This window comes from Strix uralensis, chromosome 11 (genome assembly GCF_047716275.1).
Source record: "Strix uralensis isolate ZFMK-TIS-50842 chromosome 11, bStrUra1, whole genome shotgun sequence".
NCBI classification, from domain to species: Eukaryota; Metazoa; Chordata; class Aves; order Strigiformes; family Strigidae; genus Strix; species Strix uralensis.
The window spans coordinates 3820162-3921307 of NC_133982.1; the positions used below are offsets into that span (position 1 = coordinate 3820162).

General features: G+C 42.1%; 2 protein-coding genes across 4 annotated transcripts; one reads left to right on the forward strand and one right to left on the reverse strand.

Moving 5' to 3' along the window:
• Positions 1-5614: 5614 nt before the first annotated feature.
• Positions 5615-30304, forward strand: REC114 (REC114 meiotic recombination protein). The gene is made up of 6 exons (XM_074880004.1): positions 5615-5803; positions 6310-6399; positions 20701-20784; positions 24851-25063; positions 26922-26990; positions 29789-30304. The coding sequence occupies exons 1-6, from the start codon at positions 5615-5617 to the stop codon at positions 29948-29950; spliced, it is 807 nt and encodes a 268-aa protein (XP_074736105.1). The 3' UTR covers positions 29951-30304.
• NPTN (neuroplastin) lies at positions 29669-88717 on the reverse strand. Of its 3 annotated transcripts, none has more exons than XM_074879871.1 (9): positions 88490-88717; positions 63258-63605; positions 57503-57671; positions 53047-53141; positions 44056-44189; positions 42277-42550; positions 32142-32151; positions 31577-31650; positions 29669-31138 (listed from the first exon to the last, which is right to left on the reverse strand). In XM_074879871.1, exons 1-8 carry the CDS (start codon positions 88575-88577, stop codon positions 31590-31592), a joined length of 1179 nt encoding a protein of 392 aa, XP_074735972.1. In that variant the 5' UTR covers positions 88578-88717; the 3' UTR covers positions 29669-31138; positions 31577-31589. The 3 variants fall into 3 exon arrangements, with proteins under 3 accessions (XP_074735972.1, XP_074735971.1, XP_074735970.1); XM_074879870.1 differs by having other exon boundaries at positions 29669-31007; positions 32142-32163; XM_074879869.1 differs by having other exon boundaries at positions 32142-32163.
• Between the last annotated feature and the right edge of the window lie 12429 nt (positions 88718-101146).

The window sequence follows — 101146 nt, forward strand, 5'->3', positions numbered from 1 at the left end:
GGCTGAGCCCAAAGTGGGACTCTGAGGGCAGCCTGTGCTGGAGCAGTCTGCTGCTGAGAGGGCTGCAGCCCGTGGGAGGGACCCACGCTGGAGCAGGTTGGGAAGAGCTGCAGTCCGTGGGAAGGACTCATGTCTGAGAAGTTTGTTGAGGACTGTTTCCCGTGAGAGGGACCCCACGCTGGAGAAAGGGAAGAGTGTGAGGACTCCTCCCCCTGAGGAGGAAACAGCGGCAGAGACAACAGGTGATGGACTGACCGCAACCCCCATCCCCTCTGCTGCTGGCAGGGAGGGGGAAGGTGTTTATAAGATGTGGTTGTGCTTGTCACTGTCCTACTGTCTGTTAAGTGGTGGTGGTGGTGTTTGAAATAAATTCATGTTCTTTTTCCTCCCCCTAACAAGTCTGCCTTTTGCCCGTGGCCGTAATGGATGAGTCATCCCTCCCTGTCCTTATCTTGATCCTGATCCTTCTGCTTTATTTTCTGCTTCCTATTCCTGAGGGGGAAGGAGTGAGCAAGCAACTTTGTGGTGCTCAGCTGCCCTCTGGGCTCAAACTGCAACATCAGTGAAAGAGTTAAAAAAGCAGAGATAATTACAGCTCCTGTCCATACCCAACACTGTCAGGAATTCAGTTTAGAATAATTACTCTAAATCCAGACTCTTCTCTTCCTGCTAGGGTCACTATTTAACCAGTGGTTAAATGAAAAACACAGTTGATTTGGATAGGAAATCCTGGCAATGACGAGGACTATTTCCCCTTCTATAATCCTCATCAAATAAGGGGCATACAACAAATTGCTTATCTCCAATCTGCAATTCTCTCCTCCACCCATCTGTAAATTTGAATTAATTAATGCCCTTATGTTTTCAAGGTCATGGAAAATGAAAAGCACTCAGCAAAATGGATGCACTGACAGTGAAGGGTGTTTGTGGGTGGGGGTTTTTTTATGTAAATGGAAAATCTATGAGGCAGAAGCTCCTTCATCTGTGCCATGAGTGCTAAAGTTAGAAAACTTAAAAGGAAATAAAGGGAATGCAAATAAATTATGCTTTGAATAAATATGACCTTCCCTAGAAAAAGTCTAAGGCTTTATGGAACAGTCTTTTGGTTGTCCCTGCTGACTGTGGACAAGTTCTGCTTTCTATTACAGTGGCTGTTCACAAAACAACTGGCACAGGGCTCTTCCACTTGTTGCACACCAGTGGCACAGACCTTTTCTGACATCTGTATCCACCTACTTGTTCAAAGCTTCTGACTCAATTTGAAATACTCCAGCAAATCCCATGGCAGGAACAATTAAGATATGCAAACCACAGAACTACATAACTACTTTTTTTTGTCACTTAACTAAGTGTGCACATCAACATACGCTGCTACATGAGCTTTCACAGCTTCTTTGTGAATCTCAAGCATCCTCACAAATAATATAATTTAGGGAGTAAGATAAAGGTGTCATTTAGGTATCCAACACTTGACAAGTTAGGAATGTCACCATTAGCTAAACAGAAAAAATATATGCATTTATGGAATCAATTTCTGGAGACCACTAAAAGTAACTTCCGAAAAAAGGGATAATTGAAGATGTCATTGGAGAAAATGTTTTGACTTTGGAAAATGAGAAGGATCGGCTGCTTAAGGTTCTGGAAGACACTGAGATGAAAGGACCATTTAATTCTTGTGGTGCTTAAAGGGTAGATTCTCAATCCAATCTTAATCTTGATATGGCCATTGAAGAGAAAAGGGAGACCAGGAAGTGTAACTGCAAATTACAGTTTGAGCCTGATGTCTTACACAAGTCGTCAGACTTCACTCCTACCTTACAACAATACCTGAAGTACATTCAGTCAAAAATGCACTGATTTGGTTTCTGGTTTTGACTTAAAAAGGTAAAGCTCATTGCAAGGGATAGATTTTGGCAAGGAAAAATGTGAAATGAGATAAAACTGAATGAGTAAAATCCAGTGACTGCAGTTCACAAGAGCTGGGGAATGAGGTCTCCTAATAGGTGTGTGAATGTCTGCCACTCCCCAGGACAGCAGAGGCTGTCATACCAGAACCCAGAACACCACACGGTCCTTGGCCTCGCATTTCTGTGTAAGAAAACTAGGCTCATCTCCCTCAGTGCTGACATATGTTGACAGAACTGGATGAAGATATTTTTGTGATGGGTACAGAACTGCTATGCAATAATCAAATACTGAGATGCTGTAATTTCATTAGCACTGAGAGATCTGGGCAGTGAGGTTGCCAACTGTCAGATCACATTCATATGAAAGCAGGTATAACTAACTATATGAAACACTGATTAATGAATGAACCTGCCAGTTACTGAGGAAGTCTCACAACTACTAACAAAGCAACTAAAGCATAAGGTAACGCTGTTTATTATAAAACTCAAAGCAGTAAATCAAGTATTCTGAATAGAACATTTTCACTAGCCTGTTATTTACGCCACTGTGAGTAATCCTATTTATCCCTTTAACACAGCTGGGTAGAAGCAGATGGTATGTTGTCAGTACCACAGGGAAACTTCCAGAATTTCTAAAATGTACCTTTTGTTGCTCATTTTATCCCTTTCATGCATCTGGTAGTCTCTATTTTGTTAATACATTATTTGTCCAATTTGTATAAGTTACTCCAGTCCATTGTTTGCACTTGTGGCAAATCTACTCACAATAAAGTTATGGTAATATGATTTTATTGTTACTTTATCACCAACATTATTATTGAAAATCAGTAATGTAGATGGCTCAGCAAAATGCCTAGTGCCAAAATCAACTATTATATATATAACAATTATTAGCACATGATCAAATCTATATTGTGCAGGAACAGAACAGACCTTTCTTCCTGCATGGATCTCTCTGCTTCTGGCAGAGTTTCTCTAACTTATTAACAGGACTACTTACTTTTGCAGTGAGAGAATTAACTTTTACCACTGCAGTCTGTGTAGGCTCAAGCAAATCTGGAGCACACCACAATGATAAACCCTTGGCACATACATGGGATTTGCTATCTCATCTCTGGTGAAACACATTTTAATCTGTCAGGCTCACCTACCAGTCTCCTTCTACATTCTATTCTGTAATTTTTTAAAATTGGCAAACCCTGTAGCCTTTTACAAAAAAAACCCCAACATTTTAACCATCTTTCTACATGTCTACTCTCTGAATACAGAACTAATCATGCAATTCCCAAAAGAAACCAGAATCAGCAAGAGCTTATGTATCAGTCTTAACGCAATGCTCATTTTTCCTGGTTCAAACCTTACTTTAAACACACGTAAAAGCATAATGCATTCATGTCCAAAAACTAAAAGCAAACTAGCAGACCCTAGTCAAACAAAACCCTATGATCAGAAAATTAGAGTGCTAGAATCATGTTTAGGGTTCAGCATCCAAAGTAAACATGGTTGTGATTGGTACATCTAGATGAGAGTAGCATGAGATACTGCCCAATCATGGTCGAGCTCCCTTGGCTGAGCTTCTGGTCTAAATAAACTGCAGGTACTGCACACACTACCGAGGTGCCCTGTCCCCCTATTAACTCCTCTTTTTCACATGCCATTTCAATGATACATTATTATTAAAGTATTTGATGGAAGTATCTGATGCTCAAGGTTTACCTCTGCCTCTTTTGAAACCACATTTGGAAATTTTTGTTTTCCTCCTGCAGCAGCCTAAAGTCTGCCAGAAATCACTCTTGGAAACTAGACACTAGAAGATGCTGCAAACAAACCATTTTCCACAGAACTTCAGCTGAATTGGGGGAAAATAGATTCGATATATGTACTCACACTATCTTTCTCTGACAATAATACTTAGCTGCTTCTGTAGTTTCCAAGAATGTCCCAAGTCTACAGGCCAATTCTGAATGTTTGACAAGCGCAACTTGAGAAATCCTCCTGGGGAAGCAGTGATTAGAAAAGGCAACTGGCAGCTTGGAGGCCCATGCTGTATTCCCCATTTCATTACTCATTTTTCTGGATGACCTTGTCAAGGCATTTAATGCCTTTCTGCCTGTGCTTCCCTATTTGCAAAACGTTCAGATAAACACCTTCCTTTTGAAAACACTGTAAAATTGTTTATTATGGAAATAGTTCCTCAGATATTAATCTGGCTCTCAGAGTGTAACATCAGATGAAAAACACAACTGCCACATGTCATAAATGTCAATCTAGTCTTTTCTAACAGATTAAACCATTGCAGTTTAACTAATAGATCAACCTTGTACCTGAAGGTTTTATTTCAGGTGAGACAGTAATTACTCATTCCATTTTAACCTTATTCATATCAGCTAAGCCAGCATCATAAGTGCAAGTCATAAAGGTAACAAAAAGCAAAAAAAATGGCATAAACTTAATTGTTCTGCTTAAGAAGTATGACTATTTAGCCAAGCTTTATCTTGGTCAAATATGTGCTGCTGGCAGTAGGCAATGCTCAGAACTGGAATTAAAGCTACTGGCATAGTACCCTTAAGCATGCAGATGGTTTAACAGTGGCTAGTGGTGACCAGCGTCCCTAAGTCCGTTCAGATCAGCAGACTCTCATTCACATCTTTATGAATGGTAACTGGCTCTTCCATGCTCCCTCCTCAATGACCTTGCCTGGCTAATGCACATTTTTTTATTGTTAATGGGCCAAGATACGTACTATAAATGGAAGACCTAAGTGCAGTCGTCTTATGAGTCATTTCACCATCACTCTTTATCTAGAGAAAGTGTAGCATTACGTAATTCTAGGAGCAACCTAATAATAAGAGGAAGCAAAATGGGAAGGGGTGCAATTTTGATTAATCCAGCTGTACAAACTGGGCTGGCTAACACCATACAACACACGCTGAAAAGTGAGCTGCTTTTTGACATTTAACACAGATCCCACTTCAGGGGGGATCTACCACAAAAGCACTGTTCAGGTTCCATGAAGCGAGCACAGCACCTGGCACAAAGAAATGAAAAGGCAATTTTAGAGTTTAGGTCAGCTTTTCTACAGGAACTTGGACATACTTCATTTGAAGAAAGATGCATGCTGACATCATGGCCGGCTTCTGCGGGCATTTCACTCAGCGCAGCAACGGACCACGGGCTCCTACACCGCCGCCTCCTTCTCGCTGCTCAGACCTGATCGCGCTCCCTCACCCCTCACAAAATGGCGGTCGCGCGTACCCCGGGGTCGGCGCTTCTCTCTCAGCACCGCCGGGCGGTCCGGCCATATCGGTACACCTGGAGCCTGTTGGGAGAAGGGGGAGGGAGTAGCCGCGCTCTCCTGGGAGAAGCGGCACCTTGGACGGCACCTTGGACGGCACGGCACGGCACGGCACGGCACGGCACGGCACGGCACGGCACGGCACGGCACGGCACGGCACGGCCCCGCTGAGGCGAGCTGAGGCGAGCTGAGCGCGGCTCGTGCCACCGAGCGCTAGAGAAAGGCAGCGCAAGCCCGAGCGCGCTACCTCATTGGCTCTCGTTTCTCTGCCGCCCGCTGATTGGTGAACAGTTCCCGCCACACGCCCTCTCTTCCCTTCGATTGGCTCCCGCTTCCCGCTCAACCGCGGTTTGCCCGCCGCCGGCGCGGTGCTGCTCTCCCCGCTCTGCGCCGCCGTCCCCTCAGCACAGGCATGGCGGCGGCTGCCGGGCGTCGCAGCTCCGAGCGTCGCAGCTCCGAGCGGGGGCACTCCTCTGCGCCGGGTGGCCCCGGCGATACCTCCCTCCTCGGCAGCGCCACGACGTGGCCCTTGAAGCGCTACGGCCGCTTCCTCCCCCCGACGGAGGGTGACGATGAAGGACAAAACACCTCCTCATGGAAGGTGATGGGCGGTGTGGGGGGCCTGGCTGCTTAGTTTGGCTGTAACTGGCTTCAGTGGGGTCTAGGAGGCCTCTGTGTAGCAAGCAGTAATAAGTGAGGCCTTTACAGGTATCTTTTTGCAAGTCCAGAGCTAATGCAGGAATCGGGAGACATTTTGCTTCATGAATTATTAATGTAAACACATCAATGATATGATAAGTAGTGGCCCATTTTTTTTTATTCCTTCCTTCAGCGGTGACCTGTGGTATTAAAAACTATAGATCAAGTTGAAATAGTCTAGATGGTTGTTTAAAGTAGTTAAATCTGTATATGGAGTTATAATTAGCAAAAAATTCTTAAATGTGCCTCCTGCCTGTGGGAGTGGAGGGCAAGTTGCATTACTGAGAGGCAAATTATACACCTGACTATTAGCACTGACCTTTGAAACCTTTTCTTTTGCACTAGAAATGGAAAATGTAGATTCTGCACTTACAGGGCTAGATTTTTCTTTTGTCTATCTTTTTGAAGGTTTTTGAATCAAATGAAGACTCAGGCCATCTTACCCTTACCATTGTTGTATCTGGCCATTTCTTTATTTCCCAAGGGCGAACAGTACTGGTAAGTGTCTCATATATAAAGAACATTTCTCCTTTCATATTAGCATCAGTATTAACTTCATATCCCTTTTCAGCTTCAAGCTCTGTCCCACTGAAAGGAAACTGCCAATTTTATTTTGCTCGTGGTAATTCTCATGTGCTGCTTTCTTGCTACATTTATCAGAATAATAATAAATGTATTATTCCATACTGAGGAAGAGTGTTATTTTTGTGGTTCTAAAAATCTAGATTAAGATGTAATACTAAGTGCTGCTGATGTTGAAAGATACGTGGGATTTTTTCACAATTCTTCTGCCTAAGAAAACAGAGAAAATATACTGTTAAATAGTTAAAATGTAATTATATTTTCCTATATGATCCATCTAGCTTCTTGCTAATGACCTGTTAGTATTTGGTTTTAATAATTTGGCTTATCAAAGGGTGTGTTTTTTTCTGCATTGGGTAATATGATGTAACATACAATTTACATTCATGGAGAGAAAATAACAACTTCAGAGTTGTGTCAGCTGATTTTCCTGTAACCCGTACTAAGCAGCTACTAAAGATTTCACAATGACACCAGAGAGGTTAAAAGCAACACTCCATCTAGAAGGAGTTGGTTTGATACTCCTGACAGAAGGCCTGTGCTGGAAACTAGAATCAAGTGTGTTCAGTGCATATCACCGATACTCAGTGATGATAACAAGTAGGAAATGGCTGATAAATATATTACAAAGCTATTACAAACCACTGGAGGATGCTGCAGTATTAAGATAACAAATACTTTCTTTTTTTTAAATGCAGAATATGTAAGAGTATGCTGTAGCTTTAAATATATATAAGCTTATAAACTAGTTTTTACTGTGCCTCTTAAAAGGTCTTAAACTTACAGAAATGTCTTGTAAGTATAGGGGGAGAACCAAGGATACTCTTGAATTTTTTTTGCTCTGAGTGTGTTAAGAATATTGAATAGATAATGAATGAGCTAACAGAGAGCTGTCAGCTGTTGGTCTGGATACCCCTCATACAAGACATGACATTTGGCTCACATATTTAGTGAGCACAAGTTGAATGTTCTTGGACAAGTTAAAAACGGAATGCGGAGAGTATTTTAGCAGTTGTGTTGAATAAGAAAAAGGAATGAAGTAGCTGAAAGTCAAGATAGTTAAAAGAAATGCAACTGAAATGAGACTTGCTGCCATCTCTTACCAAATTCTGCTCAGAATGAATCAGTGCAGAATGCACCTCTCCTGGGGCTGGTCCTGTTTTCAGTATCCCAATGAGGTGGCTGCAACTGTTTAGTAACTAGTAGACTTATATTACTTTGTAGAATGTCCTTGAAATAACTGTTATTTCACAACTGAAAGTAAGTTTTAATAACTAACTAAACAGCAAAAAAGGCACAGACAAAAGCTGTAGCTCTTCAAAGACCGTGTCTGGCAAAGACAGAATCTGGCAAGTAACAATGGGCAGATAAAAGTGTGCTGTCGTAAGGGATGAGTGCAGGAAGTATAAGAAGAGCTTTATAAAGACTTGGCTGAGAAAAGCACTTGCTTGCAGCTCTTGGGTTTAGTGGCTAGTGAAGCTTTCAGGCAGCTGCCTTGCTTGAAATGCCAGATGAGGAATTTCTGAGATTTATCAGGTCTGTTTCAGCTTCTGAGAGACACTAAAATACTGCGGTAACAATCACAGCCTAAGAATAGTGCAGAATAGAGGTGGAACAGACATGCTTGGTAAACATGACTGAAATATATTACTGAGAGTTTAAAAGAAAAAAAAAAAGTTGTTTGGGATTTTTTAAAAAACATTTATTTTGGCAATGCTTCTATACCAACCTTAAGACCAACACTAACAACATTTTATTAAGTGTTAGAGAAAAGTTATACAAAGCTGGTGTCATGCATTTTAAAACCTGACTGCCAATTCCTTTGGGTGCCCTTCTTCAAGCACATGTAATTGGGATCATGCTGCAGGTGTGTTCTGTGCATACAGGACTCAACTAGTGTGAAATGCACTGGTATAATATGTCCTATGCCTGTTTATATTTCTCAGAGATTGGAGCAGTTGCAGTCCTCCCACCTCTTAAGTGTTCTTGACTTCACAGAATCACAGAATCATCTCGGTTGGAATAGACCTTGAAGATCCTCCAGTCCAACGATGAACTTCACACTGACCGTTCCCAACTCCACCAGATCCCTCAGCGCTGGGTCAGCCTGACTCTTCAACCCCTCCAGGGATGGGGACTCGCCCCCTGCCCTGGGCAGCCCGTTCCAACGCCCAACAACCCCTTCTGTAAAGAAATACTTCCTAAGAGCCAGTCTAACCCTGCCCTGGCGCAGCCTGAGGCCATTCCCTCTTGTCCTGGCGCTTGTTCCTTGGCTCAAGAGACTCATCCCCCCTCTCTGCACCCTCCTTTCAGGGAGTTGGAGAGGGCCATGAGGTCTCCCCTCAGCCTCCTCTTCTCCAGACTAAACCCCCCCAGTTCCCTCAGCCGCTCCCCATCACACCTGTGCTCCAGACCCTGCACCAGCTCCGTTGCCCTTCTCTGGACACGCTCGAGTCATTCAATGGCCTTTTTGGAGTGAGGGGCCCAAAACTGAACCCAGTCATCGAGGTGCGGCCTCACCAGTGCCGAGTCCAGGGGTAAGATCCCTTCCCTGTCCCTGCTGGCCACACTAGTTCTGACTTGCTGAAAACCTGGCAAATACCCAATCCGCTAGTTGTGAACCTGAGCGGGCATCTTCAGAACTATGTCAGGTTTCCTCTTTACAAGGGATGGTCCAGTACATCTGGCTTAGTTTTACTGCTTAGGCTTGTTCCCGAGGCACCTGCCCTCTCAGAAATGTGTCCCTTTTCCCAATGCTATGTAAGACTGATATGTCATGATAAAATTCTTTTTCCTGGGACAGTGCTAATCTACAGGTATCTTTTCAGTCTTTGAAGAACAGTCTGTGGGATCTCTTTGGTAAAGCAGCCACTATGGTCAAACAGAAGGGTGCTGCACAGGGACTGCTGAAGAAGGCAGCACAGGCAGTGGTGCTGTTGGCCAGTAGCTGATAACAGCTTACAAGCCTCAAAGCTAGCCAGAACTGCACAGGCCACTGGTGAAATTTTGCAGACTCTTTACTGAGATGCCATAGAATAAAAAAGTTGCAATCCTGTGCAGTCTATGTTACTGCTGTAGGAATAATCAGACTGCAGAAATGGTTAATCTCACTGGTTCTATCTCCCTCTAGTCTCCAGCTCTCAGGAGATGTCAGAAACTGTCACAATATTTAAACAAGCTTTGCACGACTAAGTACATATAGTTCTTTTGAATCTGTCACAGACCAAATCCTCTCACTGGGGGTCCATTATAATGGACATTTTGTCACAGAGGATAATGCACAAGTTTCTGCTCCAGAGGGAATGTATCAAGTTTGATAGAATGCTGCAACTGTTGGAATGATTCAGCTCATGTTTTTACTGTGTACGCTCATTTCTAGTTTCTGGCCTCGACTACTGGATATTTCCTTTTTATTGCCAAGGTGTTCTCCAACACGTAGGTACTCTTACTCGCTTGCATTGAAATTCCCTCTGATGTACTTACAGAACTGTTTCTTGCTATGTAGTAAGTGCATCCTTTAAGTTGTTGATGTCTAGTCTTTTGATCTATCTTCTAATCCCCACTTTTCAGACCTTTTGATGTACTACAGGCTCCTGGTTTTGAGGGAACTGGGTAACAATTATTGTAGCTTTGTACCTTGTTCCTATGCAGAGGTACAAGGTACAAAGCTACAATAATTGTTATGCAGTTCCCTCAAAATCAGGAGCCTGTAGTATATCAAAAGGCTCAAAATCTGTCACAGGGACACCATTTCCTTCTCAACTTGAATAACTATATTGTATTTCTGTAAAATTTCCATGGATGAATAATAAAGGGATTTTTTTCCTCTCTAACAGTAATCCAAGAATGAACTGAACTGCTAACTAAATTCAAGAATTAATTCAGTGATGAATGTTCCTAACTTTTTTTTTTTTTTAGTGCAGCAGTAATAGTAGAGCAGGAACCCCTGTCCCACCCCAAGACTTTTGACATGAACCATCCTAAGTAAGAGTTTTTAAAAAAGGGAAGTTTTCACCCAATATCTGTAACAAAGAAAACTTATTAGTTGGATGCTTTTAAAGTGAGTAGTACTGTAGTATGATATATTCTTATCTCTTCTGGTTTAAAATTGGCAAGGAATGTAGTAAAATCAGTGCATTAATAGATGCAAACTATCTTGGTTTGTATCTTCTATTTTCTTCAGGAAGATAAAAGAGTGCATCTGTTCTTCAGTGGCATGTACATTTTACAAAAGCCAAAATGAACCTTTTCAGCTGCCAGCAAGCTCTGCATTATGCTGATAATACTGTGGGTGGATGCTTTTAAAAGTCCAGCAAAAAATCAAAGTCACATACTGAAAAGCGTGAACTTCCAGACTTCGGCTGTTTTGTATTTCACATAGAACTTTTCTTTGTTCATTCTTACGGTGATGTTAACTGAACTAATGCTTGCCTTAACTCAGTGCTGATCAGCTTCATAGTTTTCTGCTAAACGAATCTCGGCTGGCCAACGTGCTAGTGATAGCTCCCAATGTTGGCTCTCTAGGGAGCACAGGCCCTACAAATACCTTTGTTGGATGAAGGCATATTTTGTTCTGTTGCTTAGTGATTCTTTCATCAAACTTTTTCATGTCAAGTAATGATTTATGAAATACTACAATACATAAACTATTTTCTGTAACGTACTCTCCTGCCAGTATGAAAACTCAGTGTGAAGATAGCGTTTGTGTGAGCTATTTACTTAGCAAATCCTCTTCTTTGGTGTCTACCTTTCATCTACGTACAACATTCCCTACAACTCCGTTTGCACAAAACTAAGGCAAAAGTTGTATAGAAATGGAAATTTTATTTCATTGATGGTTGGATTAACATGATGCATTCTAGGAAGAATGTTCAAGTGTTCCTGACTGGATATCAAAATATTTTCTCTATAATGGATTTATTTTCGTATTCTCTTAGTCCTTTTTATTTTCTTAAAGGAGGAGTGTTAAGAAAGCTTTTCCTTAAGGAATGGTCATATCTAGAACGAAGTGAGACTATGGCTCTTCTATCATCCATTTCTAAGAACAGCATTTATAAAATAGCAATAAAATATTCACATATCCTAAAAACTATTTTTTTTAATACAAAAATATTTTAATACAAAAAATACTTTTAGCAGAAGACTACAGAATTATTTTCATGAGCAATAAAATTTTAGAATATTTAATGAATACCCTTCTAGCAGTCTTTTCACTACTGGAAGCTGAAATACTATTTTTTTGCCAAAAAGAACGCTACAATGTACACACTAAGCCTCAGCACTTCTAAACCAGACAGATTAGTAAATACTTTGTGCTGGGCACACTGCTGTGTGGTGAGGTGCCAGAGGTTTGAAACAATTGATTATGCTATCTGAGGATGCTCCAGAACTGGTCATTAAAGTACTTCCATACTACTGTAACAAATAATCGTGGACATGTTCAGTGTTTCTATCAGTTGCTCAAAGAAAATAAATTGTTTATTTTATTAGGTAAACTTTTGGGGAATGGGTATGCATTCAAGATCACTTTAAACATTCTTTAATGACACTGCCAGGCACACATTTGAAACTATCTTAACTACTTTTCTTTAAAAATACAATCTACTTCCAGTGATCAGCCAAATGGAATGAAGAGGAGGGTAAATGGAACTTCAGAGAGTGGAACATAAAAATCCCTGATGTGTAGTGCAAGTCAAAGGGTGTTTTGATTTGGTTTCTTTTAAACAAAGTTCTTCATTTGGAAATAAATTACATAACATATTTTTAGGACCTGTTTTTGCTGCAGTGTTGCCTAACAGACTGTATATTTTACGGCAGAAGAATCTCATTCTTGCGTATTGTAGATAATGAAATTTTAACAGGAATATCTCAACAGCATCTCTGTCAATTTCTGGTCATACTCTCAGGATCATCATGTTCTGTTTACCACAACTCTTATTTCCTTTCCCGCCTTCGAATTAACACATCATGAAAATTATATTTTGGTGTTTTATTCAATGCAATTAATTCCAGTGCTAGAATTCTTAATGTCCTACAAATTAAACAAATTGAAATTGTGAAGAGGACTTATTTAATAGGATAAAATTAATCCAGAGTAATTGATTTGTGACCTGATCTTTTAAAGCGTAAATGTCCTTAGTGCCCTCCTGGTCCCCTCATGACTTCTAAGTGAGCAGTGCTTAGGATACAGCAGATCCTGACCTCATTAATTAGGCAAGCATTCAGCAGACGTTCCGATGTTCTTGATGCTCTCTTTACAGTGCCTGAAACTTAGGCACCAAGTTTTTGAGATGATATTCACAACAGTGCCTTTGGTAGACGAAGGTCCCTGTGCAATAAATGAGGGCATCTGACACAAACCTAGGGAAGTGAGCAGGTTGCTAATGCTGCTTAGTGGTAGTACATTGCAAAGCTAGAGGAAGGTTGGTTTCTTAATAAAAGTCCTGTGATTGCTATTTGAAAGAATAGCAGGAATCTTAGTTTTATTGCCTTTTTCAGTGCCACAATTGTAGTTCAAAAATTTCTATTTTAGTTTATTTCAACATGTGCCGTTGACATGATTGTTTTGGACAAGCTGAGTATCTTTCTGCATTAGCTTCCCCATTCATGTTTGATATGATACATTCCTGTTGTATAAGGATTATGTATCGAGTATTGGCAGCAGTAAACTGTTTTAAGGGGTTCTGATCTTTACTTTTCTCTTGCCCCAATTTTTCTAAACCCAACGATTAGAATAGTTTTTAAAGAGTAGTGATATCTATTAATGAAATGTATTTACCCTAAAGGTAGAGTTTAACATATGGTATTGATCTAGGGAAGTATATATTTTGTATCATGAATTAAAAAAGAAATTGCTTAACTTGACTTATTAATGGGATGCCCTGAAGAGTTTTAGCCAGTTAAACCCATGAGCATCCAGGTCCCTGGTTGAGTGTCACTGCTCTAAAGTGTAGTTTAGGAAAAAAAGAAGAAAGTCAGGTTCTCACTATGAAATGTCAAGGTTTGTCCTGAGTTAGAGGCTTATCTTTGCTATTCAGTCCTTCAAGGGGCTGTAGTTTGTACCCATCTGGGGGAACTCTTTCTAGAAAGCTGACACCTGGCAGCACATGTTCCTGCACCCAACATGCTGCACTTTGGCAAAAGTTATCGGTTGCTGAGTCCCCTGGGCATGGTTGTCTCAAGGGTGGCTGCGTGTGTCCTGTATTTGCTACTTCATTTAGCTCTCCTGCCTCTGTAGAGACAGAGCACTCTGTTTAATGAGTTCAGCCCTGATGTGTTATTTTCCACAATCAAAGAAGCTTAACAGCAAGATTTAAGATCTGGCTTCTAAGAGATTGGGGATTTAAAAAAAAAAATGCATGGAAAAAGATAATGCAGAGCTTAACATCCACTTATTCCTTATTCCAGTTAGCTTGCTGTCTGTCAGCCTTGGTTGGTTGGGTTGCTTTTGGCCTTTCACCTCTCTCCACTTCCTATTCTATATTCTGCAGATCTGTTTGAGACAGCTAATGCTTACACTAAAGTCTAAGTTACATACAGCCTGTGAAGCACATGGTTCTGTCTTCCTAATGATGCTATACAGGACTCATTTGGATACTGACATATAGCTTGGAAATTTTTGCAGGGACAACTTTCTGCTTCCTCCACTGTACAAGTTGTCGTGTTTGGGGATATTTTTTTTGTCATGTTGACACTCCTACTCTTGACTCAGTTTTCAAGACCACTCATACTGCAGGAATTAACACTAATGTATTTGGCCTTATTTAGATCTTGGAAAAAGATTCAAGTAAGGAAAATTTATACTTTTGGGTGTGGTATAAGGTAATAATGAAGATTTGATTGGAATTATGTTCAAAGTTTAATTTTCACAACTTCTAACTTTTAAGCTGGAAGTACATTTTTATTCTACAGTCATTAATGAAAGGAAGAATTCTCAATTTTTTAATAGAATAAGCAGTTTTCTAATTTTAAAAGTGTAAAATGGCAACTCACATTCTCTTTTGGGAAGGCAATGAGTTAAAAATCAATATTTTTCAGATATATGCAAGATTTGATTTATAATCTCTATGTTAGGTTTCAAGCAAACACTTGTGAACATGTTTTCAGTTTTACTTGTTTTCTGAAAACATCACAGTTTGCCTCTACTTTAGTGCTCAGTATAATCCTTGAACATAATTTACAAGCTTTTTCAGATAACATAAGGCTTAATAACAGTGTGCTCAACTATGATATTTCTATTCTGTTGCCAACTTCTACCAGATGTATTTACCACACTGTGTAGATAGCTAGAAATAATATTACCGTTCCTTTGTTGCCAAATTAGTCATTTCTGAGAATAAGCAAGGTGTTAATCTGTATAATTGTTAAATAATAATAGTACCTAGAATATTAGAGGTCAAAAATGTTGGTATTTCTAACTTTACAAGTCACACTTTAAAGCTAGACAGTGAATGATATTTCTGAAAAGATTTCTCACTGTCCCTTATATCCTCAGCATGGTGAGTAGAGCCATGGTGTGGAGTTCTGGACGGGACAACACAGTAACTGGGCAGTGCCTCTCTCCATCTGGGGAAAATGGCAGGTTATTTAAGCCATCCCTATGGGTTTTGTGCAGTGTTGCACGAGCTTGCAGGTGGGGTGCTCAGAGCAGCAGAGCATCTTACCCTTCCCCAGAAGAGTGCTTTCCCAAAGCTCTTCTGCCTTGCAAAGGCACCATGCAGCGTGCTGTGCTAGTTTTGCTCCCCAACTGTGTCTTGGTACTTACCTTGGGAAATGAACGCATTAAGGAACTGTCATAGGTGCCTCCCTGGAAACTGAGCGTGGCTGTTGCAAGTAGAAGATTGCTCTGTTTTCTGGGGAATTGTGTACATGGTGCTGCCCAGCCTGAATCAGACTAGTGCAGGCAGGCAGTGTTGTCCAAGGCCTTTAGCTTCTCTTCTGCCATCTTGCTTCAGTTACCAGACAGGACCACTCTGGCAGCTGTGCACTGGGATATTCATTATTACAATAAAATTCCTTTGATCTCATGCTGAACTCATAATTTCTTGCAAATGCACATTCCCAGTCTGTGGGACACCCAGCTGACTCCTTAATCCACTACATTATACAACGCATACGTTCATTCTGAACTGTGAACAAACTGTTTTATTTGCATTTCATGAGCCTATTATAAGAGGCAGCCAAAGCTGGAGAATGCGTGGCTTTGTGTGTGGCATTCTGGGTTTTTGTTTGTCTTTTTTAATATTGGTTGTAATTTAAGGGCAGAGTATATAATGTTTGTGGCAAAAAGAATGTTTTTCTTCCTAAGCTATTGTTTACACAGTTAAGTTTCATTTGAAAACATATGTCTTATGAATGAGTGAATCCAAACTAATTGATGCAAGCCAGCATAGCTGAACTGTTACACAAATAACATTTCTTAAATATATATTAATTTTTAGTTAAGATAGGGTTGCCTAAACGCCTTGCAATCTAACATAAAATATATAATCTGTTCCTGTGTTCCTATGTTGCTTAGCACCACAGGGTTTCTAGATGATACAATAATAAAAATATTCATAAATTATTTTTTTTTAAATGCAGTACATTCCAACATAGCTCACAGGCCTCATTATCCAGCAGCTTTTTGAATGCTGAAATGTAAAATCAGAACAAAAGTATTTCCCAATTAATGACTGCCTAGATGGCTGTAAGGCTAGACCAGCATTGTTGGCTTCTCTGCCTCATGTAAGGTGTGGTCACATCTTGCCTGCTTCCAAAATATTTGGGAAATGTCTTGCTTTGTTTTCTGCTTCAGCTTAATTCCGCTCAGGGTCCTCTCTCTGAGAGACTCAGATTTTTGTCAGAGATGCATGAAACTGTTTAATACAGTGTTCTTACAAGTATGATCCTAGAGAATAACATAAGGAGTATATGCATGACTGAACATTAATGATCAAACTTAGAAAAGCGCTGTCATTTATCTCTTCAAATTGTAAACATTTGAGGTCTTATGTTCCTAACCAGTTCTAGGTTGCCTTTTTTTCTATATTCCTGATTAATCTTACACTGTCATCTGTCTTTGCTCGTGCCCAGTACTGCTCAGCAATGCCCAACTCTGAATGTAAAGCAGCTATGGATGTTGCCTGCTCAAGGGGAACAGTGACCACAGCTGTTTTGTTCTCTGTATTTCTGTCAGCATGGTGGCAGCAGCAGGAGGGAGGGCTACTTTTCTCTTTATCAGTGCATATGTCCAGAGCAGGTTTAGAGTCAATTCATTAGCTCTCGCAAGGCACAAATGGACTATAATCTCAAATATATTGCCATGCAGTTTCCAGGATCCACCCCACGCCTAGCTCCTGGGTGTTGGCAGAGATCCTCTGACTTCAAGTGATGAAACAAGGGACAGATTTATTGTGGTCTTCCTGTTGCTCTGAATTCATTGACCTAACTTCATATGCAGATTCATAACTATTTCATTGTTGACAAAAGAGAGGATTCTTACTGTTAAGTGGCCTGTCACTGTTAATAATCTTATTTTGTTTTATTCAGGCAGCCTCAAATACAGTCTAAGCTGATTGAGGTAACATGGAAAAGCCATGAGGAACAGAATAGCCCTCAACATGGTGCAAAATCATTTGCTGCTTAGAACTGAGGAAAATCTAGAGGATCCTGACTGTAATGAGAATTACTGATGTAAACAATTTAATGATGGAGTTCAGTCTGAGTAGTTCTGCAGACCCCAGTTTGTCTAAACCATTCCCTCTCCTTTTTCAGGTAGCTTGGTTGTGCCAAATCAGGTCTGTTGTATTGCTCAAGTACTGCCCTGACTTTTGCTGTTTGCTTTAGCTGTTCTTAGTTATTCATTTCTGCTTGGCAATATACAATCAACCGAATGTGCCAGAGGAAAGGAAATGCCTTCTGCTTTGTTCTTCAGTTAATTAAACTTGAAGTAAATTAAATTTCAGTTAAGCAAATTTTGGGGTTGGAGTTGAATAATTAGGAGTACATAAATAAAAATTCCAAATGCTGTTTTTTTCCAGCTTGCTTTACCTCAGAAACAGAATATATAAAAGGATGACAACCTGGGGAATGTCAAAATAGTTGGTAGAAAAGTTAAACATTGGCTGCCTTTTATGATTTCTTTGAAAACAGTTATTATTTTAAAGAGACAACATTGTTCGACCTACATCTTACAGTGAAAGGAAAAACACTATAAAAATAGACTTAATATGGGAATATAAACACAGTTGGTGTGTATCAAAACCAGGAACTATTTGAAATAGACAGAGTAAGCACAAGTGGCCACAAGTTAAAGTGGCCTAGTGAAAGAATACAATATTAAATTGCTTCACTAACATTTTGGGGCTTGGTAGTGGAATCAGGGGAAGACCAAGTGGCAGTGGAGAAATTCCCTATGGCAGGAAGCACTAAGTGTGTAAGCACGAGCAGCTGTTATACTCCAACACAAAATCATCATCTGGGCTGGCTGGTTGCCCAGGACTCAGCATCGCTGCTTATCCAGAGTGAGCAGTTTTGAACTGGCCCGTGTGTTTTGAGAAGGTATGGACATTCCCCTCAATCTAAGTAAGTTAAAAGGTGTTCAACATTTACTGCATTAAAGAGAGAAAGAAGTCCTTGTGCTGAGATGAAATTCACCTTATGTTAGAGTTTGTTTCACAAAGATAAATGTAAATGCACTTGGTCTATTGCATTCCAAACAGTGAGAACATTTACTTTCAGATAATTTAAAATATTTTTTCTGCTTTATATTTCAGTTCTACATATCCCATCTTTCATTATTCCAACTTGAGAGCCTATCCCCTGCCCATTCAAACTCTCCTGCACTACGTACGTTTTCGGCAACCAGTTGTTTCCCTCCTTGAGTGCACTGTCAGCTGTACCTTACTCCTCTGACTTCAACTCTGTTTTCCTTGCTTGCTTCCTTAGTAGATCCCTTCTGGCAACTATGGCTGCACGAGCACTGCACAAGCTGATAAGCATTGTAGGTGGATGTCACTCCATGTCTCCTCTAAAGTACTGCTCATGTACACAAAACAAATCTGCATTTTTGTATTTTGTACAGCCATGTACTAAGACCTCTTTGCAATGCAGATGCACAATTAATGCTGGTTTTTGGCTGTTGCAGATGCTGCTATTTCCATCTTGTTGGCATGACTGAAATTCTTGACTTTTGACATAACTTTCTGCTGTGCACAATCGCTAGCACAACTTGCTGATGCTTTTACATTTTCAGCATCAAACAATGTTTTGGGACCAAACTGCACAGCCATTGGTGTCCTAAGCCAAATTTCAAAGTAATATATTCTACAATGTAATATATTCTACAATGCTATTGAAAACATGGCATGTGAAATGCTACTGATTATTCTAGAAGTGTTCTTACCAGTGGTGCACTCTTTCTTAGCCTACTAATCCCATCTCATTCCTCAGGCATTCTGCTCAGTATCTTCTCCCCCCTGCCCCACCCCAACTTTAACACCTGCATACCAAACTTGTTGGGTGAAAGAGGCTGAAACTGCACACCCCAAAGGCAGGGGTGCTAAAATGCCAGGGGTACAGAGGAGTAAGAGCATTTCATAGGCTTCCTTTACTGTGTCAGGCATAAATTCAGACTACGTAACAGGCTGACCTTCTTCAGAGACTCCTCCTATTTGACATCAGAGAGGGGTTTGTCTGTATGTGGAAGGAGGGTGCCCTCAGCATGCTGGACACAGCTTCCTCCTGCGCTGCTTCAGCACCCTAATTGCACCATGAAGTATGGCTGGACATATATATATGTTTTATATATATATATAAAACCCACCAATTTACCAAATAAGAAGCTCTTTTCTCTTGCGAGGTCTATCATTTGCAGTTTGTCCCACTTAGGATCCAGATTCCTTTACTGATTTCTGTGAGAGCATAGGATAGTTTGGTACTTCCCATCAGTCACAAAGTGAGGTCTTCCTGTTCTTTTGACCTTGAGGCCTTTCACACCTTAGCAAGTCCTCCTTGTCATCTTGAATGTCCTCAGTGCAAACACACATGGTGCAAGTGACAGGCCTGTCTTACCTGCTGTCAGCACCTGGTTTTACAGCGAAGAGGGAAATTATTTTCTCCCTCTGACCTCAGATCTTTTGGGAATGATGCTTTCATGCTGTCTGACCATTCCCAAGTTATCAGAGCAGGTGTACAATCAGCTATGCATCTGTGTCTGTGATCCAGTTTGCCTTTGGTTCAGCTCTTCAATGCTTTCTAGACATTCCTCTCATAAAAGTTCAGTTAAAAATCTACATGCAATTGGTCCACGAGGCTATAAAGCCAGTGCCAGCACATTAAAAGAGCAGTGTCTTACCAGGCTGACTTCTTGAACCAAAATAGAATGGCAGATGGCTTCCAGCCTGGACCTGCATAAGATGGAGAGTAACTTGCAAAAACACTCTGCTGGTGGTCCAGGATGGACATGACTTCTGGTTCTTGACCCTTAGGACACCTATGAAAAGCAGCCTATGTGAAAAGCCATGGTCATTGAAGGCATTACGAGTTCAGATAAAACAGATAGGTAATTTCCTCCCTGCCCTTAAATTTCTTTGGTTCCCCCCCTCCCTGAGACTTTGCTAACTAATGACTATGTGGCAGTCTGTGGAAAGTACCTTGGGAGACACAGTCCACTGCCAATTTTTATATGATGTTTTCAGCTTCCTGGGGTATTTTTACAGAATGCTGAGCAGTCCATCTTGTTTGAAGAGACTGACAGGTGATGCAACTGGATTATAAAAACATCTTTATCAAGTTATCAAAGCTGCTTCTTGTTTACCCGAATTCCATCTGGAAAAAATACCTCTCTGGGCCTTAGATAAAACAACTGCTGTCCCATTCTTCAGGTTTGCCTGCCCTCTGCTGCCCTCTCGGGCAACTTCATGGGATGTGGAAGAATTTAAAGCTCTCCGTGACGCTGTTTTTTATGTGTTTCATTGAGACTTTCATAACCTGCACAAATAAAAATGTAAAATATATATGGAAATTAGAATGTACCTTGACATAGTGTTGCTACTGGAGCTACAGATTCAGGTTTAATTCTTAGTGTGGTAAAAATTACATATTGGCAATTGTTTGACAGATGCAAAAGTTGCGGGTATGTAATCTTCATTAGGGATTAAATTACATCATGTAAGTGTGTACTTCTGAGTGTTGCATGTTTGCTGTGCAAGTAGTTTGTGTTCTGCTTTATTTCAGGAGGGCTTTTCACTAATTGATTCCCACAAGTGGCTAAAGATAGTAAGAAGAGCAGACTGCCTGCTGCTTCGTGCGCAGTCAAAGGTGAATTGCTTTTAATATTTCTGATATCTAACACAGTTCTGTATTAAATTTCTTAATACTGGATAAATTAAACCAGAAGTTCTGAGATACTGTAAACTAGCTATATATATTTTTTTTACTCTAGATATTAAACAAGAATGGATTGAATCATTTTAGTGTCTTTTGTAACTGCAAACACGTCTTTTAGACTGCTTTCTGAGAGTTAGCTACTCAAACAGCTAGCCTGGTATTTATTTTAGAATCTATCTGCCATGGCTAACAGTTAAAAAGATGAAGTGATTCTCTTAGGTGTACAGAAGCATGCTACCTATGAGTCATACTTAACTTCAGCAAACAAAATATCTAAAGAAACAATTACTTAGCCATTTTGTGGCCCCTGACACCTGGCACAGTAGTGGCAGGCTGGTGATCCAGGCATTTGGGGTTCAAGGCAATGAAAGGGACCTAGGGTTCTGGTCTTCCCCTCAGATCTCATGAGAAATGGTTGATTAGCCTTTAAATAATTAAATGGCACTTGCTTGTTACCAACTTCTTTATAAATCTCAGTTTTCTTGGTTCTTAGATGAACTCTGAGAAGTTTCTGATTCATCTACACTGAGCACTCACCAGGTTTTTCAGAAACAAAGCCTGTTTCAAAATGAGCATAGCTCTCCCTTCTCCCCTGATAGTTTCTAGGCTTTGTTTCAGCAGAAACAGCTGCCTCTACTTTAACTATCTCTACTTGACAAGAGAAGTCATTTCTGTTAGAAACAGGAATTCTGGAAAAAGATGATGAGCCCCTTGTTCAGTAGCTGCTAGAGATCAGTTTTAACTCTTTGCCCTGTTCACAGAACTATTAAGGCATAAAAATATCTCAAGTATTCTGAAATGTTCTGGCATTCTGCCCTGACAGGAACTGTGGTACAGACTGGGTTATTGTAACTGCAGATAATAGCAATATCCAGAATAGCTGAAAACTGTAAAAATTCTTGTTTAGTTGTATTTCGATCTTTTATCTGATTTACTTTATGAAAGACTCATAAATATTTCATTATAGGATGTTATAAACCAAACAATATAGTTTGCAGAGGGGAGAATGCCTTGTTAATTGCAAGATAAACGCAGATGTGAGGCATAATAAACATTGTTTAAACATAAGCACTCATCTTGTTTCAGAATAAGCCTAGTCTAATGGTGGCACTAGGAACTGCATAAATAAGTATCTTAAACTGTTTTAAATTCATGGGTGATGCTTGCCTGAAACCAAAACACCTTTGCTCTCTGATTTTTGTCAGATTCTTATAAAATGTGGAGTATCACTGAAGACAACTATCGAACTGTTGCAGTAATTAATTCTGATGAATCAGATGATCATCAATTTCCTTCGCATTTATTAATAGAACCAGTTCCCCAGCACAGTGTTGAGGGATTCTGCTGCATCTCACAAGAAACACAAAATCATCATCACAGTCACTGTAAGGCTGGAACAAAGCTCTGGGGGACAGTTCAGAAAAGGAGGAATATTAGCATAGTCTTAAATGCATTTGGTGCATCTAAATGTTTATTTACCATAAATTCACACAACTTAAACTGGATTTAGTGGTCCTGTCATAGGATTTCTCTATATCCTAAATTGTAGCTGAAGTGATTTCTTAAATGTTATCAGTGTATATAGCTTCCGTGCCGATCTTCAAAAATATTTTAAAAAATTCAGGATGCCAGCCACACTGTGTAAGGGGTTATGTCTCAACCCTGTTACACCTAAGTAAGGAAAGAGTCAAGCAGAAACCATTTAAGCTGAGGAAAGCAAGCTAGGTTTTCAAAAGCCAGGTCCTATGTATCTGACTGCCCAGGGCAGCTAAGGAGCATGGGCAACTAAATATTGCACTATCATTTCTGATTTATCTTGTATTCCTTGTTTTTTGTAAGGAATCATTAATATTGCATTTCTAGTGAAACTTACTCATTTCTTAAGAAATATGATTTTAATAGGGCACTGTGGACTCTTAGCTAGCACAATGAGTTTCTAAACTATATTTTGAGAAGCTTACCATTAATATACTTAAAGGAACAAGGCACATAGAGAAGATGCCTGTCACGGATCACTATTGAAACTCAGCTGTACTAGTGGAAATTTTACTCAGTGAAGCACAGGAGTGTGTGATTCTGAAGCCGTACCTGTCAGATGCACGCTGGTGCCTTACACTGAGCTGAAAGAAACAGCTGCGTGGCTGTGACTGCCCCTTAGACAGCTCCATCTCTAGGAATTGCTTCTCTCACATTAGTCTTTGATGTGCCTCTATGGATAAAAATTTGTATATGAAACAATCTGTAAACAATAGCAAAACAAACGTTCTTAATATTCTTAGTAAGTCCTTTCCCTTCATACTGTTTTCACTGAGCTCACCCCCGTGGCCCAGCATGGGAAGAGGTGCAAATCTGATGAATGACCCAACTGACCTCAATGTTCTTTAATACTTCAGCTCTTGCATGGTTCAGGTGTTACTGTCCAGTACTCCATTTATGCTAAACTTGACATCATCTTAGCTGAATTTGAGTGCTCGCTCTCTTTACATAAAGGAAAACAGTCTATCGTTGTTTATAAACTGCAATCTTAAGTATTTAACATTCCTTATGAAAAAAACAGAGGGTGACACAAATAGCTCAGACTAAAAAGGATGTAGGGATTGCAGGGGTAACTAAAACAAGTGTTCTTTCAAAGTCTGCAAAAGGAATTCAAATTAAGATGCAAGTTACCTTTCTGTCATTTTAATGAGAACTCACCTGTCTGGCATACCCACAAGTCAGTTCTCAGTTATGTGAAGCTGACCCAGTTCAGTTGACATTTTAGTTAATTAGAAGAAATGTAACTGGGCACTGGTAAAATGAGTGCTACAGCTTGAATTATTTTGACATTTTTCCCCTTAAAAGGTACTGAGACAAGCTTTTATGCTTATGGTGCCTTAAAAATTATTTTATGCAATACAAGCATCTTAAAATAACATGCATGTAAACATGCAGGCTGTCGTGAAAAGCTGGCTCATCTTGGAGACAAAAATCTTTAAAGTGAAAGATGTCCTTGTATTCCTGTGATCAGCAGTCTAGCAGCGTGTCTAGTCATTTAAAAAATGGGTTTGACGTTGGAATCTCAGAAAGATGAAGACTCAAATAAGCTAGGTCAGTCCAAAGAAAACTTACTTCTTTAACGTAGTTTAAATTTGAAATTTCAAGATCAAACAGAAAGTCCCATCAATTCACTCCCTGAACAAAAGCATTCAGTTTGAATGTGCTTAGGACAAGCTCATCATGCACAATGGACTCTTCAGTCCTCCCTTTTCAGTGCAGCTTGCTGGACCTCACGTACTTAAAATATCTATTATGGTACAGCCTGACAACCTATACTGGGGGGTCAGAGCTATCCAGGTTTTTTTATTTTTAGTATTTCACTATTTAAAGTAATGCGTTCGAGTTTCCTGCACTCCTGATTGACTGTGTGAGCTTCTATTCAAGGAACAGCAGCGTTCCCAGTTGGGGTGCCAAACTGAATTTGTATGTTTAGCTACACACAGGCAGACCAGGTAGGTAGGGAAGGCTGGGTTTGATGCAGATAGCAACATAAATCTTAAATGGAACATACAGTTCCCAGAACTTTGAGGTTAGATTCTAAAGTTAACTTCTACTTACTTTAGTGTGATTTCATTTTTTGTCACAAATAACTGTTCAGAGTTGGCATATATGGGATACTACTTGCAGCAACAATAAGAACTTAATTCCCCTGCTCTGTGTCTAAAAACTGTCATCCTGGTGAGGTTTATTCACTTGACTAGACCTTTAGTTCACAAGTGGCCCTACTCACCATTTTCTTGGGGTTTTTTAACTGATTTTTGAACTGGGATTCATAGTTTGCTTTAGCTGCTGGGCAAAATAAAGATACAGCAGGGAAAACTTGCTTCTTTGTCTTTAAGTTGGTGCAGTCATCCAAAAATTTATCACCTTCTTCCTAACTTTAACAAGTAGGAATTTAATTAAATCAAAATAGTTTGAGGGGATTCACAGTTAATTTAATTTCTCTTTGGTTTTTGAGCAGAATGAATGCCGCATGTTTCGTGTTCAGTTTGGTGGAGATTCAAAAGCCCAGATGCTGGAACACTGCTGCAATTGCGTTCAGAAACTTGCAGAGTACGTACCGGTTCAAGTAACTGATGAACAAAGCCAGAAGCTCTATCACAATCTCAGTCAGCTGCCTAACGGTGAAAATCAAGTGAAGGACACTGAACAAAATGCATCAGTACTATATATGGTAAGTAAGCAAGAACATACAGACTGAAAAACAGAAGAATAATCAACTATTAGTGTTAGATCTGTAAATGACAAATTTTACTTCTGAAGAAAGTTTTTTGCAACTGTGAGATTATATATATGAAATAACAATTTGGGAAACCCAAAATTCAGTTTACATGCAGGGAAACCTGGCTAGTGAACAGGGCTAGAGTTACTCAGGAAGTCAGGTGCTGAACCTGGCTATCACCTTCCCATTTTCTTAGCATATCTCAAAAAAGTGGTTCTAGCTCCTCACACTTGTTGTAACACACCTCAGAGCAAGCAGATGCCTTCATTTTGGCCTCCAAGACATCACTAATAACCAAAATTAATATACACATTGCACGTGATCATAGGAAGAGTATTAGCAAGCATATGGAATGAGATTTATAGGTGGGAAAAAAGCTTTGCTCTGGGGTTTCAACTTTTCCTTAGCTAGGCAGCCTGGAAATGAAGGGCTCAGGCAAACACATGAAGTTACTAACCATTAAAAGAAACAGCAGCAAATGCTGCCACCAAGTATCATTGCCCAATTCCCAATCAGATGGTGGCATGCTTTGGTGGAAGGCTTAAACGGTTTTTGCTGAGGGGTTAATAAACAAGAATAGGGGGCAGATGAGAGCTGAATAGTTACCAAAAACACATCTACAGTTTCATTAGTGTGAATTTCAGCTAAGACTGCTGGGAACCATCTGGCAGACTTTCAAAAAAATTACACAGGGTAAGAAAAATTATCAGAGCCATTTAAGTAACTGTGAATTGTGTTCTCCTTTTTGTGTTTACCCACTCCTGTTTTGCAGTATTAATAATTGTAGATATGCAGTTGTATCAATTTGTGTTAACCTGACACATTTAAGTGATTTCAGGGTAGGAACAGAATGTTTACCTCCTCCAAGACAAAGACTGAAGGTAAATGGAAAACGCAAGGGCAGATAATGTTGCTGAGGGTGACTAATCCTTAAATATATGCTCTCTTGGGTATCCAGAGGATCACATTTACCAGCTCTAGAAAACATCCCTGCAGCTAACTTAACCAGGAAGCCTCTTGGGTACGTGATAAAAGTATCAAGACCAAGACTGAGCCCTGAAAAAGGAATGTCAAAGCTTTCAGCTGCATCATTTTCATGGCATAATCTAGGAAGGTCCTACTCTGCTGGACAATGAAATCATATTTGGTAGCGAAAGTGCAGGGGAAAAAATATATTGCTGATTTGACTCACACCATTTCCAAGGCAGCATATGGGAGACCTTCAAGAGCTGATATTCAGGAGTTACTGTTTGTTCTCTAAGCAGATTACCTATACTTTGGGCTTTGCTCAGTTCCCGGTAAGTTAAAGCAAAGAATGAAAGGTAAAGAAAGTATTTCAGGACAGACTGCTACTGAACACCAACAGTCATGCTGTTGGTCTTAATAATGCTCTTGCTCCAGAAGTTAGACTGAAAGCTTCACTCAGAAAATAGAACTGACAAATTAGACCAGATGGTCTAAAGAAAAGATGGAAAAGATTTTCAGTGATGTGACCCATGGGAAGGCAAAAAGCATGCTCCTGGTGAGCATTCATACACAGCATTTTTTAAAGTTACTTCTAGTAAGTAGTTTAAAAGTTACCTTGGTTCAGACGTGACAGTTTAACTACAGGCCCATTATTTCACATCTTTCATTTTTAAAGACTTGAGCAGATGTGCATTCAGGTTCCATAAAAAGATGCCTTTTTACTGCATAAGGTAGCTAAGCACATTCTCTTCCCGTTATCTCTAAAAATGGAACTACTTCCCTTCTTGCACATACCCACACTCTGCTTGGTAACAAGCCCTTATTTGCATTTGGTATTTTCTAGCCAGATGAGCCTCTACCAGATTCCTGTACAAGCCTTGGAGAAAGAAGATCTGTAACGCAGCTAGCACAGGTAAAAAAAAAAAAAAAAAAAAAAAAAATTTAAAAATCTAATATTTAGATCTTGTAACTGAATCTCTCGGGCATGGAGAGAGAACAAGCTATCTCATATTCTGTAAACATCTGGTAAATGTCTTCACTGAACATCAGGATGCCATCATCTATACCAGCAAAAACACAGGATCTTGTGTAATGATCTGCAGCTAGGAAATAAGCTGCAAAACCAGGTATTTCAGTGTAATTACTCCATCTGCATAAGAACAAACCACATACTGAGAGCAAACAAATACCCTGAGGTCACATCCAAATAAATGGTTTTGTGCTCTTTTAGCTGTGCAGAAAGCAGAGTCATAGCTCAAGTCTGAAAATACCATCCTTGACCCACTGCAAAAGATCCCCCAATCCAATTGGCAGCCTCACTGTGCAGTCCGGGGGAAAGCCATCTTTAAAAATCCCTGGAAGTTAACTGTTGCTTGTTTACTGTGAATCTGGGGCAGTGCGGGATGAGATGACCGAGGAGAAAACTTTCCAACTTCTGTTTCTGTGCTGTTGCTTCTGTGGGTCTGTTTTACCCTTTTTCCGTATTCACAGGATGATCAAGGCAATGTTTATTCACATCAGTGGTTTAAGGGACAATTCCTATGCTGCCATCTCTTAAACCCAAAAAAGCCTTTTTTAAACACCTCTATTTTCAGAAAGCAGAGCTCCCCATACTCTCCTTGGGTGGCAAGAGCTGTATTACATGCCCTGCTGTTTGATTCCCAACAGTTTTGTTACCGTCCTTGTACAATGCAGCAGGAGTGCATCAACAAGCAAGAGCGATCAAACAAGGCCCTTTGCCTTTAGCAACTGTATTTTTCATGACCAATCTCTGCTTTAAGAGGTAACACTAGCAAATGTAAATTATCACCCACATTATAAACAACTTAGCTTCTAAAAACTGCCATTCGGTGGTCCCTGTGTAAGGGGGAAGCACAATACCTGCTTCGAACAAAGCTTTCTGCCAGTGAGGCCTATGTTTGCTGTACACATTCATCCATCTCTTGCTTGAATTACTAAAATTCCCCAGCACAAAGAAAACTCCTTGATGTAGTAGTTTCCTACATCCTCCTCTACTTGCCCTTTTACTTCTTACTCAGCTTAACACAACTGTGCTCTGAGCTGGGATCTCCTAGGCCCTGGCCCACAGGCTTGCCCTACAAAGTTTGCTCAGAGCTGAACTTCTTTTCCCTGCTTCAACTTTAGAAACACCTTTTCAGCCAGCGCTCTAGAACACTCTGGAGTTAAATTTCTCCATTTCCACCACTTCAGGAAGCGTTAGTTTTAAGCCTTCTCTTGCAGATTTTTTTTTTTTAAAAAGACACTCAACAATCTTTAAAGATATTTTTCTCCACCAGGAAAAGAGCAACAGTGCAATGTGAACCAACAATAAGATTATCAAAAATATTAAGGTGGTTGTTTTCCTTCCCACAAGTCAGACACAGCTACGCTCCAGCTGTCGGCATGCCTGGCCCATCTGCCAGCTGGCTTACACCATCTCGCGTTCGAGCAGCAGAAGCTGGGGCCTGACTGAAGGGAACAGCAATTCTGCCTTTCCCAGATGGAGAGGTTTGGTTTAGCCTGTGCTGCTCCTATCAGCATTTCAAAAAAAAAAAAAAAAAAAAAGGAGGCCAAACATTTGGAGTTTTATAAAGCCAGATACAGACTAGGTGGCATTTGGCATTTCCCCCCAGGAACAGAACCATTCACCTTGATTACCAGCTGCACATCACACTTACCTCACCATGAAAGTAACTTCAGTGATTTTCTTTGCTTCTGCTCTTTCACGCAAAGTATCTAAAAAAGCATCTGTAACTGATGCTGCAGTTTTAACAACTTCAGCACAGACAGGTAAAGAAAGTTAAAGACCAAGTGGGTGGTGAGGTCTATAGAACAGTTGCAGCCTGAACAATGGAAAAGTGTTGGTATAAGCGCTCAGCGATTAATATGTTCTGTGAATAACGCGGTTTACAACGGCCTGGCTGCAGGAGGGCCTCGGAACTGTGAAGTCACTATATCTGTAGGGTGGCTCACGTCCAGCAGGACTGCTGGCAGCCGCCACCATGAAGTTTTAGTCGAGCTACTTCAGCTCGTTGTCATAGGAACAGCAGTGCAGAAGGTGCTCGAAAGGTGCCTAATAAGCTACGGGCATGTTCCTCCAGTGTGCCCAGGGGATGAACCAGCAGGGCCTGGGGATGCTGAGTGGCAGTGGGAGTGGTCAGGGCTTCCTCAGCCTCCACACGGGCCTTGTTAGTCTTAAACTGCTGCCACCAGTTTTATACTGAAAAGAGACATGATGGTGCAGTGCACCCACCACTAAGGGAAAACATTAGGGTTAAATGGGCCTGAAAAGGATGTTTTCACTCTTAAAAAGCCCCATAATTTACTGCTATAAAACCTCTTGCGAAATTAAGAGCTTAGAACTGTGTAGTGTACTGCCACCTGAAATGTGTAAGCATAACCATATGCTTCGTACAGGATTTTCTTCTCTTACACAAAATGGATGTTACCCAGGAAATTGGCATTTCTGACTTAAATAACTGCAGAGGAATTCAAAGTTGCATAAAAGCTATACTGGAATTGGAGCCAGGTATCAGAGAAAAAGTTACATATAGAAATCATACCCAATTGAAAGTATTCAAACAGCATTAATAACAAGGCAGATGCATCTTTATTAAATACTGAAGGAAAAGTTTGACGTAGCTGCATTGTTACAAAAACCATGTAACGGTGCCAAGATCAGTGCAACACCTTTGTGTTTAACTTTCACAGTCTGTGCTGAAAAAGAAGTCTGAGCTCCCCCTTGTGTATCGGCATGCAGCGTGGCGTGCACAGGAGCTGGGGCCCTTCATTCGCTTATGTCTCATGGATCAGAATTTCCCAGCTTTTGTGGAAGATGTGGAGAAGGAATTGAAAAAACTCACAGAAGGTTGAGAAATACCAGCTTATTGCCACTGGAATACACACTCCAGGATACCCAGCACTTGGGATTCACAAGCTTACCTGTGATTAAATACTTGAGAAAGTCTCACACGATTTTTTTTTGTCAGTGTTTTATTTTTAAAAACAGGTGAATCCACTTTTTATACATCATTGCACTTCAACAAATACACAGAACACAAGTTCATGCATCTACAGTTACGCACATCATGAGAACCCTGTTAGGTCTATTTCTACAATCTTTAAATCATGAGAAATTACAGTGTCAAACTAAAGAGTATAACTAGTTGCATAGAATATCACCATGCTGTAACATTTCATCATTTAAACAAAAAAAAAAAAAGAAAATTATAAAAGTTTGCCTGAATTGAATGTACAAGAATATGTTGAACACATCAGTGCAAAAGGATTTGAGAATTTACATGAGTTAACAAAAAAAAAAAAATCACTTAAAAAGCAATCATATATATATATATTTATAAACTGAAGTTTTGTTTTTGTTTTCAACTGCATTCCACCACCACGTCGAAGCGTTCCAGCTTTTGAAGTCTGATTATAGGACACCCAAGTCTCTCTATATAGGTTAAGCCCTTAAGATAATTTCAATTTATATTACTTCTCTAAGTACCAGAACAGTATAATTCTCTCATCTTTCAGACATACAGTAAGGAATGAATATCAGCAGCTTAAAAATGAAACACAATTACTGTAGTTTGGTTTTCCCCCTCCCCCCAAATATAAATATATACTGTATATATTTTTAAGTTTTGCTGTACTTTACAAAAAGTATCACTAGATGGCAGCAGTGCGTTTTAGAGCTTTGCCAATTTTAACAGCTACAGGAAGTAAAAAATGGCGCATGCGTGATCTGACTTACTACTACTAATGTTTAAATAGATTAAGGAAAAAAAAAAAAGCAACATTCACAGCACATCAAGCCCAAAATAGTTTACACCTTCTACACTGAAGCATTATTAAAATTTATCTGGCTAGGTCATCCTTACAGGAGAGGCTAAATAAGGCATGCTTTAGACAGTCATATTGTTGCTCACTTGAAAAGAAAAAAAAAAAAAAGAAAAGAAAAAAAAAAAGATCAGACAGAACTGGAGTTCTAGAACCAAGAGTTCCAACCCTTAAATTTAGCAGGTCATATTGCCATCAGTCTCTCAGAAACTTAAAGCTCTAAAAAAGAAATGAGAAAAGGTGCTAGTCAATGCCTGGCAGCATTTTCAACATCATGTGCCATAACAGCGTGCAATCAAAGCGCTTAACATCCATCTCGGTCTTAAACGAAGACACAGGCTTCCCGACCAAGGTCACCTTCCAGATTTTAAGACTGACTGAGGAAGGGTTTGGGGGTTTTTTTTATCAGCAATAGCAGTGATTATTACATAGAGTTCGACAGCTACTGCATCATTAAGCTACCTGCATATTTTACGACAAAGATCTTTTGATAACCCCCAGTGCTCTTTGAAGCGTGGCAGGAAGGCTCGTGCCCTCCTCCGAACAGCTGGGAACTTTTGAATAGGTGGAACAGGTTACGTTTACGCACCCCAACCACTACAGAAAAAGGAGGACTTTAGCCTGACCGTTTCCGAGACGTGTGCGAGTCATACTTACATGATAAGCATTTTTAATTTGTGTTTCTCTGGCGTAAGTTTTTATCTTTATGATTGTTTGTAGAATTGGTTTTCCTGGAGAAAAATAATTTTAAAAATGCACCAAAATCAATCGCAGGCATAGAAAAAAAAGTCTTTGTACACAGTAAGTTAAACAGCATTTCATTCTTCCTCCTCCTACCTCAAGCAGCTAAGGACAACACAGCTTCTAGACTTTGGATCTTGCCACCTCTTGCCCAGTGCAACCCACCTCCTATACCTGTCATTTGCTTCCTAGTTTTACTGCTTCCTTTTCACAACTGAAGAAGCTTTTTATTTTTTTGCTTATGATATTTGTAAAAATACATCAAATGGACTACGCCAGGCAGTCCACACGTCACTTCAGCAATATTTGATTTTCTAGGAAGGGCCTTGCAGGTGCCACTTTTCTTTACTCCAATGCTAACAAGCAACAAACCAAAGGGCCCATTATCATTAGTCACGTCACGCGTAATATCAATCCAATGTAAACTCCCATAAACCCTCCGATTAAGCTCAGTAATATTTTTTTCTTAAAACACACTTACATTGGCCCAGCTGGTTCATCATCTGCGGCAAGAATTCCAACACGATCCAGGGAAAGACAAGGGAAGGAAAGAAGAAGAGAGTCAGTGTTTGCCCCATACACCAGCTGAATTGCAAACAGCAAACCAATCTATCTACAGCATTAAAAAGGCCATTCCACTTGGTAGTGCAAAGGTTCATGGAGTTATTTTTCTGGATTCAAGTTTTAATGGCAGGTATGTTGCTTCAATGGTTTTAGTTAACACTTTGAATGCTTGTCATGAAGAACTGCAACTGTAGCGGACAGATTGTTGCAATATGGTCAGACTCATCTTGTCCCCAAGTTCCAGTGGTTCAATCTCATAAAAAATAGATGAGAAGACAAACCAACGTTTCAGTTGTAAAATCCTGCTGGTGGTTTTCTTGCATTATTTTTTTTTTTAATATACTTTTTTTTTTTTTTAAAGCCATTCTTCAACTGCTGATGGGTAATTACAGGTATATACACAACAGGGTATATACACCACATGCTCATCTTCCCCCATGGATGATACAACCTATACATAATCCATTTTTCTCAATGTCTAATTAAAACGGACCAGGTCAGGAGGAGGTTGAAGCTGCAATACTTGATTCAAGTACCCAAACGTAGTCCTTGGATAGCAGCAGGCATTGTGCGTGCGTCCGACAGAGCACAGGGCCCAAAACACCAGGAAAAGTTGGGGGTGTTGTAATACCTTCAGACACAACAGACTTCAGCTACAGAAGACTGACAGCATTGTTCTGCCTGTGTCTCTTGGCAAAACTATTCTCTTTTAAGAATTGGGAAAAAAAAAAAATCTGCCAATGAGTAATGTTTCGCATTAGCTCTTTCATGACCAATTGAACATTTTTTTGAATTGTAAAACACCTTATTTTGCTCCCAAGCTGCAGTACAGAAGACAGAAGTGCATTTAAACAGCAGCACAGAAATCAATCCAGCAAGTTAACGCTCCTGTAGAAGTATTTTGGGGGGACCAATTCAGGACCTGCTGTTTTTGGCACTCGACAGTTGCCGTTCCCACCTCGTGCTAGAGGGATTTTTCACTGAAGTCTTTAAGAAACTCTCAGCAGGATTCCACAAGGGTGCTTAGTGCACATGAAGCAGTTATGGAAATTACGATCTTAACAGTGTAGGCATCCGCATGAGCACACGCTGGGAGTAATGTCGGTCAAAGGGGACATTACTCCACCTGTACCTTCAAGGCAACGGATAGGCAAAGCCACCGCTAGCACAGACAGTGACCGGAACAAAAAAATATTTCAAAAAAATAAAGAACTAACCACAAACCAAGAGCTTTACAGCCAAAATAACACACTAGCGACACACCAGTGTCCACAGAAGTCCATTACCAGCAACAGTAACACTATCGGACAAGATACAGAGAGAACTAGGACTAGTAAGGACAACCAGACATCAATGTGCTGTTGTATATACAGTGGCGATATACAGAGACACATCAGGTACTGAAACACAAAGCACAGTAGAGTAAATCTAGAACTTCCTTCCACAAGCATCTTTTGATTCACAAAAGATCTTAAAGCAGGCTGCGCTACGCGCTCCGCACGCTGGCTGGGACGAGCCCCGGACAGACAGCAAGCCCCCAGCTCCCCCCACCCCCGGACCAGCACTGCTACCGATGCCACTCTGCTTTGAGACTCAGTTATCTCCGCTTTCTAACAAGCATAATCGACATCTTTGAGAGTTTGTTTGGCTGGACTTCAGAAAGAGCAAACTGCACTGTTCAGATACAAGCTGTCTCACTATAAAATACCCATTTTTTCCTTCTCTGTTAAAATACTTAAGATGCCTATTTCGGATAAGTAGGTTTGTGCGTTTAACAAAAGCAAGCTTCACATTTATAAAGGCTGCCATCAGGTGTTTTCCTAACAAAGATCCATCAAAAAATACCTAATACTTAAGATTATACAGTGGATCACCACCACTCGTCTCTTTCCCATCTATAACCTAAACAGAGAATAAAATAGACCAAGGAAAATTTCTCTGCGTTTACTATCCTGGTCAGCCATTTAACTGCTGGAAAAGCATCCCCAGTACAGTACAGACAAAGACCGAAACCTCAGCGAAATCAGGGGGCAACAGAACAACAGAAAAATAAGTACAAAATTAGACTAAATAAAGATTAAAAACAGCAAACTGAAATCCAAATTAGTTGTGAACGTGAATGAAGAAGTTTTAAGAAAAAGTGTTAACATTATGACTTGTGCATTGTATAGACTGAAGCGGAGATTAAACAAACTCCAAAGCATGCAGATCTCTCACTTACCACCATTTTTTTAAGGGTATGATGCAATTGAAGGGGGGAAAAAAAAAAAAAGAAGTCATAGTAACCGACAAATATCAATATAACTCAAAACCTTTATGCCAGAAGACCTGCTCTAGTAACCGATTGTCTCTAATAGGATGTAAAACCTACGGCCACAGAGAACATCCTCCCCGTATGCTGCTTCATTCCATTCTGTACCCGCGGGGCTCCCGAAACGCTGCCCGGTGAGCTGTAATTTTATAATTGACCACGCTAAACCCCTCCTTTTGCAGGAATTTCCTTTAGAATTTGGAGGGGATCTGCAGACTCCAAAACCCCCATTGTTTATATAATACAAGATTTAAAAAACCCAACCAGCCAAGCCTTTCTTGTGGGTATAGTGATTGTCTGCTTAGTGGTGCCCTGAAATAGCACATTTCTGAACAGAAAGGTTAGAACTGCTGCTGTCTAACGCATCGTGTAACACATGTAATCAATCCTTCCGTGCAAAAATATCTGGACATTAAGATTGCAAGATGATGACAAATGGATTTGTTTTAGCTCCTCTGCTTTATTAACTGTCTGGGAATGTAAGTCATGCTTCAGCAGTCTGAGAAGGGGGCTGTGTTTTGGGCCCCCCCCCCCCTTTACTCTCAGCCTTAATTTTATAAGGCATTTTAGATGTTACTCAGTTTCTTTTACCTCCTTTGGAAAGCTATTTATTTTTAATATCAAATTAATCTTGCGTAGCCTTTTATGACTGGTGGAAGTTAAAAATGAAACACTAACAGGTACTTCCAGCACTAAGATTCAAATGTTTGCATCCAAAGGGACTCTCCATTTCTGGTCGTGCTTTAAAACTTGCAAAAAAATCTACCCAGAGAGGAGCCAACACCAGCAGCTTCAGCCACAGTTCTTACACTGGCATGTGGCAACCCTCAGACCTGCCTCTACAGACCAATAGTGAACTGGAGCATTCTTAAAGTGAAACTTAAGTTCAATTTCTGTCCAGATGCTCAAAAGGAAAAGCCAGTGTCTGTAGCAGCTTTGGGGTCCTGTTACAACACCACTTCCACAGTCTGCAAAGCAATCTGTTGGAACTATTACAGAGACTGCTGGGGAATTTTTGTATTTAAAAGCTAGTTAAAGATTTTGCTTTCTGGGACGATAAAATTTGACAGTGGCTTGAAAACTTTTGAGAAGAACATTTATAAGAATTTAGATTTGGGCCAAGTTGGAAAAATTAAATTTTTTTATAAATTTTTCAGTTCTTAACTTGTAAAACATTGCGAAGGCTCCGCATGGAGCACCTAAAGCAGTCCCCTGCCACGCAGGACTGTGATGCTCTCAGAAGGTAGCTGTTGGCAGGGACAGCATTACAACCTGCGTTAACCATTCAGGGCTGTGGCTGCACACAAAGATTCAAGGGCAGCATTTACCCCCACGATGCACGTCGGGTTCGGAGCAACGCTCTTCTCTTTGGCTCCATTAACAGGAATATTTTGGAGGGAGGAGGGAAGAAGAGGTGAATGGAGACGCTTGCCTCGCTCCATAAAGCAAACCAATAAAAATAAAGCAGTTCCTCTGAAATGGAATGAAGGCACAAGCGTAGTAACAGAGACTCTCTGGCCAAGACCGCTTACATCAGCCTGGAGGAATTCTGATCCTATAACAGCATCTAACGAATCAGTACCTAAAGGCCCGGAGGAGCCCAGCTATTCGATTACCACTGTGCTACAACGATGCTTGCTGTTAGGTACAGCTGATAGCTACAGTCTCGCAATGGGCCTGTCTGACAATTTTCTCCCCTTGATGAGTTTTAAGCATAGGAGAGAAAGGTGCAGGTAATAGGGGGAAAAAAAAAACAAAACACCCACAAAAAAAATTAACTTGTTACAAGGTAAACCATTTCAGCGAAAACATTTTGTTCTTTAAATTACTTACAGTAATAGCAGGAACAGGGAAAGTCAAGAAAAAAAAAATGAGTATTAGAAAGAATGTGGGGATATGGATGGAGCTTCTACAGAGCCGGAGCAGAAAAACATTTATGGAAAGTCTTTGTATTAAGCTGAGAAATGAGAAGGGAAGAATGAAAAAGGACATGTTATAACCCAGTCACCTCATGGCTTTGAACTAAAGATCACATAGAATATGGATTTTAAAGTAAAAACTGTTTACATTCCTACAGGGGAATGTAGCCAAGAAGTTTTTACTTTCTACTTACCCCAGAACACACCCTTTAAAACAGCAGCTTTGCTAGTTTTAGGCTATTTGATCCAACAACAACAGAAAAAACACTTTCTTTAGGAATCTTTGATATACTATATTCAGGTCACAATGGCTGATCGCTAAGTCTATCAAAAATAAGCAGCTGAAGCTATACCACAGAGGAATAAAAAAAGCTATTTGCTTCCTTTTATTGTCAAGGGAAGTCCAAGCAACTTGCATTCTGAGCAAAATGCATCAGCAGTCCCCTGCTGAAACCGCTTCCCATCGTACATGCAGTGATGTGCCAGCGTCTCTGGCCTTGACATGCCACGTTCATGCAGCTTTCATCACCAAAAGCCACTGGAAGCTGCACGTTCTTCACCCACTCTTGATTTTACAAAACCTAGCCGCTCTCTGGAAAAGGTATGTGATCTGTGTGTTGCTTCACCACACGTAAAGCAAGTCAAAACTCTCATTTTGAAAGGATGCAGAAATTCAAGCGCAATCTGCCCTCCCTTCCTCCTTCCAGCACATAATTTGGGTGCAAGGGGGCTCGCACCTGCAGGCAGGTTACTGGAGGTACTGGCTGCAGTCACCGCCCTGCCCAGGGGGGCAAGAATGCCCCTAGTCCACAGGCACAACAGCACGAACCTGCACCGGGCATCCACTAATGCCTTCCTTGCACCATTTCTGGTGGAAATACAGATTTCACGGGTGCAAAGTTCCTTTTTCTGCTCTACAGCAGCAGGAGAAAGAAAAAAAAAAAAAACCAAAGAATAGACTCACAAATCTGAATTATGTGAAGGAGGAATTATTAGCAAAGGAGCTACTGAGCAGCCCTGTTCCATGGCGTAAAAAGCAATTTGACTAAACACAAAAAGCAAAGTCCATGCAAAAAAAAAAAAAAAAAAACCACAACCAACCCTGCAGTCAGGAAATGCCAAAGTTAAAAGAGTGTCCTTGTTCTTCAGCATGGCAGCACTTCCAGGCAAAGGTAACACCTTTCCTAAGGCCAGCGAATACATTGGGAAAGTGTCTTGTAACACACAGCCCTTTATCCCCCAAACTCTGAAACCTAAGCAGCCTCACTCTGCAGCTAAACAGTAAATTGAGAAGAACTGCTCCAAATTTAACTAGGTATCTGTCACTCTACCCATCTGCCAAGAGATGAGGTAGCTGGCATGCTAAGACAGGTAATTTTTAGCCTGTGGAACATGGAGATGAGAGAAAGAGAAAGGGAATTAATTCAATTGGCTTTATTTTGGCTGGCCAGGTAGAGTTCCCAAGCCTTCTGGAAAGCATCCCAGACACCTTTCAGGACAGGGATAAGTTTCTTTCCAGTCACATTCCCCACTAGCAACTGGGTGCTTCTGTTCAGCATCAGTTACCAAAACTTTTTTGGCATTTCTTTGTTTAGACTCACCAAAAAAAAGGCACAGCCCCCAAGCCTTGCTTGTTTTGGTTTTTTGGTGTTTTTTTTGTTTGTTTGGTTTGGTTTTTTAGGCTGATGCAGCTGTAAGACCACTCACTTCTCTATGAAATTCTTGCAAATATCTTCTTGTGTTTATACAAGTGCACTGCAAATACTAACACTACAATTACTGACCTGATTTGTCAAAGGGGTATATACTTCTGAGGTTTGCCTGAGAAACATCATATTCCATTAAAAACAGTTCATCAGCCAGGGTGGAGTGGGGGACCCTCAGGGTTTGCCATCTCACTACCTTACGCTACATTGAATTGGAGGGTTCTTTGGAGATATGGGAATGCTAAATCGTTCAATACATTTCTGGAAAAAGAGCAGGAAGATGAGCAGTTTCTGGAAGGTGGCACCTCAGTGAGGGCAGGGCTAGTACAGCTGGGAAAGGCAAAAGGACTCAAAACTAGTTGTGCCTGGTATTAGTGGGGTCTGGAGCAATCCTGCTCCACCTTTCAGCTTAGGCTGGTTTTGTCCAAGGGGATGAACACAGCACACCCCAAAGGGCTGCCTCTAACTCGTGCAGGCTTAACTAAGCCAGGCCTAGAAATGATGTCACCTGGGTACTGCACAAGGTGAGAGCTCAGCATGGACACCAGCACCTCCCAGCAAGACCCAAGATAAATGCAGCTCAACTGCATTTCATCCTACAGTGTGATCAGTCAGGCTCTGCACGGGCTGCAGGTGTGCTTCTAGACTGTCGATTAACAGTTCCTTCAGCTCCACAAAGGCTTTGATTTTTCTGTATACAGGGGAAGTTACCACGTTTAGCATCACAATTTTTCTCCAAAACTTTTTAAGAAAACCTTGAATTGTTTGGAATAAGTCATCTTAGGTCTATACACTACGTCTATGCAGAAATCCCCACGCCTGAGATCCTCTCAACAGGACAGACATTAGCCAGTATGTCAGAGGATTCTCAAGGGGAAAGAAAGCCTGACTGAACGTGGGAGACACCTCTCCCTCAGGTGGGATCTATGGCACCCCACGGGCCACCCTGGAGCACTGTAGAGGGGTGAGACTACAGGTACAAAGCTTGCACCCCAACATTTAGGCTGTTACCAGCACCTTATCTGCAGGAACAGACAGGCTGCGGCAGGAGGATGTGCCAAGCCCAACGGTAACAATCCACTGGGCAGCTGTCCAAAGGAAGATGCAAAATAGCCATCCATCCTCAAATGTGGCTGGGGTTTTCTGGCTGCTTCTACCTGCTACTCCAGAGCAAAGGAAGAACAGCAGAGAATCTGGTGACTTAAGGAAGGTCCAGAGTTATTCCGCCATGGGAAGACGGGGAGCGGGCTGATGGTGGGGAACATGAAGGAATCTCGGTGTCTGAGGAAAAATGTGGAGTGCTCCAGGGACAAAATTCACATCCCAGCAAGAAGGGCCATCAGTGAGGTTACTCTGCAGACAAGGCTACCAGTTTCTTCCCCTGCTAGCAAGGAGGCACTAACAGCTCAATCATCATTGCTGCAGCAGCTTCACAGGAAGATCTGGCAGCCACAGCTCTTGTCCTTAAATCTTAACACATCAAAACCAATACTTAAAAATAATCAGAAAACCAGCTGATAGTTGAGAGATTGCGGCTGTTGCCAAATAATATTTATATTAAGTAATATGGTAATATGCAGGCTAATATCTGCATGAGCTGCTGTCTCAGCTATAGGCTCGCTGATGTTACCCGCTACAGCTCACTGCAGCATGCAGAGGCGGATGTGTGATTTTGGAAGCAGAGTTTAAATTCCAAATTATAAGTACGCCATTGCATTACATTAACTTTGGCATTTCGTAACAATGTATTTAAAATAATAAAATTAAGAATAACCTAAGTAAAACATCTAAGTGTGGAAATCAGCAGACTATCAACGATTTCTCACATACTCATTTGTAAAATGTCCCTGCTTATAGGGCGTTTCCCACCACGATATCACAGAAAGCTTCAAATGCCATAATGAAATGCAAGAGTACCCAAGGGAATGTAGGACTCAAGTCGGCCTTTGGCTCAGAAGGTGTTATGCCGATTGTGTCTCTTCATCCCAGCAAACCTAATACACAGCTGTTGACTGTGTTGGATTTTGTTCTCCAAAAAAAGTGAACAGAGAAAACATTTGCCCACCACAGAGGTGCATCGCTCCAGGACTCAAGCTTAGCTGCCTTCAAAATAATAGCAGACCGAGCAAGCAAATTTAGTAACCTCAGTTACTTGGCTCATCATCTTGGACACCTCCATCAGAGATGATGAGCCTGGATCCCTCAGGCATCTGATGAGCAGCCAGACCAGCCAGGAAAACTTCAGCCTTTGAAACAACCAGGTAGTGAACTCTTCACCTCCAGCGTGTGCTTAACTGCACTAACGGTGGTTGTGTTGCAATCTGGTCAAGTCAAAGCCAATTTTTATTAGATTAAGTCCATTTGAGACTGCTTGCAATGAGTACGTATCAGATTATAATCTGATATCTTGTTTAGGTCCTTGTGAAACTTCACCAAATGAAATTCTGAAATGCAGAGAACTCTGAACAGCCACCAGAGATGAGATTCTCCCTCGCCATCCCAACATCAAAGTTAGGCCAACATGGCATAGCGATATGGGAGACGTGCAAGAGAACATTTAAATTATTTTTCAAAGTTTTCTGGGCTGGTTGAGAGCCACTTTGAGGACAAACTGCTGGCAGTATAAACCCCTTAGCAACTGTGAAGCTGTTAGTTATGCAGAGGAACATGCACTACACAGTTTAGATTTTGTTGGATACACACCTAGACCAGTCTCAATGCATGCTCTATAAGCAGTTAGTAAATGCTACTCAAGTGGTTGAGATCAAAAGCTAGTTTCCTCTAGGTATGCACTATTTAAGACAGTTTTGATCTGCTAGAGAAGTGATCCAAGCCTCAGCCATTCTCCAAGTATTAACATTTATTATCTGTTTTGTAAGATTATTTTTTTTCCCATTCTCTGAAACACAGCTCAGGAACCACAAAGTTGGTTTGCCCAAGCTTCACAAGCAGATCACCATTTCAGCACCTACATTTTCATCCCAAAAGGCAAACATCATGCTGTGTTGTTATCAATCCCTTGCGCAGCTCGACAACAACTAGTCCTTGCTGCACAAGCTACAACACAGCTGCCTTGGGAAGTCACCTACCATGCTAGAGGGCTTGTCCAACCCAGGACGACACTAATGACTCTGTGCTTCCCGTCCTGAGTCAGCATGTTGCCCTCCATGTACTCTAAAGCAGCTGCTCCATTACTCAGACACGTCGTGTTCCTACAGCACGATGGCATACCAGCCACTTCTCCAGGATTCCTCAAATAGGTTTTCTTGATAAACACTGTAGTAAGCAGCCAGGTGCCACATTAAAGCCTGGTTCTCAATGTGGTTCTTTCAAATACTCATTTTAGTCTCAACCTGCTCCTTCCCCCATCTTTTAAAGAGGAAGGTATGCAGAAGCTCAAAGATCAACCAGTTACTACTTTTTTTTGTGTACCAAACACAGTTTAACTAATTAGTGCTACCATCAAACTTGATAATAAAAACCTAAACTTTAGAAAATGTAAGTCAGTGGCTATTACAATTAGATATAGTTTCCAAAGCATTCCTTAAATACAAATTCAGCTGCACACCAAAAGAAGAGCCCTACCCCCACTCTTTTAACATTGAAAACGTTTTATTTTTGAAGCATCTCTGTGGTCTCAATCCCTTTAAGTGTAATGTTTCCTTACAAAACCTGCCCGTGTCCAATCCAGATGCCACATGGAGGAGGGGGTGCCGTTGCTGATTACAGTGTTTCCAGCTCTCCCCCTGTGCTGCCCTACCCTCCTTCAGGCTGATGGGCAGGATTTCTCAGGGCTGCCACAGCAGGAAAGAGAGATGGGAGCACTAGAGCCCTTGTGCAACAAAAGCTTTAAGGATATTGAAATAACCGCCCTCTCACCCCAGAGTCTGAGATCTTTGAGAAATCCAGTGTAAGGACTTTGCACAGCACTTGGACCCTCTGCACTTGCTTGGGCTTAATGTTCGTAGAGGGAACAGATGAGAAAAGCAAAGAGCTCAGAGCTGAACGAACTGGGCTACTGATCCTTCTGCCACAAAGCCCCACTCCGTTCTGCTTCCACAAGTTCGTTTCTCCTTTTTTTTTTTTCTCCTCATAAGTGGCTTTGAGCACACTTACCGTCTGGGACTTCATCCGGCCGCTTCCTTTTCTCATAAACAACTATGATGACAACGAGGATAACGATTTCTGCCAAGATCCCCAAAAAGGGCCAGAGGGGAGCCAAGTGGCTGCGGACACGGAGGATGGTTGTGACCGAGACAGAGCCGACCTGGTTGGTTGCGTTGCATTGGTACTCGCCAGGATCCTCGTTTATCTGTAGGTTTGTGATGCTGAGCTCAGTGTAGTTGTCTTTATTTGAAATAAAGAATCTGCCGGAGGAGTTGTTGATGTCCTGATAAAAGGAGAAAGGTGGAAGAGGAAAAGAGCAAGAGCTTTAGTAAGTTCTGGTACCTTTGTGTTTCTATGTCATGGAAACTAGAAAAGATTTGAGGGATTCCTGCAAAGAGGCTGCTTCCTTAATGCAACAGAAAAGCCCACTACTAGTGTTTATTCTGTGTGTCTCACTGAAGTGAGCTGTGCTTCAAAACACCAACAAAAAACATCAGCTTAACTGACAACCTGTATTTTCATCCTCTTTTAACAGTATCGGCCATGAAATGCCAGTGGTTGTGATCAGGTGAGCTACCACATTATGTTCTCGGCCTTTTGCTTCAAGAGAAACTGTGATGCTCCACTCACCAGTTAACAGCACTAGGATGAAACAAGTAACAAGAAAGAGGATACATTCCCTAGAAGGGCACAAAACACAGAGGGGGGGAAAAATTTCAAGGTAGAAGGGGAGGAAAAGGAAAAGCAGTACCGGTTAAGATTATTCTACACAGTATTAGATATAATTTTCTAACTATTTAAGGTATGATGGCTCTAATAAAATTTTCCTTTGCTATGTTTTTAAGAGAAACATGCACTGCTCACAGATTTGTGGTCAGGGCAGCCTAAGCCACTGACTTCAGGAATATTTAGAGAAGCTGGAATTGAAGGCACTGTATTCTTTCTGTGTTTGAAAAACACACTTCCAGAGTTGCTTAGGTTTAAAGAATTAAAAAAGGAGCAAAACTGATCGTCATGAAAGTTAATCTTGGATCAGTTTATCAAGTAACTTCACCAGAAAAGACAGTGTGAAGGGGAATCTGCACACACCACAGAGGATTCTGATGACTCGCAGCACTTGGTAAGTCACTCCTATAGCACTGTCCTATAAAAATTTAAGCTCACGCTTAACTGAACAATCAACCCATACTGTTATTTGCTTAACGTTTTTTCTTTATCTATCAATCAAATTGATACCTCTCTGGCAGATCATACAGCAACATAAAAAATAGGTGGGCTGAAGGATTTAGCAGCTTCCAGCTTGTCTTCTGCTATTCCAACTGCTGGTCAAATTTTCTTGCTCACTACATCAGTTGCTACATGAAAAAAACACGATCACTTAAACACTAATAGGTATCACTGCCACATCCTCATATTAAGTTGTGAGCTCAACCAGTAAAACTGGAAAACAATTTAAGAAATTTATAACTAAATGCATTTTTAAAAAAATCACATTTCATAACTCACATCTTGCAATTTGTAGCAGATACTGTGAACATCATCTTTCTGGACAGTTTGTAACTTTGCCCAGCAGCAATGCAGTGAGCAACCCTGTTCACACGACAATATAAATATCCATTTTATACTCACTGCAGCTCCACTCACTAATGTATCAAACTTCTGAGGAACTGCATTTCACAACATTATAAGGCACCCTAAATAATACATCCCTAAAACCAAGGGGCTCGTTTCCTTCCTTACTGGGGGTTTTGGCAGGTTAATACATGCCTGACAACCCAGTTTTCTTACCTCAAATACTCCATTGACCTTCTTGCGCCACACCCACTCAGGATGTGGGAAGCCCACAGACTTGCAGTACATGAGTGCCTCCTGCCCCTCATTTTTATTTTCACTTCGCTTGTGGCCAGTGATGTCAGGAGTAGCTACGAAACAAAAGAAAAAATTCCATGTTTACAAGCTGCTCATTAAAAGAGAGAGTCATTTCAAGCTCTGAGAATTTGAACAGAAAATAAGTGACAAGTTCCCTGGAAACTGCTCCTTTCCCACACTGAGCCTATCTTACAGAGGAAAAATTGTGATGCCCACGTCTCTCCAAGCGGCATCTCAGCTGAAGATCTGCAAGAATGTCCTTCAGGCTTGGTTTGCCAGATAAACTGATGGACAAGAAGTCTCAACATCAGACTTGAGTCATCTACCAAAAACCCACAAAACTAAGATGGCCCAGCCATTCCCCAGTGCAGGAAGCTGAGAAACATCCACATCTCCCTCCCCGCCGCTCAGGAGGCCCCTGCAGCACCCTCCCCGCTTTGAAACAAAGCTGTCAGAGAGTCTGGTTACGACTTGCCCATCGCGTCAGGACTCTGAACTGATGCTGTCTTAACATGAATTTTTGAGAGCTGAATCAAGATATTCTTCCTTGCAGCAAGATGTTAGATTTGGTCCACAGACATGCTGTGACTTGTTACTCTCTATGTTCGTTACTTACGCCTTACAGTGACACTACTCCTGGGTATCTGTAGTGCAGAAGAATCGTTTCGTTTAGCCCGTACACAAATACATAGATTCTAAGGAGGTTTGCAGGTGAAGCTGGGCAACCACAAGCAAAACACAGCCCTGAATATCAGCAGAGATCTTCTGAATCAATTTATCTATAAATAACATCACTGCTGTTTGCCACGTTTGTCACAGGAGCCCATTGCAGCCTAATACTTCATGAGAGATTACGATGGATCAATGGACTATCTGAGCTGAACCTTCACTTAAGCAGATGGCTTTGGTGCTGCAGTGACCACCTTTAAAGCCCATTCGCTTTCTAGCTTGCTAATTATGTCACACATGGCCTGCTGTGTGATCACAGCATGCTGATCTGTTAATCCAAAGTCCAATCTGAGTGCTCCAGGAAGAGACCCCCAGGCACTGGAATTTATTAGAAGGGTCTATTGAAGGAGAGTTCCCTTCATCATTAGTAACCCCTACATACAGATATAAAGAGGGAGCACAGGTTTGTGACAGCTTATCTGCAGCTGCAAGCTAGAAGAATTAAGCAAATTTCACAGTTCTGATCAGTCGCAGTGAACAAAACCAAGCAAAACATCTTGTGCAACCAGACAGCATCAGCTGAACCTGCTCTTCCCCAAAATTACATCACAACTCTTTGGGAAAATGTTCGGCAAGTTTAAGTGCTAAAGGAATTATCATATTTCAAAGGCAAGGGCTTTTCAAATACAGAAAGCATCCCACGCCTTACCCCTGCAAGATTCTTTTTGGACAGTAAAGCAGCTGATTGATAACGTTGTTAAGAGGCAGAATTAAAATAAACTTCTGAACAACACAAAAGTCATGGTTGTAAGAATACTTAAGGTACAGTGTTCCTTAGAGTATGTGCGCATTCACCTGAAAAGACACCATCAGGAGAGGCTGATCAACCCAGGCTTTTCTCAAAATGCCTGTGTAAATTCAAACAGGATTTCCAACACACGCGTGAGCTTTGCAGAAGTTCTGACCATTTGCTGTGTCAAGAAACATGCACTTGCTGCTTACAGAATTATTAACTCTTAAGTTGCATTTTCTGAGGCACGATTCGCTCCAACTCCGGAAGCACCAGAGCTGTCAGTACTCACTGACAAGCTGAACAGATCCTCCACGCTGGACGCTGTGGCAGAGGCCAGTTCTTTAGCAGAGATACTGCCTGCCAGAAATGAAAACTAACTCCAGGACTTCTGGTAGAACACTTAAGGAAGTGACGACGTTTTAAAATTGTAGTATGTTAAGCATGTTCTCTTTTTTTTCTCTCCTGATTTTTAAATAAACATCTTTTCAGCAAGGAGCTGAAAAAGAGCTCATTACCTAAGAAAAATACTCTAATTGTATTATCCCATAAGGAAGAAGGTGAAGGAAGTACTTGATCAAAGTCTGTAAGTATGCAAACAGGCAAATAATGGCTTTGCTAACAATATTCAATATACATGATCATATAGTAAGACCGATGGATGAAGCTAGACAAATGCCAGCTAATTACAAGATGATGCTAACCATAAGCGTGATATATAAGAACAAGGCACTAGGGGTTTTATTTATCTTTAAGAAAACTGACACCTAAACTATATCTTTACACATCAAACATGAAAATACTTCGAGACATAAAACATGAACTGAATGAAGGCGCCAGATCATAACAATTCACTGGTCTTGTGCAAAAAGAAGCTGTCAGGTATAGAAACTGAAGCAAGCTGGAAAGGAAAGAACATTCCATGCTGGCTAAGTGATCACATACTACCTGTGCCTACAAGGGGCAATAATACTTGGAGGAAATTACATTTTCAAGCTGAAGGTCTCCAAGCAGAAAATAAATCCACTTTAAGGTTGAGTGTGCTGCATCACATCTTCAGGATACTAAGCACCAACATGCACCTGCAATGTCCTTTCAAACGATTGTCTGCAGCCTCAAAGAGGAATATAACTTTTATTCCAAAAGATAGTTGTTCAACAAGAATTTAATTTAATCCTGTGAACTACTGAAAGGTGTCATCTCTTCCTTGCTAGGCCCGGAAAGTTCTCTTTTAGGCAGGAGTTAGTGAGCCCAGTGACTTCACTGTGGTTTTTGCTTGAGGATGACACGCAGAGATCTCAGCCAACCTAAGGAAAACGAAAGGCCAGCAGAAGCAGAGCACAAGAGACAGACTTAAGGTGGCAAGGCAACCGTCCCAAAACTGGCACTGACAGGCTGTCAAAAGCAATTGCAAATTACCCCCATTAGGAAAAGAAGAAATAGGATTCATCACCTTAAAGTTGAAGTCCCACACAGTCTCCATCTGTCAGCACTTCGTTTTTCATTGCCATCTACCCAGCAGACAGCGAGTCAAAGCAGAACTTTGCAGGGGAAAAGGGTACAGTAAGTCAGCACTCTGCAGCTGGCCCACTTTTTCTAGAAGGTTGCTGATATGTAGAAAGAAAGAAAGAAAGAGGGAAAGCTTTCTAGGACACCTTAACTTCTACTGCAGGGTGACCTAGTGTTCTCCTACAGCCAAGAGATAATTATATTTCTTTAAGAAGAGGACATGTTCGCCGGGTTATCCAAATGAGAGTGTAAGTGACAAGAATACATTCTGCTCTTTCCTTGCTGGGCAGTTATGCAGCAGCCATTTCCAGCTCTACTAGGACAGGGACTATTTTTATATGCAGTCTGAGGGGAGCACTACATGGAATATTAATATTTCAGGGCATGATGCTAGCCAGTTTCAAGCTATAGCTGAGACATTAATCCAGTACTTATTCTACCAAACTGTTTGACGAGTTGTGTTCAGCTGTACAGACTACAATTAAAATATCACTGTAACTGACCTCAGTCACAGATTTAGCAACAGAGCGATGTTTTCCTGTGAAGCTTTTCAAGTCAAGATTTTTCTTACACCATTCTGCTCCACTGCCAGTAACAGATAAAGCACAGAATGAAGCAGGTTTTGTTCAGAAAGGATTAGGATTTCACTTCAGCTTTCAAGCAGCAGAATCCACATCTCTGTTCAGATACAGTTGGCTGTGGAGACATGGGCACAACATGCTACGTCAGCTCCTACATCAGCAAAATCAAGATAACGTCCCTGATAAAAGAAAGCAAGTTCTTTATTCTTACATTATGAAACAGGAAAACTAAATATTGAAGGTTTGTTTGGAACAGCATACGGGAGAGCAAAAAGAGGCAGGACTAGTTTAAATTAATTGCTACCAAAAAAATAATCAAAATACATACAGATTTAGCCATTCTTGACCTAAGTAAACTTCTGATAAGCATCATTCTTTTGGTAGCTTTAAACTGAATCACAACAGAAAGGGAGTTTGTGCCAGAGTAAACACTGGACCTCCATGCTTCAGGTACCCAACAGGCACAAAATACACTGTGCAGCAACTTTCTGAATGGTGTGCTTTTAATACAGCCCTGAAGAGAGGGGGTTTTGTTCTTGTTACAGGGCATGCAATGTCATTTCTTGATATACAGGAGGTATTCAGCCCTTAATTTCCAGGTGTTTTCAAGATATTTTACTAGCATTACTAAAAAGGAGCAGAAACTAATATGCACGACACCTCTAAACCATGTCCCAGTTAACAAAAACCCTTCAAGTTTTCCCATTAACAGACAAAATTAAAGCAAGGGCAAAAGCACCTAAAAATATTTTTGAACATAAAAACTATTATGTCTTATGGGTGACCTAGTAAAAAGGCTCTGGAAGATTTATTTTTCTGCATTGTAATTCTAATCCATGTCTACCTTTATAGCCTGCGCACAGAGCTAAGTCACCAAAGGTACCGTGAAAAGGGAGAATGTGATCCAAAGCGTTACACAGAAAATGCATGTCAATCTCAGCTGCAGTTGTACTAAGAGAATGCCTGATTTCGTAATTAATTGCTGGTACATCGTTGTGAAACTGCAGCAGAGGTTTCTTAAGACAGCCAGGAGTCAAGAAACCAGTATCTTCTGAGGCTGCTGAAATAACCACTCGTTTTCCAGCATGCTGCTTGGGCTGGAGCCAGAGTGAAAGCGGAAGAGTAACATTCTGAGTGCAGGTATTGCATGTGAAACAAGAGCCTCTGGCTCAGCTGAAGTTAGGGGGTATAATAAGCATTTTTCAAAAGTGGTAAGTTTTACGTCTCTCAGAAGCAGCAAATGGGACTGGTCTGAGCACTTACTATTGGAAAATCAATAGCAACTGGGGAGGATAGAAGAGGAAGGTGCAAAATGAGCCAGGGATGAAGAGGGAAGGAAGTCAGAAGAATCCCCTTGATGACATAATGGCAGAAAGGCCTTATAGGAAGAGGCGTTACAAAGCTCTACTGTCCAGGTGCATGGAAAGAAGGGAGCCTTTGATGGGAAGGCAGGGCAGAGGGAACAGACGCCCTCCATCAGTCACAATTCTTGCACTACTTCCAGGCAGCCAGAGGGAACTGTAAGCATGTTCTTCCCCATCTGGTTCTCACTGCTGCTGCTCTGCACCAGACAATAGTTTGTGGAGTATCAGAAGACAAAAAGACAAACTTGTTTCCTCCTCCTCCTCCTCCCAAGATCTTGATAAGAGTAGAAAGGCTGCAGAGGCAGAATTCTTCAGAGTCGCTCCCCCCCCCGCCCCCTTTTAATCTTCAAGTTTTCAGAGCTCCAGTATCACAACACAGCAAAAGCACTGCAGGTATTTCCACCGTGTGGCAACAGAGCAATTAAAACAAAGCCTGCTTCCAGACAGGGAGCAGATAGCGCACTGCATCTTGGCTAGTGCCTGGCAGGATCATCACCACTGTTCTGCTGAAAATAACCACATCGTACATCACGAGCTGGTTACCTGCAATGCTCTCAGCTGGCTGACTTCACTGCGAAAGCAAAGGGTGGGAGAAGGTCCCTATTTCAAGGCTGAATCTTCCCAATATCAGCATTTGCTCAGCCTGTTGTTTCAGGCTTAGAGCTGCACTCACACAGTGCCCCTAACAGCTCTGAGAATTTGAGCAAGAATATTCAAAGTCTCCACCAGACACTTCATCCAAAAGCCGACTGTATGAGGGAAGCCAGACTTATGCCATTCCTGGGAATTCCCTGAGACTGACATTAAAACCCCAGTATTTTCAACTGCTGTTATACTACTGCCACACTAGTAATTTTTTTACCAACAAAATCTGCTTTAAATATGCAAGCACACCTAGCAATTCTAACAGCGATGCTCATGTTTCTGCATTTTTATCTTCTTACATAGCACATGTAGAGAAATAGGCAACATTACATAAAAGGCAAATGGCACTGGTATATCCTGGATTACATCTGCTGCGAGGCATTTGTTAAAGTTGTTCACAAGTTGTCAGAAAGTCACTATTTTGGTCCACAAGCATTTTCATATTCAGAACCATCTTTTCTATGTGCATCAGCAGTTAAAAATTGCAATATAATTACAATTAGCAATTAAGCAATTACATTTGTGCACAATTGCTTAACCACAAATACTGTGACAGGCCACATGTGCAGGTAAACATTAAATTAGGGCAGCTGCATGGTCAGACAAGATTCATGCATCACCGATACATCACATATTCCTTGATTAACAACTAGGTAACATCTCTACGCATGAAGTAGTATCAAAAAATCTGTTTGCTTTGAGAACTAGAACTGCTTTGGCAGAACGTGTTGGGTATTTACACCAAACTGCAGGAATCGCAGAGAATGCCTTCCTTTGCAAAGTAAAAAAAAAAGCATGTGTAGTCTTTGCAACTAGTATGGATATTATTCAGACATTTACATCCAAGAAAATATATGCGATACCAACACAAGTTTAGCTATATGGCTCTTCCAGGAGCAGTAACTCAAATGAATAGTTTGATCAGAATGGATTTATGTACAGCACTAGGACTGCAAGGAGACCGCAAAGTTCTCTAACTTGTGCTTTAAATGCAGTCCCAAGTTATTACTACATAAGTTTCCAAGTAACAGGAGTTAGATAGGAAAGCCTCTTTTCAGTTCCAATTTGCTTTGCAGAAGACTTGACAAGGTACTTCCCACTCTAGACAACCCCTGGTACTCCTCTCTGCCGAGGAGGAATCTGAGGCCCATCAGCCACTCCGGTGATGCTGTAAGGAGGAGCTGGAGAATTACTCCAGGGTTACTGAGCCCTGGAACTGCGACTGCTGCTGAGCAAGCTGCGGGTCTAACACCTCCCAAGAGTGGTGCTGGAGTCATTAACTTTTAACTGATGACTACTCCTTTGTATTTATATGTAAATTACCTGTGAAAAGTTGTTAGTAGAATTAGTTATTGTTCTCCCTCAGCCCTTTGTGCCAGTACTTCAGATGTATTGGCTTTTTCTACAATGTTAAATCCCAGGTCTCTGTAAATCTCTCTGCCAAGTTCTCTTGGTGTCCCGCCCGGCACCAGACAGCAGAGAAGCCCTAAACCAAACTTTTCTAAAAGGCTTTTTGAGAGATTATACAGCGCTGGAAAAGGTCTTAATCTATTACCAAAGTTAAATTTCCTGTCTCTGGAAGTGGTTTGTCACCCGAAGCAGCCTAGAGAAGGTAGAAAGTACTTAAAATCTTCATTAAGATAATATTAGAAGATTTAGCAGATACAGCATAAGAGCAGGATGCAAAAAAAGCCCTTCAAACCAGGAAAAAACCCGCACCTATGTGCCTTGAACACCCAGAAGACAATCTCACCAGAAGTACAACCCAAGTTTGAATTCAATTTGCTGTAAGCAAGGCAGTAATTATTTTTAGAGGTGCAGTCAGATTTTTTTTATCCTAGGCCAACAGGAACTTGTGGTGCATTTGCATGAGCACATATTTTAGATTTCCTTTTTCCTTGCAGAGATAGCTTCTGCACCAGATCTGGTTAAATACTGGATATATTTTGATCGGTTGTTTTATGCAAGATCATTGAACAAACCTTTTAAATTGGCACAGGAAATCAGCAAGCTTTTCTTGGTACAAAATCAGTCAGGATGATTATTTATACGGCAAAATTTCTCTTCCCCAGGAAACTCTTTGTAAGGTTCAAAAGATGCTGCTTTCCAGAGAGGGAAGATGGCATTCAGGATAATACTGTGCATTTGCCATTTCACACAGACTGCTGAATTACTCCCACTTCCTCACTTCGGATTCAGGAACCTGACCATGCAGTGTTCAGTGAGGCACCAGAAATCCCCCGGGAAGAGGTCAGCTTTCAGCTTTTGCTAAACATCTGTGGTTCTTAATTTAAACAGTAATGATCACAATATAGATCAGCTTAGGCTGCATCAGTGTGCAGGGATGCTAAGAAATAGTGTGAAGCATCCTCCTTCCCATGCTTGTAAGACTTTCTAATGCTTTTTTTGCGTGTGAACTCACTTGCCTTCGACTAGCAAAGCTGCTAGAACGCATCAATTCTGTCTTACTGCAGCACATAAGGGGCAAACCACGGCTACTGCAGAGCAGTGGGTCAGTGATTTCCACAGTTATTCAATGAACAAAAAAACTGTACTGTAGCAGCAGTTTGACACTGTATAAAACCCCATCATCCTCACTTTACCTCTATGTTGTACATCTAACTGAAATAATGTTCTTTTGTTCAACAACTACAGTAAAACTCGGTGCACATCTTTCACATTTTGCAGCTTCTACCCATGATTTTAGGGTCCAAAAGATGTCAGAAGGCTACTAACATGCACAATACATAAAAAAAGTGCATGAAAACCTGAAAAGTGTAGAAAACCCCAATCTGGTGCAGAGCATCTGTCCTAACCATAACCCAGGCTTTCCTGACAACTGAAATAGTCTCTGCAGACAAAACACAGTTCCAAGCTGCCATGCTTGAGATACTGGTTCTTACTTTTTTCCTGTTCAGAACATACAAATTCAACGTACACTGAATACATTCAGATGGCCTCATCTGCTGTGAAACAGGGAGGAAACCACAGCTGTCTTTGCATGAGCACAGACATATTCTACAGCAATCTTCATCCTGCTGGACAGGCATGTTCTCTCGTGGCAGACAGATTTACCAAAGGAGCGCAGAAGCATGTGCTAGAAGGTGTTTTAGCACCCTCTGTACAGATCACAAGTGCAAAGGTCATCCTCCTGTATCTGTGAGATCTTTCCCCTCAACTGGGTGCAAGACTTCCCCTGAAATTATAACCAAGGATTGGACACAGGCTCTATTTCATGAGGAAAGGCCTCTTGAGTTAACTCTCTTGTACAGACACTGAGCGAGATGGCAGAGGCAGTGAAAGCACTTCACTTTCAGGGAGAGGAAACAAAAACAAAACAAAAAAAGAGTACCTCTCACTTCTATAGTGGCGTTGGCTATAGGAGAGTTTGAAAACACAAACACGCACAAGTATTCCCCTGACTCTTCTGCTCTGGGCTTCAAAATCCTGCAGACAGGGAGAGAACACATGAGCCGTGTTAAGTACTGTGTTAACAACCAAAAATGAGCAGGCTAGGAATTTATTTTTCCCCCCCATACTTTAATCTTTTAACTGAATTCGCAGCTATTACTTGTTAATTCAAGGTATGTTGTACAGACGTACCTACTTGAAATAAAGGATGTTGTTTGCCTAGAAAAAGGGTGAGCTCTACCCTGGAAAGTCAGTACCAATTTAGCTGAGGAAGCTGCATTTAGTTTAAAAGCAAAGAAGGAGCCTGACACCTGTTAATTAGGCACTACCATTAGTTTGGTGTAAATCATCCACTAGCCTATTAGGCAGATATCCCCTCCCATTGAGGGAGGAAGGGGATTTGTATGTACTAACCGCATTGGAAAAACCATACATGGCCAATTGGAAAGACAGACTACAAATACAATCAAGGCTGACGCTGTCATCTCATAAGCAGTTTTCTTTTTTTCATAACAAATAGGAGACTGGTCCATTAACAGTCTTCTCCGATTCAGACTGGATGTGGAAAATCTGCAAAAGCTGGTCAACTCATGAAGGAAGACACCACATAGGAAACTGCTGCTACTTAAAATTAGCAAAGACTAATGCATTAACAACCAGTAAAGGGAAAAACAGATGCAAGCCAGCCAGAAGAAAATCAGAGCTGCAACAAATGCAAAAAAACCCCAAAACAGAAACAACAAAACCCACACAACACAAAAACCCAGCACCAAAACGAATTTACATTTGAGATGGTGCTAACTTCAAGTCCACCAGCTTTTGCTGTACGTTGAAAAGCTTTTGGATACAAATGACTTAAAAGCTCTACACACAAGTTCTTCAGATATTCACCTACAAAAGACATCTTAGACTAGAGAAGCATAGGATGATGTGACGCAGAATTTAGGTCTCCACACAGCACAGAATAAGGTAGAGTTCTCCCCATTCCCCCCTCCCTTTACTGAAAGGCTTCTTGGCTTTTTTATTTTTTTAAACACATAAAGTAAACAGCATGCAGATGAACAGAAAGCCTGCAGAAGAGCACTGTAATAAAATAATTTAATTACACATGGAAACTGCTTAGACACGTGGAAAAAGCTGCTGTTTAGCACAACACTTTGAGTCAAGTCTTCAGTGTGTTTACAGCACTTACTTTCCAGAGTCGCTGGTGAAAGTCTAAAGTTAGTTATAAAGTTAATGTCTGTCAGATAATATACCCACTTTTCAGAGTTAAAATTAAAGATTATCCTAATGACAGAAAGAATGATCATTTAGTATCAAACAGCAAAGCGATAACTGTGTTTAAGCTGTAGTCAGGTAAAGTATCCTCAGGAGTAACTCAGCAACCCTGAAGCCTGCCGATGCTGCTGGCAAAGGTGCAGTCCTGGCCTAGCTGCAATGGGCCAGCCCCACCTAACTAAGCATTACTTAGCATTACTAAGCTGTCCTAAGACCCTGCAATAGCGAGGGAAGGCAGAGAATACCCAAATCTCAGTTCACAGTATTTAGGACCTTGACAGTTAAATAATCATACTCTGATCACTGCTTTTTACCCACTACAGTCAATGCTTAAAAGAGAGGGGGGAAAGACAGACATTGTATTCTTTCAGTTCTACGTAAGCTGCTTTTAAAAGTGTGAAACTATGGCAGCCTCTACTAGAGTATTATTACTATAAATCATTAAAGCAAGTGTAAGTTGATACAGCTGCAGTTTTATAGACAAACAAGCACCCAAAACAAGTTTGCTCAGCCAACAAGTTCCCTCAGTCCTGTGGTTTTAGGAAGAGCCCAACACTTTGAGGATGCAGACTTTTCAGCAGATGCAAAACCACCCAAAACCCCATTTTCTTCAATTTAGCTCAGTAACCTGCTACTCAACTCTGAATTAACTGATGAAGAATTCAGAAAGAAATCACTACTTTTCTCTTCCAAACTATGAATGTAGATCAGGGGACAGGACTCCAGAATGAAAGCACAGGATGGCCAGAACCACTTCCAGGCACTTTCTGCTTGTAAAAGAATAAACTACAAATAATTCTTGCCTATTTTTAATTAAAATGGTGAACTAAAGACCTATACTTAACTCTGAGCTTTCTGACTATAGCTGCCTTCCAGCAAGAGCAGCTACATCAAGTCTTAATGAAGAATTAGGAAAGATATGTTAAATTTCTAATGTTGTCTGAAGCAGGATTTTTAAGGTATGTAGTTTAACTTACAAATTCTGAAGTTTTCTGAATGGTAAACAACACTGAACTTTAGCGAACTAACTACATTTCACTAGCAAAACACGACATCTTGAAACATTTTTTATTTAAGAAAAATCAGTAGAATGCAAAAGATTAATCAATCATGTAAAAAAATGCTGAACTTAAATAACCTCTTTTAGCTACAACTATGCTGACATTGCTTTCACGAATTTGGTATTTCTGGATCTAAAAAATAAAATAAAATAAAATAACCAAATCAAGCTAGAAGTTAATGAACAGATCAAATGCAGCGTGACCACATGCAACAAAGAAATGCCACAGGAAGTCTGAAACCACAAGATACAACAAAGCAGATTATAAATGAGCAGGAATTTGAGGTCTACATTGCAAATACAAGTTTTCCCAAATTCTCAAGCTGTCCTGTGATTGCACCATGCTCTATCAATCCTTCATTCCCTGGGAACAAAGTGATGGTCTTACAGTCTGCCCACCTTACTTATTCCTTCTCCAGGATGTTAAAACTGAAAGCAAATTTAATTCTTCCTTTACTGAGGAATCTGAAAGGAAAAATCTAACCTAGCTTGGAACATGTTATAGAGAAGTCAGCCTCAATACGGTAATCTTGATGCGAGATACCTTCTGTACCACTCAAGCTGGTGATTTTGGATAAGAGTGCTCATCAAGTTAATTGCTAGATAAGAAAGCAGAGCCTTAAAACACAGATCCAGCATTAAACATTGTACTGAGGAAATAACAGGATGTAATTATGGAACTAATTTAGACTATTATTTTTAACTGCAAAATGGAACAGATAAAACAAAGCGAGCTAAAGTGGAAAACAAAAAGGAAAAACTTGAACACCTCTTTATCAGAATAAAACACAACTTCCATAGTCCTGCGAATAAAAGGATGCTTTGCTAAGGAAATGAAAACCTTCAGTATTTCTTAACCCTGTGCCAGTAAGCAACATTGGTGCGGTAAAGAGCCCACGGTGCTCTGCTAGAGACAGAAAAAAGGCAGTTGAGCGTGTAGGTGTGTTTCCTTGCTTTAGAGCAGAGACAAGGCACAGTAAACCAGATGCACTATAATATAGTGGGCCTTGCCCAGGCATAAGCACCTCTTTTTGACATAACAGCTGAGTAAGAGGGTTAGAAGTGGTCTAATGTCTCCAAAGAGTAAGTTCTCACTGGTGTTGTTAAAGACATTCCTTAAGTGATCTTTATCTTAGCTTAACACTGAAAGGAAAGTTGTATTTGCTATCCATGCTGGCATCAAGAGAAGAAAATGGAAGGGGGAAAAAAACGAAACAAGAAAATTACACATACAAAACAGATCTTCATATGGTCTCATCAACTCCATGGCAAGAAAGCCCCATTTCAGGAATACAGAAACCCTCAAAGGATTTCTGTTCAATGCAAGCTACAGTGAAACAAAAGAGGTGGCTGTACACATTCTGTTCTCCTTCACACCCTTAGATGGAAGGTAGAAACAAGCCAGAGCATGCGTACGTGGAACAGATTAATGCCGAACATGTGGATGTACTGACAAATAAGAAGCACAAGTGATACAGCTGTACTGGCTTAATCAAGATTTGGTGTAATTTCATAGTAGTGGTCTGACAACTCATCGGTAACAACTCAGACAACACTGTCTTTCATCTCCCAAGGCCAGAAAATGACTAAACCAGCTGATTTCAGTGATTTATGTTCTGCATTTCCTTGCACAATAAAAATGCACAGCTGCAGATCCATCCTTATGTAGACATAAGCAAGACAGAGACTGCACAATATACTCAGAGGAAAAGAAAACTAGACTATGTGCCTGTGCCTATGTCCATACATCATGCATACTCTAGAGAAGAACTAAATGAGTTTAGATTGAAAAGAGAAGTTTACAGTATGTTTTTGTTGACATTATGTTTACATGAGCTAGCTGGGACAAATGTAGACAACAATTTTTCCAGAATTGTTCTTCTAACATTATTATAAGTGTACTTTTTGTACACTAATGCAGATTAACTCACTTTGTCTGACCACTGTGAAGCTGAACCAGGGACCCTGGAGTCCCAACATCCCATCTATTCCAAAGTAGTGTGCCTACCAAGTTTGTCATTCTCCAGTGTAACATGAAGATTATTCCGAAGAAACTTACTTGTATTCTGTAGTGTTTGAAGATTTTCTAGTGCCAGGGATCTCCTCTCCGTTCTTCACCCAGTAGCTGGCAGAAAGGGGGCTGGGACTTGTGGTGAGGTTACACTGCAATGTGACAGCAGGACTGTACAGATGAATGACTACATCCTCACTGGCATTGATCCTGGGCTCTGAAACGAAGGACGCATTAAATAGCAACAAATCTTCACTGGCAATTTTGCCACGCTAGTCTAAAATTCAAAGGGGAATCGGGAAGGGAAAAAGACTACACAAGGAATGTCACCGCACTAATTTGGGATACATCAAGAAAGTCACAGTAAAACAGCTGACCACTAGTGAAGGCAACACCTTATGGATCAACACCCCTATATGGAAAAAAGAGATTTAGTTTAGATTGTTCACTTTAATATTTAACATCACTACAGATTTCTGTGTAACACCATTAATCATCTTTTACACACTACTGACCATAATATGGGAAAACGCTCGTCCTGTGACTATACATAAGAGATCAGCTGGTCCTTCGGAAGCAACTTCTTTCTGGCTATTCCTTGGTTCCTCTACTTACATTGAGGTTTAAAACAAACCCATTTTTCTATATAAAACAGCCCTCAAAGTTAGACAGTCTTCTGAATAGAGTCTGTGGACTTCCCCCTACAAAAAGACTAATGTCTACCTAAGGAAAATATCCTGTGCACACAAGATATTCCAAATAACACAACTTTTCTGATGTCTGAAATTCAAGCAAGCACCCAGTGTGAATAAGGCACAAATCTGATGAAGAATGGCTGAAAGGAGTCCTTAATGCTTAACGATAAGAAGTAAGAATATACACCAAGTTAAAATTAGAGTCAGGAACTATTTTGTTTCTAAAGTAACCTTAAACATAAACATTTATGAAGGAAAAAAAAAGTGAGCCTCATTGCATAAACAGACCACAAGAGTTACATACTTTGCTGGTTGCATTAGGAACTAAACCAAGGCTGTTTCACTTTACAATCTTACCTGGTAATATCAGATTCACATTTTTTCGGGGAAAGCCCTTCAGAAGTCATAAGATTAGTATGAGGGCACTGTCCTTACATTTGATAACCATGTATTCTTAAGATCGTGCAGACAGCTATTACTCTCTAACAAAAAAGGCTGATGAATTTTTAGAATAGTCAGAGACAAGTTTCTTCCCAAACTTGGAAAAAGAGACCTTTCTATTGAAGGTCTCATGGCTCACAGCTGGTTTCAAGTGTTCTGAAAAAAAAAAAAAAAAAACAAAAAAACACACCAACAAAAAAAGAAAAAAAACCCCACCAAAACAAAACCCAACAAACCCTAACACAGGATGACAGAGCTTAAAGGAAATTTAAGAAATCTTGCTATTAGTCTTCCAAAAATATCCTGGTTTAGTATTGGCTATAGTTACAGCTTGAACTAAAGGCCACTACTATAGCAGTAAATGCTGCTCTGTGTCCTCTGTCTTTGATGCATTTCCTTCCTTTAAAGGGTGAAATGAATTCCAAAGCAGCTGTTGCCAGCTGCTCATTTCACCAACCACGCTCCTACAGCACCAACCTCTGAGCACAAGGGCTGCCTCCTCTGCATTCTGGTCGGTGGCAAAGGGCAGGAGGGTGAGGAAGTCACTCAGTAATGAATGTCTTTTGTGATTTTTTGCCAAGTCAGCGAAGGATTTTTTTAATCCTCTATATTTTGTTATGCTCTGTGGTAACATATTTGCAATATAGTCATATCCATGCAGTCTTTTGGATATTCATCTGCAAAGCACTTGGACACAAATTATGAAACAGAAGAGAAGAAGTGGAAAATACCATCAGAAACATTGCATTTTTCACTAGATAAAACATTAATCTATCCAATAGTGCAGTATTTAAATTACTGCCCAGAGAGGTAGGGACAAAAAATATCTACCTACTAATGACCTGACAAAGCCATTTGACTCCTGTATATCCTTTCCCCCTTTCTTCAGCAGGCTGGCTACATAGCTTCTTTTCACAGCTATTTAAAACTAGGACTATCATTTAACTGCAGAAAAACTGGCAGGTACTGTAGTAATGGAGGGGTTTTTTGACACTTCTCACAGACACTTTGCTATTATCACACATTTTCAACTGTGTTTCTGCCTCATTGTTCCCATGCTGGGAATTTTAACCATGCAGGGATCTGTTTGGGTCTTATGAGGTACAAAATTGTTTTGTTAAAGCCATACCATTACTGGACAGGCCTACAGGCATCTCCATGCCCAAGAAAAAGCTTGTGTGCATTCTCAGAAAAGCACTAACAGAGCTCTGGAAATATTTTTAGTATCGTGTTTGAAATAATAATTCAGTGTTAGAACACTTATCTAGAGAACTAACTTTTGCTAGGATTCACTGATCATACTGCGGTTTGTTTTAAACGTTTTTCTTTGATGAAAGCAGTGTCTTCAACTCTGTAGCCTGCGAAATAAATGCAGTGTTTTCCTTTTAGAAGGAGGACGCTGGCAGGACAGGCTTCAGGGTGCTGTAACAGAGACTGCAACGCATCTAGCGAGCGCTGTTTTAACAGACGCCGATGCTCCCTGTGCTGTGCAGAGACGCAACCTGAAGCGGTGATCAGCCTGCAGCGATCCTGGAAATGGAAAGCATACATGCTGTCATCAGGAAGCACTACACAAGTGCCAGCAACAGGAAAAAGTCACCAAAAAAAAAAAAAATATTAATCTAGTCCCTACAGAAACCAGAACATTAAAGACTTAATCCAGAAGGGTTTTGACAGTCGTAATCTTCTGGCTTTCATATTCTGTTGATAACGGAGTCTTCAGCCTCTAACACTGATGAACCTCAACAATCAAAAAAAGCCTGCCTGGAGCTCAAATGATTACTTCTGCTAATTCATACCTATTCTTACCTACGTTTCTGCTAAGCTGCGGTGTCTAGAAAATATTTACAGCTGTCTCAAGCTTGCTTTGCTGGAGTTTGCTGGGGTCATTTGTGTCTGACTTGCAACCTTTTAAGTTTTAGGTTGAGAAAATGAAAGGCAACTGCAGTCTCGTTTACATATTTTACCTGCATTTATGTTACTTTAATTTGTTGGGGTTTTTTTTGTTTTGTTTTTTTTTTTAAAAAAAAAAAAGAAAAAAAAAAAATCAATCAGGCAGTCCTAGCCTGATTTAGTTCTAGAAGACAAACTTCAAATGCAATACTACTGGGACAGCAACATCCAAAGAAAGATGTCCACTTAAAAAAAGAGACTCTTCAGCATCTTGCTCTTTCACACATCATTTAAACTGCTTATTTTATGCAAGATCACATTTTAAAGTTAAACAAATCAACCAAAAAAATCCCCAACCATTAATAAATGAAATTGTTTATCCAAATTAGGAATGAGACAGAAGCCAGATGTTAGTTCTTGGGTGCTAACTTGTAAAAATCAAGTTGTACTTGACCTCTCTGCATTCAAGTTCCAGTATTTGAAACAAGCTGTGATTTAAAGGACAGCGAAGAGGTTGTGCTCTTTTGATACATTTGATGTTCCCTTTCAGTGATGTTGATGTCAAATAAGGCCAGCAGCAGAATGGCCACCATTAGCTGGAAACTCCCAACACTGTTGTCAGAAAATTCCTATTTCAAAGACAAATTGTGCTCACGCGCACAACACAGCAGCTGAGACATTTTGGGCAGCTTCAGAGAAGATTGTCTCCACCTTCCAGGGACAGCTTGGAAACCTGATTCCCACCCTTATCTCTGTTTCCAGCATGGTCACACAGGAGTTTGATGTCCAAGTGGTCTGTTCCCCAAGCAGTAGCTGGGTCAGATCTCTTAACATACACAATATTACAGAATAAAAGCATTAAAGTATTTGGTTCAACATTTCCCCCTCCATGAGTAAAACACAAAAGCAGAAGAATTATCCCTGGCACAAGGCACTTAGCAATGAAGTCACGATACACACTCCAGAATTAGTAGCACCAGATGCAACAAGATGATGTTAACTGGGGAGGAAGATGAGAGGTTAAACTTCAATCCCTGGATCAGGTTAGTATCAATGGCTTGAGAGAGGAAAAACCCACTTTCCATATGGAGACATCTTCACAGTAATTCATTCCCCAATGACGACTTTTCATATGAAAAGGATTTTCTCCCTCAGTAGGTTATTAAAATTGGTTGGACACAAAGAGAGAAGCACAGGAACACAGACTTGCCACACTCAAGAAAAACTAAAGGTCTGAACAGGGGCAGAGGGGATTTCCAGGAAACATTACTCCCTAGAAGACAAATTTTTTAGCTTTGTCTTAAGGTAGTGTTGTTTCCTAAAATTACACAGCTCTTGCTGTTGTAGGTCATGCAAGCTATCTACCCATCTGAGTCCTTTGGGACCTCAAAGGACAAAGGAGAAATCAAGCATGAGGACTGCAAGGTGAGCAGGTTTCAGCTGAACCACCCAATACCACTTAAATTTTCAAGTCAATCCACATCATTGGGGTTCACTGGCTATTTTTCCACATACATCAATGTTGTTTCCATTTTCCAGAGGGAAGTTCTCTGATCCAGCAGTGCCGACTGCAGCACCACTCTTTAGGGAGAGTTTGGGGTTTTGTGTGGTTTGTTTTTTGGGTTTTTTTTAAAGGCATCCAAAAACATAACCGAGACATAATTACAGAGTTTGACATTTTTGTACTCAGACAACACTCAAAGTGGTACAAAGAAGGTTTATTTATGCACAGAGCACAATAGCAAGGCAACACCTATTCTCTGCTCTTTGTCACCTTAGGACATTGAAAAATCACAGAGAACGCAAGTTCTCCTGTACCTCCACGCACCAGGCTCGCGTTGCAGATTTAATTCACCCTACCTATAATTCATTAGAGATTCGCTTCATCTGGTTAGCAAATGCAGGAGTTTTGCATCTCACACAAAATAAAACAGGGTTTTTTCCTCTACTGACTCTGACAATACAAACTTCTAAACTTGGCTGGGACTGCTTTAGAAGCGAGCTGAACACTTTATTATCTTGTAATAATAAAGAACAAAAAGCGATTTTGGGGCAACCATATTCTCTGCTATTGAAAGCTTTTCTGCTGCCAAAAGTTGAATTCTCAGCCAAAAGTCATTTAGCTAAAGTTATTAGTTCAACACCGGGGGGAGGATATTCCCCTCCCTCCCTTCATAGGCTGGATTAATAGCAGCTGCATCGGCTCAGTGCTGCTGCATCAGAGAACTCATTAGGAAAACGGTGCTGTTCAGAAAGGAAAATAAACACCACGACTTCATGGAAAAATCTAAACATTTAAAGGTCACACATAACTGAAAGGGAAGGATTTGTACAGAAGCATATATGCAAGCAAAACCATGTAAGAAGGCATTCAGAGAAATTTCAAGAGAACAGGAGAAATAAAAACAAAACGGTTAGACCTGGGAAGAACACAGAAATCAAATGTAAAGGCACTCATGGAGAAGATAGCATTAGGGTGACTGGAAACCTACTACAAAACTAAAGGGGGTAGGGAAGAAACACAAATTCCACACTGGGCTTGTTTTCACACAGAAGCTATAAAACAGATGCACAGATTTTCCCAAGTCCTTTGATCCTAAGGAGAAGAGACACAGATGGCAGACAACGTCAGCACTACAGGCGGAGGAGCAGTCTAGGGGGTTCAAGACATCAGGGCAAGGTAGCGGAGGGTTTTATCAGGGTAACAGGAGGGAAAGGGTCACTAGACTGCCTCTAGATACTACAGTACCACTACTGTAGGGTGCCGGACTCACTCTGAAGGATGCTTATAGTAGCCTGGGCTCGAATCCACGTTATGGAGGGATTTTGCCTCAAGTCATTCCTCCTGGGATCGTTGCTGGCCCTGCACTCGTAAGTCCCAGAGTCTTCCAAGGTAAGGCGGGTTATTCTCAGCACACTCACCCCATTCGCCCCGTAGGCAGTGTTAATGGTGACACGGCGCTTCCGAGCGCCATCCCAAAGCTGTTTGAAAGACTCAGCCCGGTTGACTTCAGCATACCACCACTGGATCTCTGGAGTGGGGTTCCCAACCACATCACAGTACAGTTCAAAGGCGTCCCCCGTGAGTTTAGTTTCTGACATGGGCGACTTGACAAACCCAGCTAGAGGGAGGGGCAGCAGAAATGCAGTGACAGAGCAGCAGAAAACAAAAGATCTTATCAAGAACAAAGCAATGAGGTGCAGAAAACAAAGAATTAGATTAAGACATTAGCATCTACAATAACAGAACTTTCATTGAGAAAACACAACACGGAGCACTTGCGGGTGGAGGTCGACAGTTTGAGAGCAGCACACTCTGCTCAGAGTATTCACAGGAGGCACGGCTTCACGGCACGAGGTGCTTTTCCTCGTCGCTCCAGGGGATCCACCCGTGGCAGCTGTACTTGGGAAGCCACAGGCTGCAACGCACACCAGCGAGGAGGTACCTCCACGCCGTTGAGCAGACTGAGGGGTGTTCAAGCCTTTTTTGGTTGTGTGGACCTTGTAATTGGCAAGTATTAAGTGTTCATGGCCAGACGTCTTTTCTCTGAAGAGTTTTCTTGCTTTATATGACCTATCTACAGGGGAAAAAAAAGGGTAAAACCCTAACCTTCTGCCCTACACAGCTTGCAACTGTGAACTCTGATTTGACCTTTTCTTCCATCTATTTTGGCCTTCAGAGGCAGGGAATTCCCCCAAGATACAAGTGACCTACTTTCCTGAAGTAGCTGGATCACCACAGCTCCAGTCTCACAACCTTCTAAGGTAAAGGGAATTTCAGTGGTATATACACACACAGGCCAAAAGATCATTTTGTTAGTTCGGAAACGGACAGCATCAAAGGTACTTCAACAAACCACACGATTTTTGCCTTCTGAAACGAGATGCCATGCTGACATTTGTGATCAGGCCAAAATATCCTTATTATGGCACGAAATCCTTCAATACTTACCAGCTTCAGAGCTGTGTTAAAAGCACAGACATACTAAATTGTCCTTCAATCCTATTTTCAAAGGTATCTATTGAGAACAGTGTTGCCTTTAAACTGGTCTCTTCCCCCGCCAGGCCCCCCCAAAACTAAAAGATTAGAATACAGCTGGCCAGACAGATTATGCAGCAAAACCCGTCATATTGCTGTGTTCCCTGGGCAGCAGGACTTCTCATCAGCAAGCACAGTTAATAGGGCCACACAGCTGATAAAACTCAGATTGTTTCATCCCTCTCCTCAAATTCACGGCTTATTTTCAGGAAGAGGATTGAAAGAATTCGACGGATTTTAGAAAATGGAAAGGTGGACTTAAAAGCCTTGGAAAAATTTCTGATGCAATTCTTCCCCCTTCCGCGCATCATCTGACCACACTCATGAATGTATATATAACTGTTTGTTTCACTGTTCGACAGACAATTACATGGGAAGTCTCCACTATAGATGCATCTCTAAATAATCACTTGGGCAAGAAAACAAGACCAAGAGTCTCTAGAGCACACAGAGAAACTGTTCCTTGATGGCATAGTCCTGTTTGAAGAGTAACTGTGCCATAGCTGCAAGTAACAGCTACAAGAACAAACACTCAGAAGTAAAAAAATACTAACCTCAGAAATGGTTTCAATTACAAATTCATTTGACAAGGATTCTCCAGCCTCGTACTCCAGCACTAAAGGAGGTGAGCTCTACACTCAGTAGAAATACCACAGCAAATAATCCATTGCTGCAGGGAGAGAGAGGAAAAAGCACTAGAAGTGCCCTAATTACAGTTACAAACTGCACTAAGACCACCGTTGTTTTTTCTTGAGGTTAACAAGGATCACACTGTTTTCACACTGCTGCTTGAGGTAACACAGGAGACCGGGTTATGATCTTGCTCTGCTGGACTGTCCCCATTCCAAGGGACGCTGAACGAGGAAGACTTTGTATTCCCATAGAGGCATAAATCAGAGAGCAAGATTGGCATCTAGCTCAGCGTGGTTTACTAGACACAATAGGCTAAAGCAGTAGCATATGGCATAGGCTAGCTTCTTTCCAAATCTTAGTGGTCCTCTCTCCTATACTACAGCCTTTTTCTCCATACCTTCCATCATAATATTGAAACACCATTCACAACCGAAGAGATGACAGTAGCTCAGGGAAGACTGCTCAGAAAACAATCCCCCTTCTACAGGTTCCCAGTTTCCACTAAACACTGATGCACAAAGATGATGAACTAATTCCCCTACCACGAAATGCATCCCTGAAGTCAAAGGCCAAGTGACCCAAAACCCTAAAGCTGCAATTCAATCCTACTTCTCCAGCTGTTCTGGCTACTAAGCAACCATTTCTGCAAGAAAGGCTTCTTACCTAGCCTTTGTGGCAGGGATGAAGGGGTGTAATCGTTTTCAAATAACCATGAGCTGCACTGCTGCTCAGGCTACACAATAGACATATGTGGTATGAAAGAATACAGTAAATCCTCTTATTAAAAGGAGTATCAGTAATTTGATTAAAACAAACTGTCAAAAGCTTTCAGTTTTCAATCTGATTCAGCATTCACTAAGCTGTTAAAAGTATTATAACTTTTGCACAAAGCCTAAAAATAATTTAAAAAGATTAAACTGGACAACTGCATCAAAAGGTCTCTTTAGTAAATATTCTCCAGGTTTTAAGTTTTAAAAACCCTATGTTTCCATCAGTTTCAAAACCTCTTGGAAAACGACGTCTCAAATTATGACATATTTCAATGCAACACTCTATCTTCATCCGAGTAATCATGTCAGCAGCACATATAACTCCATCATGATGGCAAAGAAAAAACACAAACTGGATTTGGTGGCCCTCCCCACCCCACCAAGAGATGAAAAGTGCTCTTTAGAAAGGCATTCCAGGTTAGAATAAATTCCTGGAAGGGCAAACGGGAATGAAGATGGTAGAAGAGCTTCCATATACAAATTTAATAAAAACTGCATTATAAAGGACTGGCAGTGCCATTGAAAACTCTACACAAGTCTCAGGTTTTTTCAGTTGTTCAGAAATAGCAAAGGCAATACATCAAACAGCATCGGTAAGTTGAGGCGATGCTTCCAGCCACTGTACATCTGCCAGGGGGTCATTTCCAATATCTAGCCAGAAGCTGCAGAAAGAGCTGAATTCTGCCAGTACCAAGACGACATGTTTAAAGGAAAAAAGAGGCTAAATATTACAGAGAATGCTCTTTGTAACACAACAGGAGTCTGGAAACCGAAGTACTCCTGCTTTTTGGCAATTGTCAGTGATTTCCATAATTGTTCAAAACCAAACAGAAAATGACACTATACAGATTTCATTGCTTACATAAGAGGCTTTTGGAACCCAACAGTTTCCTTACTTGGTCTTTTCCAAGCACAGTACTTGCTGCCTTGTTATTACTGTGTTCTGCACAATTCTAGAGACTGGAGCATCAAAAGAACAAATACGTACCAAAATACAAACAGATCAAGCCAAGAGGTCAAGGTTTTGTTAAAGTGATTATCTGTTTAAAACTGAAAACCTGCCCTTATTTGTAATTTATAGCTGTCTTATTTTCCAATGTGTAAACCGTAGGAAGCACTGGTTGCAATAATAATTTTCAGCTTCAGTTTACAAGTGTCAGCCCTGTACAGAACAGCAGAGCAAAACTGCAGCCAACATTTAAAAGCTCTTGCAAAGGTCAGGGCTCTTGGGAGCGTGGAGGAAGGAGGCAATAATCCATAGATCATACCTTAAGATCACACAGACCCATGGGAAGTAGCAGAATAGCCCAAATCTTAAGTGAATCCCTAATGTCAAATACAATAGGAATAAGCACCTTCAAGTACTTACAAGAAAATATTCTTATGAAGTTTTGATACAAGTAAATTTTCATTATATTGACAGCTGTATTTATTTCATTACAGTCATGAGTTATTCTGTTACACAGTGAGTTTCCCCACATTAAAAGAAAAAGGTGTCTGAGGTAGAGAGTTGTTCAGGTTTTGGATATTTTTAATGCTAACTGCTATCATGCATAAAAGAACAAGGGAAAACCTACTGTTAAATATCCCTCACAAGGTATTTACAAGCTTTCACGATATACCAGAATGCAAGAAAGATAACACACAATTGTCTAGAAAGTGTAACTATTTAAGTACACGATTATGTTTCCAACCAATTTTTTTTTTTTGGTTATTAGATGGTTATCTACCTGAAGGACAGACTGAAGAACAAGCAGCAATAACATTAAATCACTTCTGGAGTGATGTTTGTTTATTGAAGATTTGATCTCATCCACCAATTGTGAGGATAAAGGTATGGAAAGCAGTTGATTAATGCTCTAAAATTAGGAAAACAAATTAGTCTCCACATACAATTCTGCTGAAGACTGATGAAATCCAGTGTGCAGCAGAGCTCTTCACGTTTGCAAGCTCTGTATGTTAAAATTTGTATTGTAGTGAAGAACCACTAAATCCAGTTTAAGAACAAAATGCATTTTGAAAGACAGGTGCACTTGAACTGGGAGTGGGGAAGAAGCTAAGAGCTATTCAAAAGGGCAACCAAAAATTTCCATATGCAGCAAGAGAAACGCGTACAGCAGACTCCCAGAGCCAGAAAGCTGGAAAAGCTCCATATTAGACAAATGTAGAGTTCAGAAGAGGAGAGTGGACAAGAAGCCTAAAGATGGTGAGTTCAAATGAGTGCAAAAGCCTAGCTTTACTGCTCTTGAGCAATCTGTTTTCATTAATGAGGCTTTATCCATGAAAGACACCTTTTCAGATTAATTTTTCTTTTGTCGGTATTTATGAGCTACCTGTTGGCCAAAAGCAAGCAAGGCCAAGCCAAGCTACATTCCAGCTTTGGCATATAAATGAATCACAGCTTTACATACTAGTAATACCCCTTCCAACCTCACACGGCAGCAGCACCCTTTCCAACTGCAGCTATTTCCCTCACTGACCAAAGCCAGAGAAGTCGGTAACCAAGTACCTCTGGAAGAAGTGCAGGTGGGAGACAGAACAAGGCTTCCCCTCTTGCTGATGTGATCATGTAACTGTAGGATTAAATACAGCATACAACTAGAAATTTATACATATTAGAAGCATGTGGGAAATATTTAACTGTAATTTTGACCAACTTCTGAAGCCTGTAGAGCAGCTTGTGTTCCACCTTGGCTGGACCGCCCCCCAAATAGCTTAAAACCACTACTGCAACGACCAAAGAACTTCCCAATTTCCTTGCCTGCTAGAATCAACACACAAAATAGGATCTTGATAGAGAGATGAACAGTTATTATAAAATAGGCTAGCAGCAATCTACCAGTCTAAGAATATATAGAAAGCAGTACATGAAAAAAATCATCCCTGACCTGCAGAAATGATTGTGCTATTGATTTAAATATCCTTTTGTTACTGAAATTTAACACAAGATGCAGCAGCTTGCAAAGGAATCAATGACAATGGCACTGGAGAAGCAAAGGAGGGAGAATATCAATCTCCTCAAGTTAAAGTCTGGTCTAAAGAAAGGGGTTTAAAAAAATAAAGCTGCATTTTGCCTTAAGAAAACATAGGTAATGCTAGCTGAGGAAAGGAAGTGTTAAACCAGTCCCAGCAAAGACAGAAACAACCAGGTTTAAATGAAATGCAGGTACTGCAAAAAGCTGTAATAACATAGAACAAACTAATTTATCTCGGCTTTATGTATATCAAGCATGAAGATTAAAGCTGAAAACAAGCACAAGACCATCAACATCAAATAGCAAGAGGAGACTCTCTTGAAAAAAGCCTGCAAAGATCAGGAAACAAGAAGCTATGAAGCCCAAGTGCACAAGGGGCTGTTCAGAGAGGTTCAAAGCAGGACACACGCCCAAGAACATGCAGAGGTGACCCAAATGAAGGAAACGCAGTGTATTTCCAAGGACATTTTCAACCACAAGGAATATAACTGTAACAAAGCAATTTTATAGTCGGGGGGCAAAGCAGTGCACATCTCCATCAAGCGAGATAACTCTCCTATCCTATCCCGATCCATCTTTATCTTGTGGTCAATTACACTTATATGAAGAAAACACGGTTCAAAGCTCAAAATAGAGTTTGCAAAGCCAGTGCAAAAATAAACCTGATTTTCAGTATGAATCCACAAAACACAGGTTAAGCGTAGGCTGCTTAGGGACTGAACGCTTTACAGATTGTCTATATTTACAATGAAAACCATCACATACACAGCAGGAGGCTGTTTCCTATTTGTCCTATTAGCCCACCACCTGTCTGCATGTCACTGCTTCTCCACTGCTCTCAGGCCTTTAGCACAGTTCTGGAGAATTTATTTCTGTCCACTGATTGAGAGCTTTGCCTGCAATTCCACTTATTTATAGACTGAATAAAATAGAGCTAAGATAGCCCTTTTTTTTGTTTTTCTTTGCCTCTGAAAACCCATTAAAAATTTCCTTATTAATATAGAGTTATTTGTTTTTGTAAATACATGCCTTCAGGGATGCCTTTCCTAAATGGAATAGCAAAAAGTCAAATATCTTTGCCAAAGTGAAGTTTTATACGTTCTATAGATCAGTGTTATGCAAAATGCTCCAGGTGAGATACTGAATGTCATCACCCTTGGTATTGAAGTTCTGCCACCAAAAATAGGCATTAGGGTTGAAGCTTTCAGTGAGGTCTCTTCATTAGACTGTTTTCACACCTTTTTCTTAATTGGTATTCCGGATTATGCAGTCTGATTTTTTTTAATTAAAAAAAAAATAATCTTCCATCTTTTCCAAGTACCCTAAGGTCTGCACAGGTAAAATAAAACCACTGGCACATGCTTCAGAGCAACTAGATAAATTGCTTGATCTTCTGTAGTGGAATTAAGAAAAAAACTGCAGTTATGAGGATACAAAAGGGAAGAATATAATCTAACCAGATGCAAACACTTCTCCTGAAAGGCTGCATTTGTACCATCTCAGAGACAACCACCTTCTTCCAAGGGAAGTCTGGTCCTGATACCAGGGTCTCAGGGGTTTCAAAGTGTGGCTGAAGCTCAAGGGAATGACCAGACCTATTGCAGTTTCAGGAAAGGGGATGAAACTAAGTGCTAGCTGTAAAGACTTCATTAAAATATGAAAGCACAGACGATCTTGGGCAGTCCACGCTGCGCTCCTCAGCTGGCTTTGCTCTGCCCTCACTTTAGCTTATTTTCACCTTTATTACATGGCAACAGTCTCACTTATAACTTTCATCAGAATATCAAAGAAAACTACAGTAAGAGGCTGCCCTCCTCTCCCCTCTCCATTTTCCTACTGCACCCATCATCGGGGCTTTGAAAACCTGAGTACCAGGTGTCTGCTACTTAAACTGGTACTCTAATTAACACCTTTATCTTCTTCACCGAAGGGTGTTAATTAAGTGATAAATTTTTTGAGGGCAGAAAAAAACCCACCATCACGTTGTCAAAGTATTGCATTTTTACTTCATTTAAGAGGGGAAAAAAGGCAACCTAATTAATGTTTAGTTTTTTTCCAATGCTCACCTTTTCTAAACCAAAGTATCTGAAATTAGTCAAATCTACAAAAAAGGTGACAGCTGGCACACAGCTGGAGAAGGGTGAAGATACCTCAATTCCATGGAAAGCACTAAAGCATCCTGCCTGTTTTCACCTATGAGCTAGTAGGTTTGATGGTTTCCCATTCTTTTCTCACTAGAGAGCATGATTTTTAATACCACTGATAAGAAATCACTTCACTGATAAGAGCTGGGTTTAAATTTTGCAGCACCTCCCTGTTCTCTTTGCTGGGTTATGATTCACCCACTGCCACAGTGCCCAGAACCATCACATGCCACATCACACAACCTTTGGCTATAGTCCCCAAAATGCACCGCACCAGTTCCATAAACTAAAAACTGACATTAATTTTCTTGGTCTGTTTTGCCCTATTCTTTAGCCAACTACAGAAGCAGCTTTAAAAAGAGCACTTTGACATGTGTATCAGATATCCAGATGAGTCTATAAGCGTACTGAAAACTGGACGAATACATGAATAATTCCTGCAATCTCATCTTGCAGCTTTATATATAGCTGAAGGTAGGTTATGACTTGCTACAGCAGAAAACATTACCCAGAGAGCATCATATAAAATGCATGAGCCCATGATGTAGCATTCGATTCATTTCACAGAGAGGGAAACCTGAGGATTACTTTCTCCAGGTCCGAAGACATGAGGATTAACGTTTTCTGGATTCAGGCCAACATTCCTCATTTCTCTGCGCATTTAGAAAACCTTGCTTAGTTTGACATGCAAAAAGATTTATGGACAAACTAATTTCATTCGTTTGAAGTAAAATTCAGAGAGTCCTTAAATAAATAGTTTCATAGCTTTCACTGGGGAAATATGCCCCATGTGACTTACCGGCACAGACGGATGGACAAAGGACACAGGATCAGCTTCTGGGTTATAAATCAGAGAATTCAGACTGGAAAGGATTTCTGAAGGTCCTCTGGTACAACTACCTCCCCAAAACGTAAACCCTTAGATCAGGTTAAGGCCCTAAAGCTATCTATTCATCTTCTCCCACGTACATTCACACCATGGATGCTTTTATTCAAGAGTTTCCTTGGAATAAAAAAAGCAATGCTCAACTTCACACCGCAATGACTTTCAAGTGTAACTATCATTTTATGGTCGCTTTTATTGTGCAAAAACTGACCTCAGTAACCATAATTCACTGAAAAAATGCATCAATCCATGGTTCATAGAAATATTACTGGATAGAAAAGACATTGGCGTGTCATAGCAATTACAGCTACGTACTTCCAATTTCAGGAAATTACTTTCACCCCAAATACATTCTCATTATATAAACTGTTTTGGTTCAGAAACCTTCTCCAGACATCTCTCTCCTATTCACACACAATTTCATGAGCTGTGGACAGTGTTTACAATTCTTCTACTCTTGCAACAAACCCATACCTGTATGTTTGATACCATATGGCAGAAGACATGCAAATAGATTTGAGTCTGGAATATCAGCAAGAGAAGAATAGTCAGAACAAGAAATTAACATCTATTCCCTCATTTTAGCTCCATATTGATGTCAGCCTGCTGGCTATAGCCACATTTTGAATTGTAGGAATTCGCAGATCTTTCTTCCTAATTTTTTAGCTGGAAAGAACAAAGTTCTTCTAGTTCTCTGGTGCTATAAAAGAGCGCAGTCTGAAGAAGTAACTGGAACAGTGACTTAGGTCTTTTACAAACAGCTGGGAAACTTGGTATTTCACTTAGTTACTGGAAAAACGAAACAAAACTGAAATACATTCCACTTTAAAACAGTAAGCAAAGCTTGATATCAAATCGCTCTCTTTGTTAAAGATCTCTAACTTGCCAATTCCTGTATCTTCCTGCAAAGGACAAACATGCTGATAACTAAAGCAGTGGTTTGCATGTATAAACTATTCAGATGACACGTGAGGAGCAGACATGGGGTAAAAAGATGCTATTTTTGCACAAGCTTGTCCCTAAAGCATGTTCTGCAGTCTCTATCATAGCTCATTTTCTACTGAGTGCAAGCTTTATCTTCAATTTATAGCTTCTTCCTTATCAAAGTCTGCTTTTTGTTTTAAGCCCATCCACTTAGAGGAGTTGAAGGAGCATAAACTAGGATGCTCCAAGCCTCTCTGCCCTGTGAGTTTATGTATTAAAGTGATTCTCTCTGCTTCAGACATCCTGGTTGGAGAGACATTTTTACATATCATTGCAGACATGGTATCAAAGCATTCACTTCTATAGGAGGTATAGGAAAGTCCCTCATTCACTTATAACGCCTGGACTAACACTCTCCAAACAAACAATAGATTGGCACAGTCATTATGAAGCCAGCTCTGATCAATCTGAAGCATGTGTTAACTTGCCTGTGAAACAGCTAATGGTATCTGGATCAACAGCAAGTCCGTGCAGTTGTTCAGTGCCTTAAAAAAAGCACATTTCTTCATGTTTCAAAGAAAATATTAAAGGACATCAGTCAAGAACTACTCCTAGCCACCTCTGAAGTAGCTCACATGCACTGCAAGTAGCACAGAAGACAACATCCTAAACAGAATTATGTTTAGCTATGTACCATTTCAATCACGTGCTTTAAAAAAGGCAAGTCTGGGTAACGTCACTTGGCAGTTCACGTAGACCAACAACTTACATAACAGCAATTAAATGTGGATGACAAAGCCATTTGAGCGATTCCAGGAAAACAGCAAGTTGTTCCTCACAGAGGACACGCATCTCAATTGAGGGCAATTCCAGCAGAAGACACACCAGTCTTAATATTAAAATATCTTAAAACCCAAAGAGGCTTGTCATCATCAGGTTCCTGAGTGCTACATACATGACTAGAAAACGTTGCCCTGGGCTGACTATGAACTGAAGGGCTGGGCGTTGGAGGACTGCTGCAAGAGTCAAGTGACTTAAGGCAGTTTTCATTCCCTAGTCAACCGATTAGGGATTCAGAGCAGACATGCAAGTGGTAATCAGGTTCATTAAGCATCCATGCTCTCCCTCTAGTAAGACCTTGAGCTATAAACTATTCTAATCCAAAGGCAAAAATCCCCTTATCTACAGACACTTACAGAACAAACACTCAAACTGGCTGTTGGTATCAGGCACCCGACCTAATCACCCGAAGGAGCTGGGACTGTTGCTTGCCTGACGCTGGCGTAGCGCAGGATGCTACACCAAGCCTTTTCAAATCTATGTAATTGTGTGGCAAATGCTGCTTTTGCATGCCTGGTTGTTCTGAAGAGCACATGCTGTCAGGAAGCCAGTTTGAGCACATCAAGAAGCATTTATGGCAAGAGATTTCCTTCCATGGAGAATTTGTAGACTACTTTCTCAAGCGTTTTTCCAAAAATTAAATTGGCATCATCCTCAGAAAAGGCAAACATTATTATCCTGTTCTTTCCATTTTTGCTTCTCCCTGGCACAACTTAGGGACAAAAAGACTTACAGTCATCCATGCAGGGAGAAAAAAAAAACTAAATAAGCCAGCATTTATTAGTTTTAATTACTTTTTTAAAGTCACTACAGAAATATTATTGTTGCAGCTAAGGAATATATAAGAATCTCTCTAAAGGAGGAGCAGAAGAGGCTCTCATATATTGCCAAAAAGTAAGTCGTTAATAACTAGGAACCCACTCCCTGGAAATAAGCGGGAAGTAATTCAGCTTCCCAACACAGAAATGCAGAGTTACAATAGACAGGAATTTAAATGTGTCCAGTGTTCACATACAACACAGCAACTGAAGCCTACATGCTAGAGATGTCAAAAAATTTAAGACCACTACATTTGCATCTTAAAAATACTGAAAGCACTATAAAATGTTGGTGAGGATAACAAAAAATATCTGGTGTTCAGATTAGTTATTTAAAATCCTCAGCCTATGCCATTAGAGAGAGCGCTAAAGGTTTAAAGTATTCCTCAATTTTGCTTTGACCTTTCCTGATCCAACAAACGTGTGTTTGAAAGGAGACTGATTAGATTTCTCTCTAGCATAAAGGAAGCACATACTGAATGGCAAGCCTCTTTTTTCCCTTTTATGCATTCTGCAGGTACGAGCTGCTCCATCTCATTCTGATGAAGCAGCATTTTAATACAATGACCTTTTAAAAGAAATGCCCTTTGCAGAATTGTTGGATTATGTAACAGGTCACGCAATCTCAGGCAGGGCTGAGAACAAGTCATTCAGGGGAAAAAAAAAAAAATTCCTCCATGTGCACAAGAAATGCTATTTGCAGAAGGTGTAATATGTTTTAGGTACAATACAATTTTAAATATAAATCAGAGTTCAACTTTTAACAGCGCAAGATCTGCCTAATAACAATATGTAAAATACTGGCCTCGCTGCAGGAGATGGGGTTAGAGGAGAGATGCTTTATTTCAAAAGGTTACGCTCTCTGTGACTGGAGAGAATTACTGCCTACTAATGGCTAACTTCAGAGTAACACATCTCTAGCAGGTCAGGTCTTGATCTGCCTGGTCAGACAAGCTATGCAGTGCACACACGCAGCCACAGACAGCCCAAAGACAGCCTGTTCTCCAGGAGAGCACCGTTATAGCATTCCAGTTCCAGGGAAGAGGAAGGCAGGAAGGAAATATATTAACAAGCAGCAGAGATGCCACAATTTGTTTGCCAGTTTTACACCCCTTTGCCAATTGAGAGATGCTTGTTCCACGTTGCATTTTTGAATAACACTTTTTCCCAAGCCATTTCTACAACACAGGTCAGCTTCTCCCTGTTTTGACACGTCTGTTACTCTAAAGCATGCCTTTGACCACAGGAAAGCTTTGCTAGCTCGGACATCCACATCAAGCTGTCTACTAACACTTACCACTTGTATATAGGACATGCCAACAGAAATAGCCTTGCCCTTCCCACCGCTTTGTGCCAGTACACGCAGCTGCATCAGGGTTACATCATAAATCAGATCCTTCCCTGGACTCGGGGTTTGATTTCTTTGATGGCCTACTGACACTGCTTAGATTGTTAGTACAAAAACACACTTCTGAGGGCAGCTCCTCTACAGCATCAAATATAGCTATTTATAACATGAAATTCAAGTTCAGTATCAGCTAAGATTAACGCAACCCACACTGTGCATCCTAACCCCCACACAGAAATCACCTTCCTGCAGCCAAAGGCTGCTCATCACAGGGAACTGAGCCACTCAGATCTCCTGACTTTGCCCTCACGCCTCACAAATTACGTGCTGAAGGGCAACAAAACCTCCAGAAATGCCAGTTGTGGTTAAAGGGTCCATTTCTGAGCTTCTGGGTTTTAGAGCTAAGGGAGTCAGCCTTACAGCTTTAATCACAGCCTAGAGACCTCTTGAGTAGGCTGCCCTACTCCTAGTTCTTTTGCAGCAAAAGAAGCAATCCAATTAAGGGCCAAGCATATTTGGACTCTTCAAGCAGGCAGCATAAAAAGGAGCTGACATAAAATACTGCGAGAAACCCGTTCCTTTGTTCAGTATAAAGAAAATTTACAAAACACCACCACCATGCTACCAATACTAATTATAGGGGGAAAAAAAAACAAACAAACAACAAAAACTGTATCTGCTATAAGGCTCCTGCAAGAATGAAACAAGTGAAGCCCCCTAACAGGTCACTAAGCAGACTTTAAACATTAATTCAGAATTTCTTCTGATTTTTTGAACTCAGCAGCAGTACCACCACATCACTGATACAATACATTTACACAGATAGCTTGATGGGAGTGAAAGATAGAAGCTTGAAAGGCAAAGGTTTGAGATGACTTCGCTATAAAACTGACGAGATATAAAAGAAAAGAAGTACTACACAAAAGTCAGTGGCAAGATCAGGCAGCCCTGAATCATTAGAACTCAGTCCAGCCTACTCAAGATACCAGGCAATCCAGACCCACACACGAGATGTATTTAAAAGTGTTTAATTACATTTTAGGGATTTTTTTGTGCGTGTTTGAGAAGAGTATAAATGGTGACCTAAACAATTTGGTTAAAATCTGATTTGAATTATCTACCTGAACTCAGTGAAAAGGTACTACCTTCTATTTTATATCAGCATTGTTAAAGAGCTGTCACACTTAACATGATGACAACACTAAGAAGTCTTTCACATGCTCTTGAACCAAAGACCACACTCAATTGTGCAGTCACTTTTCAACAGCATTAAAAGATATTTTTAAAACACCTTACTAGAGACCAGACAATAGCCCTGGAAGAATTTATCCTGCAGCAGGCCTTTTAACAGTGGTGGTCATGGCAAGAACGTAAGAACAGGGCAAACACGTAGTGATCTGCCAGCCTTCAAGAGCTTGCTGCTGAGGGTTTTCCTAAACCAAAAGCGATGTTTTCATTGCCATCTTAAAGCAAGTTTACATTTCCACAAAGAAATAAAAAAGTTTTATTTAGTAGTTTTCCATCTATCTCTGAGAGGCAAGAGCTCTGTTTCAGTTTGCAAAAAGAGGACGACAACATAATATTTAGTAAACCCTTTGGGAATTATAAATCCACCTCATTTTGTCACACTGAGGCCCCAAAACAGGAGAACAGCAATGCAGAGCAAGGCACGCTCATACTGGTACTGACTGGGCAGCTGATGTCAGGCTAACATTTGGTAGGTGCTGTCAAAAGGATAAATCATCTCTGCAGTTAATTTGCTGCCTAGAAGAGGCATAAATAATGGGACAAAAAAAAGAGAATGTGATAATGCTTTGCTGAAAGCCAGGAACATAGGCTACTGACAAACAACTATAACTTCCAGACGCTTAACAGTGTACTAAGAAGCCACATACCTTATTGTAGCTACTTAAAGCAAGATTTGAGAAATGAAGGCTCAGGGAAAGAGAATACTCTGAACAGTACTGTATTCACCCACGCCCTTTTACCAGTCCTGCCTTGGCCATTATTTATAGCTCCTTAAAAGCTATTTTGCTCTGTCCTGTCATTTTTGCTCCATTCTCCCAACTAATTTCCCTCCTAGAAACAAAAACTACTTTTTTTTTTTCTTACTCCATATAGCTCAAGATTTGGGTCACTAAATTGATCCTCGTATTGATAAAAATAGAAGCTTTGGGAGTCTGAGACCCAAAACACGCAGCTTTGCTTAAAACTATCTTATATCCTTAAGTGAGACTGTAAGTTGCTACTGAGCACCACAGAACTTGCAGTAAAGTGTTGAAAAACCTGTCAGTTAAGAATTAAACAAGTCAGTCTGAAAGTAAACCCTCAAAACTGCGGAGAGATGCAAACTGTCCTGTCTACATCAAGCAGTTTTTTTTCTGGAAGCAAAGAGCCAGGAAGGGAATGCTGCATTACCACATGCTGCCCCCTCTCCCAAAGTTACAGGGGAAAAAAAACGCGGAGAGTTGCACCATAGCAAATCTGAACACAAAAAACAAAACGGAAGGAAATTAAAACATTTATACTACTGTCACATTTGACAACAAGCAGAAAAGGTTCCCCAGTACCAAATGGTTATAGCCAGGTACTCAAGCATCATTCCCAACCATTTTCCATAAAGAAAGAATTGACACAAATAGGATAAAACTCAAATACTTCCAAAAATACAAGAATCAGAAGTGATAGCACTTACACTAGAAGAAGAAATCCAGAAGGTGAATGAAATCTAAAGCATTGTATGGTGGGTGCTAGTCATCAACAGAAACACAAACCCAAATGTAGTAGAAGGGAGAGAAGACAATTTTGTGAAATGCAACTTTTTTGGGGCAGTTCTGAAAACACTGGTGTCAGAGCAGAGACCAGTGGTCATCCCCAGGCCTGTGCAAAGCGGTGGAGCTTGTAAGTGCAGAAGGGCAAGCACCCCAAACGGAACCAGATAGAGATAACTGGCAGTGTTAGTTTCTAGATTATGGAGACCAAACAGGCACCAAACAGTTCTTAAAAGTAAAATGAAGCACAAAGAGAATGGCAACCTGAAGGTGTTTTTCTCTTAGAGCAGATTTAGAGCAATTGTACAAAAGAAAAGCTCTTCAAGTATAACCAAAATGTCTATTTGTTCAAGTAACTGCCAAAGACAATCCTTTTACCTGCCATTTGGCTATATTTGCACTAAGTCATCCAGTATGTCTGAGATACACTCAGATTTTACCATTAGGTTAAATAAAAATCACTTGTTTCTAATGGGATGGGTCATATACAGTGTAGCAAACAGTAACCGCTCTGCTCACTTTGTCACTTTGTTGGTTTTTTTTTTTCCTTCCCCTCAGCAGGATAATGCAGAGAGGTGGGGGGAAGCCTGACCAGGCAAGCCTTAGCTTTCCAAACACACAGAAATAGGGAAGAGTCCATCCAGAGGAGACTTCCAAACACCAGGTGCAGACTGGCTGAGTCACAAAACCAAGATGTTCAGCTGCTTCAGGAGTTTGAAAACACTCCCCCAAGGCAACTCTCTTCTAGTGAAGTGGTAAGCCTCAACAGCAACTAACTGCTGAACTCACTGTTTATGTAGGCTGGCAGTCATACCAAGAGGAAGAAGTTAGCTGCGGAACTTGTCATTTTATTCAGTGTTTGCATATGGCAAGACATCTCCAAATAATGAGCTTCCTATTTATTTCCTAGAGTCATTAAGGGAATCACAAGCATAAACTAAGCTGCCTGATAGAACCTACACTGCAAGTCTTGAGCTACAAACTTGAGAAACAGGATAATGCCTCACACTCAGAATAAAAGTTTGCTTATTTGGTGACTATCCGGCTTAAAACTGCAATTTGTACATCCTGTTACCACATTTCTTACTATGCTAAATCCAGCAGACTTGCTTTATATACGTATTTTTTTTCCTCAGTGTCATTTATTCCTGGCTTTGTTTGATCTCAACCTCTTAACTCTCCTCAAACCTCCCTGGAATAGTTTTCAATCCTTTTCTGCTATACCCTCCCCTTTCTAAATAAAGATTACACCGGACTGCACAGCGTAAGAATCAGTCCAGAACTAAGAAACATTTCAAGTTATGTACTGTAATATAAGTTCTTCGCATTTCAAACTAGACCCCCAAAATGTCAATTAATGCCATCACGCTTCTATAAAAATCATACGCATATGTAATACTATAAAATGTGAGAGTGGGAGTCAGCTGCTTGCAACCTTGGATGCTGAAAGCAAAGAAGAGAGGACGAAATAATACCAAGTTCCCTGCAAAAGGCTGCTTTAGGTAAACTATCTGTATAGACAGGTTAAAAAACCTCAAGCAGAAATCAACAATCCAAGTACAACAAACAGAAATCTGTCACCCTTGCTTGCAGAAACACAGAAGACAAGATTAACAACATACTGCAAAACCGTATGTTATGGATATTCTAATTCTTTGCTCCGTCAGCCTGCATTGCCTCCCAGTAACAATGATTCTAACCTGCTCAAACAGGGAATTAAAATCTGTCCATCTTCTGTAACACTATGGACTTTTAGCACCAGGCTACCCTCATCCCACCAATAATTCAGGGGAAAAAGATAATCCTCGCACACACAGCAGGCCGGCTAATCTTGTCAGTCCTGTGCCCAAGAGAAGAGACCAGCTTTCACGGTGTCACGAAAAGCTATGTATCACAGATCAAAGTAATCCCTACATAGCATTTATTTTGGCCTTCTCGACTACAGTTCTATTGATTATCTTTTACTGTAATGACAATTTAAAAAAAAGCCCAAACAAACCAAAACCAAAACCATCCATTTCCAAGTCTCATGATGTCTTTCACAATCTCAGATCCTGTATCAAGGCACCTACCTTCATTTCCTTTCCAACTCAAGCAACCCTAATTTACCAAACCAACTCTGGAGCAACCTTCATTGTTCTTTTAAGATCTGGACTGTAATATTAATTTCAGATTTTCCTCAAGCAAGAAGGTATCACGTAATATTTTGAACGCTTATGTCAGTCATTCCATACTATTTTTAGCATCAAGGAAAGACAAGAGATTCTTAACATTACAACACTTGCATGAGTTTAACAAAACAAACAGAAACAGTGCAGCTGAACTCCAATTTATAACTGCATTTAAACCAGTTTAGCATTAATTAGGAGTTTTGAATTAATATGAAAGGAATTAAAATACGTCTACATTTACAACTTGAACCTGCTAAGGTAGATTATCCTAGTTAACCACCACAAAGCTTTTCTAACTGGGCCAGAAAAAAAAAAAATTCAAGAGTGATCAGTCAATATGGTATCTACTCAGTTTTTAAAAATGCACTGAAGCATCTGTTTTTTCAAACTCCTGCTGTATGCCTTCACTGAATTATTTCAGTCTGCCTTTGGTCTGCCATGATGTCTGTTGGGAGCCTACTGCATTGCCAAAATCCTTGTCAAGCTCTTTTCTAGGCATTTAAGTTCAATTTTCTCTTTTTAAATTTAAAATATATTCTTTGTCAGTTTTACCAACCTCCCAGAATGAAATTCTTTTTCCACCCACTTCTACTGCTGACATTTTGGACTGACTGCATCTATTCACGCCTTCCCTTTTCTAGTCCATTATATTCCCCTTCCTCTTATTTTCTCATGTCTTCAATATGCCTGTTAGAGAATACATTTAGTTTAGGTTTCCAAACAAACACACAAGCTATAGGGAAAGCTACCATGATCCCTATGTGTACTCAAAGCTAACAATAATTCACAAAATGTGGGAAGTAGCTACACTACTTAGCTACACTAAGTAGCACTTTGGCTCAATAGATTCGTTAATGCGGCATTTTAAAACTTGTAATGTAAAACAAGCCTGTACAAATTAGAGCAATCTAAGACCTTCTTTTATGCTTTATTCAAACCAGAACAGGACATTATGATCTAATTTTCTTCTACAAAAAGGTCTCACAATGCAAATCCATTTAGCTAGTCACCTACTGTCTTGGGCACTTTCCTCCTCACTTGGAAAATTTGTTCTTTCAGAACATCCCTGCCCCTGCTTTCCTTTTGATGTATCAAAAGACTTCCAACCTGATATCAAAAGCTAACGCAGCTGATAAAAACAGTGTCCCTGAGACTCCATCTTACATACCGAAGTTACAACTACACCTCCGAAGAGCAGAAGACAGACATGATGCCTCTTCTTCCCTCCTTCAAAAGCAGCTACAAAGCAAAAATCTCTACTATCCTACCCTGTTTCAACATCAAAGCCATTAAGAAAAGGATAAAGGCTCTCCTATCCTACAGCTCTTCAACAGTGTACCATTTGGGGTCACATTTACTCAACATCTGCTTCCCAGGATCAGAGCCCACTGTTCACGCTTTCCCCCACGCATACACACCTTCCAGCAGCTGAAATACTACTGTCATGATGGTGCATTCTGAACAGGGATGGTGAAGAAAAAAAAAAAAATCCGATCTTGTTCTCAAAAAACTTCTCATTCTTAATTATAGCAGAGATCTACAGCTTCTGACACCATATGATGAAGAACCCTTCACAGCTTCAAAAGTTATTGTCTTTCTCCTTGAATGAGCTTGCGTCAGTGCCAAAGTGGTGACTTCAACCACACGGATGACCCAAATAAGCTTCAACCTTACCAACAGGGCACGAGTTTTTAAAAGTCTACAGTAGTTATCTCACTAGGGGATAAATACTTGCAAGTTTTGACAAAGTTACAGACATTCAATCCAGGTTGAAATTATATTTTAGTTTAGACTCAGTCTCCTTCAACACCAAAAAAAGACGATGCAGTATAAGACATCAGAAAAGTGTTTAACTTAGAGTGAAAATAGATTTAACATATCAAGTAAGATTTTTAAAGGCATGCAAATAACATTTCAGATAATTATCCTTATTTCAACAACTAGGTATTATATTTGATATGGAGCTTTGGTAACTCCCAAGTTATGTTTCAACAGCCATTCTCACTCCTCCAACTTTATGGAAGTCAGGTTTCATATTCTAGAATTAACTGGGAAAAATGACAAGCCACTAAAATCGTTATGAAATACTCATAAACAGCTTGTTTTAAGAAGTTTGACTGAACATATACAGGCTGTCCTCAAGCATCTAGTGAACTGCATGCAGGATCAGATACTAAATCTGCATATTCAGCCCCCGGCTCTGGCAGGAGCAGCACCTTAAGCACTGGTGGGTTTCTGCGAACAACCTCAGCACAACTTTGGCGTGGGCAGAAAGCTCAGGTGGCACAGAAAAGACTGGAAGAAGATCCCACCATCATTCAACACAAAGTATGATCATAGTGAGAAACAGTCTCAGGGAAGAGCTCTAAAACCAGATTACAGGTTGCTTTGGAAAGTCTGGAGGCATCACGCTGCCGAGTTTAATTCAACTCCTTCTGCAGTACTTGTGGAATATAGGTGAATGGAAAGGGGCAGACAGTGCCCATGTTTAAAACATTAAAATGGAGAGACTGGGGAATCGCAGACCAGACAATCCAATTTCAGTCTCCAGAAGGAACAGAAGAAATCTGCTTGTAAGTGCTCAAAAACAGAAAAAAGCTTGGGGGAGGGAAGAACCAAGCTGTATTGCCTATGTGTGGTTTGATCCAGTATGCCTGTGACAATCTGACCTCCTACTAAAGTTAATAAAAACCAAAGGTGACTCTAGAGGAGAAAGAGCAGACGCAGTTTTCCTAATTTTAGTAAAGCTTTTAATACTGCCCTATACAAGAGCCTCATAACCAAAAATAAAATCTCATTAATGTAGCTTGGTGTACCACGTGCGTGTTTTTATGAGATACAGTAGATGAGCAAGTAAATGGAAAACAGAATGAAGTAAGACTGATGATGGGCTAGAGGGTCTCTTAAGCTGATAAACCCAAAGCAAGCTAAAGCAGGGCTGGCATGCTTGAGAAGACAGGACTTCTGACAACTGGGAGAAGACATCAGGATTAGGTGAGATGCCACTAAATAAGAACATTGAAGACCTACTTGATTTAGGCCATAAAGGAATACAAAGTAGCAGTCCTGACCACCATAAAGGATCCCACTGGACATGAGTTAAAAATCTTCTGCTGTAAGAAACCATCTGTCTTGTGATGCAAACGGGAATGCCATACGCAAGACACACTGAGTGATCCTTCCACTCCACTTAATCTTGGTCTGGTCCCCACTGGAAGCATGTCCAGTTTTACACATCACACTCCAGAAAACGTGACTTAAGAAAATCCACCAAAAAGCACCAGGAACAGCCAGGAAACTACAACTTACCAAGAACCACCATGACAATTAACCTGGAGAAGCACAGAAAGGAATTGCTGATGGGAATGTAACACCTTCCACCCCACTCTAAATTGCATGGATAAACGGTACAAAAAGCCTAAAACGATAGGAAAGCAGGTTTAGGTTAGATTTACAGAAAAACGTTCCAGCTAATAGATAAGCAGAAACTGTTTATCAGACTTTCAGTCTTAACAGGGAGCTGCAGCACCTCCAGCACTTGAAGTTAAGAAGAGTTTGAACACTCCAGCTTTACAACCCAAGGATGAATCACAGGCTAGCATTGTCCTTTACAATGCAAGTTTTTACAATTGCCTCCTCTAAAGTAGTACTTACAGCAAAAGAAACAGCTCATTGTGAAGGAGAGAATGCACCTCATTCATGAATTTAACAAGAAGTCGTCTTCATACAGTAGGACGTTGTAAGGACAGTTAACACTCCCAGTGTATTTCATCACTGAAAAGCAGTTCCACTGAGGCCCTTGCTTTGAACTGTTTCTTGACGTAATTAAAACTATTGTTTGAAATGTCAGTACTAGCAGTTATCGCCTCTTTACCTGTTAGCTGAGATCTCTCAGAATTCGGTTCCAGTGTATACAAGTTAGTCATATTGCTTGTATTTAAGTTTCCTATGCAGTTGTGGGAGGGAAAATAGCAACGGCGGGAAAAAGAACAGAACTTTGAATATTTTCGTTGATCCTCAGCCCACATTCACTCAGCTCCATAAATGCTGTATGAAACTGTTTCTTAGTTTTATCTGGGGAACATTAAAATCCTGTCAGAATACAATCAGTGCAAATAGATGAGAATCACTAGTCAGAAACAGCATTACAAGGATAAAAGGATGGTTTTTCACTTACTCTTTTAAGAAACAACTCATTTTAAGAAGCTACTCTTCCCTGATTTTACGGTCATTTCTATACTGGTTTCTGCCAACAGAAAAGCCACGTTCTATTTTTAGCCAGCTAGTTATTTCCTTCTCATTCATCCAAACAGAAAACAAAGAGAGCAGAGCTAAGCAAGTGCCACCTAACTTAATTTGGTTTTATTTCCACTTATGTCTAGCTTTGAATAACCCAAGCAATTTTATTAAGTCAGCTTTCAGTTTTAAAAAAGCAATGATGTTTAAAAACTCCCTCCTCTACACAATACATGATAAAGTCTGGGTTTAAGCACACTTTGCCAGACCAAAGCTCTGAAAAGGGAAGAACTTGAAGAACTGCTAGCAATTCAACTCACATGTTGGTGTGCTGAAGAAACACTGTGGCTTTCACCGGGGCAGTCCAAGCGTCTATTTTAGACAACAGTAAAAATACAGCCATGTTCCTTTAAATCCAAACACTTTAAGGTGAAAGTATTAGTACACTGAAGCCTTTATTCTTAAACAAGTAGGTGGAGAAACAAAGATATTGCAAAGGTTAAAAAACAGCAACTGGAAAAGGCATGTTATTCATCACCAAACAGCAAGTCAAGCACCATTCCATAAGGAGGATGCTGTCAGTTTTGAAGCGCTACAGTGATTTCCCAACAAATACCAGTTGGAAATTACAGGTTTAACACAGATCTTCCTGACAGACTGACTTTTTCCAGCTGTTCCTCCTCATGCTTCCTCATCTCTCTTCTAACCCTCCTTTCTGTCACTTCGTCTAAACTATGCTCTGGATACAAGCGACAAGCTAGCGTGCCTCAGAAATGCAGCCTCGCAGTACCTGACAAGTTTCTCAGAAGAATGTTCAGGAAAAGTTAAATTTCTGACATGCAAATTTTTCTGTGATCTTTAGGTATTTATGCAAGAGCTTTAAAAATAATCCATACAAGTGTCAAAAACCTACTTCCAGTTTTAGTAAGCTTAAATCTATAGGTGAGTCTGATTCAAAATATTCTGCATTACATTAACTCTGGAGAAATCACCGGTAATTCAACAGTGATCTCCTGTCAGAAGCAGAAAAAAAGGCTGCTTCCCACAGACACTCAGGATGCCACTGAGCATTTTTGGTGCCAGGTGAGTGGTGACCTGTCCTGCAGTTTCAACAATTACCATTCCTTTATCACCCTAAACTCACGTGGTGTTACTTGGACTATCACCTTTCGCTACACTGGCAGCTCCGTATCAATAATAGATAATGTGATTCTTGCATATACACTTTGGCATTCTTCCATATACCTTCAAAGCACACACCTGTGTGTTAGATATGTTTTCTTTTTAAAGGAGTTGTCACTGACATACTTGCACATGCCTGTTCAAACCACAACACCATTTTTCTTAAGACTTACAAGGAGTATAGACAATTCAGGAAATGGCTGTATTCTTCATGGCAAAGCAAGAGAGGAATTGTTCTGTTTCATGAAGCGTCTCATAGGCCATTATTTGCTGAAAGAAAGCAGTTGCTCTGCAGCGGGGCCTACAATCTTTAAATTTATTTCCCTCTGTTACAACAGCATTCGAATTGGGGTAAAAATTCAACAGCAGCAACAAACCTTCTTCAGAAGGATCTCCACCTTTCACTTGGCTTGAAAGTGCTCTACTCCTTTCCAAGAAGATTTTCACTCACCTATGTAAACTTCTACAGCAGTACAAATACTCAGAGTCTCCCCTACCGTTTAACTGCTTGGGTGACCCTAGTTAACCACATAAAAATTAATGAGCTTTCAGGATACACCTGGGGTCCACAGTCCTCATACCAATATCTGCTACTGCTTGGTTAGCTTCATGTCTGGAATGGAAGTCACGAGGCTAAAGCCTTCCATCTATCCCAAAGATTTATTTCATTGTTGACCTCCAGACATATAACTACTGTCAAACACCAAATGTTTGCACTGCCTACCAGCTATTTGGAATTGTTATACCAGCCGCAGGCATTTGACACCCTGCCTGCTAACTCTGCCCAGGAACAGCTTCAGGCACATGACCCATTTAACTTGCTTGTCAGAAGACTGCTCACCTCGCTCCACCCAAATACAAGGGGAAAACTCAGCACAGGCAGATTAGCCCTGCCATGGTGATGCTCAGGTGGCACAGCTATCACAGGAAGCAGACAGCACCTCTGCAACAGAAAACCAGACTTTATCCACAATCCAGCACGTTCTTGTGAGCTCAGGGAAGTCAGGTCCCTAATTCCCACTGAACTCCAGTGGAATTTTCCCAGACTCTTTCAGGCACCACAAAAAGTCCGTCACATTGCAGAAAGCCTAGAGTTTTCCTTCATATAGTGTGGATGCCAAAAGCTGCCTCTGTTTGGTTAACAGAGTCAGACACGAGGCTCAGTTCTGGTTTCAGACTGCAAAATCTCTATATACTAAGGCAATAATTCTGATCTGGGATCTTTGGGACATTATTTCTTTCATCTACAACTTCCCTATCATTGTCAAATATGCTGAAAAACCTCAACGTTTCTTCTAGAGTAAACAGCCAACAAAGCTGACCTCATGCCGCAAAGCAAAATTCACCTCACTAGAAGGTAGATGCTAGTATCTGCAGAGCAGAAAGGAAGGAGAGAGAAAGAAGGATGAGACGATGAAAACTTGTGTGGGATTGGTATATTAGTAAGGCATCCCTCCCTTTCTAGGTAAATATTCCCAATACACATTCTTGTGAGCCAAGATCCCTGCCCTTTGCAGCATTTACGGGCCAAAGCATCCCTGACATTAGTTTCACCATGATGCTGCATAAGAAGCCGCCCCAGAAGGGCTGCGCTCGGGGACTCCTGGAGCAGACAAAACCTGCCTTCAGAGCTCGCACTCGCCTTCGGATGGCACGACAAGACACGCGTTTTTATACGCGCTGCAGGACCTTCCTTCGAGCAGGAGGCTCGCAGTCTGTTAGGCCAGCCTCTTGGCCCCGCTTCGTTCTGCCACTAATTGTCATGCACTTGGCTGCAAACTCATCAGGGAGGAGGCATGCCGCGCTAGATTTAGCTCATGCTATCCTACAAGGAAGAGAGAAGGGTGGTTTTTTTTTTTTTTTCCCTTCTTTTACGCTCCTATCAGAGGACCTCTTTAGTTGCTAAGGAACTACGGTTTTATTGCATTATAAATGATTTAAGGGAGCCCGGCAGATGCGGGTTTAGTAGGCGGGAGGAGATGTTCCATTTTACCGGCAGCACGAGACGCCTCAGGAGAAGCGGCGGGGGAGAAACCGCCGCGGCGCGGCCCTGTCAGCCTCCCCCTTCCCTGAGGGATCCAAAACACCGGGGGGGGGGGGGTCCCCCCCAAAACCAGCGCCTGCCCCCCCCCACCCCCAGGCTCCGGGCACGGCCGCGGAGCCCAGAGTCCACCCCCCGTTTGACCCCCGTCCCCCGCAGCAACCAGCCGCCCCCGTAGCAACGCGCGCCCCCACCCCCCCCCGCCCCGCCCCGCCCCGCCGCCCTCACCGTTCTGCGCCGCGGCGGGTCCCGGTAGGAGCGCGGCCGTCACCAGCAGCAGCGAGAGGGCGGCGGGGAGCGGCCCGGAGCGCGGCATCCTCCTGTCCGCGGCCGGGGAGGGGGAGCAGGAGGAGGAAGGGGGTGGCGGGGTGAGGCGGGCGGCGGCGGCGGGAGCGAAGCGGCTCCGGCTCCGTCCTTCTCCGCCGACCTCCTACCGCAGCGCAGCGCCCGCTCTCGCGACGCCGCCGCTGCCTCTCGCGAGATTTGACGGGGGCGGAAGGGGGGAGGCGGCACCGTACGGGGAGGGGGGCGACGCGGTGTGTGTGTGTGTGTATGGGGGGGGGGGGGGGGCTGTGTCACGCGTCACGCTGCCCGCCCCCCTCAGCCGCCATGTTGCCGCCGTTACCCCCGGGCCCACGGCGGGTGGGCCCGGCCGCCAGCCCGCGGTCTCCGCTCCTGAGGCGCCGAGTTCCCGGGCCCCTCACCGGCCCTCAGGGCCCCTCACCGGCCCTCAGGGCCCCGCACCGGCCCTCAGGGCCCGCCTTGAAGCTGCGGACCCCTCAGGGGCGCTGCGGGCGGGAAGGGAGAGCCCCTCCTGGCAGGAAGGCTGTGGTCTGAGGAGCGCCGCGCTGCACCTCGCGTCTGCTCTTCAGGCCCTTCAAATACCGGCAGGTGGAGATAAGCAGGCCGAGAGCTGATGCTTGGGCTCCGGTCGTAGTCACAAGGGTAATTCGGGAGTTTTATGTGCCATTCCGCGGGGGTCAGAGGGTGTCAGGAATGCAAAATCCACCCCGAAGTGCTCAGCTCATGAAGGACCGAAATTATTTAAAAACATTCTATCAATCCGCGCTACTGTTTTATATATAAAAAGCAAATAATGTGCTTTTCTAAGGGCACTGCCGTTTTTTGCACGGGTAGGAAACCAAGGCCACAAAAAGCGAAGGTGTTTGCCCAGGTTGGTGGGGGAGTTGGGGGCCAAAAGCACAGAAGCTCACTCCCGCTTCACCCGATTTGCCAAGTGTGCTGAAAAATGACCGCTGATGAGCTTTGGGCAGGTTTTCTCTTTATTTTCCTGTCTGTAAAACACAGAGTTACTCCTCGCGCTGTGGTTGCTTTGGTGCTGGTGACCCCAGCTGCTGGTAAGCCCAGTGTGGCTACTGAGGCCGGATTTCTGACTGCTCTCCCTCGTGGGATGGCACAAGCGGCTGCAGCCTGAGCTCCTTGTTCGCTCAAAGTGGGGAGATACAAGAGTTGCAGGAGACAGTGGGACAGATCATCAGAGGAGGGTGCTGGGGGAAAAAAGGCAGAAAATCACTTCAAAACCAGATTTTCTGCTTTCTGCCAAGTCTTCTGTTGCCAATCTGCAGGCATCAGTGAACCCACAATGTGATGGACCGGGGAGTGGGCGCAGCACCTGCTTGCCTCATGGTGGTAACATCCAAAACTAAGCCCTCACACCGCTCGACGGCGGCAGCAGAAGCTTGTTTGACAAGGGCACGGCCTGCAGCGACTGCACAGATCATGCCCTCGCTCCCCCTCATCCCTTGAAGCAACCACTTGACTTTGCATCCCTCAACCTTTACCCTGGCCTGGTTATTCTCAGCTGATCGCTAGCAAACTATAAAAATCCTTTTATTGTTGGTGTGACTCAAAGACCGAAAAGGAGGATCGGACACACCTTTTTCATGAAAACCCTCCTACTGGCTCGAAGCCAGTGAAATCACTGCTTGAGCACTTCAGGACTTTGATGATGATCGTGGGCTTAACAGCAGGGCTGAGGTCACACATGAGAAACCTTTGGGCATGTGCTAGTGCTGTACTAATCCTGGCTGCCCCTAACTCTCCAAGGATGCCGTGGTGCTAGATTTGATGCGCTTCAGATATTCCACTGTGCCGTGGATCCTGCGCTGGAGAATTTCCATGGTGCATTTCCATGACTCACTATTCATGCCAGCTGAATCATCTCTGACACTACTATTTGTTTTCTTGCCATGGTGCAGAAACATCCTTTTTCCGCTCTCTGTGGAACAGTTCTGACAGTAGCCCTTGCAAACCAGAGGGAATAGGCAAAAAGATCCAGAAATCAAGATTTCACATGGTGGTGTGCTTTCTGCTCTTTGCATGCTGTTTTGCCTGCTGAATATTAGCTCCAGAGGATTTTGCTGTAACTCTCCTTTTTGCAAACACCCACTCGGTATTAGGCCTTACCTACACTCAACTGTTTTCCAAGTTTGGAACTAGTTAGTGATGTACTTGCCTCTGAGCATGGTTGGTATCTGCACAGTAATACTTGTTTCGTAACCATGGCAGCTCACAGTGACTCACGCTGCCAGAGGCCTGGGCCGAAGTTAGCAGAAGGCTTATTTTTTTCCCTCTGTAACCAGCTCAGCACACTGTTGTTTTGCTAGATCTTCTCCCCACGATTGCATAACTCACCCGTCACGTTCGCATTCCTCTGGCTCTGTCCTGGGGACAACTCTGGGACATGTTGCCCTGTTACCGCTGGTTTCACCCTGGTGCGTGCCCTCGCTGAGAGCTTTGCTCTGCAGGAGGGCGGATCTGCGGCTGCCAGGGTTTCCCTCGAAGACTCTCATCAGAGATGGTTACCCAGAGTGGTTAACGAACACACTGCACAGACTGAGCTAACCTGTGGGTTTGTGGTTGGCGCAGAGGTGCTGTGAACATACAACACAAGAAACCAAAGCAGAAGATGGCTGTGGCCAGAAGAGGACTGCGCTGATAGACCAGATCTGAGGCTTGCTGTTGCCTTCAAGAGTCTTTTGGCAGACATAAACAGGCTTCCTACAGATCCCTAATATATATAGTGAGATCCATTCCTGCTGTATTCAGGTATCAACCTGCTCAACCGTGCACAAGTGCATCCTCTTGCAACAGGTTGCACTAACACTGGAGGAGTTGTGGAGAAAAAGAGAATTTGCCAGCAATGGATTCAATGTAGTGGCTTGGTAGTGAGGAGAGAGGTTTCTGACAAAGGCTGGTATTCCACCAGACTGAGTCTTCACAGGCTTATGGGTGATGTGTTTTGCTTGTGTGGGTATGGTGATTCCTCACCTCATGAGTGGAGAATGGGGGAACTCAGACATGTCAAAGTTTCCAAATACAGTAGCTCAAAATCCCTGCATTTTCCCTTCAATCAAGACCCACCTTCAACCTGGGATGTCTTAATTTTGATTATTCTCTGATTATTCTTTAGGACTTCAACAAAAGCAGGACAGAAGAGCTTGGATTCAAAACAAGCAAAGAGGAAGAAAAAACCCCAAACATAATCAGCAAATTTAGGAAAGTGTTTCAGTTCTCACATTGCAGAATAGCAAAGAGGCATCATCCTTTTTTTCTGCATGATCTTTGAGCCTCTCTTCTTGTGACTGGAAGTGTTTTAAGAGATCCCTGTTATTTCAATGTATGTATTGATATGCTTTGGCACTTGAAGAAGGCTTTGCCTCTAGAAGTCTCACTTGCAGGCACCTTCTTTTGAATCTATTATTGGCAAGTTGAAAACGTAGGGTAGAGCATGAAACGCTCGCTGACGTCTAGCAGTGAAACTCAGCTATTGCAGCTGTTCTCGGGGCTGAGAAATGCTGAATAACAGCGGTTAATACTTTGAGGGTGACATGCTAGGGAAAACACAGATCCATATCCAACAGGCTCAAATCAGCTTGTAGACAGACACGCACGCGATGTCTTTGCAAACTAGAATGCCTCGGCACTGTAAGGCTGCATTGTTAAGTGCACGATCAAGATAACGCGCTGTGTTTGTTTCGTGCGTTCGGGGGAAGAGATGAATGAGCAAGCACAATGCAATACGTGTGTGCATGTATATACATTATATAAGGCCAGACTTAAACTCCAGCTGCTGGCCCTTGGTAGTCCTTGCCAGCCCTGCAGTATGCCAGAGGTGTGCAGCTCTGCAGTGAGAGGTACAGCACCCCAAGAGGTAGCTCTGGCCTTTGGGTTATACATACGATTAATGTCTATAAATCTCCCCAAAGGCACAAGGGCAGGTGGGAAACACCATTAACCTAATCAGATAACAGAATGAAACCACCTGACAGAGGTGACACCCATCCCAGTGAGTCACCAGAAAGGCTCTCTGGCTCTTCTTGCAGACAGGGGTGTGCTGCACATGGGACTCCTTACAAGCTTTCATCCTAAATAGCCAGAGAAAGATTGTACTGAAAAAGAAGTAGCACTCTGAGGAATGAGAGGCAGAGGAAAAGCTCATAAAATAGAGAAACAGGCTTTCTGAAAAAAGAGGAAAGACCCTAGGGTAGTGATGAGAAGAGAATATAGATATTCTCTCTTATTTTGCAGAAAGCTGGCTTTACACATCTCAACCCTGCTGGGTAATGGTAGTTTGGTTATTTTGAGCAATCTCCCATCCTCCTACACATTCAAGTGTTCTTGTCAGAAGTGGTCAAAATGTTTTAACTGTTTTTTTTTTTTTTTCTGAGAAGAAATGCCTTTTCACGCAAAACAAACATTGTGACAGAAAGGGTAATTGTGGTCAGAAATATTTGCAACGTAAACAAATAGTCCCATGAGAAATATCGGCATATTTGATTTCATCTTTGTTATGACAAAAATCTGAAGTTTGTCTAACCTTGTTTTCTGCAGAAAAGGAGCAAGAAAGACAAAAAGAAAGGGACACGCTTTTGTTCCTCTCTCTGTGACCCAACCCTGAAGTTATTTCTCTCAATTGCAAAATTTTCATCCAGCTCAGCCATGCGGTAATGTTTTTCTCCACCCAGTGTTTTTAGGGAACCGGGTCCAATATCTTAGTTGCAGATACACAAGAGCTATTCCCTGACCTCGTTATCCCGAGGAAAGGGATAACGTTATCCTCCTGCTGTCTTTGGGAGCAGCTCTATCCTGCTGCGGGCAGGATGCACAGGGACAGCCACGCTGCACCCCAGCTCGCTCTCACACGCTGTGGGTCCCAGCAAGAGGCCTCTGAGAAGGCACAGGGGAAAATTTGAACATCTGGAGCAATTTGCATGATGCAGAGGTGGAGTTGTGGATGATGCCATCAGAAGTAGACGGCAGGTGGCACCCATGGATTAGTGCAGGGCTTGCTCGGGGTGAGCTCAAGCCACGCTGGGCAACACCTGCGGCTAGGGTTTAGCTTCATCTCACTGAAGAGGTAGAAGAGCAGGGAAATGGGCTCTTTTATTGCGTGCAGGGACATCTCTGCGTCCTCTGTGGGGTGGCCTAAAACATTTTATCACCCAAGCTATTCCCATCGCGTTTTGTTAGTCTAGGGATCAGGCTTGGCTTTGTTCAAGGGGTGCCCACAGCAAGCAGGGGTGTTGTGCTCCCTAAGGGATGGGGAAGCAAGGGGGACACCATGGCTGGCCAGGAAGGACCAGCCCCAAAGTACCTGAGTAAGGAGAGCAGGAGGCAGCCAGGGTCAGCCAAGGGTCCCAATCATCAGGTATGTTCACAACAATAACGTAGGCTTGAGATCAAGCTGGGAAATCAACCCACAGGTCAAGATCAATCCTGTTATCAGGATCAAACCAGGGTCAGACACAGCCACGTGATCCCCACAGAGATCTAAGGTGACAAATCAGTCTGGATCAGGATTCAGATCAACAGGTACAAGTATAGCTAAGGCTGAACTAGAGACCAGCACCCCAGGGGCACAGCTCAAACAAGGACTGAGGACCCTGGGCTGAGCTTAAATGGGCTCCCAAGCCCATGGGCAGAGGTTGGTGGGAGTCCCAGGTGGGGCTGCTCAGGACCGTTAGTGCCCCTAAGACTTGTCACCCAGCCTGCAGGCATAGGTTGCTCAAGAGGTAGAAGAGCTTGTGCCATCCCCAAATCACTGCACGGTAGTTTCTGCATCTAGGGACACCTCAGTGAGCCACGTGGTCCCTCGTCTCCTCCTCAGGGCTGTATTTGACTGTGCCACCCTGCTTCTCTGCTCTTCCTTCCTGGACTTGTGGTTCCCGGTCCCAGCTCCCCTACGATGTGCCTCTCTTCCTAAAGGAGCACCCACATACGGGTGTCACTGCGGGGGTGCTCAAGCCTGGTTTCGGGGGGCTGGAGGCAGCCATGTGACACACACGTCGATGACAGCTGTGCTATCATGGCTTTGCATCGACCACAGCCCTCTCGCTGCCTCCCCCTGGGTCCCAGCCATGCACAGCCAACCAGGCAGAAACACCAATACATTTGATTAAATGCTGCTGATTAAAATGAAATGAAGACAATCAGGCTTGGATCTTTAGGGGACAACAGAGGGAGCAGCCCAGCCAGGAGTTCATTATTGAGCTGACGAACAACAGCCTGTGGCAGCACAGGTTGCTGGTGATGGGGGGCAGTGGGGAACCACACGTGTCACGTGTGCTGGTTATCGTATCTATTGTACATGATGCTTATTTTCAGCATCCCCTGTGGGTCATCTTTTACTAGCTAAATCAAAATTAAAGGTGTTAGCTGGCCTTTGTAAATGATACAACTAGATACAATTTTCCTAATCCTGTGTGAGGCAGGTCAGATTAGACGTGGGTTTTTCTAGCCTCAGTGGCTCTCTTGGCTGTCTCTGGTCAGGCTCTCTGAGATGGGGCTCTCTGTGCTGGCCTGGGCCACATTTATTTTAGCCAATGTTGCAAGGGTTTAATAAGTGATTTGAGGAAACCTGAGGCTCCCTTCTCCCTTGAGAGTACAACACCTAAAATAAATAACAGTCATGAGAAAGCATTGGGTCCAGCCATGCAGGCACTAATTGGCTTTAATGACCTTGCACAGCTTCACCTGGGACCCCCACCCACACACCTTCTGCCCATTGCTCCATATAAACTCAGAGCCAGGTACTTGTTCTTGGTTTGAGATGCAGTGTAGGTGAGTCTGTCCTAGCTCAGGCTCCTGGGCTGGCCTTTCTGGGGTGAGATCTAGATGTCTGTTGTAGGTAGTTCTCTTTTCTGTCTTGCTGCTCCTGCCTGGACACCCAATGCAGGTATATTGGGGCTGCTTGGATCCTGCAGGATGTTCCCTGTTGGCGAGGTTACCTTTGTCTCTTGGTTCCTCACTGGTGTTTGGGGAAGGCGGTGAGTCTGTTGTCATTCAAAGGCCAACTTTCCTTCTGCATGGGCACCCCTTAGTGTGGGGCCTGGGAGGCTGTCAGTAGTCTCAACCCTCATGTCTGAGACAGGAGCTATTCCTTGAACCTGACTCTTTGCCTGGTCAATGAGGAGGAACATGCCGGTGACTGAAATAGGGCTTTGGATGTCTCCTCCTAGCAGGTAGGGCCTTGCTAGGATCCTGCCCTGGGGCACTGTCAACTCTGTTTCTTGGTCTGCAAGCTGTGCCCCCCAGTATAGTTGCAAGGGGCCCATTGTACCCCTTCCCTGGAGGTAGGAGCTTGGGCTCCCCATCATAGCAAGCATAGGTTCACTCAGTGAGATTCCAAGGCATTGTCAGGGTAATGAAAAAGGCCATTTTCATGATGTGTTTGGCTGCCCCACCTTGGGAGCTGGAAGAGCAGGGATGGAGCATGGGGCAGCTGAAAACCTTCCAGAAACTCAAGTGTACCAAGTATCCAGCTGAGAACCCTTCTCCCAGGTGGCTGGGGATAGCCAAAGTCCTTGAGTCACCTAGAGTAACCAAAAAGTATAACCCTCAAGAACTGGATTCAGGGCTGGGGCTGTGTTGGGCAGTGCCATGCCCCGCTAAGGCCTGGAGATGAGCTAGATTGGGAGAATTAGGGGTTTCTCATGGAGGGTTTGGGCTCTGTGTGTGTTGGGGACAATGTTTGGACTTCGGAGCTTTTTGCGCTTTTGAGAAACAAAAGCTACTGAGGAAGCTGTGGTGGAGAGGGCTTGCGAAAGGTTTCTGGATGCAAATGCAAAAAGGAAAGTAATTTCTGAGCAGAAGAATTTTTTATTGATAGGAGAAAATTAACAATGGGGGATAGCAGTGACCATGGGCTCAGTTAAATATCTTCAGTATCTCACCTACAAAAGCTCTGAGGAGTGTCAATAGGGGAGGTTTAATTGATGGCAAACATTATGTCTGGTACAGAAGTAGAGATGCTCCAGACTGAGCAGGGAGGACTTTTATAGCAGTGAACAGATGAGCATTGTGAAAGATGACTATGATTCTTGGGCATTTCTGGGTTAGACTGCAGTAAAATTGCAGCAAAAAGCAATTTTGCTTTAATCAACTATATAACAAAGCCCCAACATAGTGAAGACCAGAAGGCATCAGAAGATAGGAAATTGTCGTCATTGCTGGAGCTGAAAGATAAGATTGTACTCCCTACAGCTACACTAAAAGAAGATAAATTGTCCATAGGGGCAATTCAGATAGAAAATAACGTACAATTAAAGTTGTTTGAATTGCAGTTTTAGGGAAGCACGGGTGGAAGAAAAAGCCTGTTTCAGTGGAAAGTCTGAAACCTCCTTCCCATGCGCTTTTAGAAAGCAGAGCTAGTTTTGGAAAAAAAGATTATAAACTGGGCAGGGCAACCCATAAGAAGAACAAAGGATGTGTTAGAAGGGACCTTAGATAGAGATGCTGAGCCTGGGGGATGTATGTGTGGAAAGGGAACCAGCTCTGAGCTTGTGGGGAGCAAGACGCAAGTCTGGGAAAGGCTGAAGAGTGGCAGGAAGGCTGGAAATCTCATCTTCAGAGGTCCTTGCCAGCAGTCCTGGCTGGTTTGCCGCTCAAAGCCTGTGGTTGGGTGGGTGGTGGAGGACAGCTGTGCTCCGGCAAAGCTGGGGTGCTAGGACAGAGGTGGGTGCTTGTGCAGCTGCGACCAGGAGCATCTCTCTTCATCCTCTATCCCCTCCCCAGGGTCTCCAGGCTCCAGCACGTGGAATTGTACACCACGATGCTGGTAGGCTTTGGGAATGTTTCCTGAACTTCGGTTAAACCTCAGTCCTGAGGCCACGTGGTCTCCAGAAAAAGCAGATGAGGAGGGTACAGAGGTATGCAGTTATTTCAGGTTTCTGCTGACATCTGGTCTTCTTTGGGCTAGATTGGAGCACAGTGCAAACAAACCACAGGCTAAAGGTTAAAAAAGAAAAAATAACACTGCTAGAGGAGTGTGTTTGCATGAGCTCAAATAACTGCCCTGAAGCTACCTGTATTCCTGATGGGGCTTTGCCTGGGCAGTTTGCTCTGGTCAGGCAGGGCAGGTAGGACCTGTAGCCACATCCCCAGGTGGGTCCTGCTGTGGGTCAAGGGAGTCTGTGCTGCAAACCTCCGCTGAGGCCCATCAAGCTGCTGCAAAAGCGTGGGGGAACGAGCAGCTGATTTTCAGTTTGTCGTGACAACGTCTTTGCCTGGCTTTGTGAGTGGGAATCTCCTTGTGGGACTGCTCCTAAGCAGGCGGCAGGATATTTGGGAGAAAGTCGGTGTATCCCGTGCTGCAAGATCCCCTAAAAAGCTGATGGTCCCTCTTGCCGTCCCACCAGCCACCTGTCGAGGGGGCCCAGCTCCAAACAGATGGTGGTGGGGAGGACTGTGATGGGGATAATGGTGCGAACGCAGCATCTTGTGTGTGATGCATTTGACACGTTGCCATGGGACAGCTGCAATTTATAAGCCTAAAGCATCAGCTGCAGACAAGCTTCGTGGTGACTTCTGCAGTTGCTGTACTCCCTTCCTTGCTGGCAGCTGTCTTGGAGGAAGAGGAGAATGAGGAGGAGGAGGAGGATGGTGCTGAGATGGAGCTGCTTTGGGAAGGGCTTTTCTTGGAAAAGGCTCTGTTCTGTGCAGCACAGGGTGGGCTCCAAAAATCTGTGGGTGCGTCTGGAAATGTGGTGCACTAGTGTTCGGCTTCCTGAAATCAGCTGCTCCAGGAGCAGCAGTGTGAGGGTTATTCCTTCTTAAGGCTTCAATTTCTTTCAGATCATCCCTTTCCCATTGCTGTAATAACTCCTTCCCCCACTGTGACCTCTCAGGACAGCTATGGCACGGATTATGGCTAGGATGGAGCAGCTGATGGGCAGCCAGGACATGTGCTGCAACGCCAGCTGGCTGCCACCCCAGGCTGTGTGTGCTCCTCTGGCTCCTTCTGCTGAAATTCTACCCAAGCTGGTAGAAACCAAACCACCCTTAGGCTTTGGCCTTGTTTCAGACTTAGGTAAAGTTTGCTAGTGCATTCTTGGGGAGAAGAGGGACAGCCAGTAATGTGATCAGCACTTAGCTTAAACTAGGAAACTGGGCTTAAAAGGGGTATTTGGTGTGTCTAACAGCAGGGACACTAATGGCATCGTGGTCCCTCGACTTTAGGGATGCTGCTGTGCTGTGGAGGCTTTTGCTGGAGCAGTGGGGATGCTACGCAGGAGAGGTCTGGGCTGTGTGTCCGTCTGCAGGCTGACAGCAGGCTCTGCTTAGGAGCTCGCACAGTGGATGGTGAGCAACAAGTGGGTGGTGGAGGCTGTTGAGCGAGACCATGGCTCTGCCAGGTCCTGCATGGTCTCTGGTGGACATCTCCAGGGCAGGAGCTGAGGTCCAAAGAGTATTAGAATGTAATGCAGCCACAGACTCCCCACTGCTTACACAAGTCAGCCCCATGAATGATTAAGGTTATATTTTGTGGGGGAATAGCATAAAGCTTTGCGTTAGCTCAGTCGTGCCCTGCTGCAAGGTTTAGCCAACTTCACATACCTCGTAATTGTAAACAGAAGTGTTGAGTCAACTGCTAAGAGTTTGCTTTAAGAGTCTGTGCAGCTTTCAGGCAAACCTGGTGTTTGTGCGTGCACAAATTGGGAGCACCACGTATCCTTTGCAGCTTATCTTGCCTGTAAGCAGGTTCAGTAGCTAATGGCCCGGGCATGGTTTGTTCTTTACCAGTGCGAGATCTTTTGGAGTTCTGCATGGCTGGACTGTGGTGTCACCACTTTCCCTGGGACATGGTGATCCCGTGCTGCGGCTCCACTTTGGCACTGCCCAGGTATTTATTCTGCCTGATTTCTCTTGTGTGGGCACTTGAGGTTGGCTGTGCTGTTGCTGCTGTGCTGCCGACGTGGAGTTTGCTTATTGTTGCAATGTGGTTTTTTGAGTTTATTGAAGAAAACACCTTAAGGAAAGGCTTTAGAGATAAAACTTTTTTTTCCCAAATCATGAATTGATGAAAGCCATAGTGAAAGTAATCTTGCAGAGGTGTTACTGGGGAAAAGAAAAGCCTTGTGACTTTTCTCTGATAAGAAAATACCTTACTAATATTTACAGATAGCTAGCCTGCTCTGAACTGAATTAATTTCCTGGGAGATCAAAATGCAGTACATGCTTTGTAACTGAACCAGGAAACCCTGCGTTCCTGTCTGCTTTTCTGTGAACAGGCAATCTGTCTGGTGTGGTCGGGAGACGGAGCCCACGAGACAGTGATGAGGGGTACAGGGACACCAGGTCAATGTGCCTGCTAGGGCTGATGGCAAGCAGGTGGCCACGGGGAAGTGTTTGGAAAGCTGCATCTGGTTTTAGTCGTTGGAAAGCAATGAAAGCTGTGGGGGATAGTGGGAGTATCCATCAGGTAAGGGGAGAAATGCATGAATGTGACCTTTGGGACACCACTCTGTGAAATTCCTCCTACCTCTGCACTGTGAAATTTGAGAGGGAGCTGCCAGCGCTATGGGACCTGCACCCCATGCTAGGGTGGACTCTGCGGCTTCCCCCACCTCTAGCTTAAATTAAAGAGGACACATGGCAGGACCAGAGCTGTGGTGTTCAGTGGTCCCAGACACTTGCAGGACAGGGAGATGCTTTTTGCAAAGCTGTCAGTGCCAGACTCAGGGTATCTCTCAGACTATGAGGGTGGCTCTGGGACAGCAGATGATGCTGCGGGGACAGATGAGGGCTCTGGAGCGGAGCACAGAGGGGTGATGCCTTTTAGGGGAGTAGTTCTCACATTTCTTAGATTTGGGAGAAAAAACTTTTTTTCCTTCTTCATACTGTCCTTGCTGGTGGTTTGGTGAGTCCCAGCCTCCCTTAGTCCAGTGGGGTTGCTGGAGAGCAGAGGTGGTGGCTGCAGGAGAGATGCTTCATGCTGTAGATGCTGATGGCTGCAAGGCTGGGTGGAAGGACTGGGGGATGCCTGAAAGGGATGTGGAAACAAAGGGGGAGGAAAGGAGGAGGAAAAAAGCCTAATTTTCCGTGTCTGGCAGAGGGGAAGTCCTCTCCAAGGGCCTGGTACACAGCTCAGCCTAAGAGCTTGCTCCTTGTCCCTATGTGCCTCAAAGGCAATGCAGCTGAAACAAAGAGGACCCTTTTCACCCTGCCGTGTCTGCTCCAAAGAGGCTGCAGAAAAACCTCTGCAAACAGGGCAGCTCCATCTTCCTGCTCCTGAGAGCCCCTGTGTTAAGTGAGGAGGCAGGGAGTGACATGGTTTTGGGGTATCAATGGAAGACAGACACCCCCGGAGCCCAGATCTGGGCAAAAACCCCTCCATGTGCTCCAGCTCTGCACTGGGGAGTGGCCAGCCCCACCGAGGATCTTGCCTGAGCTGTGCCCAGCAGAGCAGAGATAGGGTCTAGTGAAGGGATCCAGTGCAAAGATTGCTTCTGACACCGTTGCAAATTTAATAGCGTTTTAAAAAATAAATACCCTTGGGTCTGTGACTGGGAAGGCTATATGAGCTTGGCTGACTGCCGGGCACAGCAGGCAGATACCTGCCCTCGGCATGCTGGAAGAGCTCTC

Excerpts from the sequence above, each read along its gene's own strand:
- REC114 (XM_074880004.1), top strand. The coding sequence starts at position 5,615 with ATGGCGGCGGCTGCCGGGCGTCGCAGCTCCGAGCGTCGCAGCTCCGAG. Across the intron at positions 5,804-6,309 it reads AAAACACCTCCTCATGGAAG|GTTTTTGAATCAAATGAAGA; the intron begins GTGATGGGCGGT and ends ATCTTTTTGAAG. Across the intron at positions 20,785-24,850 it reads TGCTTCGTGCGCAGTCAAAG|AATGAATGCCGCATGTTTCG; the intron begins GTGAATTGCTTT and ends GTTTTTGAGCAG.
- NPTN (XM_074879870.1), bottom strand. The coding sequence starts at position 88,577 with ATGCCGCGCTCCGGGCCGCTCCCCGCCGCCCTCTCGCTGCTGCTGGTG. Across the intron at positions 42,551-44,055 it reads AGGTCAATGGAGTATTTGAG|GACATCAACAACTCCTCCGG; the intron begins GTAAGAAAACTG and ends TCCTTTTATCAG. Across the intron at positions 32,164-42,276 it reads GCCGGATGAAGTCCCAGACG|ATGATGAACCAGCTGGGCCA; the intron begins GTAAGTGTGCTC and ends TTCTTGCCGCAG.